The sequence below is a fragment of the Rhipicephalus sanguineus genome, chromosome 9 (assembly GCF_013339695.2).
Source record: "Rhipicephalus sanguineus isolate Rsan-2018 chromosome 9, BIME_Rsan_1.4, whole genome shotgun sequence".
NCBI lineage: Eukaryota > Metazoa > Arthropoda > Arachnida > Ixodida > Ixodidae > Rhipicephalus > Rhipicephalus sanguineus.
The window spans coordinates 58,567,684-58,711,862 of record NC_051184.2 but is presented as its reverse complement, the minus strand read 5'-3'; the positions used below and the strand labels follow the sequence as shown (position 1 = coordinate 58,711,862).

The 144,179-nt window shown below is 46.8% G+C and overlaps 3 protein-coding genes across 3 annotated transcripts; 1 reads left to right on the top strand and 2 right to left on the bottom strand.

The window, feature by feature from the left end:
* The first annotated feature begins 47,045 nt into the window (after positions 1 to 47,045).
* Positions 47,046 to 57,759, top strand: LOC119405213 (uncharacterized). Its single transcript, XM_037672023.2, has 4 exons — positions 47,046 to 47,866; positions 50,379 to 50,598; positions 55,122 to 55,386; positions 57,575 to 57,759. Exons 1-4 carry the CDS (start codon positions 47,759 to 47,761, stop codon positions 57,735 to 57,737), a joined length of 756 nt encoding a protein of 251 aa, XP_037527951.1. The 5' UTR covers positions 47,046 to 47,758; the 3' UTR covers positions 57,738 to 57,759.
* Positions 57,760 to 65,171: 7,412 nt separating this feature from the next.
* LOC119405556 (multidrug resistance-associated protein 1-like) lies at positions 65,172 to 82,900 on the bottom strand. The gene is made up of 11 exons (XM_037672390.2): positions 82,768 to 82,900; positions 81,126 to 81,221; positions 79,711 to 79,831; positions 78,792 to 78,936; positions 77,027 to 77,192; positions 75,679 to 76,005; positions 72,216 to 72,359; positions 71,288 to 71,446; positions 68,577 to 68,743; positions 67,239 to 67,433; positions 65,172 to 65,343 (listed from the first exon to the last, which is right to left on the bottom strand). The coding sequence occupies exons 1-11, from the start codon at positions 82,876 to 82,878 to the stop codon at positions 65,172 to 65,174; spliced, it is 1,803 nt and encodes a 600-aa protein (XP_037528318.2). The 5' UTR covers positions 82,879 to 82,900.
* Positions 82,901 to 84,232: 1,332 nt separating this feature from the next.
* On the bottom strand, positions 84,233 to 112,280 carry LOC119405555 (multidrug resistance-associated protein 1-like). The gene is made up of 17 exons (XM_037672388.2): positions 112,131 to 112,280; positions 109,331 to 109,435; positions 107,561 to 107,692; positions 106,326 to 106,439; positions 105,784 to 105,848; positions 104,541 to 104,654; positions 100,600 to 100,755; positions 97,448 to 97,622; positions 95,273 to 95,527; positions 92,551 to 92,616; positions 90,910 to 91,047; positions 89,452 to 89,595; positions 87,534 to 87,618; positions 87,079 to 87,275; positions 85,791 to 86,014; positions 84,929 to 85,049; positions 84,233 to 84,481 (listed from the first exon to the last, which is right to left on the bottom strand). Exons 1-17 carry the CDS (start codon positions 112,278 to 112,280, stop codon positions 84,233 to 84,235), a joined length of 2,490 nt encoding a protein of 829 aa, XP_037528316.2.
* Between the last annotated feature and the right edge of the window lie 31,899 nt (positions 112,281 to 144,179).

Sequence of the window (144,179 nt, the reverse complement as noted above, 5' to 3'; positions counted from 1 at the left end):
TAGTGTGCCGTCTGGCGCCGGAAACGTGGCTCTTTTTGCGATGACAGCCTGTGGTGCCAGAGCACACCGTGCTACTGTGTCGCCACCTGACTCCGCTCCCTGAAGTAATTTATGGTAAGCTGAGATACAAAGCCCCCGAGATCGGTAGTTGTAGTTGCCGCGCTGGTCGTGCGTGCACGTGGGAAACTTGCTGATCCCTTCTGTTCTCTTCTGTTTCTCATGGCACGTTAGCGAATTTTCTCGTGTGCATGGCAGACTTGAATGCATCAGGAAGCCTGATGCATTCAAGTTTTTGCGGACCGATTAGAATTACGGACTCATTCACATAGGATAAATCTAACCCCGAATACAACGCGGTGCATTTAGCTGCATTCCTGCGTTTTGGCGCCCCTTTGAGGACTAAAATCTATAAATGGAGCCGCATTCGTCATTGAGCGTTGTATGTTTTCCGTCGAAAACCTTGCGATTGCTTTTCTGGCTGATGCAGGTGACGGGTGGCCATACAACTCACCTGATGCTGCTAATGTTAGCCTTCCGGACCTCCTCGTGTGCTTCGATGCATAACTTCAAGTTAGTGTGATAGCTAGAGAGGCGTATGTATGCATGGAATGAACAGCGATTTGCTTTTTATGCATTTTGCAATCAAAACAGTAAGCATGTAGGCGATCCGGGACGCTTCTCAGCGATAGGAATTGTGGAACCTCAGACGACGCAGAAACATCTTTATTTATTGCAATAATGCAACAAAATGTGTTTAAGTGTTTAAATCTTGCAAATATATTTAGTTTCAATCGCGTTACGTGACCATTTGACTCAAGAACGGCGAACATTTTCGCAATTTCGATTTAAAATCGCGCGATCGTGGCGCGAAACCGTTCGATCGTAGCGCCCTACTGGTGGCGTCATCACAAAAGCGACCACTGTTCTCCCATTTGTTTGCTGCGAATACGACACACTACCCCATTCTAGTACACCATAGTGTGGCTCTCGAAAACAGTGCCGAGTCGACACGCATACTTTGATGTCGAACCTTCAAGAGGCCCTGCAACACTTTTCCGAGTAACCATCCATTGGATTTATTAAAGGAAATTCCTCAGGAACTGCCTCACGAATCGACCACCGGAAAAAAATTTTAGAATCCGTCTACTACGAGCGGAGGTACAGATTTTGTCGCACGCTGTAGTTGCTTTCTCGCTTCTCTTGTCCGTTACGTCACGCGCACGTCATGACCTTGAGCGCTTTTTCTTTTTTTTTTCTTTGAACACGCGCCTTACCTTCAGTGTGATCGCGAGCGCGCGCGCAGGCACGTGGCGGCGTCCCGCGGTGGCAGCGGTAACTATTCAGCACACGATGCTCAAATCAGAAGTGGGCGTCCAAAACCACTGCCATGTTTTACGTACACTACGTTAATCACGCAAACACGGTAACGCTAAATCTGAAAAATAGCGTGCGTAAGGTAAACGTTACGGGTCGTTTAGGTTACTGCGCATGCGCATTTCGATTCCGCTATTCCGCTAAGACCGCTAAGCTATAACTGTTTAATAACAAAACACCAGCGCCGGGAGTTACACGCAAATCTACGGAAGACAGAAACTGAGCCGACGCGCTAGTGAATGCGAGTGAACCCTCAGCTTCTCCACTTTTTAACGGTGTGGAACTAACTAGCGCGATTTTTTTTGTTTTCCTTTCTCCTTTCGCGAAGCGTTCTGCTGTGTGCATTTAGTATAACGTTAGCACGTATGCATAATGAAATGTGTAATCGCGTCCACGGATAACTGCGATACGTTGCCAAACGGTAAGCTTATGTCACGATACGCTATTTTAAATCTTACCTGCCTTGGGAGAGGCTGCCAGGTAGGCGATCACACCGATGACGAGGAGCAAGAGTAGCAGAGCGACGACGACGAGGACCGTCTTGCCTGAGCCGCCGCCGCTTTCGGTTCGAAATACGATTTCCTCCCATCAGTTCGTGGAATAACACATTACTAGTAACACTGTACGACTTACAAATAGGTATTCAACGACCAGCGCAGAGCTGACAAAGGACAAGAAAGGGAACGAAGACAAGCTCCTATCCTGTCCTCTGTCTGATCGGCGCTGGCTGTTGGAGATGGATTATCAACATCCCAATCTCAAACATTGCTTCATTATAAATGGGGCAGAAGTTTGGGTGAAGATGAAAGCAGCGAATGCCTTGAAGGAGACCACTTTTCGAAGTTTTGGCTCCAGCAACAACCTCTCTTCGAGGATGAATATTCCTTTCTTTGTTTATGGAGCCCTGCAACATTTTTCCAAGTAATCATCGAATAGCTTCATTAACAAAGCTTATTTTCTCACGAACTGACGACCGAAAGTTTTTTAGAGTCCGTCAAGTAGGAAAGGAGCTACAGAGATTTGTCTCCTTACGTACCGGCGAGCGCGCTGAAAGTCACGCAGGGGGGGGGGGGGATGATAGGGCGCAAGAAGATTAGTCTTTTCGTCAGCGCGCGTCACGAACTTGAGCACTTTTCTTTTTTTTTTTTTGCAGCGAAGCTGTATACCTCTCGTTGGTGGAAAAATTTTCGTGACGTGAGAATAAAACGCCAGAAATATGCAAACAAAATAAATAATAAAATACAATTCGGCAAATCCGACGCGCCTTGGGGATCGGTTTCATGCGAAGCAGTCAGTGAGTACATCTATGCTGTATTTTATGGCTTTGAGCCAAGCATTACGAGGTGGACCGATGTGTTTCTCTAAGTGTAGTAGCTGTGTGCACATCGTGGGCATACCGGGCACATCGACAACACGCGTTTAAAGGATAACATGGCGCGACGTAACGTCAGCCCTGACGTTAGAGTACATACGTCAGTATTATCGAAACTAAGTGCACTTTATGGTGCAATCATGTGAATATCATACGTAACTTTTGTTAATCTATTCCTCCAGGGTCGAGCAATGCTTCAATATAGCTTGCTGAATCATAGTAATGGAAATGTAATGTTCATTAGACTGCTATAAAAGCGGCGCCAACACTGCAACCACAGCCGTTAATCTGATTTGAGTGTACATATGCAGCGTTTATTGCTTTCTTGTAAAATTAGATAGCCAGCACCACAACCACAACTGACGTTGCACCAACATTACGCCTGCATAGGCTGTTTTTCCAAACCAGTTTATAGACGTGGCGTGGCTCTGTGGTAGAATACCTGATTGCCACGCAGAATGCTTGCGTTCGATTCCTGCTGGGATCCTAATATTTATTCGTCGGGTCAACGCTGACGAAGTTTGATTTTCTTAACTCTCTCCCACTTAGATTATCAATGTCTGTTCTCGCCGTTCATGGGTTGATATAATCTGTGAATCACCTGTGGCGCATACCCGTACACCAGGGCCGTGGTAAACGGGTATGTGCCACACGTGTCTGGAGGAAAGGATTTGGCGACGTACACGACAGGATTTTCACGATATTCATGCCATGACTAGACAGTCATATTCACCAAACCCTCTTAGAGTGGGATGGCGGCGAATTTTTTTTTTCAAGGATTTTTCATGTTTTCAAAGGTGCCCTGCAACACTTTTCCACGCAGTCATCGAACAGCTTCATTGGGAGAGCTTATTTCCTGACTAACTGCGCAAAAATCTTTAGAGTCCGTGGAGTACGACCGGATTTACAGGGATTTGTCGCAAGTCTCAAGTGCTTTCTCTCTCCTTACGGACCAGCGAGCGCGCTCAAAGCTACGCAGGGGGGGAGGGGTGACAAGGGGCAAGAAGATGCGTCTGTTCGTCAGCGCGCGTCATAACCTCGAGCACTTTCTTTTCTTTCTTTTTATTTGAGCTCGCGCCTTGCCTTCAGCGTCCTCGCGAGCGCGGACACGGGGCGGCATCCTGCGGCGGGTTCTGGTAACTATGCGGCTCACGAGGCTCATATCAGCCAAAGACCGTGGACTTTGCGTTTATGGCACGGCTTTTTGTCTTGATGACGTCATTTGTCGAGGAAAGAGGGAACGATATCTAGGCGACTTTGATAACTAACTGTAAATCGCAGAAATTAACTGTAATTACATTCGCTAAGATGTTTGGTTTAGAGCACTGCACGGGCACGGGCCGACCCGAAAGCCCGGGCCGGGCCGTCCGAAGCGTTTCCCGGTGGGCCCGGGCCGGGCTCGAGCTTGAGGCTGCGGGCCGGGCCGGACTCGGGCCCGCTCATTAAAAGGCCGACGTCGGGCCTTCGAGCACCCGCGAACGTTATGCATGGCATGGTTTTTCTGTGCCAAGCTAATGTGACCGTGCAAAGAGCTGGCTCTTAGTAAAGCTTAGCAAAGAAAATGGAAAATCAGTTGATGTTCTATTTTTGTTTCACCAGTATAGATATATGCTCATGAATTCACCGGTATATGTATATATCGGTCATTCCATGCCAAATCATCCAGCGTTTTTCCGACCATCACAAATATGACTGAAAAAATTTCCACGTTTTTCTTGAAGTTCGAAACTTAGTTCTGCTCGTTTATTGCTGTTGCCAAAAATTTTCCTGCCTGTTTGTGAGAGTCTGTAGTTTCGCGCCGACTGAGCTAAAGGGCATGAAACAACAATTTTTCTTAAAGGATTTTTATGGGATGCACTCGATAAAATGGTATTTCCGGCAAGGTAATGAAGTGATGTAACTGTAAAAATAATGACCTATTTATGTATAAAGATTCTTCGAGGGCTTTTCGCACGAGCAAATTTGAACAAAGTTGCGAAGTTTGATATCTTTTTACAGGAACAAGGAAACTCAAAGTGTAGAAATTAATTATGTACTGGTGACCTGTTCGACATGCTACAAAACAAAAATAATTTAGTCGGTCAAGGTGTAGCAGATCGTCTGAAAAAAAATTGCGAATTTCACTTTTTTTTTAAAAGAGCTCTGTATTCAGCGTCAAAAAATTTGCCTTGGTGTTCGGACAAAAATATGCACAATACTTCATTTGAAAGCTCTATGTATTAGCTGAACATTGGCAAAGTTACAAAAGGGGATTATTTTTTTAACTTGAGAAATACTTTTTTTTTAAATTTTGTATCTCCACCAGCTTTTCGCCGACGTAACTCAAGCGGCATGATACACTCACAACGGCAATCTTCAGTCCATGCCCACTGACCTGGCATATATATATATATATATATATATATATATATATAAAGATATATTGCGGTCTTTTCTTTGATGTTGACACATACGGTTCCTTGTTATTACGTGCGAAAACCACGATATGATTACGAGGCACGCCGTAGTGGGGACCAGAATTATTTCGACCACCTGGAGCCCTTTAACGTGCACCTAAAGATAATTGCATGGGTGTTCTTGCATTTCGCCCCCATCAAAATGCGGCCGCCGTGGCCGCGGGAATCGCACCCGCGTCGTAGGACTTAACAGCGAAACAGCTTAACCGCTGAGATACCACCGCGGGCAGAGCAACATTTCGATGCATGCACACACCGAATTTTCCGTCCGGTCGCCCGCTACAAAGCGCAAGGCATCGTTAATAACCATCATCAACTTTCTAACATCCTCTAGCGGGCTCGGGCCGGGCCTGGTCATGAACACGCGCGCCCTGGATAAGTTTAGTAATGAACGCCCGGGCCCGGGCCGGGCCCGGGCTTGGAACCACGGGTCCGGGACGGGCTCAGGCTGGGTTCGGTCATGTACGCCCGGGCCCACGCCGGGCCTGGGCTTGGAACCACGGGCCCGGGCTGGGCTCGGGTTTCATAAAGCGGCCCCGGGCCGTAAAATCAGGCCCGTGCAGTGCTCTAGTTTGGCTCGCGTGTTCTCAGGAGCCTCGACTACCGATCGCCAGCGTTTTCTGACCATGCTGAAAAAGTGTTGCAGGGCCACTCTAACTGATGGGTGCGCGAAAGATAATTTCACTCTTTTATCACTTTATTGAAGTTATTGGCCACGGTATCAACTGCTTATCATCTAAACTCGCGTGCCACTGTTCATATCTGTAATAATATGCTTTCGCTGCGACCCTGGAAATTCGCCTTGTCATAGTCGCGTCAGCACGCTGCTACAATAACAATAATAATAATAAAATAATAACACTATCTGGGGTTTAACGTCCCAAAACCACGATATGATTATGAGAGACGCCGTAGTGGAGGGCTTTGGAAATTTAGACCACCTGGGGCCATGCACACCAGAAACGTGCATGGCCGTAAGCCTGCATTTTAAAGAGTCACGGTGAAGACGCGACTCAGCACAGACATAGGGGTAGACTTGGCGCCCCGTTCGGATCATTAGAGGTGGCGTTAAATATGTCTGAGCGCTTTGTAATGGGTGGGCATTTGAAACACACACTGGTTGCGCAATTCGCACGTTTTGATGCCTGGCGCAATTCTACGCCTCTTAGTATAATCGCGCCGAATATTACGCGGGTTAAGGAGACTTCTCCCACTGCATGACTTTCATTTTTTTTTTCCGGAACAGTTTAAAGCAATGGCGTGGCTCTGTGGCAGAACACATGCTCGCCACGTGGAAGGCCTCGGTTCGATTCCCTCTCATAACGGAGTATTTTTATTTTATTTACATCTTTCTCGATTTTTTCGCTCACGGACAGCGCTGATTTTTTGCTCGCAACCAACGACGCCGACACGGGCACCGAAGCCGACACTGGAACTTCTGCGAAACGAGCTGTTTCGAGAAGTTTCGCAGAAACGAGCAGAAACCACACAGCCTCAGTTTTTAAGAAGCGCTCGCGGTCAGTTCGATAATTGACTGAAACTTTTCAAAAAACAAGATAAGGTATAAAAATAATTCTTTATGCCAAACATATCTCAATGCCGGGCTATTCTAAAAGAGGAAAATTTTGTAATTGAAAGTTTGGTTGATTTTTTTCCGAAACAGAGAAAAATTGGTGCCTGCAGATTGCAACTACGGGAAAGTCAATAAATTAACACTAATTGAATGCACCCATGAATTATGTGTCGCGTAAAATGTTTCCATAGAACTTTTAAATGCGATGTTCTACGTGCAGTAAGCGTTTGTCTGATGTCATTCTGATCTACGATTGGACAGAAGTAATTTTCCTGTTCTCCTAGTTAGTTTCACGCTATGAGAAGACAAACACGCATCCGAGCCTCAGTGTTGCTTCTTGCAAACACAACAACCTTGCTGACTGGGCGAGTTAGAACATGTCATTCATAATGGTATTTAGCGCTAACACTAGACAAAAGACGAGCGAGAGGACAAGGACGTAGCGCATTCTTCCAACTGAAATTTAATCGAAAAGCGCACACATATAGGTATATATGCAGAGAAAAAACACCAAGCCAAAAAAGAAAAGAAAGAAACAAAGAAACCCGGGTGTGAACAAAAAAAAAACGCATCGAAAAGTGTCACGCTAGGAACAAAAATTAAAATAATCAAAAAAAATTTCCTGGCGTGACACTTGCTAGAGTTTTTTTTTTCTTTTTGTTTACACCCGGGTTTCTTTTATTTTGTGCTTGGTTCTTTCCCTCTGCATATATATATATATATATATATATATATATATATATATATATATATATATATGCGCGCTTTCCTTTCCGAATAAATTAAAATGCGCTGCGTCCTTGCCTTCTCACTCGTATTTTGTCTAATGTTTGTGCTCAATACCGTTATGAATTCTCGCAAGTTCTTTTTTCTTTGTTTTTTAGGAGAGAACACCGAAAACGTGGAGCAGCGCGCAAATTTTCACACTTACCCGGCATCAGGAGCAGCTGAAAATGTGCAATGCATCCATTAAAAACGAACCAGGATAAGTTCAAATGCCTTTTGGTCAAACTTGGTCGATGGGGTCTTTTTTTTTATATGTAGAGCGGTGTATCATTAAAGGGACACTAAAGGCAAATAGCAATTTATGTCATAGTGAAAGCTCAATGTATGACAACGTCTAAAACGGCAATACTATCAACAGCAGTGCCTTACTTACCGAGAAATTAAGCTAAATGTATCACACGATGAGCGCCACGAGCGGGACATATCGGAAGTGATCCCGATGGCGTGGGAGAGTCCGAATACAATTAATCACTAGTAATCAAACTAGCTGCAATAAAAAAGTACCTTCCGTGCATGAAGACACGTAATAAAATACTGCTTGTTCGTTTCTGTTTGATTCATGGAAAAAAGAACCTCTTTGGCGTTGCCATGGGGAACGGCGCGCGTAATTCGAAGGTTCCGTTTTTGCCAAACTGCGCTTCGCCCGGCGCCCTGCTTCGCTCATGCGGTCGCGTCTCAGTAGTAGTTTCGGTATCGCGTAATGCCGCGTGTGTTTTGCGCGCTCGTGAAAGTCTCTCTGACAGAAAGTTCGACAAAATACCGCAAGCATGAGATGTTGCCGGATGCCCGAATGGTGCACGCCGCCACTGCACGCCGCCGTGCAGTAAAGTCGGGCAACGTTGGGCACGGCAACGGTGACGTGCGAAATACCGCTTTCAGGCGGGTGATTTGAAGTGCGCTAACGCGATGCGGACCACTAAAACGGAATTTTATTTCAAAATAAGCGCTTCCTTGGCATAAAAGTAGCACTACGAGGTTTCTGGACCGATATTTCAACAATCAACGTCGACTTAATATTTGCCTTTAGTGTCCCTTTAAGGTGCAGTACACCCAATACTAAACACCAGAGAACGAAAACAGACAAACACACGACGCCAATGAAGAATAATATGGTTAATCGGTTAAACCCAGCTTGCACAACTATAGCAGCAACTACCGTGGAAAATATTCCACATAGCATCCTTATAATAATCAATCAATCAAACGTTTATTTAATGTGCCCAGGAACAACCGTAAGGTCTTTGTACTGGCGCACGAAAAAAACAACAAGGAAACAAAAAAACAAAGGAAACATTCATAATAAAATATCAGGGATAAAAAAACGTTACAAAATTGCACATATACAACTATGCGCAGGCAGAAAAAAATATATCAACAGTGTACAAGGCTTTGTAAGTACAGTGCAAAGCTCGGAGCAGAACAACGACTGGGAGCTGTGAAAAACATCGAGCTCCAAAAAGTAAGCATTGTAAAGACGTTGTATCCTGCCAATGGTCGAATGTTCACAGAGGCAGGCCGTTACATGAAAAGGTCTATTCTCTCTGGTCAGCTTACGTGGAATTCGGAAATTAAGACAGTTGAGCAGTACAGGGCAGGATATGATACCATGCACAAGCTTGTAAAGAAATAACAGATCAGCGCGATTTCGTCGGCAGCAAAGTGATGGCAATGATAATAATCCAGCAGCGTTAGAACGAGATCCAGAGTCATTTCTAGCGAAACGATGGTTGTAAATGCTTAGGAATTTTTTTCTGGACTCGCTCAATGGCGTTGCTGCTGGAATTAGGAATGCCATTCCAGATCCCAGATGCATACTCAAGTTGAGGAAGACATAGCGCGGTGTACAATTTTCGGAAAGGCATAGGAGAACGAAATTCTCTAGACATTCTGCAAACACAGCCTAGGGTGCGAAGACCCCGCAAAGCAACACGCTTAGCGTGAGCAGAAAAGTGTAAGGTGCTATAAAAAAAAGTCAGTTTCGCCGCAAGGGCGAAGCAATGAATGCGATAGCAAGAAACTAATGCTATACGAAGTGAGGCTCGCCAATGGATGCTCTCAGTTTGAACAGCGCTCCTGTTGCAAAGGCGGCCGAAGCAGCGAAGGAAACTAGAGTGTTTCAAGTGTCGAGCTGTGACACTTGATAGTTCGCGCTGATCTTCTGTTTGTTCGTTTAGCGGCGTCCCTTGAGCTCGAGTGACTTTCGTACGCTCCGTAACATGAGCGCGGACATCACGGTGAAAGCGTGAAACATCCCTCTTCCTCTCAGCACGAGAAAACCGCGCGAGCAGACAGCGGAAGGGCAAGGCTCTCCCTGCGCAAACATAAGAAGAAGCGAGCGAGCGAGCCGACGCGCTCCTCGCGCCATCTCGCTGGTAATGAAGAAACGCTTATAAGCGCCTGCCGTCTCTGAGTCTGTCCAGCGCTAAAGGGTGTGTATATAACACTCGCCGTTAGCTACGCGGAGGATCTGCGTTTCGTTGCGTAGTGGCTAGCGCCACTCGCTGCGGAGCAAGAGGTCCCTGGTTCGATTCCGCCCTTCGAAAGCATTTTTCTGAATTATTTTTTTTGGGGGCTTTTATTTATATATATATATATATATATATATATATATATATATATATATATATATATATATATATATATATATACATACTTATACATATACGGTGCATGGCGGCGGCGACGGCGACGGCAAAATTCAGCCGAGACTGTCCATATAATTGCTATCGCAATAAAAGAACGCCTAGATCATTGATCTCACATACCTTACACAACGACACAGAATTGACAGAATAAAAAAATGGCACACTAGATGTTTTTCGAGTGAAACTCATTACCTTGGTTTTTGCAATATTTAAAGAGAGGTTATTGCTCCTGTACCATTAAGAAAAAGAACACAAATCAGATTGCAGCAAGCGACAATCGATAACTGAATGAATTTCCTTAAATATCTTTGTGTCATCGGCATACAAAAGGAAAGAAGAATTCTGAACGACAGAAGAAGCATCATTAACATAAATTAAAAAGAGGAGTGGGCCCAGTACCGACCCTTCAGGAACCCCACTAGTAGCTGTGTACAAAGAGGACGTTTGGCCATTAACGGCAACATAACATGATCTATCAAGAAGATAGCTATGGAGGAGATTCACAATTGGAGAATCAACATCAAAGTGTGTAAGTTTATCCAAAAGCAGCGAATGGCTGACAACGTCAAAAGCTTTGCTAAGGTCACAGTAAATAGCGTCGACCTGTCCTCTCTGCGAAATAGGCGTGGAGACTTGCATCATGAAACTAGCAAGATTAGTGACAGTTGAGCGGCCAGCGAGAAACCCATGCTGATTCATAATCAGTGATTTTTTTACATCAAAAGTAGGGGTGTGCGAATATTCGAAAGTTTCGAATATTCGTCGAATATTACATTCGAAATATTCGTATTCGATTCGAAAATCGTGTATTCGAAAAGTTACGAATATTCGATAACTTCGAATATTCGAAAATTTCGAATATGCCATTCGATTATCATGCATAAAATAACTCGTCTTCCACATTTCTGCTGCGATCGAATAGCTAAAAACGTTGCCGAGAGGAGCGATAAGCATCGTAAATACACGGAGGCACGATATCTGCCTGCGACGAGCGCCCCAATACGTATGATTTATTGCTGGTGCATCTCCGACGTGCAACGCTGTTGGCGATCATGTAACCATACATTTTCAATATTATGCGGCCGTAACGTGCCGCACTACCACTCGTTCACTATGCGGGACCACTTCTGAAGAAAGACAGTGACCCATGTGACTGGTGGCGGACTGTAGGCACCTTCAGATACCGCAGTCTGGCAAAGCTTTGCCCCATGTACCTCCCTATACCAGCCACTTCTGTTCCAAGCGAGCGTGCCTTTTCAGTGGCAGGGGGGGGGGGGTGTCTCTGTTGGAAGGGAGCGCCTGCTGCCTGATCATGTGGAGCAACTCGTATTTCTTGATGATAACATCTAGTCATTGCTTTCATTGTGCCGTGATATTTGCTTGTGTTGTGATGTGCATTGTGCTAGCCTGGACATTGTGTTCTGGAGATAGCAGTGTATGTTGTGTTGCCAGTCAGGCTGTTAATGCTTTTCTTTTCAAATAGCTACATGTTAAATAAAATATTGTTACTGTGGAGGCATTTTTCCTTTGATATTCGATATTCGATTCGATATTCGAAGGTGGATATTCGTATTCGATTCGTATTCGAAAAATTTGATATTCGCACACCCCTAATCAAAAGACAATATTTTGTGAAGAGCAAGCTCAAAGATTTTGGATCCGGCACAAAGAAGGGAAATAGGGCGGTAGTTCGAGACGTCACTTTTACAGCCAGACTTAAATACTGGGAAAACACGAGCAGTTTTCCACATGCTAGGAAAAGTTGAAGTATGCAGACACTTATTAAATAAGGTAGTCAATACTGGTACAAGTATACTGCCATAGGCTTTTAGTATGGCAGAGGGGATGCCATCTGGGCCAGCTGAAAAGGATGGTTTCAGGCGCTTAATGCATTCTGAAATGGAATCTTCATCTAGCGACACGGCATCAGCTGTGCCAACTGCCTTAACCTGTCGACCGTTACTAGCTACAGAGGCTGGAGACTTATAAACAGATGAGAAATGCATGGCAAAACAGTCAGCAACGGCTCGAACTTCTACTCCATTTGGGTCCAGTATCCTGACGGACTCGCCACGTTTGCTCGACCGTTTGCGCACATACTTCCAAAACTCAGCCGGCCTGTCAGACGCGCTTTTTTCTAAAAATGAAATATATAGACTGTGATCCCGTTTATAAAGGCGTTTACAAAGAGTACGAAAACGGCAGAATTATTCCTTCAAATGAGTTGATGGAGAGTATTTATACATCCTGTGTGCACGATATTTATATTTCAGTGCACCTATAAGTTCTGATGAGAACCAGGAGGGATATTTACAATGGTTAGGTGTATACTGGGGAATGAACTTGCGCATGCTGGTCAAGATAAGTTCCGTAAACTGATCGACTTGATCATCAACATTGGGTTTGTCAGTTACCAGTAAGCGGTGTTGCGTTGGGGGCTGCGCACGATTCCCCGCATAATTACAGTAACAGCCAGTAAACGCTCGCAGCAAACCATTACCCTTCGCCTCGACATTAGAGTGTTTCAGCTAGAAGTGCCGATTCACCGCACGGAAAGTACGGTAATACCGCACCGGCTGAAGAGTGCGCATGCGCGAATTACCGCACGGAAACACTTTCCGTAACGTGTACGCATCGTGCGTAAGGTGGCTCGTACTTGGCTTATTTTAAACTTCATCCATGCTATTGCCGCGATGTCAAACGCCGCTATCCACAAACTTATGCACTTTTCTCCATAGCAGTTTCAAACAGTTTTAGTTTGTCCGCAAACGTCTTAGCATTAGCATTTTACACGTTCGCACGGCAGCCACAAACTTGAGCTTGAGCGGCCCGGACAGGTGGTGGCATTTGACGGTATAGTACGCAACCAGGCAGGCACATCAGTATACAAGTGTGTTCTACGTCATCGAAGAAGAATGGCTATTCTAATTTGTACCGGAATGCATCTGAATCGCAGCTGTCATTGTCCGACAGCTCCGAGGAGCTCGTGCACGGGGCACGGTCAGTCACAGACGTGGTACGCCTGTTGCGGCCATTGGTTGCGGCGTGGTCACCTTTCCGCTGAGCGTATGCTCTTCGCTGCTTTCGCAGCTTTGATACTCCGCGCTGGCGGGACCCGCATGCCTTGCATGATTTCCCGTTTTTTTTTTTTTACCATATTATATGTCACACGAAGACAGCACTGCTCGGTTTGGTTCAGTGTGGAGCTTTCTTACTTATTTAAAAATTATTTTCCTCTTTGCTCAGCATTTCTTCCATCGGGCACGCGACAGGAGTGCTGCGGGAACATCACAAATAGCTCCACCATCACTTCTAGAGAGGCCAGCGCTGTATCGGTCAAAAAGCGACATTACTTTAACATGGCCAAAATATCGCTGGAGTTCACCTCTAAGGCTGTTAATGGTACACGCGACGTCACTGCCCTAAAAACCGCGAGATGGAAGAATTCTGTCACGAGCGCCGTCAACACATGCACGCATTCCGGTCCACACACACATACATTCGTATCGTACGCACATCATCACCACTGTTCAATTATATATACTGCGGCACAATGTGGCTAAAGCAGGCATCAAGGCACCGAGCAATAACGCGTAAACTGACTCAGCAAAGAGCAAATGCGTGCAAACACGATTACGAGAAGGTGCAGAGCCGGGCTCCTCCAGCCAACAGCGCCATCTACGCAATTTCATCGTTACCGCTGCCCCCCTCCGTCTCCATCTAAATGCGGCGCGCACGGCGCACTTTACATTTTAACACACTGTAACAAGGGCTTTGGCCAGCTTTATTTATATGTGTAATTTTGAATTGCGAGAGCCAGCTATAAGCCAAGGACGCCGCAAGGAAAATGCAGAGCACGTACTACAAGGCCGTATTTACAAGGTCATACGCTTATGACCTTCACCTCATTACACAATTCATCTACACAATCCACAACACACCATGCAAGGCCGCCACAAGGCCACTATGACGTCCTTGCGCCACAAGGTCACTGTGGCGTCCTTGCTGGTCATACGGGTACTGCAGGAACGACCTTCACCTCATTACGCAATTCATTCTGTCACACGTACTCACATCATGCCATTCATGAACGTTGCAAGGACGCCGCAAGGTCAATTGCGAGCACGCACACACGCTTGCATACGCATTTCAGAAATGGCCTTCATAGTACACCATGTAGTGCACGCACTTCGATGCACGATTCATTCGCGCGGATGCAACTGACAGCATTAACAAAGTTGAACATGCTGAACACAGTGCGCTCACACACACCCACGCACAAAGCGACGAAGCATATATATTGACCGAATGGCGACCCACCATTGTTCTCCGGTTTTGCGTTACACTTCTTCCACTCTTTTTACATTTCATGATTAAATAGAGGTTGAATAGCCGCAATCATTTCGTATTTATCGCTTGGATACACTTATTCATTAATCTAAGTCCACAATACATTTAACGTTGTAATTACAGAGTTTAAATTGATCTGACCGCCGGCATCTCTCGCAACCACTGCCATCTCTCGACAGCGTGTCAAAGACGAGTCGTACTCTTTCACCGTTTTCGCTGTCTTCACTATTGTTTTATGCTCTGTTTATTTTTCATCGTTGCTGTGGGAGGGCGCAGCTGGCGCATTACAGGCTACGATACAGGCCAGACTGGTCGCCTTCTTCGCGTCGCTTTCCTTGAATAGTTCCGCGTTGATAATGTGTCTAAGCGCTGGTCACAGTTAGGCCAATGAGCCGTGGATTCGTTCAACTGTCCCCACATCAGCGACAATGCTTCTGACGCGGTGGAAACCGTTTCAGTGGTGTACGTTTCTCCGCGGATCGTGAGAAGAAACAACACAAGATGGCCTCACACTGGACGGCATTCTTTTGTGAGCAATCTCTGTAGTTAATGACGTCGCAGCCAGGGCCGTAACCAAAGGGTGGGGGGGGGGGGGGTACGGCCCTGGTCGCAGCATCTCAGTTACATATGAGTGGAGGTTCGTCGTGGTAACCATTGAAATGACCACAACCAGTACAACGTGTCTTAGTGCGCGGTGTCTACTCTGCTACATTTGTGTCACGGTCGTACTGCTGCGTTGGATATACCGTTGCTTTGTATTTGGAATACTGTTTTCACAAAGGTGAGTGAGAGTGCACGTATACCTGCTGTTATGCTAGTGCACAGCAGCTGTTACTTCTAGAAGCGCATGAGTTTCGCACACCAAAGTTTTATCTTAATTGTGAGTGAGCCTGAGTGAGTCGACTCCTGAATCCGTTAGGGTAAAATGTGCTGCTTCGATCACAGTGTCAATGCTTTTTAACGCCAATATCTCGCATAATCGGTGCTCTACGATGCGCCATTTGATCTTGTACCGTCTTATACGAGTTATCAGTGGTTTCAATCCAGTAAGGACATTTTTATGAAATACGCGACTCACACGAGATATTTATATCACGAACTTCCTGTAGAAGCGTTTGCGGGGGAAATCATGGCCCGATCTCAATAACAGCGCTAAAAGCCACAGGACACACAGGTACGCTCGCTTCCTGTGTGTCCTGTGGTTTTTGGCGCTGAAATTCGGATCATGTGCAACCAGCAAGCCCAGCTTTCCGCACTTTTGGAAGTCATGGCACCCCTCACCCCCAACCCATGCCCCTAATCAATAAATATTGAAATGGCGCATGAACGCTAGTGCGTTCAGATATATGTGAATAGACTTCAGTATAAACTTATGTCTATATAAGGCTGGTAGTAGTGCTGAACATGAGTTAATTGGACCGTAGGTCGGCAATAACAGGTGGAGTTCACTCAGACTCACTCAAGAAATATATTTTGCGCTTAGGGTTCACTCGGACTCAGACTCACGAATAATTCCCTCAACTGGACTCACTCGGACTCAGTCTCACTAAAATTTTCCTCAGCCGGACTCACTCGGGCTCAAACTCACGAAAACATTACTCACCCGGATTCACTCAGACTCACGGCCCGATCTCAGTCTGAGTGAATCTGAGTGAGCCGACTCATGAGTGGGTTTGCCGACCTATGCTAGTGACCAATCTGTGGTGGACAAGTCATGGTACAAGCCAACGTAGTCACCTCGCTTGAAGGCATATCTGGGCGTTTTGTCGATTTTTCTGGGAAAGCTTGGTTTTTTCTGGTGAAATACAGAGTGTTAGATTGAGTGGTGGGTGAAATTTGTCAGGACAAACAAGAGAGATGTGAGAGAGTGATACTACGATAGGTTGATTATTAGAAATACACAGATCTAAGACGTTACCACAGGAATTGGCAATACTATTGTGCTGCTGTACGGAATTAAAAGCGAGAAAATCTAACAATACGCTGGATTTGTTCTTTAAGAAATGATGATAATGAGAAAAATTAAGTGTGGTCCAGTCAATTCCAGGTGTGTTAAAATCGCCATGTACAAGAATTTTGTGCTTCTTATGTGAAATTACCACATTTTCAATAGAATAGACGATCTGAATAAAAGCAATTGGTGAAACGCTAGGCGATACATAGAAACATCCAATCAACAATTTTTCACAGTGCTCAAGACTAATTTCGACCCAAATTGATTCAGAAATTGTTTCTATGTCCTTGCGTCTAACAGATCTGAGAGAACTGTCTATAGCCATCAATACACCACCACCTTTTTGTTTAGTTGCACATAAGTCCCGATCACTGCGGAAGGTGGTGTAGTTCGGCGGAAGATAGTCACAGGAAGGAATTTCACTACACAGCCACGTTTCAGAAATCGCAATAAGGTCAAAAGAAGACGAAACAACATTAGCAAAGAATTCGCGCGTCTTAGTGCGAAGACCACGAGCGTTCTGATAAAATATATTCTAATAATAATAATAATAATAATAATAATAATAATAATAATAATAATAATAATTATTATTATTATTATTATTATTATTATTATTATTATTATTATTATTATTATTATTATTATTATTATTATCTGTCGAAACTTTGGCTTCCCGCAATTCGACGCTTCCCGTTCTCCACACAATGTTGACCTATGCGTCTTTGCAGGTGCTCTAAGTTATCTGCTCTCTTGTTTGCTTTATGAAAACGTTCTTGATTAACAAGAAATATGCGCACTGTGACACTTACTGGCTGTGCTGGCTGTGCTGGAGTCGGCGACCGCTGCAAAATAATGCGCATGCAGGTTAGTTTCCACGGTAAAGCTCGCGATAACTTCAATCACATGTTCTTGTCTCTTCCCATCCTATACGTTATCCTAGTGCCTATTTCCCCTCCTTTGCTACTTGCCGCATAGTCGCATGTAATCGAACTTACGCTTATTTGCCCGGCTAAGTTGTGGGGACGCCGCAATACGCAGGCTGTATTATCCGTTCAGCGTACTGGGAGCGCTACACAACACAACAGGAACTACACAAGGACTACACAACACAACACAGCTCGTGTTGTGTAGTTCGTCGTCGTCCTTTGTCTGTTCCCGCGTTCCCAGTTCGATACACGGATAGGTACCAACTAGCCCACTTATCGATCCTTTTGCAATGCTTTACATCAATGCAAACAAAATATACTAGTGTTCCTTCTTACATGAAGATTCCACCGAACCTGAAAGAGTGAAAAAGAAGGCAAAGGTTAGAAAAACCTCACGTCAGAATTCATGTATTAAACGAGGTTCGCATTTATCGTACCTTCCGTTTCAATTTGTTTTCTTTGTAATAACTCATTTATGCTTTGAACTGAGCTAGCTTTTGATGCCGCCCTTGACAACAGACGAGAAACTTCGTGCAACCAGAATAGACGCATAAAAAATGTGAGCTTCGCCGTAAGGCCGCATCAATGACTGCGATAGTAACATCTGGAATGCTGACTCCTATATCAACATATGTGGCGCAACTCTACAAAAACGCTGGTGTAGCGGAACTGTGGGAACAGAAGGCCCAAAACAAACAAACATTTATTAGCCGGGTGACTAAACTGATGTCACGGCCATGATGTCTCAGCTTGTCGATCTCTTCGTCTTTCAGCGCGGCCGCAAAGCACACTGCGCACCACACGCCCCCCCCCCCCTCCCCCCCTGGCGATGAAGGCATGGCCGTCGAGAGGGTTAGGTTGTTGAGACGGCGTTGCCAGCGTCTACATGAGCTGGCTTCAAACGGTCTATAAAAATCATCCCTTCGCATCCAATAACAAGGAGTGTGAGGTACTTAGGATCTCACTTGAAGACCTTGAAAGGAGCGTCGTGAGGCGCTTGTAATGCAGTGGTGCGAGTAGCGCTGTGACGGATGAATACGTGACTGGTATGGAGCAATGACGGGCTCATATAAACGGTCTTGCGATAATTAAGAAGCGGTGATGGTACAACAGTAGCCACAGTAGTTCCCAGGCGGTCGGCGTAAATGTGTACCTCAGAAGATGTAGGTTTCGAGGCAAACAACTCACCGGGTACGCGAAGTGTCGTGACAAAAACTAGCTCTGCTGACGAGCAATGCGTATATTGGTTTCACAGCGGTGCGAAGACCTAGTAGAACTAACGGTAGGTGCTCTATCCGTGGCATTGACTCTTTCAAACGTAGTGTTGCTTTCAGTTGACGATAGAAGCGTTCCACCGTGTGATTCCAACTTAGGTGGCATACTGTGGTCCGTATGTGCGTTACACCTACAAGGCGCGAGAGAGCTCGAAAGAGGGACGATTCAAATCGTCCACCTCGGTCTGTCGTTATGGTGTGCGGCACGCCGTGTTACGGCAATCATATCCGAGCTTGTCGCTGTCTTCGCCTTTCACCGTGGACGCCAACCCCCACTTCTCCCTATAGACAATCAGCTCCAGCGAGCGAAGCGGTTTGTTGCCCGCGAATATGCCCGTTTAATAAAATTTGGCTTGAGGAGCAACGCAACACCTCCCCACCCCCCCTTAGGCACCCCACCACGCGCCTTCGAGCAACGGATATGGCCGACGCGTTTCATCTGAGCCGCGGCCGGCGGCAGCTCTCGCGCGCTTTCAGTCGCACATAGAAAATAGACGCGCAGGTTCATGTTATCGACATTGTCTTTTTACGGTACATGACGGCGACGGCAAACATACGCGAGTGTTTACAGAATTGACATCGCAATAAAAGATAGCCGGCTGCAGACGCGTGGTTGTTCCCGCAAGAATCTCGTACTGACGCGGTAGATTTCGACAACGTCCGCACGGACCGAGTAATATTTCAGTACGAGGGCATCACTTGGGGCGTTGTGCGAAGTCACCTTCATCAGAAAGTTGTGGGAGAAAAATGGTACACGGATAGCGTCATCATGTCCTGTACGACGTGGTTGGCCATTGGTCTGCGGGCGGTTCACCAGATGGCGCTGTAGCTCGGGCGTGCTCGCTCGGCCGCCGCTCTCTTCACCTTCTGCGTTGTCGAGGGCTTTAGTTATCACCAGTGACGATGGAAAGAAACGCGAACTGAACGGCATCTACATTATCTGATGTTTCGCATTTCTTGTCGAACGGTTGTAGTCTGGATGGTAATAAAGAGCTACTAGAGCGATCTGTGATACAATCGAGAACTACTCTAGCATCTTTTTATCGCCAACAATATCAGAGCGTGGTGAAAATATCGCGCCGCGGTGCTCCCGTTTCCTCCCCCCCCCCCCCCCCCCCCCCCCCCCCCCGTTCGTTGCTTTCCTGCAGTTCGCTTCGCAATTTCTCATCTCCTGGCCTTCCAGTGCGCCGGCACTGAGCTCAGCGACATGCAGAACAGCGGCACACTCGGCATCAAGTAATTATCATACTCGCGCCCCATTAGAAGTTATTGGGTGGCCCAATAGTGATATTTGTTTTTTCTTAAGATGGATATAGTATTGCCACGCGCACTTCTTGTCTTGTTTTGATGTATGGGTTGTATAATGGAAACGAGTACTGGTACTGGAGGTTTCCAGTCTGCACAGTAATGGATTATGCGTATTGCATGCGTGTACTTACTCATCTCGGAGTCACCTGCGTGAAGGGAAAGAGGATTGGGCATAAGATTCGGCGGAATACGTTATTAACCAACAGGCCAGAGAAACGAATGGACGCGTAGCGATCGGCACTTACCCATGGTTAGTTGGTTTTATTCACTCGAAGCACTGATGAAGGCCGGGAATACCGACTGTTGGTTGTCGAACAGAGTTTGCCTGCACACATACCCATACAAGTAAAGTAGTCGTTTGGATTTAGATAGATAGATAGATAGATAGATAGATAGATAGATAGATAGATAGATAGATAGATAGATAGATAGATAGATAGATAGATAGATAGATAGATAGATAGATAGATAGATAGATAGATAGATAGATAGATAGATAGATAGATAGATAGATAGATAGATAGATAGATAGATAGATAGATTCAGAGCAAAAATAAAAATATAATTCCTTCATGTAACAAAAGTAGGCTTTTTGCCGCCGACGAGACATGAACTCCTTTCATTTTTACCGCATGAAGAAAAAAAATTTGAGTGGCAGACAGTCCCTTTAACAGATTTTTTTTTCATCTTGAATATATTTTTAATTATGATAAAATGCCACTCTGACAATAATGAAATGGTAAGACGTAACTTTAAAGGGATACTACACAAAAATATTGGTGTGACGGTTTTTTTTTCTGCAATATGTGTCTAAACGCCTGTTTGTCATAACACGGTACATCGCTTGCTGCAGCGCGCGACAGATAATGAATTATCCTCTGTTTATTACAGACCAGTCTCAGTTTCGGTTTAGCTGAAATTCGAGAAGACAATCCGCCGTGTGCAACTAGCACCATCTAGCGTGTGAAATGGCACACAAAAGTGTGACGAAATTCCGCGCTGTCTGCATCGTTTGCTCGCGTTCTTTCGCATGCGGCATGTGCAGCGCGATGTCGTTCCCGTCGTCGTCGTGACCTGGCGGCAAAGGCTTGCTTGAGGCTTCCACACGTTCGCCGCTGGTACGGACTTGCGTGCAGCTTCCGAATAGCACCCTGCTGGTGCAAGTGAGGCAAAAGCGCAATGGCGACTATGACGTCATGTTTGAGCTGGAAATCTCGGAGCTCGGCCGCAGTGGTGAAGTCGCGGAAGTGTCGCGTAACCTCCAGGTCACTTTGTATGATGTCATTGTCGCGATGTACACCGTATAACGCTGGATCAGGCCTGCGAACTTTAAAATTCATACAAGTTACCTTCCAAGCTGTGTTTGCTGCTCAGATTTGGTAGATGGTATACGCATGTTCACGCCAATCAATCGCGCAGGCTACCTCAGCCGCGAAATTTTGTGTCAGTACCACTCTATACTGCATAGTCAAAATACGCGCAACAACGAGGGAACGCACGTATTTGCTTTTTCAGATACAGTTGAAACCATATTTAACGAATTGATGACCACACTCGAAACATTTCGTTTCATCGGACAGTTCGTAACATCAAGAAAGGAAGGTTTCGGCTCTTCGAAATCTAAAATTGTAACGTAGCGACATTCAAAAGCTACCACGACATTGTACCTGTTGCCGTTCCACCCCTGCCCAAGTGAAAAGTCCGCGAGCGTTGCCTGAAGGACCCTCGCATGTTCGGGCGATGCAGGGTAGGTAGACGGCCATGTGGAGCTATAACAGGTTACATATATGAGAAGACGCGCGGAGAACGAATTCAGTGATTGTGCGAGCAGGGCGAGCAACAGAATTACAAGGAGTCGATCAGTGCAATCTGTCACATATACGATGAAGTAACGAAAGCAACCACTGCTGCCCGTAACACCACCCGGTGCTTAACAGCGCTACCGACTGCCGAGTCCGTTGTTCAGGGCGTGAGTGTGGCGTACAGCCTCATCAAACTAAAACTAGGGCAGTGAGTAGGGTGCCTAGGTGTTTCAAAGCGGGGGCGTTAGAGCGCACACTTGAAGGAAGACCCGTCTCCCTCGAAATTAGAAGGAAATCGCCGCTTTTTAATACGAAACTGTTTTATGTCGGGGTTCACCAAGACATTCGTGACGTATTTCCGTCACGGAAATACGTCAGGAAAATGAACGCCATCAGATGGCAAAGGAAAAAATATCTAAGAAAACGTTCCGTTGACAGGAGTCGAGCCCAAGACCTCCTGGTTCGCGACGATAGATGGCGGGCGTTTTACGCACTGAACTACCACCAAACACATTAGGCGGCTACATAAACGCGCCTTTTATCTTTCACACTTTCCTCTCACAGTGCTCTTGGATGTGTGGATGTAGGCTATGAGCGTCCCCTTTACAACTCGGTGGGGACATGTGTGTCACCAGGCTCCAAAAAAACTTCGCTGCCTCCGCAATTAGCTCCAGACACGCGCCGTTGCTACCACCGTTCCATTCGGCGCGTTTCCAATAGGACGAGTACAATTTCGTCAACGCTTTAACACACCGCGAGGTGGCGGCTTTAGCCCAAGCCTCGCTCATAGCATCCATTCATATCGAAAAATAGCTCTCCGACGCTTGCCTGGCTGTCGCACTCAAGGAGGTTTAATGGTCGCACTGCGTTCCCCACTCGCTCTGTGAGAATTAATGGCCGGGCTAGAGGGAAGACACGACGCTCGTCGCGTTTCTCTTCACATTTCACGATGATTTGAAGGAGTGCATTTGAGTATCAATGTTTACTATGTGCTTGTTGATGCCATCTTTGCGCGGTATTCACCATATGCGGTGTCCAGGTATATCTTGGCGACTTCAGCTACTGCAAAGGTTAAATCATATTCATGGCCGTTAGTCGTCTGTACGGAGATGTGCCACATTGCGTCCACGTGGGTGCGTCCACATCAAGCGGTTCTATGTCTGCCAAACAACATTGACATTGTACAAGCTCACGTACACCAGTACACTATAAATAATCAACTACTTCTGTGACGACATGTTTCAATTTCGTGTTATACCGAATCCTATGATGGAGGGATCAGCCATATTTTTATTCAGTTATTTCAGAAAAAACTGGTAAATAGGGAATGGTGGAGAGTTCGGCAATTTGGGTTTATAACAACAATGTGTCCTCTAAATGGCCAACTCCAACAGACATCGACAAACGCGCTATCAGTGAACGTCACCAGATGTAAGCGAACTCTATTTGCAGAGGAAAAAAAACGTGAATAAGCGCATGAAATGTGACAAGCGACTTGAGAATTCTACCAATCACACGGTGAAAAAAAGACCACGAAATCCGCTTATTACAACCTCTTCAAGCGCAAATTATGATCAAATGTCTAGAAGTGTGTCCCATTCGCACAATATAATTCTTAAGGCACTCGATATTCCTTCCAAAAAGCAAACTGTGTAATATGTTGCGTTGTGCAAGTTTTAGTAATTAATCATAACTAGCGTGTTGGTAAATATTTATTTATTTCGCAGCCAGGCAAGCTCCATTTTTACATAGATAGAATAAAATTGTAGACTCAAAATGAGTGCGAAATGTTTTTGGTTGTATTCATTTAGAGCTAAGAAAAATAATACTTGACGTCGGTCTTGCACGCGGCACGTGGACCGAGCAGTCGAACATCGCAGTGCCTTCATCAGAGTGGTCGGCTCCAGTATAGGCAGCACATTGAGGTTGAGGAAAGACAGTGTGCTTATGGCCAATTCCTCCTATGCGGAATGTATCTCGTTCATCCTGCACCCCTAGTCTAAAGAACTGGAAAAAACAGTTGTGGCAGAACAGCGCAGAAAACGGGGCGATGAGCCCTCAGGACACAGCGATGTGTCCTGTGCGCTCATCGTCCCGTATTTTGTGCTTTTCTGCCACAATATTCCTAAAGCAACTAGCCCACATTAGAACACTTGTGCAATATATTTTTTCTCCGCCACGGTGAAACAGTGGTTACGGTGCTCGGCTGCCGAACCGAAGGTCGTGGGTTCGGTCCCGGCCGCGGCGGTCGCATTTCGATGGAGGCGAAATGCTAGAGGCCCGTGTACTGTGCGATGTCAGTGCACGTTAAAGAACACCAATTGGTCAGAATTTCTGGAGCCCTCCACTACGGCGTCCCTCATAATTGAATCGTGGTTCTGGGACGTCAAACCCGAGATATTGTTATTAGTATTATACTTCTTTTAAATCGGGCCATTTTGTACCTTTGATCTCAGCGCTCTGTCCTGTGTGCTGATCATCCGGCTTTCTGCACTGTTCTGCCACATTGTTTATGAACCAACGAGCCTACCTAAGAATCTGCATAAGAATGGAAGCTTGAGCGAGTTGGTATGCGTTAATGGAAGCTTAAGCGAGTTGGTATGGAAGGTGGCATGGAAGTGGCATGGAAGCATGGAGGAGGTGGCATGGAAGCTTGAGCGAGTTGGTATGACTCGCAACTAAAGTTGCGAGTCAGCGCCTGTCCTGTGTTTTCGTTTACTTCGTCGTCGTTTCGTGAGCGCTGTTTCAACCAAGATGTGCCTAAGAATCCTTGGACGTAAAGAAGCTGCGTCCCGGTCATATGTGGAGATTGCGCCTCCAGAGGATAAGAGGAACTAGCAACTCTGTCGAGTACTCACCTTATTAGCTGGGCACACTCGAGAAAGGCTGGGCAACGCAAGTGGGCAGTTGCGGAAGAAGCGCACGAGGAGAGGCGACCGCTATGATGCGAAGTCCAGGAAAGGAACAACCTTCGGCCGGAGCACGGCACGCTTGGCTCGTGCTACGCGTAGCCTCGTGTGGTCGATTTGTTTCAGATGTGGCAGGTACCCACTACGGAGACTGGCCGATGGTGATCACGCTATTCGACTAACCAACCAGTACTCACATCCTCTCTGCGGCAGTCGTCATATGTTGGGTGGTTACGTTTATGAACTAAGCATCGTCATGAAGGCACTGCTCAGACATTTGAAACTTTTAGGCTTGTCTGATGGCTAAGCCTTGCCTTTTTTTATTAGTGGACCCGAACTGGGGTTCGTTTATATTTGATAATATTGTTCTCTCTCTCTCTCGGATATTGATCGATGACTCATTTCTTTTTTAGACTCAACCCAACGAAGCCAATAAATAATGAAGCTAAAGAAAGTATAGGAGACATTATTTGTAGGTTTTTAACTGCAGTACAGTAGTTATGGCACAAGTGGGAAGGAATTAAAGTGGATGAATAATGAAGTTGCCGCAGGTAGGGTGAGCCTACTACCGGTAGAGCATCCGACGCGTTATGTGAAGGTTGTGGGCTCGATACCTACCTGCGGCAAGTTGATTTTCCATGCACTTTAATTCTCTTCCATTTTTGTCATAATTACAATACTACGGTTAAAAACCTACAAACAATTCCCCCTATACCTCCCTTACCTTTATTATCGGTTGGTTTATTTTAAATAGTGGTCACATGAACTGTTATAAAAGCTAAGAAAGAAGGTATGTTACGCAAGTTGTAGAGTAAATTTTGGCATGGGGATTATATATGCTAAATTGAAAAATTTTTTTACACAGTGCTCCTATTTGCAAAAGACGACAATTTATCTCTATACCTTGTGTACACACTAAAATATAAGAGTAACCTGTTTTCCTCGTTAATCGTTTGATTTCATTAAAATCACGCATTGACTAGGCTCTTCCACAATTACGCAACATCGAAGCGTTTTTCTAGCATTCTGCGGGCAACGCCCAACGGGTGGTAGCGCCTATTCGAAGGTGCATCGCCCGCTGCTTGGTTGGGTCGTAGAGCAATGTCTCAAACCACCACGGGGATCGTCAATGAATCGTGCGGCAGTAGAATGGAAAAATTACTTTGGCTTATCTCGTGACTTGAAAAATTCATGCTTGTTATTACTTGTCTCAATTCCTTTTCCCACTGCGGTATGCAGCCGGAAATTAGTATGTTCCAAATGTGGCGCAGTATCCATTTCACTGAGGAAACGCGCAGTATGCGGTCATCTACGTTGCGCTGCACAATGCTAATATAAACAAAGCACAGCCTCTGAGATAATGCAGCACTGTTCTGTTCTGCAGAATTTAGGTAAATTTTGAGATGCTTCACGAAAGTCTTGGGTACCAGCAACAGTACCTGGCAAGGCAAATTTTTTGTTTCAGTATTGGCATAGGTACACGAAAAAATTATGTGAGATCCGACCAATTCTTGTCGATATTTACCTTTTTCGATTTCCTCGGCAACTGACGCTCCCAACCGCGAGTAAGTGGTTGGTAATTCGGGCGGGAAAGTAAAGCGAGGCGGTATTATGCGAACAGGCAAACGTGTAAGCACACAGATGTTGGCAGTCAGATGCACAAAGTGAAATGTTCAGTTATGCCTGAACACAGGAAACAATTGATTAGCTTTATTGTACACACCACGCTAAAAAGACCGCAATAAGGGATATGTTGTTCTTAAACCATGGTATTAATATCGCTCGCCCCTCTGCAGGGTGTGCCATATTTGGCACAAACCTGTATCTTTATTATTACATCACAAGAAATCTGAAAACTTTTGCGTATATTCTTCCTCGTCTAATTTATGACAAAAGTTGCGAGAATAACTTTTCAAATGACTTTCTCATAATTCATTCAATAAAGGGGTAATAATCACTGCTGAAGAAATACATGTTGGGAGTTTGCGCAATGCCAGAATGATTGTCATTAATTTTGCCTGAAATATTGGCGTAAAGTATTACAGTCGAAGTGAAAACGACGAGCTTAATGCTGTTGAATAAATGCCCACTCCTGCTTTCTCACCACTAACAAAACCGTTGGTGTCTATAACTGAATTTATGTGTATACTTCTCGGATGATCTTCCAATTACCGGTTTAATTATCTAATCGGCAATAGTTTAACATTGTTTAGAAATAGAATATGGAATTTCTTTTACTCTTGAATAAAATTAAGGCAGCTTCGCGGTAATGCTGCCATGCCTGAAGGAAGTGCGGAGCAATGCAGCCTACCTTGTTTCTCTTTATTTTTATTTTTCTATCTTATTTTCTTCTTTCAATCTCATTTGTGTCTCTGTTTATTTCTGTTGATGTATTTCCGTCTGTATCTATTTCTTTCTATTTCTTTGATTCTGTCTTTCTCTCTTTTTTTCTATTTCTGTCATGCTCTCTGCTTTTTCTATCTCTTTTTTGTTTCTCTTTCTATATCTTTCTCTCTCCATTTCATTCTTTGTCTTTCTATCTTTTTATGTGTTTCTTCCCGTTTTATTCTCTACTTCTCTTTTTCTTTTTATGTATTTCTGTTTCTGTACTCGCTCTCCCGCACATCAGAGTTATTGCACCCCACGCCGGACCAATCGGCGCTCGTGTTTTGGGAGCGCAGCAGAAGATAAAGAGGAGGACGAAAAGAGCGCGTGCCGGTTCATGATGATGATAGCTTTCTGTTCGTTCTGCACGGACTTACAGTCGGTTTAAACAGATCTTAAAAATAACACAAAAAATTGCAGTGGCTTAGCTCGGCTATGCCAGGATATACATAGCGTGAGCTAAGGTTCAGCTGATTATACTTAGCTCTCCTGGTTGTCTAGGAATAGCATCATTATCATGCTTACTGCTACTTCAATGACACACACATGGTGTACGCATTATGTGACACATGTATATTTATCTTTTGCTCAACGCCATTTCTCTATTGCCACAAAGACGTCTCGGTGGTCAGTGTAGTAACACGCTTCCGTCTCTGTGGCCCCAACGCCCGGCGCGTTGGCAGCGGGCAAAGTTGTCACGGCTATGACGTCACTCCTCTGGAATGCGCAGATTGGCGAGCCGCGCGCGGCGGCGGCTGCTTCGGTGCACCAGCTGTGCGCCGCGTGACGTCACTGTTCCTCAAGCATGCGCAGCACGGCTCTTGTACGTGCACGCGAAACCACTCCGGCTCGGCCAGTGTAGCTAACGCTACAATACCTTACGCATTTCTTGCTCGGCAACCAGATGAATGCTCCTGTACGCCATTCTAACCCGTTTTAAAATGCTGTTTGGTGATGGAAAAGCTGCACGGCTCCAACAACAATAAATTTTGACCTTCTTTTATACAACTAAGATGGAAGACTGCGCACATAGAATAATGGCGTGCTAGGAAGTTAAGCGATGATTGGTGAGAAGAATGAAAGGGTGAAAGTGCACTCGTGTTTCTCCTGGTGAATTCTGACTGCTTTACAGGGCCGTATGACCTGCCGCTCCGGCTCCGCATAGGGTCTGTCGTCCAAAGCAATGATGTTATCTGCATAAACGAGGGCAGTCGTAGATGATGATTGAGATTATTGTTATGAGGCCTCTGACAAATGGGGTGGTATTCGCCGTCTATAGCTTATGAAGAAAGACATAGAGTATATAGAAGGAACCCGATGAAAATAATGCACGCAAAAACAGCGATACCATTGGTCGATGGCAGTTACTAACATACTATAGAAAGTATGCTTTTATTGAGGTTAATAGAATACGCCGAAATCCCCCAATAAAGATGTGCCTGCGGTAAGATGTGCCTGCGACTTGCAAATCACGTGTCGAAATGGAAAAGAAAAAAAAAGCACTGAATCCCTTATGCATTCGCCTTAGATGACTCCAAAGCGAAACGAAAGCCATCTTCTTTTTCGGTTCGGTTAATATGCATTGATCCCCTCGCCTCCTTCCGAAATCTTGCTGCACCTGACGTGGTTTCGCACTGCCTCTGTGATCGGCCCACCTCTTACCAAGCTGCGATATCATGCGATAACGTCATGATGAAGTCATAACGACGTCACAAAGTCGGGAGATCCGTGACGTCATGGTGATATCATATGGTGACGTAAATACATGATAATTTTGTGCATCACTCGTGTTGATGCCGACGCCGCAGACTCTCACACCACCCACGGTCAATTTTCGCGTTTGATGAGGCATCTAAGGCTTTCTAAGGCCTGAAGCTGCTAATCTCAGCCACTTCAATATGTCTTGTATTTGGAGTACGGCTAAAAGGTTCACTGCAGCCACGACGCATACAAGCAAGAAGTCGTCCAAAAGCGCCAAATAAACGGTCGGTATCGCATGGCGTTTATTTAACTACGAATCGGGTTATACATTTCCAAATCCTGGTCCTATGGTGGCGTTGTACGATGCGCTGTCCTCGGCAGATATGTCGCTAGTAGAAGCACTGAGCAGCTCTGGTCGACTCGCGTTTCTTGACGCCTGTGAGCCGTGCAAGATGGAGGACTTCGCAGTGGCTTCTGGCGACCTTTAAACGGAAAGAAACGCGTTGCATTGTATTAGACTCCTGATAAGCGTGTAGATAATTCAGTTGACCGTTTCAACGTTGAAAATGATATGCTCGTTCTGGTGCGGCTTGTAAAGGGGCCCTGCAACACTTTTGTCAAGTAATCATCGAATGTCCTCGCTATCGGAGTTTATCGCATAACGAATTGACTGCCGCAAAAATTTTTAAACTTCGCCACGTAGGAGCGGAGTTGTCGCACGCTTTAAGCGCTTTCTCTCTCATCTCGTCCCAGCGAGCGCGTTGAAAGCTACACAGGGGGGGGGGGGTGGCAAGGGTTCAAGAAGCTTGTTTCTTGTTTTTCTTTCTTAACGCCCTGTCAGTTTCGGTGTTATCACGAGTGCAAACTGTAGAGTGCGATGCGGGCACGTGGCGGCACACCGCGGCGCCCGCAGTAACTATGCCACTCACGATCGCGAAATCAGCCAATGGCCGTCTCCGTGTGCATTTGGGTATTTATGCGACGCTGTTGATCTTGGATACATGACATCATTTGTACTCGATCGCACATAACATAGTCGAGAAAAGAGCGAGCGATTTCAAGCTGCCACTGAAACTTAATTGTGAATTCTGTGCTACTTGCTGCGCTATAATGTTTGGCTCACATCTTTGCAGGAGCCTCACTACAGATCGGCAGCATTTTCTGACCATGTTCTAATAGTGTTGCAGGGCGCCTTTAATGTGGGAGCATTGATAGCCCATTGTGCGACCTAGCCTTTATAAGAAAGCCGTGTCAGAAAGACGGCACGCGGATTACGGCTCGCGATTCGAAACTCTGACCAGCAGAGTTCCGAATCGCGTTCATAGTCATAGTTCGTAGTCTCGAACTACGACTCTGAATCGCGTTCATAGTCATAGTTTCGAACGAAGTTCAATTGGTTGGGAGGGCACCCACCCTATGGGAAATTGGCGCCATGGGACCGCCAGACCTAAAAATAAGGGACAGCCAGACCAAAAAAAGAAAACAGAAAAAGGTCATCCTCTTTTTTTTTATTGCAATAGCAATTATATGGACAGTCTCGGCTGGTTTTTGCCGTCACCGGCGCCATGCACCGTATATGTATAAGTATGCGTATATATATATAAAAGTCCCAAAGAAAAACAAGTCAGAAAAATGCTTCCGAAGCGCGGAATCGAACAAGCGACTTCTCGCTCCGCAGCGCGTGGCGCTAACCACTACGCCACAAAACGCAGGTCCTGCAGGAAGCTAACGGCGAGCGTTATATACACACCCTTTACCGCAGTACTCAGAGACGGCAGGTGCTTATAAGCGTTTCTTCATTAGAGAGTTTTAGTGCCGGGGACGCCAAGCGGCCCACGTACGCACGCTCTTGTGTTCCTTTGTACTCCCAGCCGCATCCACGGAGAATACAAAGGAACGCGAGGGCTAACGTGCGCAAGCCGCTTTGGGGCGCCGGTACTAAAACTCTCTATTACCAGCGAGATGGCGCGAGGAGCGCAACAGCCGCATTACATGTCGTCGGCCAGCTCGCTCGCTTCTAATATTTGCGCTGGGAGAACCTTGCCCTTCCGCTGTCTGCTCGCGCGGTAGTTGCTGCCGGGGGGCAGATGTTTCTGCAGCGTAGCAGCGCGTCCATCACGGGCCGCTTTTCTTGCTATCGCATTCATTGCTTCGCTTTTGCGGCGAAACTGTGACATTCTTGGTGCAGTGGTTAGCGCGCCGACCGCACTAACCAACCGCACCACCATTGCGTAGCGCCTACGTTACGACATGCGACAGTGACGAACGGCGGTGCGAGTGGCTGGACTACTCTCGGTGAGGGATTCAATAGATGGCGCTGCGGCGGTCCCTGCTAGCCATGCTCGCCCGCAGCCGCTGATTCTGCCTTTCGCATTGTCGGGAATGGAACACGCTTCAGGTAACACAGCTCCGCGACCATTAGGGCAGTCGCATACACTTCGTAAGCATTGCTAAAGTGTCCGCATAGCTTGTAGTTTCAATAGATATATTTCACATACCATTGGGATTGGCTCTGTAAAAACGGGATATGACGAATATCACGAGATTTGCGAAATGAGTTACGTGTCTCTTGAAGACGGCAGGGCGCTGTGTTATAACATCTGCTACCTCGTTTGAGTGAAGCGAAAAACGTTGCCATATATAGTAAAGCATCTGTTGCGTTACGACGGTAGTTAACAGCGGCGTAGCCAGAAATTTTTCCCGGGGAAGGGGGGGGGGGTGATGGGTTCAAGAATGCTTTATGCATGTTCATGCATGCGTTTGTGTGTGTACGTGTGTATACACGTGCGACATTGAAATTTTTTGGGAGGACTTGAACCTTCCCCCCCCATCCCCCCAACCTTGCTGGCTACGCCAGTGGTAGTTAATCTTCTTACATCTGAACACAAGCCGCTATAGACGCCTATATACTGCCAGCTTATACTACCATACTGCCATATAGACGGCCATATACTGCCAGAAGCAACGCTTCTAACCGGTCCGACAATCAAGGAAATTGGCGGGATCAACCAATTAAATATACGGTATATTTGGTTATACATAATGAAATTTTGCAACAGTGCAATAGACATAGACGGAGAAAGACTAGGACGGCAGTAGAGAGATGGTATTTTGTCTTTTGTGAAGAATAAAACGACAAAAAGTTGAGTTGGGTGGTACGGATTCATTACAAATGAAGGCAGGCGTGCAGAGAGCGACGCAAGAGAAGATATTAAGATCTCGTGTGCCCGTGTCTGTATGCGTACATTTCTTTATCATGAATTTGTACTGCTGTAGCTTGCTGTTCGGTTAGATAACGTACCTACGCGTTGAAGAAAAAACACGATGTCCGGGCACTTCTTCAATGTTGAGTACGTGGGGCAGTCGGCGGTTCCTGCCGTTCATATCCTTGACATGCGCCCGAGACGCGGAAGTGGCACGGCGGCGAATATCTTTCCGAAGCCTCTTCCTGCGACGCGCGACGCGCTTGTGGATGTGGCTTCCATACTGGCGGCCGTCGTGGGCCGGCTCCGTTACACCGAAGGAAACCACTTCGATATCCCATTCGGAATCCGACTCCGAAGGTTCCGCTCCAGCCGGTGCCTCGGGGGCAGCAAGTATGGGCTGAAAGCAGTTTAGCACGCGAGTTTGAGAGGCGCCTAATAATGTGATTACATAAAACATGCTGCGCATTGGTACAAGATAAACATTATTATTGAAATACCCCTAAAGGCCTTCAGTTCGGGGGTAATAAATACGGGGGCGGGGGGGGGGGGGGGTAGGGCACTACAGCTTTTGTCACTGATTACATATCGTGAGAAACAACAAATGAGGCAGAATAATGCAAAGGTAAACATAGATAGAGTACAAAATAAGTATAGGAATAGAAATTGCAGAAACAAGACAAGACGCAACTATCGGTATATATATATATATATATATATATATATATATATAAATATATATATATATATATATATATATATATATATATATATATATAAGGCAGCTTGTTTAAAGAAGCATATAATGACTTCTTTAGTATGGTGATAATACGGCAGCATTTTAGCGGTATACACATTTAGATGTATGGTACAATTTTCATTTCGGAAATTCTACAAGCTCCCCGGGCTCTTCACGGGAGCTTATTTCTACCACAAGCGAGCATTTTTATAGAGCAGAGAAAGACAAGTCACGAAGGCTGCAGATAAGCACGTTCCCATTCATGGAAAAGCTACAGCTATGGTACACGTCGAATTTTCAAACCGCGATGCTCTCACTGCGGCGACTTCGCGATCTGATATCACGAAAAGGGGGTTTTGCCAGGTGTGATTCTTGCTAGTCTGCATCCCTAGTCCCGCGTTCGCGCAATGGAAGTGAATGCCAATACTTTGCAGCGATGACTGTGGCCTACTGCAATGGTCTTATTGGCAACGGAGAAAACCAAAAGGCTGCCCTACTATACGAGTTGTAAAACATCGATTCAAAATAGAAAATTTCATCAAGCAAGCTACTTACCAACGCAAGACACGTATTTATTTGGTGCTATATGCTACATGCTCCTGCGTGCCGTGCAGCCTGGGCGTTGAGTATGATATACCCGGAGGAGATTTAGTCGGAATGCAAGCAGTACCAGGTAGTGGCAACCGATGACGATATCATGCGAGACTGTGGCATGGTGCTGGCCGATATTATACGTGATTCTTATCTCGAGCACTGAGAGGCCGTGTGGGCCAGTTCAGACCCCCCCAAAAAATATTATCTGGCCTTTTACGTGCCAAAATCGCGATGTTATTATGAGGCACGCCGTAGTGGAGGGCTCTGGAAATTTCGACCCCCTGGTGTTCCTTAACGCGCACTGGCATCGCGCAGCTCATGGGCCTCTAGCATGTCACCTGCATCTAAGGACGACCTCTGTGGCTGGGATCGAACCCGCGACCTTCGGGTCAGCAGTCAAGCAGCGTAACCACTGTACCACCGAGGTGGACCCAGCTCAGACCCAGTCATCCAGGCAAGGGTCGTGGAGTGGGCCTCCCAGGCCGCCGTCAGCCACGGGTTGACAGCCATCTAACACCGCATCGTCAGCACATGCATCTTCTTGACGAAATAAGTTTTTTCCATTCATGTGCAAGCAGCGATGGTTCACCTTGATCTTTATGTAGCCGCTCTCGTAGCCGTGGTCGTCGAAGGGCGAAGCTGGTGCCAAGTGAAGAACGGCTTCTTTGGTGTCCCTGGGAGGGATGATAGCGACCACTTCCTTTGGCAAGAACACCAGCAGCAGCGAGCAGACCACGGACAGACATGCCAGCGCCAGCACCAGCAGGCACATTAGCTCACTCGAGAAGCGTTGCTTTGGAGCCGCTTTCTTTTCGAGCCATAGCAGCTCGTCGTGATGATGTCCGTCTCCCTGAATAGTACAGAAGAACAGAGCTGAGCTAGTCGGTAGGTATTCAAGCTAAAAAGACAGGGCGTGTGAACACGGACACGAGAGAAAAGTCAAGACACCACAAACGCCGACTAACAACTGAAAAGAAATAAGGAGAAAGGTTCATGCTAATGTGTACCTTCATTTCCGCCGCTGTGCGCCTTTTCAGTTGTTAGTTGGCATTTGTGGTGTCTTGACTTCACTCTTGTGTCCATGTTTGCACGCCCCGTCTTTTTAACATGAATCCCCGAAGAGAGCATGCACACTTCAGCATACCTGTAGTCACAAGTCCTTATAACGACGCGCTCGGGGCATTGAACATGTATCATTATTTAGGTCACTTCGTTGTATCGGGGTATCGCGTGTTGTAGAACTCACAATGTAGCCGTGTCGTAAGGAATCGTGTGTTTTAAATGTTATCTTGTTTAGAGGCGCCACATGAAAAGGAGCAAGGGGCCTGGTATGCGTAACGGCTTACAGGATCAAGTATAAGTGGACGTTCGAGGGGATAATATCGAGTGCGATCGTACGCGTCCCTCGAACAAATCTGGAAATCACGCGACGTGCACAGAAGCTATATGTAGTTGTATCTAGTTCTCACCGCATGAATTGCAGACGGAGAAAGATGCATCCTTGAGGCTGTGGCGTTAAAAAGAACACAACTTCACGTCGCGACTACTAATTAAGTGCGGATACACAGACTCGAATGCAGGAGCACAATGCGTGAACTACAACATGCTTGGCCCGCACCGTTCTTGTTCTTGTTCTTGTTCACCTTCAAGTGTGGCTCACACCCACTGTGAGGGATTGGCCAAGAATTGAGTGGTTTTATAAAATGTTATAGTACTTTAGAAGGGAGGTTTTTTTTTTGTTATTTGCGACATAGACTTGCCCTTAAGGTATAATATGTGTTTGTAAATTTGTATTAAATGTGCGCCGTTAGGCCGGTGTTGTGTATGAAGTGAAGGGGGGTTGGTTTGCTTGCTTGCTTGCTTGACCCTTCTTTCTTGGCTCTTACCCAGTACGGGGGATTGGCCATGAAACCGGTGGTTAATATAAGTGGGGAAATTTAGAATTTAGACGATGGAAAAGGAACTAATCGGCCGCGTAGGGTATATAGAAACATTGAAGAATTATTACTTTATGTAAAAAAAATAGGAATTTGCCAATCACATTGAATACCATGAATTAGCGCGAGGAAGTCAGATGTACCAAATCTTGATTAAGAATACTTAACAAAGAATTGTTGTATCCCTAAGAAATTCACATACGGCTAAGCAAACGTTCCTGTTGCTGTGGCCCAGAGAAAATGCCCCAAGGGTAATAATGTTTTGCGAGTTAACAGTAATTATTAATTTTCTGAATAACATTTCGAAATGTTTTTTTCCTGAGGCTGGTGAAATGACGGCAGGTAAGTAAAAAGTGATCGATGTTTCCAGGTTCTTGACAGTAAAAGCATAGAGGAGATGGCACCAGACCAGACCTGTATAAATACAAATTGAGAGGAGGTATGCGGCGGCGAAATGTTGTAAGAGATACTTCAAATTTGCGCGTGGGAGGTTACAGAATAGAAGCATTAAAATTTTGCAGTTCTTGTCTTCTTCTCTTCTCTTGGCAGTGGTCGCATCTGTTATTGGCGTTTGCCAAAATAAAGAAAAAAAGAAATTGGTGGCGACTAAAATTCTTGACTTGGGTGCGTGGTAGTGCCACTTGCGCGTCGGCGTTCGTGTTCCGTTGTGTATTCCTTGGGTTAGCTTTGTCTTTCCTCGCGCTGCCGAGGCGAATCTCGGAGGCCACGTCGAAAGAAGCGCGCAGATGAGATCGGCTCCGCCAAGTGGCGCAACGATCGCAGCTGCTCACAAGAAAACCATGTGCTCCTTCGACGAACTCTGTCAATTAGTTTTCATTATTTATCCCGACAGTTAGTCGACCCTTATCTTCAGTACACTTATGCTCCGGTATCATATGTATCCAATATAACTCTTAGCCTGAACCGGAACCATCCACTTTTTATGTTTTATATGTTTAAAAGACTTTTATTGAATATTCAGAAAACTGAAAGTAAGTGTTCGACCGGAAGCGCTTGGCAGACAAGAGTGTTCCTCGGTGCTGGTGCCACTAAAAAAAAAGCTAGAAAAAAATAGCAGCAGTGCATTCTAGCAATGCCCACGTACCGGCGCGCAGTATTTTTTTTTTTCGAAGCTCAAGGGATATTTTGCAATACCGGAACATTTCACTGAAGCACCTGGAAACGTCACCCAAACTCACGACATAGCGTTTATGAAGTGTTGGGCGGATGTTCCCTTTGTGTATAGCTCAGCTAATCATATTACCTCGACAAGGCATTTATCTTGTAATGCGATGCCGGGGATGAAACGGACATTGAAAAAACGAGAGAAAACACAGGGTGATGCGCCTCACGCTGTGTTGTTTCTCGTTTTTCCTCGGTCCGTGTCATACCTGACAGCGCAATGCAAGATGAAGACGTACCAAGTCGCCCCTGTTGCAGCCTGATCAACAGGGCAGCAGCTATAATCTTGAACAAATAGGTTATGGTATTAAAGTCAATAACATATGTGGGATTGTTTCAAGTGTCAATATGTGGGAAAGCAACTTGTCCAACGTACTCAGAATGAAGCCTTTCGCGTTCGCTATGACCATTCTTAAGTTTCCAACGCCGGTGCACTCCTCCTCAATATTAAAAATTTACCTGTTCACACATCATTGAATCACAGGCTTGCCATATTGGTTCTTTAAGTTAGAATGCGAGGCATATTACGTCATGAGTTTAATCATTTACTTCCTTTTTTTTCTTACAATCTTCATTTTTTCTCCATTTCTTTGCTCCTACCGATTGGGTTGGTGGCTGTTATGCGCCCTTCGGTGGCAGTTCTCGGCCTGCTCCCTCTATGTTTCTTTTGTGTCCTTGGCCCTGAACTAAGGGGTTCTACCCAACGAGGATGATCCTTGAGGCCTGCACAAATAAAAGAATTCTCTCTCTCTCTCTTGTTCGTTGTGTATGCATGTGAAAGAGTAATCATCATCATTCGCAGCCTGTTTTAGTCCACTGCAGGTCGAAGGCCTCTCCCAATATTCTTCAATTTACCCTATTCTGTGCGAGCTGATTGCATTTTATCCCTGCGAACTTCTTAATTTAGTCTCTATACTAATAGCATAACAATCATAACAATAGAATAATAATAATAATAGAGGTATAAATAAAAAATATAATAAAGCGTAATTGCACCATATTTGTGTGTTACGAGAGCTTTCTGTTCCCTAAAGTGAAACGAAAAGTATTGCGAAAAGACATCTGCTTTCTTTAGCCATCTCGTTTCAGAATAATTTGCCAATAACATTGACAATGCAGCCCTAATTTCATGTATTCAGAAATGTGCTTAAACATATCTTCTATACAGATAGTGAAATTTGGTTGTGGCCTTTTAAATTTATATTTGCGATCATTGATATGGCCCTTCGAATTCAGTGGTGTTCTTTTAAAACTAGCCGGTTCTACGCCAATCCTCCAGTGTGGCAGCGTGCCACGGATAGAAAGATCTAACTCTACATCACGAAAGAAGGCAAGGCGTGAGGTCAGACGGTTTCTTCCAATACCCACCGTACACGGGCAAATAGGCATCTAAGCGGACAGCAGCCGTGTTGCGTCCCATTCCAATTCTCACGTAGCCGGAAGAATGAACTGCTTCGAGAAGACGGCATCGGAAACGAAAAACGACGCAGGCAACATAGCTGTCCAAACGAGATGGAGGCTCAGCGAAATGTCCGGATAGCTCGGATCTCGCCCGTCTACGCTCGTCTCCAGACAAGCAGACGCTTTTCCATGCGCTCGGTGTAAGCTACGTTCAAATTTTCGCAGATTTGAACGCGGAAGAAGTTAAAGAAATAACAATCATGCTTGTATTTCTTGGCCCTCTCTTCTCGACGCGAGGTGGCACCATGTCGCGCAGACGTCAGATGTTCCGTTATTTGTGTAGGAAGAGCGTGGACACAGTGGAGAAAAAGAACTAGGAGGTTCACTAGTAAATATACGGCTGGTAGTGTAAGCAAAATGTTAACAAAGAGCGTTAAGCGAAAAGTCAGAGAGGCGGAGAGGATTTACTGGACGGCAGCTATGGAGAAAAAACCGGCTTTAAGTAACTGCCGAAAGGGCAAAAATGAAATAAGGAGGCAGGCATTTTACGATAGTTCAAGGGGAAGCGCTTTACTGTTTGAAGCGATATCTGGTTGCCTTAGAACGCGTAGTTATAAAGCGAGATTCAGTAAAGAAGAAGAACAATGCACGTGCTGTGGGAAGATAAGGAAACGGCGGAGCATGTTCTGATTGAATGTGGAGATATCCACCCAGGTGTACGTTTGGGCACGCACGAGCCCACATGAAGCCATGGGTTTTAGGGACAACAATGGAAAGCTAAATCCGTCCGCGATAGTAAAAGTCGGTTATAATATTGGTGGCAGAAAACTAGAGAGAAAGGACAAAAATAATTAGTAGGGAAAAAAATGAGGTCATTCTGCCATAAGGGGCAGAGACCGAGAGCTGGGCTGTGAACTTGTCTTTTTTTCTATAGTAGGGTCGATTTAATCGAAGTAGACAAGTCACTAGGCCAACTTAAAATAAATGTTTTTTGTGCCCGCCCTGTGTACGTTTCTTCTGTTGTCCGTGTTTTTAGCGCAGCCATGAAACAAGTTACAAGTTTGCTCCAACTGGTCCAACTGAAAGCATTACTGTTCTTTTAGATGCGAAGCATCTTATGGCGGAGTTCAATCCTGTGGTGGTGGTGGTGTGCGGCATGACCTTCCTTAGTGCGCATGCGCAAACCCTCTCCACACATCCTCTCCACTCCCCCTGTCCCCCTTTCCCTCTCCACTTCCCCTCTCCACTTCCCTTCTGAAACGCGGGCTCGACATGCCGAAACGCTGCTTCGCATCGCCTCACGGTCCCCTTTAGCGGGAGATGTTGTGATTTTTTAATTTTTCTCGAGCCTGGTGGTGCACATGTCACCGCCCCGTTATATAGGGTACGCTCATAGCATTTATCCATCAGTCGTCGTCCAGACGCATCCCGTTCCTCGGAGTACTAGGGCTCGATGCTGTCTTCTGGGCTGTCAGCGTAGACTGTCTACGAGGCTGTCCAGAAATGGAACACACCCTCAGACGTAGAAGAAAAGAGCTAGACAGCACAAACGCCGGCGTTTGTTTGTTCTGGCTCTCTTCTCCCATGCCTGAGTCCGCGCCGCCCTGCCTATCTTTCCCGACGAATCGCTTTCGCGAGTTTGATGTATAGTCTTCGTTCACAGAACAGTGGCGTCGTTTCAAAGAACGCGTTCACACGCTCATGCTGTTTAGTTTTTTTTTTTTTTTTACCCTAATTCCATTCGACCCGTAACGTGTAGTTTGTAGAACGGTAATGCTTCGCTTCTCAGTATTTTCTTTTATTGCGATAGCAATTATATGGACAGTCTCGGCTGGATTTTGCCGTCGCCGTCGCCGCCGTCATGCACCGTATATGTATAAGTATGTATATATATATAAAGGCCCCAAAGAAAAATAACTCAGAAAAATGCTTCCGAAGCGCGGAATCGAACCAGGGACTTCTTGCTCCGCAGCGAGCGGCGCTATCCACTACGCCACGAAACGCAGATCCTCCACGTAGCTAACGGCGAGCGTTATATACACACCATTTAGCGCTGGACGGACTCAGAGACAGAAGGCGATAATAAGCGTTTCTTCATTACCAGCGAGGTGGCGCTATGAGCCCGACGGGCGCATTTAAAAGTCGTCGGCGAGCTCGCTCGCTTCTTCTTATATTTGCGCATGGGAGAAGCTTGCCCTTCCGCTGTCTGCTCGCGCGGTTTTCTCGTGGCGCGGGGTAGAGGAATGTTTCACGCTTTCACCGTGATGTCCGCGCTCATGTTACGGCGCGTACGAATGTCACTCGAGCTCAGGGACGCCGCTAAACGAACAAACAGAAGATGAGCGCGAACTATCAAGTGTCACAGCTCGACACTTGAAGCACGCTAGTTTCCTTCGCTGCTTCGGCCGCCTTTGCAACAGAAGCGCTGTTCAAACTGAGAGTATCCATTGGCGAGCCTCACTTCGTATAGCATTAGTTCCTTGCTATCGCATTCATTGCTTCGCCCTTGCGGCGAAACTGTGACTTTTTACGTTTAAACTGGGGCACCTTCACCAGTTTGGAAGTAATAAGCTTCATCCTAAGTTCCTCTTAAACATCACCGTAAGATAAAAAAAAGAGTCACAGGGTTTCTCACGCATTCGCCTAAGACCACTCGAAGGCGTACGCCATCTTCTTTTTTTCTTCTCAGTGAATGCATTGATCCTCCCACGCTACCCAGTGAAAGCAACCTGCATCCAACGTTGTTTTGCACGGCCTCCGGTATCGGAGGCATTGCAAGCTTTCTTCATCTCAGCTGGCTTTTCCTTGCCTCGTGGATTGGCTCACACTTGACCAGGTGACGATGTGATGCGATGAGGTCATCATGTGACGTCATGTTATGTCACAAATATTGGCGATATCTGTCGTCGTCATAATGGCCTCATATGGCGACGTCATATGTTGATTTTTTGCACCACTCATGTGGACGCCGCCGACGCCTTTGATCAATTTTCGCGTTTGATGAGGCTTCTAAGGCTTTCGCCTTGAAATGCAACACACTAGTCATTGGTGCTTTACTCTTTCTTATTTGTAAAATTTAATTTTTAACACGCTTCATGGGAGTGCGCCTACATTTCGCCCATATTTGAATAGTGAGTGCCCAGATTGAAGCCTACACTGTCGCGGATGTTTAAGGTGTTTGATTGCGGATGATAAAAACAAGCGGTACATTTATCTGCCTTCCCTGCGTTGCATAAAATATGCCTATGAATTTTACGGCTCGGTCGCAACACATGGCTTTTTTGTTGTTGTTCTTGTTCTTCTTCTTTTTATTTATTTATTTATTATTCACGAGTTTCTTTAACATGCCCTGAGTGGCCTCTAGGAAGCTGCATTCCATTTTAATCGATTGCTTTTAGCTGTACGTATTGTGTGAGCCTATGAAGTGACAGGGCTGAGCAGTAGCGCGATAATGCCTGAGATATACTTCCGAGTATCTGTATTTCTTTATCTAAATACATTTGGGTGATTCCACGAGAGATGGAACATGCCTGTCCGGTCGATAATATTGTTTTGCCTGGGTTTTTTATATGTTATGTGGGCACATTCAAAGTGCACGGAACCGAGCATTTTATTTCCAAGAAATGCTCCCAGCGCGCCAAAAAATATTTGCAGGTGGCGGCGCGGGCCTCCTGTTTTTGCTCACTGCAACGTTTTCGGATTTCACGGCCGAATTTAACGCGAACTATAAATGATGTGTGGAAAAATTCTTTTGCTTGTTTTAATACGCATTACTGTGAATTACATCCATGCCTTTTTTATGCCGCCCTCAAAAGAAGAAAATATGAAAAAATGGCAAACACGGCCGAAATCAAAAAAGTGTGCTAAGTTTGAGACGCCTTGGCGCCTTTCCGTTTTCAAACAGAAACTTCAAAACATTGTCCAATATAAAAAAGAGCCTTTGCAACATTTATACGGAAGATCATTTTCCTACGGGCAGCGCAAAAAAAAGAAAAAAAGGTTAATTAAGCGAGTTTTCTCAGAAAAGTTCATTTTCAAAAAATAAAATAAAAAAACTCCGCTCTCAATATTGACGTCAATTTTTTATCGAAGAGCGTTTATGTCAGTTAACACACGGCTTTAATATCATATGTCCTCATTTGCTTTGTTCACGAGATATAACGGGCCAAAATGGCCCTTGCTGTGTGTGCTCACTTCAGTGCGACTCATGGTTGTTATCAGCTTTCATTGTACGTAAATCTACAGTTTTATTTTTTCCGTGCAGTAAAACTTTGCTCGCGTTGCTTTTCGTCAAGAAGAATGTATTCTCAAACTTTATTTGTGTCTAGCGTGTGCGGGGGTAGGCTGCTGCCGCTCTCTAAAGGGCTAACGCGTACGCAGTTTGCAGCTTACAACCTCAACTTACCCAGCCAGTATTCGCTAATCAGAAGCACGTGAGACACCACGAGCACATGGTTTAGGTGACTTTGTCAAAACTCTCCTTGCACACCGAACAAACCATCTCTATGCAGCGAAGGCCAGCTTAATCTGGAACTAAATGCCACAATCAGCAGGCGCACTGTTATGCAGTTGCTTTCTCACTGCCTGCTTGCGTGCCTTCCATTACGTGCACTGTAGGCTCTAACCATCTTTCCTATTCGGCGCACACTGTGCCTAAACAACATTTACAAAAAGTTAGCTCAATAATTTCCGAGCTGTTTATTTCACTTCCCGCTATCACATGCTTTCGGGATCGCAGATAACGTCTTCCTGTATCATCTCGACCTTTACCTCAGCGTTTCAGCAGGCAGGAACCGTGCGGTGCGGCTTGATTAAACCATAAGTGGCCGAAGCTGCACAATTGATGATGTTTTGTTGGCACTTTACTAAAGTGCTTTTCCACGTCGAGGACAGCAGAGGTCATTGGTGGCGCCAGACGGACATTACCCTTAGTTTTGAAAACGAGTGTGGCCTACAAATTAATTATCGCAGCCCAAGCGCTTAGCTACCCTTGGTCATAAAATGTGAAACCGTGAGAATTCTGGAAACTCATTCATGACAGCTGCGAAGAAGTGACATAATGTGTGCGGCGCCGTTCAGTATAAACGTTTCGGCTTGCTCTAGGTCTAGCTGTTCACTACACGCCATGCGCGCGGGCCATGGCTACGTCCGATTATTTTGTGCCGATTATTTACGCGTTCAAAAAAAGCAGATTGCAGAGAAAAACATTTTCGTTGCGCAAATTTTTGTGCTTGCTCTTTTTCTTGTTGCCTACCTCCAGAAGCTACTGTCATAGGCTGAGGATCTTCGCGACACCTGCGAGGTCTGCTAGTATTGCTTTATGCGCCTCAAGAAAAACATGTCTACATCTAACCGCGATGAGGTAGACAAGGCTTTTCTTCAGGAAGAAAAAGCGATTGATATCTTGAACAGGCGCGCCCACCTTTCTTCTGATGCTTGCAGGCGAGGTTGTAGGCTGGAAACTGTGTACACGTTAGCCCTTTAGAGGGCGGCAGCAGCCCACTTTCGCACACGCTAGATATAAATAAAATCTGAGAACACATTTTTCTTGACGAAAAGCCACAATAGCAAAGTTTTGCTTCAGCAGAATAATTAAAACTGTAGATTTACGCACAATGCAAGCTGATAACAGCCATCAGGCGTACTGAAGTGAGCACACACAGCAAGGGTCATTTTGGCCCGTTATATCTCGTGAACAAAGCAAATGAGGACATATGATATTGAAACCGTGTGTTAACTGACATAAGCGCCCTTCGATAAAAACTGTCGTCGATATTGAGACCGGAGTTTTTTTTATTTTTTGAATATGAACTTTTTTGAAAAAAACTCGCTTCTTTAACTATTTTTTTCTTGTTTTGCACGGACCGTACGAAAATTATCTTCCGCATAAATGTTGCAAAGGCAATTTTCTATATTTGACACTGTTTTGAAGTTTCTGTTTGAAATAGAAAAGGCGCCATGGCCCCTCAAACTTAGCACACTTTTTTTATTTCGGCCGTGTTTGCCATTTTTTCACAATTTCTTCCTTTTGAGGACGGTATAAAAAAGCATGCATGTAATTCACAGTAATGCGTATAAAAACGAGCAATATAATTTTTCGGCACATCACTTATAGTTCGCGTAAAATTCGGCCGTGAAATCCGAAAACATTGCAGTGAGCAAAAACAGGAGGCCCGCGCCGCCACCTTCAAATATTTTTTTGGCGCGCTGGGAGTGTTTCCTGGAAATAAAATTTTCGGTCCCGTGCACTTTGAATGGGCCCACATAACATATAAAAAACCCAGGCAAAACAAATATGTCGACCGGACATGCATGTTCGATCTCTCGTGGAATCACCCATTTCAAAAATGTATTTTTATCTCAGTAGTGAAATACTTTTATGATGTTTCGATTATATAGCGCTACTGTGAGGGACACGGGTATCTAGTTACTTGTTTTTTTTCTTTTGTCGGAAGTCACTCGAGCGAAGTGGCACGGCCATCAACTTTGAGAGCTTGCTCGTGCGAGCGCTAGAGGTACGTGCGCTACATCAAAATGACTCGCGCGAGGAGTCGTCATCATTGGCGGTGTTCAATAACGGTTTTGATAAGTTTAAAGATGGAGACACTTCGGTTGCTGAACATACAGTGCAAGCATACGTGAGAGCGGTAGGGTTGCGGTACCCAGACGACACCAGAATAGATGTCGGCATGCTGCCGGACTTTGCGGCCTGACGGCGGTATCTATTCGTTTTAACACAAACTTGTGTTCGCGTACAGCTGTAGACAGAATTTTCTAATTCGCGGGTCTCGTGTTGAGGCCAAAACGAAAAAAAAAGAAAAAAAAACTGTTGGAGATTTCAACGACGAAACAGTGCTAGAACAAAACGAAGACGAGAGTACCCAAAAATGGCGCTGTTTGATAAGCTGCTGTTGCTTAAGTACAATTAACGCCCCAACCTTCTCAGCAAAACAGATGTCTGTAAATAAATGTGTACTTCTTCAATGTCACTGTTGATCGTTGGGGATTCGAGCGATATAATTGACATGTAATTTGCAGTGCGCTGCAAATATATTAACAATATTTCGCCGCACCTAATAAATGTCTTTGCACAACATCAGCATCCTGAAAGAAAAAAGTATTCCAGTCACCATGTTCTTGTATCTGGATTCCTGCGTCAGTATTCCTGGATGCTTTATTCTTCTGTTCGCAAAAGTATCTCCGAAATATCAAGTTACGGCAAAGACAAACGTATCTGAGTATCTGTATCTCAGGCTTCCAGCACGTGTATTTCGATACCTGTGTTCCGGAATACTTTTCTGAGTATCGTTGCCCGGCCCTGATTGCAGGAGCACTCCATCCATGCAGGGCTACTCCGGTCTGCACATTAGCTTGACACCCACTCAGTTAGCTGTCAGCGTTATTTGCAGTTCATGCACGTTACTTAACTGCAGGGTGCTATCAATAACTATACTCACAAATCTCACACTAACAACCACACGGAAAAATACCTCAGATTGTTTTGACAAAGCACAAGCTTTCTGTCTTTGTTTTTTCTTTAACGAAAACCTGTTCGGTGACTTCTAAGGAACAGCGTCTCGTCCCATCGTTCTGGCGACGCCAAAGCGCCGGAGTTTGTTTTAAGAGACAAGCAAGCGCTAAATAGCCTCCCAAATACTTTCAACGTCAAAAACCTTCCACCTTGTAGATCTTCCGCAGCTGTCGAGTCGTTCCTTTAATGGGCGTTCTATGGGCGTATATAGAAAAATAAATAGATAGATAGATAGATAGATAGATAGATAGATAGATAGATAGATAGATAGATAGATAGATAGATAGATAGATAGATAGATAGATAGATAGATAGATAGATAGATAGATAGATAGATAGATAGATAGATAGATAGATAGATAGATAGATAGATAGATAGATAGATAGATAGATAGATAGATAGATAGATAGATAGATAGATAGATAGATAGATAGATAGATAGATAGATAGATAGATAGATAGATAGATAGATTTTATTCGGGTCCGGAAGAATCTTCACCCCGTTTCTATAGGGGCAACACTGCGGGCCGCTCCACGTAGAAAAAAGAAGAGTTACCGGGACATTAATAAGAAAACGCGAAAGTTGAGTCCAAGCACACACTTGAAAGGCAGCTGGAAACGATTGAGCACCGCAAGATTGCGGGCTGCACGCGTGAACTAACGAGCTACCAGTCTTTCTCGTGTAAACATCTGTTTGAACAATACCACACGTACAAAAGCAAGCGACCATATGGTAGCCCCGGGCACCATATCCCACGAAGCCCGCGCACACAAACATTCTCGTCCGTCGAAAAAAATAAAAGGCAACGGCGTAGGCACACAAACACTCAGACGGCTGAACCACCACCGTGGCGACCTGCTCCCAGTCTTCAAGCGATCACAAAATGAAAAAGACTCAACCACCTAAAGCGTACCATCAAAACTGTGCAGTGTTCGACAAGCCTTATATAATGACCATATTCGGGTATGGGGTGCAGAAAGAGATGAGATTTGGTTAAGTGGTCGATGTGCACGGCTTGACAATCGTGATCTTTAGAAACAGAACTATATTTGTGTCGTATTACCGTTCATATATATTATTCGTGTTCGGTGGTCCAGTCGTTATGGTGCTCGACTGCTGGCCCGCAGGTCGTGGCATCGAAACCCGGCCGCGGCGGCCGCATTTTCGATGGAGGCGTAAATGCTTGATGTCTGTGTACTTAGATTTGGGCGCACGTTAAAGAACCTCAGGTTGTCGACGGTCCCTGATCCCTCCAATACGGGGTCTCTTATAATCACATCTTAGTTTTGGGACGTTAAACCCCAACAATTGATATTACATTATTCGTGAGGCGAGCTTGGCAAACGCAGTCGCTGAGCCGGTGGAGCATGCTGTAGCTGTAAGCAACGCTGCACGCTATTAGAAGCTGTCTGTAAGGTTCTGCGGGAGCTGAGCGGTGAGCTTCAACCCGGCCACGAGTGACATGAAGAGAAAGAACAAACGGCAGAATGCTCGTACACGCAACCGCCCCCCCCCCCCCCACCTCAGCCCCTTTAAAGCACGCATCGGAACGCGCGCACAAACACACAAAGACTGGCACGCGAACAGCCTCAGTCGGGTCGGCCGGTGGCTGGAGTAGCGGCGTCTTTAAATAGACGCGAGGCCTTGGAGACTCATCCGGAGGGCGGCCAGCGTTGCCGGCGCAGCTCAGCGCTGGCGCTCGGCCACCGGGGTGGCGACTCGGAGAGAAGGGTTTTAGTTCGCGGTGCGCCCCGGGCTCCGATGTGGGCTACGTGCCACGTCCGAAGAACTAGCCCAGGCGTGCTGCCGAACTCGACACCGTTCCCACGTCAACGTGCCCGCGCGGACTGACCGAGCCTCCGCGTCGAAGCAGCGTCGTTATTCTCATAGAGTCCGTGCTCTTGAACTGCTCGTCGTTTCCGGATGGAACGAATTGAAAGAGTCCTTGGACGCGTGTGACCCATTGATCTTCGAGGGAGTGCGCGTCGCCTTTTCACGCGCGTAGCCTTTGACGTTGTCGCCTGTGCCGGAACGAGGGGTGTTGTGCGGCAGTGATTTGTGCGTGCTTTGTTTGTTCCGAAGTGCAGCACCTCAAGCCTGTTTTCAAGAACACTTGTCCTTCGTCGAACCAAGGGTCACTTGTGTGGTGGGCTCTGCAGTGTATGCTTCACAACAACACGTTTCGTGCTCTTGGAGTGACGAAGTCGTTACTTGGCGGCCGTTTTCGTTATACGATGGGCGACGCGTAGAAACCTGTACGTTCAACCTGACATCTCGGGAATAACGAACACCGTGTACGCTCGTTCGAGGTGATCGGTCTCGGGAATACGGTTAGCGTCGAACCCGCAACCATGGCCAGTCCCAGCAAGTCTCTATCTGTGAACTTCTTCGTCTGCTGCGTCCTCGTGCTTTGCGCCCTGATCGTTATTCTCCTTCCGATACTGGGCCAGCTATGGCAGGTAAACGCCTCTGATGCGAAATGTGTTCAGCTCAACGCCATGATCTGAGGCTGAGGCTGAGTGCATGCGCTCAGTTTGTACAACTTCCTTCAGATCAAAATATGGGAAGGAGTGTTCGTTGGCGATGCACTAAAGCTCGTGCTTTCATATTTGGCTTCGCTAGAGAGAATGCACGGGCGAGGAAAAAGTCACTACGCAGTGCCTTTTTGTGCCACCTCCTTAGTATTGTTGTGTTGTTTTGTGATCCAGTTGAACGGTCGTTATAACAAACACTTATATAGTGAACTATCGGTTATGACGAACTCAGAACGAGCTTTGGTGTAGGCAACGCTTCATTTCAATGACATTTATTATTCGTATAACAACACCGAAAACGCGAGCGCCGCCGCGATAACGAACAAATATATGATACGCGCGAGCTCTAGAAAACGTGAAAAGTAGCATAAATAGCAGAATAATTATCGAAAGACCTTGTGAGACTCAAAATTTGGTTAAAACTGCCGTCACAACCTTTTTTCAAATAAATAAGAACGCAGGTATGTTTTGTCAAACTAACTTTGTTCTGAGGTAATTTCACCTTCTCAAGTTTCGGTGCAGTCAAAGCGTAGGTTTTGGAGGCGCTCGATCTTCCCTCTTGCAATTCGACTCGTACTTTCACGTGATATACCATCTATATTCACGCGCGCACTCCAACTTGATGCAGGTGAGGTATTGCGAAAAACAAAATGCTCAAGCATAGAATTGACCTTCTTCATTTGTGTCTTTTTCGGTGTGTCTGCGACAGTTATAGCGACATGTTCAATTCGGTTCCATCCCAATATGTTGGTGCAGAAAGGTCTTAACTGCGGATATTGGGATCAGGTCAAAGTTAAGCTTTAGAGAATTTTTACAACAAAGAACCAAAAAATTGGCCGAGTATCTGCGTGCTTCGCTGCAAATGTCGTCGAAAGACAATAGTCTTCTCCCGGCCGTACTACATGAGCCGTCCTCCTCTATGTTGAATCGCCGCATCTGGCTCATAGCGTCGCATTTGCAGCAGAGCCAAAAAAAAAACACTAGCATTTTCAGTGCAGCCTAAGGTACACTAGGGTCTTTATAATTACGTATCTATGTATTGTCTATTAAAGGAACACACAGCCTAATACTTACGTATTGGTGATGTGCCTCAGATATGCGTAAAATTTGCTTTTTGATCGACAATGTTCACAAGTATGAACGGCGCTAGCAGTTCAAGATGGCTGAGCGTTGAGAAAGTGGTTAAACTTTGGCCGGGTGGCTGAATCGGGTGACAGGCAGACAAACAGACAGACAGACAGACAGACAGACCAAAATTTCTGCGTTTAAGTTCCCCTAGAAAGACTATCGTCTTTAAAAATCAAAGCGCTAATGCCTAAGCGATGACAGCGTTATCCTAATGCCCTTTTTGTGAGGGCACCTCTCTTCACGTGTCCTAAATACAATATTACATTAGGCTACACGCGTACATCGTAATCCAGTAGAGATGAAACCAAATGCGGCTTCACGATAACAAGGGCCACTTCGAAGAGACCCTAAACACAATCTATACCAGTAATTCACACATTGACAATACAAGACAGGGATTTTCAATACCTTTTTAAGCATTTCTTACTGATCTGGCGTTTTTTTTTTAACCGCTGCATTAAGGAGCCCATGGTTTTGGAAGTCATTGCGGTTGAGGAGGCTCAATACTACAGCAGTTTAGTATAACTACAGAAAGTTTAGCTAGTTTTAATAGTAGATTGATCATGAAAGAGGGTAAAGGCCGACAGACAAGGACACAATGATAAGAGAACCGACACAAATGCCAGCGTTCAGGTTTCTCCGTCCTTATGTCCGTGCCCACATGCCTGACCTCGTGTCATGAATAAGCCAGTTTATGAGTGCGCTGCTAAATTATGCGGACACTCTCCGATAGGGCACACCACAATAGCGCGAGAGTTTGAACTGCATCAAACTGTACTTTGGCCCGTTCCGATAAGCTCAGTCCATCGACCATTCGAGGACTTCCTCTGCTATACGTTCTATACACGTCAACTGCCTGGCGCGTGTGCCTGAAGATGGAGCCGGGAATTCGGTGACGCGAGCTTCACGCACATGCTATCTAATGGCTGCTTGGCAACACGTTTGTTGATGAAGTCACGATACTTGCACCTTAAGCTGCTCCGTTTTCTCACAAGAATAACAGTAGAGATAAGCGTATATTACTACTGACTTATGTTGCCAGCAATATAATATATGTTGAGATGCGGTTGAATAAAGACCATTTGTTGCCTTCGGCATAAGAAATCTCTCCATATGCGATTTAATATAAAATTGTGTGTTTCGTCCATGGATTCCGTTTTACGGCTCTTTTAATGTGTTCCTTTTTTAAAGCTGTATCCTCCGATCGTCAGGCAGTGCGTTGTGCTGCGTCCGTTAATCAAACGAAAATTCAACACCGGTTGCCCATCTAACACTGCGTAAAACCAACCGTGTACTATGTCTGCCGCAGGTTGTTCCAGAACTTCGGAGTGTGGAAGTGGCCTGCCGCTTCCAGGGCATCTTCCTGGCAATGGCCGCGGTGTGCGGCCTGGAAGCTTACTGTCACCGCTCGTCCAGGCTTCACGCTCTCGTTGGCGCCTGCGCCGTGCTAGCCGTGGTGGCCGCCTGCCTGACGGCCGTGCTTTTTGCCTACAAGCTCCTCCTCCTCCTTCAACTGATTGAAGCGCCAGGTTCGCTCTTCAATTGTTATTAACATTACTACACAGGGCAAACTGAACGAGGTCAGAAGAGAGGACACAACACAGTCGCTGGCGTCAATCAAGTCCTCTCTTCTATCATCGCTCATTTCGCTCGGTGCAGTCATGTCGATATGAGGTCACCAAGTCGCCCAAGCTATCATTTTTTAGCAAGTTCAATTGTTGTTGTAAAATTAAACTCACCTTTATAGCGTAGGAGGTGTAGGTGTCGCGCTTCTAAGCTCAAAGACGCGGGTTGGATTCCTGGCCACGGCGGCCGCATTTCGATGGGACCGAAATGCGAAAGCATCCGTGTACTTCAATTCATGTGCACGTTGAGAACCCCGGGTGGTCAAAATTAATGCGGATACCTCCACTACGGTGTTCCTCAGACGTTCCGCCACATCGACCCCCCCCCCCCCCCTACGAACCCCGTTTATGCGAGTCCTAAAGGAAATAAGATTCGCAATGGATGCGGAAATGAAAATGAAGCGCCGTGCTTCTCACAACAGCTTGCCTTTAGGCCCCGGCTTTCCAGGGTTAAATCACTTTCGCCCAGAATGTGCGGCCATAACACTGAACATCATAGGCGTGCGCACAGAGGGGGGGGGGGGGGGGCAGGGGGAGGGGCGGCCGGGGCGCGAAATCTGCCCCGTACATTGACCCTTCTAGCCACCAAAGAGGGGAAGGGGCGCAAAATCTGCCCCATGCATTGACTTAGTAGGGTGGGGGGGGGGGGGGTCGCTGCGATGACCCTTCGTCCCCCCACTGATGGGGAACCCTGCGCACGCCTATGCTGAACATTAAACAATGGCGGAACAGGTCGGTCCGACTCCGTACCCTTAGATGACAAGGTGGCGGGGGGGGGGGGTGGCGTCCTCCCCTTACCTCTCCCGCCCCCTCCCCCCATCCGCCTTCGCCCCTGTGCGCACTGCTATGGATACAAATACAACCAACTCCAAAAGGAACCACTGAATCGGTGGTGGCAAGCGCTAAATCCAAACAAGAACATATCGATTCTTCATAATCGGGGACCACGACCGAGGACGAAATTTTTGTCAAATAAGAAGCTTTTTTTTTTCCGAAAAAATTGCATGGGCATCCGTTGTTTCTTTTGGGCGCAAGCGAGTGGACAATAATTTCCTCCTTTCATGAGCCTCCGTAATCGTACGGCCCTTCAATAGTTCAGTTTGCGATAGGCACCGAGACCGCAGCACAATATTCCCGAATGTGACACCATGTTCGATTTCATCATTGCCTGATTCGCCGCTTTTAGCGCTGGCATTTTTTCACAATAATTTTTTTAACAAAGCCCTTGTAGGTAGCTGCTTTAGAAAAATAATCTGCCAAAGAATACCTGAATGGCAGAACAATGTTCACGTTTGATTCTTTGTATATAAAACATTGTTACGAGCCGCTTGCCTTGCGGAGGAAGAGGAGTTGTTCTCCGATTCGCCATTTTAAGGGTTTTCTCGGTACACTAATTCTTCCAGTGTAAATATTGTAAAAAAAACAGTCATTTTTGCATCTCCCTAAGACGACTTGAAAGCGAAAACTATGTTCTTACTTTTCTTCTCACTCGATCCTATTGATAAACTCTTCCCCCCCCCCCCCCCCCCCCCCCCAAACTCCCGGTATCTTTCTGCACCAAACGTGGTTTTACAGTGCCTCCGGGATCGGAGAACATGAAAGCTTCACGCACTTCAGGTTGTTTTGCAGTGCTTCAGAGATCGGCTTACCTTTAACCAAGCGAGTATTTCATGTAATTACGTCATCATGCGACGACGTAGTGATGTCATGCTGACGTCACAAATTCTTGCGACCTCTGACGTCATGATGGCGTCACACGGTGAAGTCATCACAGGGTGATTTTTTGGCATCACTCTTGTTGACACCAATGCCGACGGTCACTTGTCGCGTCTCATGAGGCTTCGAAGGTTTTCGCGTTGAAAACCCATTTTTCCCTACTTCGAAACAATATATGCCGTAAAAAAATTACAGTACAGGAAAGCGAAGGGAGCGCTGACGCCGACATTTAAATACTTCGTAAGATTTCGTGGTTATTTCTGTACAGCATTCCTTCAGGCGTATGTAGGTACAGCCTCAACGGAAAAAGATTGGCACAAGTGATCGGTTGCCGGAGCGGCAAGATTGCTACAAGCGGCGCTGTTTTTCCCGAGCACACCGTTATCGAGAGTGCCAAGCACGTTCCATTTTTCAAAGCAGGGGTGGCCGGCGGAAAGCACTCGAACAAACAACTTTTCGGGGCAACAGCGATAAAGATACGGTTGCTCGCAACTCCAGCGAAAAAAAAAGAAATCATGTGCATAGTCACATCTGCCGATAAGCAGTGAACAAGCGTTTTTTAAGATATGGGTTTTCGGATAAGCCAACAGCAAGATGGGCGGCTTTTCGCCGGTCCGCCGGCCACCCCTGCTTTTGAAAATGGAATGTGCTTGTCAATCTCGCTATCAGCGTGCTCGTGACCAACAGCGCCGCGTGTCGCGTTTTTGCGGCTCCGGCCACGGGTCACTTGTTTGAATCTTTTCCCGTTGAGCCTGTGCATTAACTGTACAGCGCGTAACTCACATATACAAGGGCAGTGACTGGAAACTCAAAGGTTATAAAGAATCCACACGATGCCGAGAGAAAGAAAGCGGCGCCGTCATTTTTGTGGCGAGGTATGGTATATATGTCTTGTAGTTGAGATGGCGTGGGGATAGGGGGGTCGCGGAGGAGGGTGAGCGGCCGAGGGGTGTTGATCGAACAAGAAAATAAACGGCCTGGCCGTTTTCGGAGGGCCACCCGGAGAACATGTTCGCGTTGTAACCCGGAAATGAACGCTGCATTCTCCAGTCAGTTTACTTCTCAGAACACGTGGCCCTGCGGAACGCGGAAAAAATTTCATGCTCTGTTGTTCGGTGGGCAGGAGGATGAGTTCCTGTTCGCCGGCTTCTAGCAAGAAGTTCTGGTTCCGATAAGAAGGAAGAGAAAGAAAGAAAGAAAGAAAGAAAGAAAGAAAGAAAGAAAGAAAGAAAGAAAGAAAGAAAGAAAGAAAGAAAGAAAGAAAGAAAGAAAGAAAGAAAGATTAGAAGTACAGCGTAGCCAGCCATGTTGGTATAGTTGGATACGGATGCGCATATTTGCTGTATGCGTTTGCAAAATACCAAGCAGGATGATCGCACTGTTTTGCTCCGCCCGCAGATACGCATAACGGGAAAGTCGCGCTAATTTGTCTCCCAATCATTTTTTTTTTAATAGCTGTGGTTTTACGTGCCGAAACCCCGATATCTCACTACGATGCACGCCGTGGAGGAATTTCTACCATCTGGTGTTCTTTAACGTGCTCTGACATCGCCCAGTGCACGAGCCCCTTGCATTTCGCCTCCATCGAAGTAGGACCGCCGCGGCCAGCATCGAACTAGCGACTTTCGGGTCAGCAGCCGAGAACGTATGTCCCAGGGTTGGGTAAATAGTAGAAGACCAATTCCCTCTTGGGGGTCTACCGCGCTGTATTCTGGGACTTATAGTTGGTGGGCGCGTACGAGCACATCCATAAAAGATCACTTATGGAGGCCATTAGAAGGACACCAAAAGCAAGAAAGAAAGGATGTGTGTCAGTAAATTACCGTTTCACAATACCAGGAACTCTCATCGCCAGAAGATGCTTTGTAAAACAGAAAAGCTGAAAAAAGAAACAACGGCTGCGATGTTGCCTCGATACTCTCGCACCAGCTAACCATGACGTCACAGATTTTGACGGTATCTGGTGGATCCTCTATAACTTGTCTTTTAAGCAAGTATGCATTGTATTGTGCTTGTAGCACAGTTTACGAGGCAGCAAAATGTTTGTGAAGGCATCCGCTTTCTTGACAAAAACAAGTTTGCTTGTCGACAGGCTTGCTTGAGTGACGTCACCTGTTCAAGAATTTTATCGTCTCTCTCTATATATAAACTCTGGCACACTCGTACATGCGTGCAATGTAGCACAATACATCAATTTGTTTTTTTATTATCAGACGCCTGTCTCAAGCATGTATTTTATAACACCGCCCTTGTTGTCAAAGGAGGCGGTGGCCACCGCCACCAAGTTGTCAATGGAGCAACTATATATATATATATATATATATATATTCTGCTACAGCTCCCTGAAATCGGGAACGTCACACAGCTCCACATGCATTTTCCTAAGACGACTCGAAGGCAAAAGCCTTATTCATCTTCTCCTTTTTTTCTCAGTCAATCGTATTGTTCTTCCCTCTCCTCTAAATGCCTCGGAGCCTTGCGTGTTGCAGCGCTGTGTTCGGGCCGCGTGGTGGCGCCATCTGTGGCGTCATGATGACGTCACAAGCTTTGGCGAACTGTGGTGGAGTCTTGAGGAAGTCACTGGAGGCGTCATCTGTGATCGCGCCAATTTTTCGGACCATTCATTTTTACGCCCACGGTCGCTTAAAATGAGGCCTGAACTTAATTGAATCGACTCAATCTCCTCCCCCCTTATCGTCTCCTCCGTACAGCAACATCCGAGGTCACACTGGAGAACCTCGCCGCCGTGTTGCTCATCGCTCTGCTGTCGGCTGACGTCATCGCGCTGCTCGCCACCCTGGCTGCCACGGTGTGCTGCGTGGTGTTCGTCTCTCGCACTCGGCGCATGCGCTGCCTCACCGAGTACGAGGAGGCTGACGGCCGCAAGGAGTACGCGCCCGGTCTGCCCCCGCGAAGACCACGTGGAGAGCAGGACATGCCAATGCTCACGGCAGCGCGGTACCACACTACGGAACGGTACGCTCTTTCTTTGATAATTGATTTATTTATTCATTATTATTTAGCATGTAATAGTTCCTCTTAGCCTCTATAGCCTATAATTTCACGTCTATATTCTTTATTTAGTCTTTCTTATTAAGCACACCCTTTAGCCAATGCAAGGAATGATCAAAAACAATAATCGCACCACTAACATAAATGCTATTAGGCGGTTCAGTATAAGTTATGCATAGATGTTATGGATGAAGAGTAAAGAAGGAAACATGAGTGGCATTTAAGAGAAGTGTGTGTTCGCGTGCACGCACACATCGCTAATTGAAAGCGGAATAGAACAAATTCCAGCACGAGTATCGAGTTCGTACGTGTTCGCAATAAAGTCGATGGTCTGACGAAATTTCGTCTGATCGGGATGAAACATCGGTTAAACCTCTGGTGGACGTAACCAAGGTGAAAGCGACGTTTCGGCTCCCACAAAGAGCCTGTCTACAATGAAAGTGTCTTAGTCCACGAAGTGCCAACGTCGCGTGGTTGTAGCCGTAGTACCCGCCACGGTGGTCTACCGGTTATCGTGCTCGACTGCTGACCAGCAGGTTGCGGGATCGAATCCCGACTGCAGTGGTCCCCTACTCGATGAAGGTAAAAATGCTTGAGGTCCGTGCGTTTAGGCTTAGGTCCATTATGGCGTCTCTCATAATCATATCCTGGTTTTGGGACTTAAAACTCCAGCAGTTATTAGTAGTCGTAGAAGTAGGCGTCACGCAGATCACGTGACCAGAGGGGCGGAGTGAATAAAGAAATAAATTTCCTTCGGAGGTGGGGTTTGAACCCAGGCCCTGACGGTCCGAATGCAATTTTCATACCCACTGATCTATGCACCTTTTTGTGTTTATTGTCGACTTCGACAAGTAGCGGTTTACGTGGTGTAATACATGCCAGACACGCCTTGGCTGTGTACCCATGCTTGCAGAATCAGGTGTAGGCGCGCGCATTTAAAATCTAGCGACGGGTTTACGACACCACGTGGTCTCGCTAGCCAGTCGCATACACTCGCCCGTTTACAGCTTCGCTCTCCGACCATTTCCAGAGCGTTGAACTGGCTAGAATTTTTCGCCTTGTGCCCTTTCTGGCTGTTCATTACCGTTTAATGACGCGTGCGATACACAGCAGGTGGTTGCTACATTTCGTTTCACTTGTTCGTTCAAGTGTGTCGAAACATCAAACAGAAAAGAGCGGGTGATATAGAAAAAAAAAATGATCCCAGCCGGTTCTGCGCCGCGAGAGCCGTCGAACAGCGAAGGTGTTGCCCTTTTCATCAGGCCCCTTCAAGTATCTTCTTCATGTTTGCCCAGTTAGTTCTAAATCATTTCTTTGCCGATTCTTTATTAATCAAAGTCAGGTCTGTCGTATATGGGGTTTTGGGCGATGACTGGCCCGGAACCCCTTAGAGACGAGACCGAGACGCAAAGGGGTGTCCCTTTGTGGCTCGGTCTCGTCTCTAAGGTGTTCTATGGCAGTCTCCGCGCAAAACCCCACAAATTCCAGTCGACGTCTCTGTCAGTGGGGGTTACCCTAGACTTCTTTCTTTCTTTCTTTCTTTCTTTCTTTCTTTCTTTCTTTCTTTCTTTCTTTCTTTCTTTCTTTCTTTCTTTCTTTCTTTCTTTCTTTCTTTCTTTCTTTCTTTCTTTCTTTCTTTCTTTCTTTCTTTCTTTCGTTCTTTCTTTCAGCTTCGCCCCCAGTGTACCTTATGACATATTGGGGGCAAAGGCTCCCACCTCAATGTACAGTTTGATTCGCCCGCCTTATGTAAGCTCCATCACTTGAACCCCTTTCCCTCTCCTTTCATCGTACCATTTCCTTCCCCCTCCCCCCTGGTCACATGACATGCGCGACGCCTATTAGTACTCTTACTACTGCTGCGAAGACGACGGCGGCACACGGTAGAATAAGTCAGAAAAATCGACATTTGTGCGAGTTGGATTGCGTTAAACATGAGTGGTTTTCAGCGCAAACGACGAATACACAGAGAAGTCACAGAGAATAAGTCACAGAGTCACAGAGTCATAGTCACAAAGTCACGAAGTCACAGAGTCACAAGTCACAGAGAATAAGTCAGCTTCGCTGTAAAATAAAACAGAGCATGTTTGATCGTGATAGCGTGGTTATAATAGGTTGTCAGCAATGGCTACCCTTGAAAATGCTACCGCAGGGAGCCGGTGTACAGCCTGCCGAGCAAAAAGAGCGGCTACCGGGACGAGCCACGTCTGGTGATGGCGCCCGACGATGCACCAGTGCTGCACCTGGGTAGGCAGCCACCGGGCACCGTCTACGTGCTGCCCCCCGGAAGCCTCGTCATGATCGACTCGCGCTGAAGACTGCAGCCATCTCGAAGATATCGACCTGTGTACGCTTCACATTCAGACATAGCACGAGGTTTGCATTTAGGAGCGGCAAACAGCCCGATTTACGAGCCACTAAAGCAGCGAATTGAGGCATTCTGGGGACATCATAGCAAACGATTACGAATACAGGAGAGTGGGAGGGGAAAAAAGCCAAAGTTTGTTGGAACTTCGTACTCTCTCGGTCCTTCTTCCTTCTCGTGCTATTCGTCGTGCTTTACTTCTGGCCACTGTTTTCTTTTTCAAAGCTTTTAATCTTTGCGATGGATTTGTTAATGTTATTTAAGCAGCGCTGCATTTGCCAGGTGCACCAGGTTAGGAAAGACGCACGGAACGAGGACAGAACCACAAGCGCATGGTATCGTTCTCGTTCGGTGCGTCTTTCCTTACCTAGTGTACATTATAACTACAGCGCAACGAACATGCAAACGCAGCTAGCTCAACATGTCATCCTGCTGAGTATTTGTTAATGTTTATTACTTGTTGGGATGGTGCCAAAGCATAAGCTTTGCCGCAGTTCTCCGCAGTATTAGGAGCATGTTGTCCTCCCAGCACTGGATGAAGTTTTCACAAGAAGATAAGTGACTGGTTGCTAGATCAACTTTCTAATATAATAATCATGGTTTTTATGCAACAAGATAAACTTTAGAAGTGAACGAATGGGAGGGAATGGAGGGGGGGGGGGGTACGCACAAAAATGGAACTGCCATGTTTTTGAGGTATTTTCTTGTGACATTCGTCCGCTGTCGCTTCACAAAGCTGGAGTACGCTATGGTTTAAACTTAAGTCACTCATATAAATAGTTTTTGAGGACTTTACAAAAGAGACCAATAAGAAAGAACGCTTTCCTGCAAATGTTATCATCATTTGATAATGCAAAGTCATTGCCTCACCAGTAAATCACGAGGAAGTTATGTTGGCGGCCTTCGGTGGCATTCGAGCCTGCGCCACGCGTATCCATTTTTACTGGGCTCGAGCACCGAGCAAGACTCTTGTTTCTCTTGCAAGGATATCCGATCGAGCAATTATTCCTAGTTATCCTAATTTTTATAAAAAGCCTTGATTTAAAAAAAAAAGAAATCGACGGCTCTGGTTCAGGTTAGGAGTTACATTGCGTACGTATGATAACGAAGCATAACTTTGCTTAATCGTCAATAAGCTGTCGGGATATTTATCTAATATAATTGCATGAGTTAACTGAAGAAGTGGGAGCAGCAGGGACCTCGCGCATCTTTCTGCGTGGCCTCTGAGATCCTCTTCGGCAGCGTGACGAAAAGAGAAGTTAGCTCTGTAGGAATAAACCAGTGCACACGAACGCCGACGTGTGAGTGCCACACGCGCGTCGATATTACCCGAGTGCCACCCCACTCACGGATTGAAGTCTCCTCCAGATTGATTTTATCCAGCATTATATATAAAAAAATAAAACATGTGTGGACGGAATTATTGCTCCAAGGCTCTGTAACAACAAGGAGAAGGCGGACAGGAAATATGCGGGTGTTTGTAGGATTATTTGCTGGGGTGAGTTCCTTCCTCGGGTGTTTTGCTTATCTCTCGTCAAGGGGCAGTAAGAAATTTGTGCCGCTGCCCCTGTCCTCATCAGCCAGTGTTCATCCAGTGTGCATTCCTGAATTATACTGCATCTTCGAGATGATATGCAGAGTGAGTGACGGTATGTGGAAAAGGGACATCAACATTTTGCATATATTTCTTTTTTTACTTTTCACACGTTTGTGTTTGTTCTGATCTCTTCTCTCGTTTCCGTCTCTGCAAACCTACATTTCTTAATCGTGAATCCGCGCTACATATAAGTAGAGGTAGAATTTGAAAATGGCTGTTACCAAGCAATGAAACCTACCGAAAATGCTTGCTTTGGTTTCTCTTTGATGGCTTCCTAATCAAGGTATGACCTAATAACGCTTTTTATTCAAGAAGAAGAATAAGAAGATAATGCCTAATGAAGAGAAAGGAGGTCAGGTCGGCCTGGAAAGCGGGTTTCTAGCCAACGCCTCCTCTAGAAAGATGCCTGCCGCGTGAGCCAAAACCCTCCTGCCCTACCCTTTCCCTCCTTCATCGTTTCTAATGAGGGCAGTAGCTGGCGATCCTCGCGGTGGCCGCTTGCAACACACATTTGCACATGAGCACATTACCCCCCTCGACTTCACATCACACCAGCCCCATTGAAAACAATAGGGGAGAACGTGGCGCCATCTCTCGACAAGCGACCACAGCTCAAGGCACGACGGCTTCAATGGGATAGCCAGCGACGCCGCAGGCATTTTTCTAGAGGCGGCGTTCTTCTAGCCTGCTACTCCTAACGGGCGTAAGGGAGAAAAGGCAGAAAAAGAGTAGATATTATGATAGGTGACTATGGTACAGCAGAATATGTCACTGTACACACATTGTCCTTCGCAGGGACGTGTACTACACGGGAAAGTTTTTATACCGTAGCACATGCTCTAAAGACAAGCATCTAAACTTGTCTCGCTTAGAAACCTTCATAGGCACCTTATACTGCGTTGGGTGTGGTCTACATGTTCCAATCCCAGGGACCCGTAAGCTTCTCCTCTGAAAAAGTTCGGCTGCTCATGTGATCTATGACGCACTTAAGTGACGTCTTCCGGTCGCGTTTTGAGGACACACGCACATGATGTGGTGAAAGCCTATAAATCTTCATCATTATGATGATCCAATGAGAAAATCTCCAAGCTACCGATTCGGCTACCTACAAGTCTCGTTACGGTACACGATCATATACTCTTTTACTTCAGTGTCTCATCAGTGTATTACACGAGGGGTTGGCTATACACAAAATATTAAATCAATACTTCGATGCAAGGCGTATGTAACGTACGTGCTCCCATGAAGGCCGATGAACGAAAGATATAAACAATTTCGTGCTGCACCATTCTTGTGTTTTGCTTTTCGAAAATAAAGAAAAGAAGATGCAGACGTGACAGCAACGTAGCGTCTGCAATCGTGGCACCTGAAGCGTGCCATGTGTACCCGCCATAGCCTTACCAGAGCGAGGGCTATGGAGGCCACCCCCCACTTCACCTGAAGATTGCTAAGTTCTATGTGGATATGTACACACGCACACACATACAAACAAGGCGCGCCCATAATGAGAGCATCCCTCCTGAAATGTTTACCACTTATGTGCACCCGTCCCCCCTTATTTCTTTGTTTAAATTTCAAGACCAGAACACTAAGACCGAAACCACGGACCCGGTAAAAAAGTATCACCTCCCCAACGTTTCTGGCAAATTAAAAATGCCAATGATGCAATTTTGCAGCATGGCCATGACTGTCATTTTGGGATTTTTTTGTGCAATGAAAGTAAAGCCCAGAAAATTGCGAAGATGACAAGGACAATTGTATGCAGCAACTTCCGGCTGCCGTCTCGTGCCTGCGTTTTCTTTGCGTCCCGCACCAACGCTGCCACACTAAGCTTAATACTAAGCTTACACATGCTAAGCTTACCACACTAAGCTTACCAATACTTGTTTAATATATCGCCTACTCATTTTCCATCCCCACGGTGTGGACATGAGCTGTTTATTAGAAAAAAAAAAGCCGACGAATATTACCGAATTTACCAACGAAGTGTGTGCTTTAAGTGGTAATTATTATAGTTAAAATTGACACTACACGTTCATTTCGGACTGATTACAACGTCTATAGAAAAACATATTGCCAGTGTTACACGTGCTAGTCTGGTACAGAAACTTCATACAGTAGCAATCGCTACTATCGGCGCATTTCCGCCCTGCGTTGGCAGGTTGTCTGTGACTTTTTAGAACAGTTACTAAGAGATACAGCCTTAGAAAAAAAAACCAGATTATGTCTATTTTCCGTATGCCATGTTCCGGTGGCAAACGTCTCTCGCAACCGATGGCTAACTCGGCAGACCATGCGTGCTTCTGTAGAGCCTTGGTACCCACCGAAATCCTCCATGTACCAAGGGCTACTCTCTGGTCCTAGTTACTACCTTTATTCGGCAGCGTGCTTCGCGACGGGATAGATACTCGGCTTAAGATAGAGATTACTCAGGCGAAATGCTTAGATACCTCATCAAGCGCGAAAGGTAACCGTCGATGGCGGGGTGTCGGCGTCACCACCAACGATGCAAAAATCACCATCATGTGGTGACGTCACCATGGCGTCACAGACAAAATTACTGCGATGTCATCATGACGTCACTATAACTACACATATTATGACGTCACGGGATGACGTCATGAGACGTCATCGTCACCTGGTGAAACGTGGGCCAGAGGCACTGAAAAACTACGCTGGCTACAGAAAGCATCCGGAGGTAGGAGGGGGGGGAGGGGGAAATCAAACACTGACTGCGAAGAAAAAGAAGATGGTCTTTTCGCGTTAGAGTCGTCGTAGGCAAATGTGTAACTTTGTTTGTCTCGCATGTCGGTGCTTTTGTTTCGTGCACAAGCAGATATCGGACCGAACCTCACACGTGAGCCATTTACACAGAACCTCGCTTTAGCGGCAGCCTTGAGACTCCTCGATTAGATTTAAACACACCAAATGTGCTCTCTTTCAGGGCTTTGTCCATTGGCCACAGTGAATGGAAAGTTGCGGATACCTTGCAGGAGTTACCTAATGGATCAAACAGATTTAGATTGTAGAATCAATTTATACTCCTTTTTTATTTTTTCCTCCAAATTGATTTACTTTTTGGTTCAAATTCTCCGCCTAAACATTTATATCTGCACTTTTGTATTCATTTCTTTTTAACACTTTCAATTTTTGTTTCATTGTCACTTCTTTCATCGTTAAATAGACAAAAACCAACTTAATCCAACTTAAAATGTAAGAATTATCCGTTAGAACTACCCGGGTGTTGGCCAATCCCCCAGCGTGGATGTGCGCCACACTTTAAAGGATCTACTCTACGCTACTTGACGTAACCCTCGTAGACTGACGTTCAATCGAGAGGCTTTTGGGACCACGCCCAGGATCGCATCTTTCACGACGACGGCGGGTACGAGCCCACTCGAAGCGGGTCAAACTATTTTCGGAGCTCCCGACACCAGAAAGCTGGCGGAAGAGAACGAGGCGGCGTCGACAAAACAAGGTCGCCGCGGTGTCGGGCCTAGCGGGCTGTGCTTCGTTGAACGGATCAACAATCCGTAGTGGTTCAGTGATGGTCTGAAGAGAATGACAGCGAGAACGACACGGACAAAGAGAGAACGACAATACGAGCGCTGTCTAACAACGTTTTTTTTTCTTTATTGCACCAAGGAAATATACAGAAACAAAACCAGCCTGCCCCCTCATCCCCTCTGATTCACTTAATGGCCAACTCCGGCGATTTTTTGGCCATGTCAAAGTAATGGTGCTTTTATGTTCCCGAGACGCTCCTGTTACGGGCCCGATAGCAGAAATACTCGGCAAATTGGAGAATAATTTTAAATAAGCAAAAAAGCGCAACACCGAAACCGAAACCCAACCGAGTGTACTGTCTACGTATGACGTAGACGTTGTTACGAATGAACCGGAAGTCGTGCAAGGCATGCCGGTGACGCCGGCGCGGAGTATGAAAACTGTGACAGCCGGGACGACCAGCGAAGCGCCGGCCAAACCAACGCTGTCTGTCGCCTTGTGCACAGCAGACGCTCGCTGTAGCGGCCGAAGCGCCGAAGTTAGCGGTGCCCTCGGCTGCGTCACTTCCGCCGCCTTACCAATAGTGACGTCACAGACGCAATGTTGCCAGTAATTGTGGGAAGCCAAGAGGGCGTTTGCAGACAATCTTTAAAATTCATTTGCAAACAATCTGCGCATGTCTCAAGCCTGTAATTTGGCATAAATGACGGAAACGTGCAAAGGAACGTACCCAGCGAATTGCATTGAGATCCATCGACCTCGAAAAATCGCCGGAGTTGGCCTTAAGACCATGTAACACCTACAAGACCAACGTTGTGCCCCGTTGTAGCGCAATGATTGTCGACGTAGAATTTAATTTAATCGACTTGTAACTTGCATGTGAGAGTTGCGAGTCTGCAGTCGATGGAGCGACGACCACATTAGAGAATCACAAATGCGAAAAAAAAAAAACTGATCAGACATCTTCAATAGCATTGTTAAAGTTTAACTGCATTTGCGTTTCACAAAAACACAAAAAAACTGGACCCATCGACCACCTTGTGCAGGCTGAACGAATACAAACCCCACAGCCTTCCAGGTGGCTCGTGCCTTGCACTGTAAAACATACCCAATGAGCAGGCGATATGTTGAAGAGTATGTGCGTCACTTTCATTTGCAGGGCTGTTATGTGTCATCTAAGAAACAGGAATGACAAGTACGTATGACCAAGGGTCGTGTTATGTGACGATTCGCTTTCCAAAGAGCTGTCCACACGCGATTGGGTGACGCAGTCTCCGGGAGGGCGTGGCGGGAATGTGACGAAAGTGTTACCCAATCGTGTGTTGGCAAAGCGAGCTGTTCGGAAATCGAATCGTTGCGTCACAGTGTTAAAATTGATTCCGTTGGATCTAAGGGTAAAAAAGTGCCTTGAAGGTCACGCACCATATGTGCGATTATGGAGCACACACTTCCAATGCAATTTACGCTTTCAGATGTTTTTTTTTTTTTGCGAGCAAGTAGAATAAGCGTTCTTCACACAGTTTTTACTTAATTTGTATTCCGTGTAGACACTATAATTGAATACCAAATTGACCCAAACTTAGGTGCTTCCAATTTCTCGTCGTCACTAAAATTACGGCACACAATGAATAGTCATCCTCTCATTTCACATGAACAAATATACAGCGATGGTGACCCGCGCACGACTCGGAATGAAGTAAGGATCTTGCATTTCAATATAGATCGGACACATGGCACTACTGTCAACTGCGATTTCATAATGATGCGCACAATGGAGTTTCTGCAAGTTCACCGCTATGGAATAACATATGTCGACAAACTACGCTGCTCTTCTCCGAGATGCAAAATTCTAAAAACTGCAACAGAATATTCTTGCTGTTACAATAACCAAGCGATATGACCTTCACCCTGCCATTCCCTGCAAAACATAGGGAACGATAACCATAATGATAAAAATAACGTTGACTGACGAAGCTTAGGAGAAACAGCGACACCGACATGCACTAACGACCCATACATATTCGACACTCGCATTCGTCACTCCCACTCTTAATATCTTTAGCAAAACTGGCACGATCATCATTCCTACCGTGTATTTAACACATCTTTACGCTGCCTACAGCATCTACTTGAAGTCATACCTCCTCTAAATAGATGCATATCATTCGAAAAACGAAGGTATTGAGTTGTCAAAGTAGTGAGACCACCATAATTCCACAGTAAGCGAAAGCTTCCTTGCGATCAGCTTTTCTTGTTAGCCAGATCGCGCACGTGTTGCTTTTAGTGCCCGGATGAAGAATGCTTGGACGACTTGCGCTCGAAGCCAGAGCTCCTCTCTTCGCTGCCCAAGCCGGCTTCGCGGGCCATGGCGAAGAATGCCGACTTGCGATTCCTCAAGAGGTCACCGGGTGCACCGACCTCTTGGATCTCGCCGGAGCTCATCACGACAATCCTGCGGAAGGCGTGGCCTAGATGGGTTATTCTTGCAATCACCGAGAGTAAATCGTGGGGTCATTGTCAGAAAAGCTTTCTTTGAAGTATTTGTACAGTGATAGCGAGAATGATAAGGGCTCCCACGTGATTCCTATAGAAACCTCTTGAGGATCTCTGAGCAATGTATTAAATAGCGCAAACGGGCAGAACGTTCTACGGGAGGACGCTATGTGGAGGAAGGCTTATTAACGGCAAAAATTAGAATCTCACTTTTGTAGCACAGGGCTACAAGGAAATATATATATTTGTCAGAAAAAGAATCACCTATAGTCTACAAAAAATTCACCATATTCCGACGTTTCGACTGGGGTCGAGAAAAATCTTTCCGTCAAATAAGGTTATTATACAGTGAAACCCGCATGTTTTTCCCATAGTGGGATATAACTTTAGAATCCTGCGGCATTGCCTCCTCAAAGGCGGATGCATACAAGCCTGCAACCAATGGGGGGCGCACTCAAGACGGGCGTCATGAGCCGGAGGGCCCTGCCTTCGTAGAACAAAGCCGAGTGCATGAGCTGCACTATTGCTTGTCACGGAGGCGATCGCCTGCCGACTTCGGTCATCTGGGCGTGGCCTCTCCGGATTTCTTTAAGTTGTATCCTACTGTATTGGCTTTGAGCTAAAATGATTGGACGGACATTCTCTCTTAAAACAACTGAAAATATCCCATACTTATTACGATCCTCTACATATTCACCTTATTTTATATGCAACATGTATTAAGTATATAAGAAAATAATGGATTTTTGCCATTGCACGAATAACTGAGCTACGCAATTGATCGTGCTAGTTGGTAACTCAGTCAGTTTTACAACGGCGGCATCTACGATCGAAACACACACAGACGCGGAGGGCATAAGCGACATTGCGGCGTCGCTCCCGTTGCCCAGTGGAAAGCCCTCATGCCTCACCCGTGTCTTTCGAGCCAGTGAATGTGATTGCATCGTACATTTGGCGAAAAGTCAGTTTTGCCTTAAGGGTGAATCAATGAATACGATAGCAACAAACTGGAATGTAATACTAAGTAACTCTAGCAACTTACTGATTTAGGTAAGAAAGCGCGACCGCTGCAGCGAGCGAAGTGACCTTCATGCTGTCTATGCCTTCAATGCCTACTTTGCGATGAGAACACAACACGCATGGCCCGTCGGCTGATCCTCTTAGTATACCGCGACCGCGGGCGCACACGCTTGGTCGGTCAATGTACGCATTTCCTGCTAGAAGCACGTAGCCCTACGAGTGATCCTAAATGAGTTAGCTGCAGCGTTGAAAAGTAAGGCTAGGAGCCTTACTTCGCTACGCAAACGCTACGCAAAGTAAGCGGTGAAAGCACAACACGTACAGAGGTATGAGTCGTCTACTGATCATCGAGGGAAAACTGAGACACCTAAGCACCACCAGAAGAAAGAAGAGGCACAAGAAAAGAGCGCCACTAGCAACTGGTGCCACTCGCAAGCGTCTAAAGTTTTCCTCAAAGTTATGTACCAATTAGCCCAGCAACAAGTTCCAAGTTACATCTACTGATCTCTCTAGAGATAGCGACCGTGCCCTCTTGATCAAAGTTCGCTTTTGCTGTCCGAGCGACAGAGGCAGCCTCCCCCCCTCCCCCACCGGCACCCCTCCATACTCCTTAACGCATCGTAGCCGACCGGAGTGGTTCATGTCTTGCTTGAGCCGTTCCCGTCTGCCGCTTCGCGAGCGTTCCCACGCATCTAGAACACACGACGCGCGGAGCGATGTGAATAGATTTGGACTTTATACGGAACATGACGGCGACGGCAGAAATGCGGCTGGAGTGTCCATGTAATTGCTACCACAATGCAAGCACCGATGATGAGAGAAATGGTTGCTTGCCTGTCAGCATCTAAGATTGTCTGTAGCCGATGTGCTACTGTGAGGACGGTGCAGTTGGCAAAGTCACGGCGGATGGTCTGTTGGACGAGGACGTCCGTATCCGGGTCCACCGACGCCGTGGCCTCGTCCAGCACCAGCAGCTTGGTGTTACGAAGCAGTGCGCGGGCCAAGCAGATAAGCTGGTGTTGACCGATGCTGTACAAGAAAACACACCAATAACTTAGTCTCAAGGAATAGAGCAAGCTGCGATAAGTGCAGCGTGCCGGAGAAACAAGGAGGACAAAGGTTTTGCAAGAATGCTGAGAGATTCATCCATCTATGCGTAAAGCGCATTGTCGCGCACTACAGAATGCACTAATACAAGAAACACTGCAATGCTAAAGGGACGAGCACTATAGAAGAAAGAAGGCCTCCGGAAACCCTTGAGAAAGCGCGGGCGCTGTCGCAAACGCCGCAGCACCTGGTGACACATCGCATGCGAGAAAACTCCAAGTTATGTTTGTGAATTTCTTAATTACGTCGTTCCGCCTGACTCTATGGTGTCCTCGTCTGCGTTTGCCATCCCGTTGGTATTCATCCCGTTGGATTGCCTGTCACACAGGAATACGAGAGAGTAGTTGAACGATGACACGGGAGAACAGGAAAAGCTAAGTTTGGAAGCACAACATCATGCGTAAAGTGCAGCACGCACGGGGAACGACGGACTAAAGGGAAGCAAAGAAATCACGAGAGAGGTACATGATGAAGACCTAACAGATCGGTCAAGTTTCCATATTATTGGAAGCACGAACACACCGTATTAACATTAAGAAGAACGCACTATAATCAGTATTGAAGGGGTACATGGCGCCGTGTCGTTAAACACTCAATGTCCTAGTTAAAGAGCTGGAGTTCTTGGAAAGTGGCACATGCTGTAGGCGTCACTGATCAACTGTTTTGTGCTAGGAGATGCTGGCTTTGGCATGGCGTGGCGGCGAGTATTTTCTCACCTCGCTGGTTCTTGAAACGCAGTTGGTGGCACGCGCTTGTCCCTGTTTCCATGTGTCTTGTTTAGGTATGCGCTCGTATTCCTATGGAGTCACATGAATCACCAACTCGCCCAATCGGCCACTGTCACTCACCACCGGTTATCTGTCGTGCTTGTCACTTCTGCCTACCTAGAATGTGTACCTCAATATCGACCATATTCTCGTCTACCCACGTCTGTTCCATGATGTTCCATGTTTTCCGTTCTATCGCGCACCGCGTAGTCGTTCACTTTTCCACTTCAGCATTTCCGCTCGTTCTTGTTCTAGTCGCTGCAAAAAGTTTACTAGGGGCAAAGCGTGCCCACTTCACCTGAGGTTCTGGCCGTCCTCTTCGACCAAGAAGTCCAGCTTCTGGGCCTTGCTCTGGAAGAAGCCCTTGAGGTGAGCCTTCTCCAGAGCTGCCCACACCTGCTCGTCCGTGCGCTCGTTCTTTGGGTCCAGGTTAAGGCGAAGCGACCCGCAAAACAAGACCGGCTCCTAAGGGTGCCAGAAAGGCCGTAAATACATTGAATTTCGGAAAGTGAAAGAGATACGGAACGGTTTGACCTTTTCGGAAAGTGGAAAATAAAGTGTTTACGCTCGTTGCAAAATTTGTGGATTCCTTTAGACTGTCTAGCTATTTCACGCAACACAAAGGTACGTCTATTTACTGACAATGAACAACCACGCAGCTCTGTATTATTCCGTAGCAGCTACGAATTTCGTCTAATGGGTAGGCTAATATCATTCGCCCCCTATTGTGTATATGAACAATGTGCGCCTAAATATGGCTGCATGCAATGATATTGATAGCTACGAATGACAAACTAAAAATAACCGCGTAAAGCTAAAGGGGCCCTGCAACTCGTTTCCAAGGAATTATCGAATGCCTTCACTAATGCAGTTTATTGTCTCACGAATCGACTGCTGCCAAAATTTTTAGAATCCGTCAAGCGGGAGTACGGTGTGGTATGGTAAACTTAAATGGGTCCTGCAGGGCGTGTCTCAAGACGTTCCCACGTAGAGACCGGAAGGCCAAGCCTCTCGGCCGCATCGTGGGCCTTATGGACAGCCCAGAGTTGGTGGGCCAGAATGGGGCTACGGAGGGCCGCATCCCACCTGGACGAGTTGTTATCGACTGTAAGAGTGTGACAGGGCGCACCGCCAGAGCATGTGTGCTGACGTGGATATTTCTCCGCACGAGGGACAAGAACTGTCGGTATAAGTATCGGGATAGATCTTGTGTAAAAGACACGGGTTAGAGATTTGTCGCACGCTTGAAGCGCTTTCTCTCTCCTTTCCTACCAGTGAGCGCGCTGAAAGTTACGCAAGCAAATTGGGGAGGGGTATGACAAGTGGGCAAGCAACTACGTCCGTTCCTCAGCACGCCTCATCATCATTGTGCTGTCCACATAAAGTGCCGGGCTCATCGCTTCGGCGTCGCTGGCGCGAGCTAAAGGCCCGACCACACGTAGCCGTAGCAGCGCGTTAGCGCATGGCATTTATGCGCGGTGCCGCGCCGTCTCCCTATGGAGGGAGAGGGCGCGTCAGAGCGTGGCTTTTAGCCTCGGCGCCGCGCCCTCTCTCCATTAGGAGAGCATACGTGTGGTCAGGCCTTAAGGGGGGCGTGTTCGATGTGAATAAAGATTCATTCTTCCTGGCACCTCACTCTTGTCCAGACCCCCCCGTCTCGGACCCCTTCGTCTGGGCGGCGCTCGAACCGTACGCCTGTCTGAATACGTGTACTGTCTGGAAAAAATAACCTTAATCTCTTTCTTTTTATGTTTTTTCTTCGAACGCGTGGCTTACTTTCACTGTGATCGCGCGCAAGCGTGCGGACACGTCGCGGCATCCCGCGGAGGTCGCGGTAACCACCTTAGCCGTGGTAACCATGTACTAGCTCAAGATGCCCAAATCAGCCAATGGCCGCGGCCTTCAGGTTCTATGCTGCGGTCATTTTGGTTTCTAGCTGAATTTGAGAATTATTTGTAAATTGTACGCCGTGTGCTGCACTATAATATTTCGCTAACATGTTTCGCTAACAGACTCGACTGCTGATGGCCGCGTTTTTTGAGAATGCTGAAAAGGTGTTGCAGGGTGAACAATTAAACCGGTCATGCAACTCTTTTTTAGCATGGTCAGAAAACGCCGCCGATCCGTAGTCGTGGCTCCCGAGAACACGCTAGTTACACCTTAAAGCACAGCACGCGGCCTGGGATTTACAATAAATTCTTAAAGTCAGCTAAAAATCGTTTCCTCTTCTCTCGAAAAGCGATGCAATTGGCCGATTTGAACATGGCGCGCTTTGTAGTTACTACGGCCGCCGCGGGAGGCCGCCACTTGCTCGCGCGCGCGCGATCGCACTCAAGTACGCCGCGCATTCTAAGAAAAACAATGTGCTCAAGGACACGAGGTGCGTTTGACGTACCTTCTTCCCCCGTGCCATCCCTCCCTGCTTAGCTTCCAGCGCTTTCGTCGGGCCGAGAAAAGAGAGAAAGCAATTACAGCGTGCGACAAATCTTTGTAACTCCGCTCGTACTGGACAGATTCTGAAAACTTTCTGCGGCGGTTGATTCATGAGGCAACAAGCTGCTTTAGTGAAGCCATTCCATGGCTTCTTGTAAAAGTGTTGCATGCCCGTTTTACGAAGTCAACCAAAGGGCAGTGGAAATTATTTGTAGTGCCTAATTGAAGAATTTGAAGTATGAGATCATGGGGAGTGAGGAGAGGCACTATAGAGTACTTATAAATATGGGAAACAATCAACTTTAATTTTTCAACCACCACTCCATGCGGAAGTTCGTGGTCTCGCTACCGCTGGCGGCAAGCTTTTGGCCTACTTAGCTATTTTTTTCCTTTATATAACCGTTTCTTTCTGAAATAAAGTCCGCAAATTAGTTTTCTGCATGCTTTCCTTGGCTTGAATATCCCTTAGCTTTACATAGTTGTCTGGCAACAACAGGCCGCGTGATCGATTACTCTTGTTCACGTTTACACAGGAATGAAAATACAGCTGCTTCAGTTTTAGAGTACGGTCTGTACCTGTGGGATGATCGTAATCTTCGAACGCAGGTCGTGCAGCCCGATGCGCGATATGGTGACGCCGTCGATGATGATGTCGCCTTCGGCCGGTTCCAGGATGCGGAACATGGACAGCGTCAAGGACGACTTGCCCGAACCCGTACGGCCTACAACGCCAACCTGGTACGGATAATATAATAATAATTGTTGGGTTTTACGCCCTCAAACCACGATATCACTATGAGGGACGCCGTATTGGAGGGCTCCGGAAATTTCGATCAACTGGTGTTCATTACCGTCCACCAAAATCTGAATACACGGGCCTCTAGCATTTGGCCTCTATCGATATGCGGTCGCCATTTGATCCCAAACCCCGATTCGACCGATACTTGGATGGCGTTGTAAAGGAGAAGTCGAAAAGGTGACGAAATTCTACGTTCTACGTTCCGCTGGAACGAGCGAGTCGACGCTAAGCTATTACTCTTCCTTTCGTCTTGTACTCCGCTGCCCTCGCCGCTCGTCCGCTGGGCCCGCTGACCCGCTGAACCGCTCAGCTATTACTCACTAACAGCTTGACATTGTAGCGCTCACACGCAGCGAAGAGCAGTACTTCTTTTTTAAATCCTCCTTTGCTGTATCTCGATTCTGTTTGTGAGACACAAGCACACAAACGAATGAAAGAGCAGTATTAGGCGTGGAGCTTTTGACCGCAAACACACCCGCGTTATCATCGCGAGTGTCCGGTGACGCGCGATTAGCTGCCGTTTTGTATAAGCACTAGCGAGGCGGGAGTGCCAACAATGGGCGGGACCGCGGCGCCCTTTCTACTTTCTTTGCTACAGCGGCCGCCGTGAATCGCCCCGCGTTGTCTTTCACACTGTTTGCCACGCGCTCGCGTGTTCCCTCTCACAGTGCTCACGATAGTTACATCTGTTCCTAGTGCACAAACCTTTTCCGAAGGTCGCAGTTTGAGGTTGATCTTGCGCAGCACAAGATCCAGGTCCGACCGGTAGCGAGTGCTAAAATTCACAAATTGGACGGCACCCTGCTGCGGCCAGTCGGGACTCGGTGGTGGGGTCACACGCCACGGTGCCTGCGCAAGTTCCGCGCCGCAGACCCGGTGACGTCAACGTTCCGGTAAGTGGTTGCCGTTACGTATTTTGGCAAACCCCAGGTTACTTAGAGCGTATCTCGAGCTACGTATAACATTACATCACTTTCTTGGTAGCGAAAGGAACTCGCCGAAAGTGAACCTGTGTATGTTTACCGAAGAAAGAAAATAGAGACGCTTTATTGCTACGCAGAAGATTTAAGTGTAGGACCCTCAAAATACTCTGGTTGAATTCTGTTGTAGTTGCTAGAACAACTATATGGCTATGATGCGCACGCCATCGTGCGATGGCGTGCGCCCGGGGTTCTTCGACGTGACCCTAAATTTAAGTACGCGAGTGTTATCTCACCTTGAATGAAATGTGGCCGCCATGGGCGGGAATCGAACCCGCGACTTCAAGTTTACTTAGAGTGTTCGATTGGGTTTGCTGCTTGCTCACTATCTTAAGTTTCCAGTGCAGACCTTAACAGGAACGATCAAAAGGGCAGAGACAATCGCGCACCATCGTCAAAAGTGTTAAGACCATCAATGGATAAATTTTTCGGCAAAGGCACTATATCTACCTCTAATTGTTGGTGAGTATTCACGTCATCAAGATCCCGCTAGCTGTTGGCTTTTCTTCGCAATATTGTCTTTGCGCGAACGAGCACCGGGCGATCGCTTTTTGTTAGAAAGGGGATGTCATGGCAGTTCTGGTAAATCTAATACCGACACTGATATGACATATGATGTGATACATGATATCGCCACTGGTCACGAGTTGTTACAAGGCCACCTCTGCGTGCATTACACCAACCTCGGTCGGTGTCTTCGTATATTCGTAGAGACGCTCTACGGCGATCAGTGAGTTCTCCAGCTCGGCCGTGAAGCGCACGAGGAAGTTCAGGGCATCGGTAACCTGAGAGTATGCGCAAACAATAAATTAAAAGAACATATTGAAAAGTGAGTTGAGCAGTTACGTCCACGTTTCTAGGCAGTAATGTTTCGCCGCCAGAGAGAGAGAGAGAGAGCAATAACTTTATTTATCCCATCTTAAGGGAAAGGGGCTGCGAGATGAAGGTGAGGGATCCTACTAGGCCTCCTCTACCACCTCAGTTCACCTCAGGATAGCCTCCTGAAGTGCGGGGTTGCAGCTGCGCATGGCAGCCTCCCACAGCTCCTGGCTACTTAATTGTTTACGAAGGCTTTGCGGAGGGAAGTGACTTTTGCATTGCCACATAATGTGGTTAAGGTCCGCTCGCCAAGTTCTGCGATACCAGGGTCCTCCGATAACATTTCTCTTTCTTTCTCACATAGAAGTGGCATACTTAGGTGTGCGCAGAAAGGTGGGAGGGGGGGGGGGGGCGGGCTGTCGCCTATTTAATCATCTTAAAGTGGCGCCATACCTTTAATCAGCTGGACCTGTCCCGTCACTGTTCTAAAAAAGGGCAGGGTTGTGGCCATGCATGTTTATGTCAATAATTGCGGCCGAGGTTCCCCGATGATGGAATCATAGACCTGTTTGCTTCGCACAGTTAACTCCGGAAATCCGGATACTAGGGGCAGGCCGTTGTCAGAAACACGTCATCGCTTCATTCGGTAAAAAAATATGGCCACCTTCAGCCCTCATTGCTCCTCACTGCTCTCCCCTAGTTGAGATCCCTACGATTGCCTATGGTGACATACTACTATGGGCGCCTCAAAGACGTTTACCTGATTTGCCGTTAAGATTGCGCCAGCTGACAGCCGAAAAGGGCTAATATGATGAAAAAAAAAACGACACGCGATATGTAGCCTTGATTCTCTACTCAGCAGCCAATGCACTGGCTGGTTGATTTCGCAGGTTGGCCACGTACCGCGCGATCCTCGTCACAGCCAAAATCAACTCCAGGGAGTGTAAAAGCTATCTCGTAGCTCTTGATGGCGGTGATGTATTTGATTACATTTTTTTTCGAAACTGGACAGATACAAATCGGCATGAGATCATTTTATTTTCAGCTTTTGCGGCATAGCATGCCGGTTACCTACGTTTTTTTTTTCTTTTCAATAAAACGTGTGTGTGCGTTGTACCCCGTGACCACCCTGGTGCTATTGTTCTACGAGAATTCTTCGAGGAATTCGCCTAATTCGACCACTGACGAGTTAATGTTTCCGTTCGCTTTGACCCAGTCGTCCTGGCTTGATGAACGTTCTCTTCGCTTCTTGCTGGGCGGATAACTCGGCATTCCGTTACGATGCGCTTAGTCTACTCCAGAATTTTTTCTCTCTGTGGAAGTAAGGTTATGAAAGGACACGTTGCCGTTTGTAGCTCACGACTTCTCAAATGCGTATAGACTCCCGCGCAGCTTTGTGTCACAAACGAATGGACCGCCATCTTCCCGTTGATGGTCACGAAGCACCTCATCTTCACGTAGCGGACACATTAAAGGGACGCTGAATCTAAACAGTGAATCAGAGTGATAAATTCCAGCCTGAGAACACAAAATGTTGCGTATTTTGCCATCAGAGATTTATTAATAGAAGAGTAGATCATGTGCGAAGAATCATTCTTGAATATCGCGTCGAAATCTCCGTACATGTTTGGCCACATCGACTCAACGAATTCTCCTGAATCTTGGTATGTTAAGTATCTGGCCCCCTCGCAGGACAGTGTACTTCATTTATGCCCATAAAGAACTACGTAGGCCCTAATGATGCCGTCAAAATCTATGCTTGTCACTGAGTGGCGCGGAAAGATCGATGTGGCGTCACCCCCCCCCCCCCCCCGGAATTTTCTTTTTGCGCGTTTTTTCGCCTACAAACGGTTCTTCTAGCGGCAAGCGTGGTGATTTCGTTACTGCGAAAACGAGTAATTCACTAACACGAGCAATATCGTTTGTCCTCTGTACTGCCCTTGCGAATCGAGACGGTTCAATGTTGAAATCAAATCAAGCTATATTTCCTTTTGAGATGAAAGGGGGCTGGACTAAAAGGCGTGAGTACGGCTTGACAGACGTTACTGACATCTTCGTTCTTGGCCCAGTTTTGCAAAATGGTGCACAAATATGACAGTTCAAAGCACACTGACAATAATTGTTGGGGTTTTACGTCCCGAAACCACGATATGATTGTGAGATACGCCAGAGTGGATGGCTCCGGAAATTTTGATCACCTGGAGTTAATTAACGCGCACCTAAATGTAAGCACACGGGCCGTTAGCATTTCGCCTTCATCGAAATGCAGGCGCCGCGGCCGGGATTCGATCCCGCGACCTTCGGGTCAACTGTCGAGCAACATAGTCGCTAGATAACTGTGGCCGGTTAAGTCACCCTGTTGTATTCACCTTGAGCGCGTAGAGAAGGGTTAGCCCGATGGTCGCCGGCCCGAAGGTGTCCCGTCCATGGACCAACAGGCAGGCCGTGACGAGCGACACGGCGGTGCCGAGGAAGTTGAGGCGCACCGTGAGCCACCTCTCGGCGCCCATCAGGTGGAAGGCGCAGGAGATCCAGCGCTCGAGCAAGGAGTCCGACAGCGCCACGAAGCCGCGCTGCACGGCGTACGCCCGGATGGTCTGCACGCCGGGCACCGTCTCGGCGATGCAGTTGAACACCGGCGACCGAGAGACGGACTCGAGCCGCTGCAGCTGCCGGAAGGTGCGCACGAACAGCTTCTGCGCGAGCAGTTTGAAAGGACCATTGTTGCAGTACGGGCTACTTCGTATGACATGTTGGAGCAAGTTCCATCGTTATCATTATCAACATATTTATGTTCATTGCAGAACGAAGCCCTCTCCCGTCGATCTGAAATTTACTCATCTGCGAAACGGCGTCTTCACTTAGAGACGCGACTTAATTTTGCACCGTTGGCAAGAAAGAGACCACGAACAGTGAGCTTATGGTAACAGTGAGCTTATTTAGGTAAGACTAATTAAATATTAGTGTTGCTTAAACTTCAATTTTACCACTTATGGCTGAAACATTTTGCTGTACACGATCGCTTTGGTGAGGGCAGTACCGTGTTTAACGATGCGCTGGACGTGGGGCGTTTCGAGAGGAATTTTGAAATACTGTTTTCCTTCTTTAGGAATGCTAACCACCGTCAGATAACTATCGCTTGTGATTAGTGTGAGAGTTAGCATAACAGAGAGCTGAGCTAGTTGGTACGTATTCATGCTAAATGTCTGGGCGTGCAAACACGGACACAAGAGATAAGTCAAGGCACCACAATAGCCGTGTGGGTCTTTGCACTTGTTTGAGCACACTTACGCACGAAAGTTTCCATGGGGTGATTGATTGCACAATAAATAATTAATTACCTTGTAATTGCAAGTAGTAGTTATAAAATACAAATCATGTAGTCTAACACTTTCACTCGCTTTTATTGAGGTCTTAGAACCTTGACATCAAATTATGTGAATGTCGCGCATTTATAGGCAGTCGATGATAAGGCGTGTCGCAAAAGGTTACTCTGTTCTGGCTCCGGAAATTCTAACCATCTGGGTTCTTCGACGTTCACTAAGCACACGGGCATCTAGCATTTCGCCTTCATCGAAATGCGACCGACGCGGCCGGGCTACGAACGTGCTCTGCTTAAAGTATTTGTAGGTTTGCGGCAGAACTATGCACTGACTTCTGTACCAGATGACCGTCAAATGCTAAATTTCTTTGGTTGAACCACTTGCTGGGCCATACCTGTACAATAAAGTAAACAATCGCACATGGTGCGACGGCTGGCAAGAAGGCCGGAATGTACAACGTGATCAGCAGCAGGATGCCCAGCACGTCGCTCAGTTGTTCCAAGACAGAGTCCAGGACGATGCCTATCTGAATATCGGCTTGGTCCAAATCCTTGCTGAACCTGCGCGGGGCGCGTGACCATATATAGTGACTAAATGCGAAGTGTTTACTTCCCGACATATGTCCAACGATTTTCCCAAGGTGACTAAAATTAGCAAATGCCTAGCTAGTGTCCGAGGTACCGTTGAAAAAAGTGTGCAGTCGCTTATCGCTTGGCACATCCGCTTCCGGCTTTTCGGACAAGCGCATCGGGGTTCTTCCACGACTGCCGACTATTGACGTAATGGGGGTATGCATTCACGTCTGTGCGGACGTCATTTTGTTGTACAACCAACGCAGTGCAAGGCGCGTTTTAACTTGAGCTACTTATCTCCAAAAGCACACTGGAAGCTGCGAGTAGCAAAACGAAATGGCGCTCGTTGACGTCACGGTAATGTTCCCTATACAACAACCCCAGGCGGCTAGGAATAGTGAAGGACACAGTCGACGCTGGACCACTTAGACATACGTAAATCCTGTTAGGAATTTCTTCTTAAATAAGAGGCTCGCTCCGTCCCCCTTAAGGGGTATTAAGACGGGGGACAAATCCTCGGGGGATAAAGGTGGAGCCTAGTCACATCAGCTCGCGAGGAGGATCCCTCACAAATGTCTCCCACTCACACGGACGGGGCAAACAGAGGGGGAGACCAGTGTTACTAGACTACTCTGCTGGCTTCTACCACCCGTTTGACAAGCTGCTGACGACAAGCTGCAGACGACCATGCAGCTGCAGACTGGACACCCTCTGCCGCTCCCTCCAGGATCAAGTGCAACAATGTGGCCAAACAAGAGCCCCACATTCCGCCATATCCCCCACCGCCGGGGAATCGTTTGTCCTGTCGGGGAAAAGGTCCCCGTCTCCTCCGAGGAGTCGCGGGGTGGAGTCGCGAGGAGTCGCGGGCGTCACTAATCCGTGATGACGTGGTCACGTGATCCTCAATCCCCCCCGTCTCCCCCGCCGATTTCTCCCTCGTGTGAATACCCCTTAAAGTGCGCACTGGGAGCTGCGTACTCTATTGGTGCTGCTCCAAGGGGCACAAATCCAGACTGCCTAAAAACAACTGACATTCCCATTGCTCGTACGACTGACATGCCCACTGCTCGTACGACTAGTTTGCCAACCAGTTACAACTTCGGTACTTCCTTTCGCTTCAGAAATGTTAACAAGACTGGCGAGAACATTTCTTTCTCTTTGCTGAACAACAACGCTTCGCGCATAGGATACCATAATTAAATGATTATTGTGTCTGTAGCAATTTTTTAAGTAAGTCTAAGATCTAGGGCCTGTGCCGACCTGGCTGATAGCGCACGTGTCCAGGAAGACATCAGTTGCAAGAAAAGCTTCAGACCCATTCTGCTGTCTTCCGCTCCCTTAATTATACTCCTATCACTTTCTTTCCTTTCCATCGCACGCTGCGTGGACCTTAACATTTTATCGAGTTTATCCGTTATCCTCCATGTTATAACCCCATATGTTTGTACTCGCAGTACGTTGCATATATGTAAAATGTGTATAGCTTTCCTAGCTGACGATGAGGAGAAAAAAGAACAAAATTCAGTAAGCACAGCGATAGCCTAGTTCACGCTTGAAATATTCTCTATAGAGATTTTGCATAGAAACCTGTTCAGCATGCGCCCCAGCGGTGTGGTGTCGAAGAAAGACATGGGCGCTCGGACCAGGCGACTCAGGGCCTCGTCGTGAATGCTGCTCGACGCTATGAGAGCGCACAGGGCCAGGACTAAAGTACCCAGGAGGATGGATAAACCTGCGTATGCGCAATGTACCTGGGATTACTGCGCCTATCGACTTCTCGCTGTCTCTTTGTTGTTCACCACATCGTAAAAGGAGGACGGAAAAGTATTCGCAGGGGCTCTAAGACGATTTCACGGCGAATTTCCATTGCGTCTTTACTACTTTGACGTCATTTTCAATTGCTGTCTATCAGTTTTAGGTTTTCCAAGCAGCGCAAAAACAGGCCACTGAGAATAGACCACACAACTCAGGCGCTCCTACGTAGGGCAAACTGGACGCTGCCTTAATGATTGCCTCAGGGAGCACGCCAACAACGTCAAGCAAAAACGAGGCAGCAAGTTGGCGCTGCACTGCAGGTCATGTAATGATATACCAACTCAGTCGGACCTTTTACTCCGTTACGCCCCCCCCCCCCCCTGTTTATTCATTACGGGGGGCGGCCGCTCCTCCTATTCCCATTTGCCTTACTCGCTCCCCCATCCCCAATGCGAGAATATGGTTTGGAAGGACTTGTTGGGCGGGTTGGCGCATCTTCCAAAAAGGTACCAGAAGTGTGTACCTTTTGTGATCTGAGCTTGTCCTTGTGTCTAGACTATGCGGTCGTTACATCGGGCAGGTTATACCTTTTCTGAATGCAAGAATCCTTCACTGTACTATATTTGTAGGTAGTTACCGTCGAAAGTGGTCAAGCAGCGTTTAACATAATGCATGAAATCAGAAGACGCTACTAATTACTGCAACGTCTCACAATGTCAAACTGACTATTAAAGCCCAGAGGACGACGTACCCTGGCACATTCCCAGCAGTCCGTAAACGGACAACCTCCAACCGCTGTCCGAATGCCACGCGTTTCCACCTGCCTGGAGGACCTCCTCACTCCAGCTGCTGATCCATACCGACGAAAGAACCTGGAAATCAGAGCACGCATGCTACTTGCTGGCGTCATACCGCGATGCAGCAGAGCGTATTGTTTGATCGCATTGGTGGTGCACGCTGAGCTTGGACAGCAAGTTACAATAGCTTTGGTGTCTGAACTGAGCGCGCTCACATGAAAGGCGAAGCCGACGATGACAGTGAACACTCATGGTGAAGATGACAGCGGCTAGCCCGGTCGACATGCTTCGCATTGCAAAATGTGACTTGCAGAGCGGGTTTTCACCGAGCTCCTTTTGAAAACGAAGTCGGTGGCAGACTTGTACACGATTTATAGTTAGGAAAAATTCATTCATGGTTACATCAAGTCCGTAGCCAGGAATTTTTTTTTCGAGGGGGGGGGGTACTTGCTGAAATCCTCGACTATTTGAGAAAAATACCTGTATTCATTATTTATTTTTGGTAAAAACACCTCTTCACCAAAATTTCGGGGGGGCCCGAGCCCCTCGGAACCCCCCGCCCCCCTCCTTGCTACGAGACTGGGTTACACAGACAAATAAACTCACTGGAATATTCGGGTAAATAGTGGTGAAATTCTGGTAGCCTGCCACAGAACATGTGGGCTCCCTGGAAATTTGAATATATAATGCAGCACAAGGGACAGCCGCGGGTAGAGTTAAAATGGCTCAGAAAACTTCGCGGTTTGTGACACAGCGCTTGAAGTTTACTACGTTGTTGCGGTTAGTCTGTAGAACACAGAAGCACGAGTAAATTTTGTCAACTACTTTTGTCGTTCAGATAATCTTTCTCCACTATTTTTCATCCACCTGCGTTGTGTAGTTGATATGGGTGTTAGGCTGCTGACCCCAAAGTCGCGAGTTCGATTCCGGCCGCGCTGGTCCCGTTTTGACGGCGATGAAATGCTAGAGGCCCGTGCACTGCGCGATATCAGCGCGTGCACGTTAAAGAACGGTTAAAGAATGGTAGAAATCTCCGGAATTCTCCACTACGGCGTGCCTCGTTATATCGTGCTTCGGCACGTAAGATCTTGGTATTATTATTATTATTATTATTATTATTATTATTATTATTATTATTATTATTATTATTATTATTATTATTATCCGCCTATTTACTATTCAAATACTGCCAGGCGCACGTCAGACGCGGAGAGACAATGCGATCGCCCCAAAATCCTAGTCATGAGTCCGCGGCTGCCGCCGGACGAACCAGCAGCAATGTCGTGAGTACAAACCAAGGTCACGGCAATATTAACCGAAGTCTCTTCAGAAGAATAGCAAGGTGCTACGGCACCGACATCTCACTCACGTCAAACGCCCGGCAAGCACCGTAGCTCACTAGGACCAGTAGGAACATGACGGGTCCGAAGCGTTTCACGTAGTCGCGGTAAATCTCGTAGTCCACCTGCGAATGTCGTAGGTAGCGTGAAGGCTCGGGCGAGTTAGTACTCCAATGCGCGAGGCTTTAACGGCGCGAAAAAAAAAAATATAGGGACACTGGAGTGAAACAACGAATGGCTTTAGATTTACCAATTGTGCTCTGACACCTCTGATGTCGTTAGTTTCAATCGTCATATATTTATTAATAGAGGAGGAAACCAAGGTCAAATTTTCATTTTTCGATTTCGCTCCAAAGTTTTGAAAGTGCATTTTTCCTGTTGTGGCCACATCAGCTCAATGATATTTGAGTAAGACCGGTTGCTGGGCGAGTTGGTTGAAATCTATGGGGTACATTTTAGCGCAAACTATGAAAGAAAGCACGGGAAAACGAGTAGGAGAAAGCAGAAAGGTAAAAGCTAAACTTCAACTGTTTATTCGAAAGGTGAAGCCAACAACAAATAACCATGTGCGCATGCGTGAATCAGTCAGGGGAAAAAATCACACTTTCATATCAAAGAGTTGCATCTCGTTTTTGAACAGACAGATGTGTCACTGATACAACTCAACGTATCACTGATACAACGATACAACGATATTTTCTGGATCTTGGTGCGTTACGTCGGTGGTTCACTCAGATGACAATGCACATCATTTTTTTCCGACGTGGAACTATCCAAGCCCTAATAGACGCCATCGAAATCTATGACGTCACGACAATTGGTGCGGGAGCTTCAAGGGGGCGTCGCCACCCGCATTTTCTTCTTGCGCGTTTTCTCGGTTACAAAGCGTCTTCTCGCCGCAAGCCTGGTAATTTCGGAATTGTGAAAGAGTAATTCATTAATACGAGAAAAATCGCTTTTCACTTCAGTGTTCCTTTAAACGAAGGAGAAAGCGCAGACACACAGACAGGAGCTGACTTCTAACTAAAATATATTTCGTAAAACACACTTATAAGTAATCCAAATAAGGCGGAAGTTGAAAGCATGATAGAACCTATCAGATGCGGAGAAACTGGACGTCGGCCTATTTTACGGGGCAATGGCGATGCGAATATACGTGAATTGCTTGTGGCGACGGGTATAGGTCGCACGGAGGTGTAAACATCGGTCACCTTGAGTCGCGTTTCGGGTGCCAGTCGCAAATCGTCGCGCGACCGGTGCTCGTCGCAGTTTTTATTGTGCCTATAGCGTGCGCTTTTTTAGAGCGATAGCTCTGCTGCTCCAGGTACCAACGCTGAAAATACCCGGTTCCTCTAATCTGACCTTCAAGTTCAGGCAAGGTCATCCCAGCGTGTCTTGTGCGGCGCGTTCGCGACAAACGACCAGCGCCTAGTCTTTCGTGCCGCCACCGCCGGAGGCGCTGGCTACATCCAAGTTCAGTGCGCGTTCGCGCCGAGAACGCCGACGGTGCCACATGCAGCGCCCGTGCCTCGTGGTGCAATTGTAGGTGTGGTAGTCGCTGCTACAAGAGTGACTCTCCAGCGGCCTAAGCAAACGAAACCGAGCTGTCGCTCGAGAAACTTGATTCAAGCGCGTTAAACCCTCGGAAATGTTTTCATACGACCAACCAACCTTGCCAATGTGGAACGCTTCCTCCTCGATGAGATGACCGGGGCTGACGTAGGCCGAACGGTTCGTTTGAGGGTTCGGCCTCTTGGACATCGTCACAGACAGCGACGACATCTCGCCGGAGGTCACTTCGAACGCCCTGCGCACGTGTACGTTGGGCTATACTCGTTTGCCTCCGGGGCTAAGTTATGCGCTGTTCGTTTTGCGATGCAGGCTGCAATCTCGTTCCTTGCGAATAAGTTCTTGATTACATCCAATCGCTCAAAAGTCATAACCGAGGACCAAGTGACGTAGTTGTAACACTACAAGATGTCGTGTCTAGCTCTACATATTATTATTATGAGTATTATCATTATTAATTTATTTTCACGTGGTTGGCTTATTGTTTATTACCTCCACCTACACGACGCATGCTGCACTTTCATATTTTTTTCATGGGCCCTACAACCTGCTTCAATAAGCCACAGGGGGGTGGGGGGGCATACAAACAAAGAAATAATAAGTAAATAATAGTTTTGCGAATGTGAATAAGAAAGTCGAACGAAGAAATATAGCCTGCTGTCAGGGCAAAACACGACACAATGGTATGTAACACTAAAAGTAGGCGCAACATTCCTTGCAAAAGATGGATGAGAAAAATAAGGAAAAAGATTTTTGCGAGCAGGGTATTAGCTGTAGCTAAATAAATAAAACGTCCAGGATTACGTTTTGTCCACGGCTGAACAGGCCTAACAAACGCGTAGAATGTCGACGCGCCTCCTTGCATCGTAAAAACAAAAACAAATTGCAGAGCGTTGCGTTCCGTAGTAGATCACCATGACGTAATTATTCCACAATTGGAGACCTTTAGGAAGCGCCCCAAATGTTCATTCATACGCGAGAGCTTGCATTTCGCCTACTTCGCATTGCGGTCATCTGCCGTCTGCTGGGATTCGTAATCGGGTCGGTCTAGAATACCCATCTGGGAGGCCATTACTTCCTGCTAGCAGATAGATATCTGGCGTTTCAGTAATATCTGAAGCCATTGCACTTCGCTACGATCTCTTGTACCAATCTTGAAGGACATTTCAGCGCGCTGAGGTGAAGCGTACGAATCTCGGAACCCATTACATCTCACTATGATCTGGCGCACCAATCTTGAAATACATTACACCTCGCCGAGATCAGGCGTACAAATCTTCAAGGACGTTACGCATTGCTCAGATCAGGCGGACCGATCTCGAACGCGCATTACATCCCGCTATGATGTGGCGCATCGATGTTGGAGGACATCACACCTGGCTCAGATCAGGCGTACCAATCTCGCAATCCATTACAATTCACTACGACCCGGCGTACCGATCTTGGGGGATATTACACCTCGCTGATATCTGGCGTTACCAACCTTGGACCTGATTACATCTCACCACGATTTGGCGTTTTAATGTGTAAAATCGGGATACGTGATCGACGATGAGCTGGAGTATACTCACTTTTCGTCGTACACAGCTCTAAGCAGAGCCCTGGGCGCGGCACCGTCGGTGGCGCCTTGCTGTTGATGCGGCTGCTGATGCGCCGCCGGCGGGGACGAAATGAGCACGTTCAGTGCCAGCCCTTTGTCGAACAGCCGCTGGCCATACGGGGCCCGGTAGATCTCCTTGACGCGTCCTTCGTGCAGGACTATCACCATGTCGGTCAGGGGCAACACCGACATGGTGTTCGTTGCCAGCACACGAGTCTGTCCGCGGGAGGTGACGGATAATAGTAATGTGTGGTGGGAACCAAAGCGGTGATGCTTAACAGGCAGACTAAACTTCCGTTTGAAAAGGAAGGTTTCTTGGCAAGGGTACCCTATGTGTTCCATGACGGCGAATCTAAACTGGTTGATGACACGAAGGCTTGAAGGGGTTAGAAATTGCCGAACAGCTGGCGCCGCTGGATCAACGTTTTTATGTATCCCTTGCTCAATGGGAGGTTCAGCAAGGAGTACAGAAAAACAGTGCTTAGGACGTTGCTTAACTGACGAAGACAAGTCCACTTGTCTAAACGTCGGCACCAGCGACACAACCTGTTAAATTCTAAATTGCTTGAAGCCTTGATCTTCCCGCAAAGTCTTGCCTTGTTTGTTTCAACTAATAGGAGTCATTCGTTGCTGAAAATTGTGAAAATATAAGCAAGTAAATACCTTCTTTCTGAGAAGTCCTCGGGGACCGATGACGCCATGGAAAAGCGCCGAGCCGACTTGGGCATCTACGGCACTCAACGGGTCGTCCATAATGTACAAATCGGCGTTCTGGTACACCGCCCTGAGTGCGCAGGATATAGTGAATAAGCGTACAAACCAAAATGATTGAGCAAGATTTCCTTTTCATAGGCGGGTTAATCACTAGGAAGCAGTGGGGTAAGCTGTGAGAGACACACTTTAAAAATTGTTCACATTCGAAATTATTTTGACTACCCGGTATTAACTGTCTTTTCCGAACACTTCCACAGACCTCGGGCGCACAAAAATGATCACGGGACCTCCACTACCCTAGAGCCCATAGTGGCTCTCGCGAGAGGTTGTCGGCCAGAGCAGCCCGCTAAGACTCTTTGGCATTCGCTCCTTGAACATCACGATTACGCGCTGCAAAACACAAAAGCGCGATCCAGGAAGCGTGGTACCATGGGAATTTTAGGACATTTCATTATTAAATAAGATGAGTGAAACTGAAAATGCCGCGTCATAATACCACCCCGAAGGCGAGCTACACTGAAGTTATATACTTTCCTTTCTTCAACTGGATACTTCATGTTTACGTCAGGACCTCTGGCTTTATTTTACTGGTTTTTTGCATTATTTGCGGAGCGTTCCCTTTCTAGTTTTACTCGATCTACCGCCATACTCGGCGACATTGACGAAGTATGCGTTTTCGTCTTTTTTGCCACTGTTTTGTTTTTTCGCAGAGATTGAGGTTCTTTCGGAGCATTGAGACTGAGGTCGGAATCGGTGGTCCGTTGGTACGCATGCGCGCCAACGTTGCCAGCTTCAACTACACTATCGTTACCTGGCGAGGTTGATGCGCTGCTTCTGACCACCGCTCAGGTTGACCCCGCGCATGCCCAGTTCGGTCTGGTCACCGGCGGCCAGCTCGGCGAGGTCGGTCTGCAGCTGGCAGGCCTGGACGACGCGTCCATAGAAGCACGCGTGGTGCTGCCTCTTGAGGAGGATGTTCTGGCGCACCGTGGCGTTCTGGATCCACGCCTGTTGCGCGACGTACGCCACCTTTCCCTGCGCGAAGGTTTGAATAAACGGCGGCACGTTGCTGGAGACGCGCGCGTGGCCTCTTTTATCGCCAACAGTGACATAGGCGCGCGCACAGGGGGGTTACGACAGAATTCAAAAACCGAAATTACTTTAATAAAGGGGACCATAAGGCGATGCGAAGCAGCGTTTCGGCATGTCGAGCCCGCGTTTCAGAGGGGAAGTGGAGAGGGGAAGGGGAAAAGAGAAAGTTAGAGAGGGGGAAAGTGGGAGAGGGGAAGGGGAGAGGGGAGGAGGAATGTGGGAGATGGTGCGTGTGGAGAGGGTTCACGCATGCGCAGTAAGGGTGGTCACGCCGCACGCCACGACCACCACCACCGGTTTGAAATCCGCCACAAGATGCTTCGCATCTAATAGATTGAGCGCAAAAGGAAGGGACACAAGAAGACAAGACGACTTCTTCTTATGTCCCGTCCGCTTTCGCTCAGTCTATTACAGAATTAACCAACGCGCCCAACAAAGCATTTTATTAAGTTACCGAAACTACTTGCGTCGCAGGGATTCCCTTCGCACACTTGGCATTATCATTCAGGTCAACCTCAATGTTAACGTTTAAATCTATCGATGTCTGTCGAAACGCTTTCGGCGTTGTTGCGAAAGTTTATGCCAGCCTGGTGAATAAAGATCGCCGTTAATTATTCGTTTTCAGCCGCGCGGTCCTACAAAAGCGAATAAGAATAAAATAAGTATAACACTACTAGTATTCTTCAGCCAGCTCATAGTGCAATTAGAGCGTATAAATTTGAACTCTGGCATGGCAAGTGATGCAAGAAATTTGCGCCGGGTACGAACATAATGAACTTTCCGTCGCCACGTCAGCCGTGGACCTCATCGTTATCCCGACCGCAGCTTGTTTCTATATGGCTTGTCGGCTGATATGGATGTTCGCTGAGCTTCTAGCGCATCAGGAAATTCCTCTCGCACGGGCACTTCTACAGCTAAAATCTGACAGCCCACCACTTTGAGACAATACATTGGCGTGAAATAGTTAAGGCGAGCGTGCGATCATTGGCACCGTAGATGTCGCGCACCTTTCGGTCGAGAGAGCCCTTGACGCAGCGCAACTCGCCGAGGATGGCAGACAGGAAAGACGTCTTGCCGGAGCCCACCTGACCGACGACGGCCACGAGCTGACCTTGAGCGATGCGGACGTCCACGTCCTGCAGTACCATGCGTCCCTCCTGCCGATGCCAACTGAACGACGCCTGGCGTATGGTCACCGCATCGCCTATGAGTGGGTCATGAAAAGTCACACGGTCCTTCATGCATTCACTTAAGACAACTCGAAGGCGACGTCCATTTTTTTTTTCATTCGCTTTTCTTTGGATTGAAGGGTCGTCACGTAGTGTCTGCTCAATAAAGCGCAAGCTCATTGCCAGCAGTCGAACCCACATCATCGCCCTTAGCGACAGAGCTAAACTTACGCCACCGTGCCCAAGCAAGTCACGAGATGTCTACATCACGAGACATAGCGAACAAGACATACCAGGGTCCGGTTGGCTGCCAACTTGCTTGGGGTCGACGTCCTCACTCAGTAGAAAGTCTTTCATGCGGCCCATGGCGACGTTGCACTGCGTACAGACGCAAAATAAGTGGATGCGGTAGGATGTTTGCATGCTTCGTGTAAAGGGAAAAAAATATGGAATTATTGTTGCTAAATGCTTAAGAAAAAAGGACAGACAAGAACCCTCAATACTAAAATGGGACAATGCTACGCAAGCACTATTTTGAGAGTGAGGTTCACTCGAAAAACTTAAAGGAACTGATACGTCGTGACCCCACATAGCACATATTATAACAAAGGTCAGCTTAAGTGGTAGTTTAGTGCCTGTGACATTGACCTGCTTATTTCGAAATCGCTGACTAGCACATTAGTCGGGAAGTTTGCAGTATGTAGACTACAAATGGAGATGATTGCCTACTTGGTATCGTGCTATTAAATATTAGCATTCTAAAAGCATTGTGCCCGAATATTGTGCCACATTGAAGCCGCTACAGCACGGCTAAGCGCGGTTGCTCGTCAGTCAGTCAGTCAACCAGTCAGTCGGTCGGTCGGTCGGTCGGTCGGGCGGTCGAAGTTTATTTGACGATGATATCTTGATGTGCTTTAGGGCCGAAAGCTTTACTGGATCCAAAGAGAAAATTAGCACACGACGGTCACGGTACAAGTATAAAAATCTGATAGCAGTTGCAGTGCGTGTGGGTAACACTAAAACAGAGACGCAATACGGATCACATCGAATATTTACCGTTGCACACAAAGACTTTAGTGGCCGTGGAAGAAGTTAACGAATCGACAAATTGATGAACCCGAGGCAGTCGCATTCTCCAACGCTTTTCACGACACTTCAAGAAATAAGATTGACTTACGAGTTAAAAACAGCGCTAAAATGACGGGACAAGAAAGGACACGAGACCAAGGCGCTGACCAGTGCCGTGGTCTCGTGTCCTTTCTTCTCCCGTCTTTTTAGCGCTGTTTTCACTCGTGATCATGAACCAACCAGCCCGAATGCGTACCCTACTAAAGCCTGACTTCGTCCGAGGAAGTTTTCAATGTGCCACTAAGATTTGAGTCAACAAAAGTGAAATGTTAGGGACCTCGTCTTAAGTATAACCTTGCGAAGTACTCACAACTCAGCGCACGAACACGCTTGCATCTATCTCGTATGTATTCCTTTGAGTCGCAACGTGTACATATGCGGACGTAACTTGTTTTCGCCAGTTCATTGTACCAGATGCCAAGACAGAGCAAGATATATTGAGCATAGGATTAATTTAACCTTCTTCATAACCAGCGTGTCCTTCGCTCTACCTCCATGTTGACTGCAGCCGACCATTTTGGTGAAGTGACTACCATGTTCGACGGCTCGGTCGACGTGCCGTGTTTAAGACCAACGTCAAGGGTATTTTTCGTTGCTTTAATTGAACACAACCAAAAACAAAGTGCGTGCGCATTTTCAACATGCGATTTGATCCCCTTAGTAAAAATGGAACATCAGTGGCAATTATTTACACGCTAATTACGATTAATTATAGAAGCTGGTCACAGGACATATTGCTTCCTTTTCCTTCGTGGAACGTAATATAGAGGGCCTTTTGACACATTTGCAGACGTCAAAACATAATCCGCCTTTTACATTTTCCTGTGCTGCCGTCTGCCGTATTGGCAGGGTTTTGGTAGGGGCCGGCACAACTGGTAAATCCAGAACGAAAGCCTCCGTGATCAAGAGGTGTTTCGCGACTTTACCGCTAGGGGTAGGGCGCATGCGCCGTGGCGTCGTAAAAAGAATGCGGTTTCGTGCCTGAAGTGCTATTTGCGTAGCGCCATAAGCACGGGAAAGCAGCGGTGCATAAAGTGAGTAACGTTAATAGTGTCTCACATGAGCATGTCCAACACTACTCACGACTACACAGCCGACGATGAGGTCCGGTATGAGGAGAAGCGAGAAGCGAAGCGTGTTGAACAGCGCCAGCGACACAAACGCCGTCACGGGGTCCAGTCCGTGCGAGCCCACCAACAGGAAGGTCATGAAGGTGACCAGGGACACCTGGTGTGTAAATGCGATATAGTTGGTTCAGCCGAGGCAGTTCTTCGAGCGTCGCGCACGACGCGTTTCGTTGAAGGAAGCATTCGGGAACCGGACTACGGCTACTTAATTTAACTTGCAAGAGCATTGCTTTTTTGCCATATCGATTTTAATGGTAAACAAGGCGAACACATGAGAGACCATAGGACAAGCGCTTTCTCTTGTGTGTTCATTTTGAGCGCTAATCAAGACGTCTTTAAGTATTCAACTCGCCCAGTAGCAAGTTCTTAAAAATATTGTCCTTTTTTTATTCGTTTTGTGTACATATGCACCGTCTTTACCGCATATAGTGGCACAAAAGAATGCAGAAATTACAGAGCTAAGGTCGGGGTGTGAGTTTACATGCGACTTTGCGACTTTCAGAGGGCAAGGTCAGTACAGGGTAATTCTTCATGACATTGCATAAAAAGTGGTAGAAAAGGCAGCCCGTAAGGACGGGGTAGTGACAGAGGTGGATGACAACGAGCGAAAAAGCTTTCGCAACCGTCGTTTATAGTGAGTGGAGTCATTCCTGTCAAAATGTAATTTTTTCACTGATGAAATGCGCGGGTAATTCGCTGGGATATATAATCTTTCCACGAGTTGCAGTTAAGACTGTGCGGGTTATAGACGAGAACATTCGGTATTCTTTATAATTACGTCAACCAGTTAGTTCGCGTTTCCCTTGTTGTTGCATTGGTTACTATCACGGTTTTGTTTATTTTTTATATGTTTTATCTCTGGAATGTTCTGCAGTCAGTATATGCGCATCTAAACTATTTTTAGTGACAATTCCGTTTCTCGTCCAATCGAGCACTCACTTTCCGAATAATCAAAATGTCTTATAGAAAGTAAATGTGGTATGTAATTGGTGGTTCCAGTTGAAGTTAAGAGTTACGTTGGCTATAATTACTTTGGAGCATAGGTGTATCTAATGTAAGGGCCCAATAAATGTCAGTGTAGTTAACAAAAATTCAGTGATCATTGAAACAGCAGAGCAGCTGCTATTATTGCGGCCCCTGGCGGAGCTGATCTCAACTAAGCGCTTTTTTCTCACGTGACCTAAGAGATCTGCTTCGGCAGTGCGACAAAACACACTTAACCCAATCAATACATTAGGGCACAAAAACGCCGAGGTGCGAACGCCACTACAAGAGACCTAAATCACGGATTGGGGTCACGTCCAATTTTTCCGTTTCACTAACCTGCTGATCCTTGTCAAAATCACCTCTGTCTTCTTGCAATCTATGTAATGCCTTAATGAGGTCGCGTGTGAGTAAAGGTAAGGATTCTCACCAGGAAGGATATGCAGTTCCAGACGAAGTTCATGAGGCTGAAGTAGAAGGCGATCTTGCGCAGCATTTCCATCTCGCTCTTGCGCACGTCCACCACGCGTTGCTGGAACGGCTCTTCCCACGCGTACAGCTTTAGGATCTTTTCGAGAGAGAAAGAAAAGATGCGACCGTCGTTTACAAACTTGGTCAAGACGCCGCCACCTGAAAGGCGACGAAAGTCAACCGACCCTGTTCGAGTGTGAAACTGAAGGCTCATTCACACCCATAGGCGTGCACACAGGGAAGGCAGGAACGATGGCCACCCCCCTTAGTTATATAAGGCGAACGCCATATGTGCCACATAACTTTGCCCAGTAGCACCTGCTGGGCAAAGGTATGCGGCCGGGGAGCCCTGATGAATAATTTCAAGAACTCATGACTGTCCATCATTAGCCCCGGAATTCCGTGGAAGAAAGGTAGGCCGTCAAGAGGAGCACGTCGCTTCATTTTCGTTTTTGAATTCATTGCTAAGCTTTTTTACTTTCGTACTCAACCAAAGGAAGAAAGGAAGAGGGAGGGGGGAGTATGCTGTTCAACCCTGCGCAAGCTTATGTTCACACCGGTGGCGAGTACCAGTTGCGCGACCAAGTAAATTGGCCACAAAGTGATCGCAAGATTGTCGCAAAATGACCACGCTTTGGTCCAAAAGCGACTACTTTTGCTCAGTCGCTCGATATTCCGCTTTTGCAGTCTCGCGACTGCAGTCGCCAGACACCTCGGCCAATCAGATATGCAGGATCATGACGTCTGCACAGTTTGCGTGGTAACTTCAACGCAAGGTGGCGTGAATTCGGTGTGATGTTGGGTAGCCGCTGTAAACGGCGGTCGCTTTCAGTCGCTTCTTGGTCGCGCGAACGGCGCTTAGTCGCAGGTTAGAATTAGCCTCAATGGTTGCTAAGCTAACAGTTATTTATAGCTACGACGAAGAGCAGGAACACGTGGACAGCATTCGCGCTGTTGAACTGCTGAATAATAATACAGTTAAACCTCAACATAACGAATTTCAGTGCATGGAAATTCGAGATACGATGAAGTATTTCACTTTTCACACCTTCATATCCATAGAACACCATGTATATTGAACCTCAATGTAGCGAAGCGTGTTAACCGGGATTTCAATATTACGAAGTTTTAGTGCTGCCACAGAGGAATACCGAGGTGATAGTTGAAGCTTGTGCTGGGGCCAGTGGTCATATGGTTTAGATGCACTCAGTTTTCGTGAACACTTATCGCATATTATCACAGTGCATTGGCCTGGATCTATTTCGAGTTCGCGCGTGACGTTTGAACGCTGTGAAGAGGACTGCTTTGCCGGCGCAGCATAAAACCGCGGTATCCGGATCTCAGGTTCAAGAAGACCGACTTTTTTTTTTTTGCGTTATTCAAACGAAATTTTCGGTCGTACTGCCGTCTAATTTAACAATCTTCCGGCACGTCCCATGCAAGGAAAAGAAGCCTTTGGCTACTGTGCTTCGCTTAGAACGCGAATTTCAATTTAACGAAGTTCCAATACAACGAGAGAAGCTGCTGATTTTACGGGCTTCGTGGCTTCGTTGTATGGAGTTTTAACTTTAGTATAGTATTTACTAAATATCTTGCTCACCTTGATTCCGCTGAACAGCTCGTGGACGTATTTGACTCGCTTGTCTTTCTTTTCCATTTGAGCCGTCTGCATCAGAAAGTCGGCATGGTCACTGCTGGCTACGCTCATGAGCTGAGTAACGATGGCATTGAAACCAGTTCTTCGAGCCGAATGTTGTGCTTTGTTTGTCAGAGAACAATACATTTGCTTGAAAACACGAAGGTGTGCACGTTAAAGAACCCGGGATGGTCGAGAGTTCCGTAGCCCTGCACTACGGCCTCCCTGATAATCATATCGTGGTTTTGTGACGTTAAACCCTAACAGATATCGAAAACTCGAAGCTGGTTCTGGTGAGATACCGCAGGCATGCAAGGCAGAACTTCAGGAAGAAAACGGAGGCTTGAGGAGATGAATATATCCTTCAACAGGGGCTGTCGCTGAAGCAAACAGTTCGACAAGTGGACTTGTTTCCTTTTGTTGTTGTCTTGAAGAAGAAAAGACCACCTATCTAAGCGTTGGCTCCAGCGACAGCCCCCGTTGAAGGATATTCATCTCTTCATTGGCATAAAAGCTCTATATAGGCGACGTGACGGCAAGGGCACTCATATTCGACTAAACAAAGCAAAAATTAAGAAAAACAACAGTATGCCATCATGCCGATCTTCGCGAGGTTTCCTTCTTCTTCTTTGAAGTATACATAAATAACATTGTGGCCCATACGCTGTGTCGAAAATCGGGCTTTGAAAGTCGGCCGCCAACATTGTTTACTGTATAACGCGAGTTTAGTCAATAGCTGCACGGGTGTTCCCTCAATAAGGCATTTGTCGAAATGCCGTCGCCGCGACCGGCAACGAACCACTGTCTTCTAGCTTAGCAGCGCGACACCTTCCCTGCTAAGCTACCCTGCTAAGCGGCTGGAAGATAGCTAATGGAATGCTATAGGCAACTTTGCTTGAGACATAGGCGCCGCAATGTTGGGCTGCTAAAGCAATGTTTTAAATGCGAATGCATTTCTTAGTCGGGCTATGTCAGGCGTCGGTCGTTGTCAGCGCGCCTCTCCGCTCTCACTACCTCTCCCATAGCAACAGCTGCGGGCGCCCACTCTTATCCTCGCCCCTAGTAACCGGAGCAGGTGGTGCGGGCGGAGTAGCGGAGAGTGAGTGGAGAGGAGGAGCTCTGGCGTGTGAGGGCGCTCGCATCGCGGGAGCTCGGCGGAGCTTCCGCGTGTGTGGAGAGAGTGTAGGAGAGGGTAGGTGCAGTGCTTCGCCGCTCCTTCTCTCGCCGATCGCTCTCTCTCCTCCCTGCGTCACCGCCTCAATGCAGTGCGTTTGAAATGCGTTTGTAGCGTTTGTGCTGCCTTGGCACAGCGTTTGTGCTGCCTTGGCCACCGCCTTCAATGCAGCACAAACGCGTCCTAAACGCGTTTGTGCTGCATTGAAGGCGGTGGCAACATCCCTGAGGTGATTACGAACGCACGTAGGAAGCGTTCGTTGAAAGAGGCGCCCAAAAGGGAGACAATTGAGTGCGTCGATGTGTCCAGCTTTACGCCAGTAAAATTACTACGCCGTGTGCTCTCGGCGCAAGAAATGCATTCGCATTTCTTCACGATTCCCTTCGGGGAGGTGAGGGAATTTTTTTTTCTTTCGCATATCGCGACGTAGAATAATGAGTTCACGAAACGTCGAACGCACCAACCTAACACTTTTAATGCGTATGCTTCTGCCGTAGCACTATTCGTTCGTTCCGTTGTTAATGATGCAACACGGCGAGGCAACGGCCCATTATGGCGATACCGGAACCCGCCCGCAAAACTAGTCTGCAGTGTGAGCGACACTATGCTCTGGAACGCAAAGGCGGGTCGTGCGTAAATAGCGGCTGCTCTCGTCTCGCGATTGTAGGCCACAAAGGAAAGTTTATTGAACCTGTACACGCAAGCGAATGAGACGTTAATAAAATAAATGCTTATAAATTGCGTCAACGTAACTTACACAAGCGCTAGACGCAGTCTTATACGGACTGGGTTAATACACGGTACGGCCGACAGTTCGACTGTTCCGGTTGCTAACGCTCATATTTGAGAATTGGTTGTTTTTCCGTGAACAAGTCCTCCAATAAAGAATTGGTGACAACCCCTTTTCCGAAGTGTTTCGTTCATCGCCCGAGAGTCGCTTCAACGCCACGCCTGCAAGGAGGATGTGCTATTACACCGATGCACTCGTTCTTTATGCTCATGATGCTTGTCTCTGCGATGGATGTTCCCTATCTTTAAAAATGTTGAAAATTGGGCTGCATTTTTTATGTAACAACTGCGCGAAAAACGTAGACAAAGGGAGAAACGGACGACACATGCGCATACTAACAAGTTGTTACTACTAAATAGCTGTTGTTAGTATGCGCTTGTGTCGTCCGTTTCTCCCTTTGGCTACGTTTATCGCGCAGTATGCACATAATGCATTACCAAATCGCCCAACAGTCTGTTATAAATTGGGCTGCTCATGAAGGCCAGCGCAAACAAGACAAACGACATAAGTACACAGCACAGGCGCTGTTTACGCTGGCCGTCATGCGTGTGTGCCAACTAGCCCAATTTGCTGCATTACTACAGTTCATCACTAGTTCAACGGGCTTTTATTTTGCCTGTGTTAACCTGCACCGCCTGTGTCGTGTACTCTATTCTGTATCTTCTCTTGTTTGCACTGGCCGTCATGATTACGTTTAGCCTTTCGGTTTGTTGGGTGCAAACCTGGACCACTTGCACCCTGCGGGCGAAGAAGAACGAGGCGAAGAGCACGACCAGAACGACGGCGACGGCGACCAGGCAGGAGGGACCCAGGTACTGCCACAACATGGCCATTGTGATGAGCAGGCGCAGTGGGGCGCCCCACAGCTCTCCGGCGAACAGCACCGCCTGGTACACCTTGTCCGAATCCAACGTGATGCTGTTGATCACCTCACCGGCCGAGCGCTGCTCGCCACCCGTCGACCACGCCGTGAGCACCTGCGCCGGTGATGCCGGTTACGAAAGAGACGGTAGCGTTTCCGGTACAAGCGCACGGTCTTCCACATCTAAAATGAACACCTCCTTAGTATGCAAGACCTCATAGAAACCGATGGTGGCGGTGGTGGCGGCAAAACTTCATTTCCGAAAAGTGTCCTGAAGGACACCTGACTCTTCGTCAAGTTTTAGAGGGCGCCTCCCACGTCTTGACGGGAGCCCTAGTCTCTCCGCCCCTTCGCGGGCTTTCTGGACAGCCCAGAGTTGGTCTTGTATCTTGCTGCTTCTGAGAGCGGCATCCAACTTGCCTTTGTACTCCAGATAGGAGGCCTGCGTCACGCACCCCAACAACGTGTCCACCACAGTTTGCGCAATTGAATGATCCGTTGTAGTCCGGGTCGATTGAGTTCATACGCCAAGAAGTGGGGCACGAGTTAGTCTATAGCCAGCGGAGAGTGACTGACTGTGCCCTGTTAAGTCTCGTGTTCGGTTCGGAACTAAGTATTCTCTACGTCTTAGATGAAAGTGCTTGGCAAGCTCATTATATATCTGAAGTTGATAATTAAAGGCCTTAGGAGGAGACGTTATGTTTAATGCACAACTTGGGAAATTATTGTGTTTATCAACACCACGATTAGACTTCATATAACGAACATTTATCTCGTGAAGTATAAACCTGCATAATGCACATTCTAGTGTTACCTGCTTGAGTTCTAATGAGGTGGTCCCCATAGATGTAGTCGGCCCTGTAATCGTTCTTCCCGGTACTCCATGTGTTCTTAAATTGCATGCACGGATCCGTTGGACTTCGAGCGCCAGTGCCGGATGTCAGCGAGGGCGCAACTATGATTAATTTTTTGCCGCACGGTTCATGGTTGACCGCGAAAATGAGCACCGACCACGAAGGTGCCGATATGAATATGAAGCGGCGTGTTGGATGCCGGAATTACGAGGAACTCTGTGAATCATTGTGGTGTTTAACAAAGAGTCTACAATGCTGTTGTTGCCGTTTAGGTATAGCTTCTATATATATGCTTAGTTGCTACTACCTCGTACTGTTGTGTAGAGCATAGCAGAGGAACTTGTAGACAACTTTAAAAGCGCTAAGGACCACACACGCAACCAAATCCCCGTGTATGAACAATGTTGAAAGGTGAACTTGTCGGCTAGTTGGTTGACCATATCGTAGGAGAAACAGCGCGAAGATCAGGACAGAAAAGGTACACATACATACAAGGTCGTGGGTTCAATACCCAGCGGAAGATCTCTTTCTTAGTTTTTCTTTCTCACCCGTTGGCGTTCATTTTATCAACTTCATATCCGCAACTATGTACTTGGTGGACCCGGCATAAAACACTTTCGTGTTAAAAGGTGCGAATCGGTTTGGAGTAAGAACAGTTTTTTTTTAAAACCGCGCTACGTGTGGTTGTATGCGTGCCTTTTGTGTCCTGGTCTTTGCGCTGTTTCCCCTAATATATCAACAACGTTGTTTAGCAAAGGGTCCTATAAGAATGCGGTCGCCCGAGCCGGTCTCAACTTCAATGTTCCTCTTTTGAATAGAACCTCATTTCTCTGGTAATCTTACGGGCCTGCAATTACCAGAATTTATGATTGTGTGTCTTGCGTTCCAATAGCGCCATCGCAATGGCCGTTATTTGGCTTTACACAATGTGTAAGACACGGCGTTAGGCGTGCAAATAATAATACAGATGCCTAATACAGCAGCAAACAATACGGATGCCTCCAAATGACCATCTACCACCACTGGCTTAGGAGACAATAATGATGCGTCTGAAGTGCCTTCGCTGTAGCTACAGGTTCAAACGTGAATATTGAAAGCACAGTTGAATAGAAAACTAGTGCTTTCGTGATGTCCGTTGAAGGACACGAGTGTTGCGTGAACTGAGCGCCCTCTTTGCGTACTTTTCGGTACAGGAAGGCTATGAGGGCAGTCTTGACGCGCAGCGCCAGGACACTGCTTAAGTAGTACACTTGCGAGTAGAGCAGGTTGACCAACACGCTGGCCAGCGCCATGAGCACGGCGTACAGGTAGCCCTTCCACGTGGGTTCCCGCGAGCCGCCGAATTGGATGAGAACGCTGCAGAACACAAAATGTACGCATTGCAGATTCGCCTTTGCAAAGTCGATAACCTGATCGAGAACTGGTCGTTATACTTGCGAACGCAGGTTTGTCTTGTCACTGCTACATAATTATGCCCTGCTTACTACACTCGGTTACAACATAAGAAAAAAAGTTGACCGCGTATCTGCGTGCTTCGCTGCAAATGTCGTCCAAAGACGACATTTGCATCTTCTGCCGGTCGTACTACATGAGTTGTGGTCTGATCCGCGGCCACCCCTGATGCTGTTCCCAGGGCCACTGCGAGGTGGTCGCACCATATCGTCGTCAGAGGGCTTTTTCGTGCATAGCGTCGCAATTTCACCTCAGCCTAAGAAATGCTAGGGTCTTAAGAATTACACATATATGTATTTTCTAGTAAAGGAACAGACCACCTAATTTACGTATTGATGTTGCGCTTCAGATATGCGTAATATTTGCTTTTTGATCGACAATGTTCACAAGTATGAACGTAGCTACCAGTTCACGATGGCTGGACGTTCAGCAAATACCTAAACTTTGGCCGGGTGGCTGAATCGTGTGACTGACAGACAGACAGACAGAGAGACAGACCAAAATTTCTGCGTTCAAGTATACCATGAAAGAGTATCGTCTTTAATAACGTAAGCTCCATCCACGGAACCGCGGTGTGCCTGCCCTTCACCTGTGAGCCAATCGCGCTAGCTTGTTTCTGCTTGAACCGTAAGTAGCTTCTCTTGGCTGCGAAAATACTACGCATATCACGAGTTAAGGGTTCGTCGTTCTTAACTGAAACGTTACATTTGGCTGGGCAGCGATGTCACAATCCATGAAGAATTTATCGGGACTTTCAAGTTTCCGACCTAAAACCAGAGACGAACGGGCGTCTCTATGGGAAATTCAACTATCTTAAACAATCCAAAACGCCTGACGTCACGGAAATAATTAAGCGCTATTGGATTGAGCATTTATGCAAATTTTCTGTGGGAGGTACAGCGATGGCTGCGCACGGAGCTGACATTTTTTCTTAGGCCGTAACCGAGTATAACAAGGATCCAACGCTATCACGTTAGAAAGCACCGAGTGAGCGTTTTCGGCTCTCGCAGAATGTCCTTACGCGAAAAATGATTTATTCTGAAAAATTATATCGGATGGTCGCTACAGCGGACATACTGTTGGTCAAACGGTCGACCGACGACAAATGACGGAGAACTTATGAAAGCTGGGTCGAATTCACAAAACTTCCCTTTCGTAAAGTGCGTTTCACCACTGGTCAGCCGGCTTCACTAATATTGTCACCAGGATAACAGACAGATGCTATAGGAGACACAGGAGCGAAGATACAAAACAAAGGCGTTTACTCTGGAAAAGGCCGACATCCAAAAGCGTGCACATCAAATAACTTCTTTTGTTCTCTTTCAAGAGGCTGGCCACTACAGTTGCCACCCTACTTCGCGTAGGCTGGCAAAGCGAGGAAGGCTGGCAACTGTAGTGGCCAGCCTCTTGAAAGAAAGCAAATACGTTATTCGGTGTACGCGCGCTTTTGGGTGCCAGCCTTTTCTGGAGTAAACGCCTTTGTTTGGTATCTTCGCCTCTGTGTCTCCTAGCATATATCTGCTAGCCAGTGACATTTTCTGGTGGAAGTGCACCAGTCATCTCCAGGGCCTGCAGCCTACCTCGCGTCAATATGTCCCGCATCGTGATTGGCTGAAATATTCTCGTGTGAACTTTTTGCGCGTAAGAGTTTTTTTTTCTGAATAAGGCCCGAGAACCTTTGCAAATTTGTCCCCGGGTCGTATATTAGAGTGAATCTGAGAATTCAAGGTGATCCTGACCGAAAGAGCGGGAATAGTCTGTTGCCTTTCGCGTTGCCCGAATATAACATTGTTCCCATAAACTCAGACGAATTCTATCCGCTTTTCCAGTAGTGAAATATTAAGTGGTTTGTAGTTTTTATAGGACAATCTCTACACACACACACAAACACACACAAACACACACATACACACACACGCACGCACACGCACGCACACACACACACACACACACGCGCACGCACGCACAGCTTTTTGTTGCAGCCTAGTTGTTACCACAGGGTATGACAGGGTCGTGCCGCACTGCTAGAGTAATGCCGCTACGCGATAAAACAGAGGCGATACACCATTGAGCTAAGAAACGCTGGGGAATATGCAAAGCTATGGCAGCTGTTACCGCGTTAAGTGTCATGCCTCACTGCAGAAGGAAGATTTACGCGTGTTTTTTAACCGGTTTCCCATTCACTAATGTTGATTCGCCAGAACACATAAGCACGTTCTTGGTATCGCCAGATCGCCGGGCAAGAGTGAGCTTGCGTTATCAAGTCTGATGTATCCTTTCCGATGGTGCTATTTGAATATATAGCAACTTCAGAACGGCATGCTACAGAACATTATGCAATAGCTATTGATATTGCATAATGGTACGTAGCAGGTCGTGATAAAATGCGCAGTGCTCGGCGATTGCAAGGCGATACTCGAAGCGCGTGGCTGCTGGTGGTGAGGGTGGCGGTGAGGGCGAGAGCGTCCGTTACTCATGATGACTGCATCCGGCAAACAGTCGTTCATTGTGTGGTTTTCGCTAGATCTGGCAGAGCGCTGAAATCCTTCGTAACGGACGTCTGCCAGCACCAGCCTCTTCGCGAGGCGCGGTACGTGAGCGCAGTGCTTTGAAGCCAGAGCAAGCATCTGTCCGCCGGCGCCACCGAGAACCACAGACTTAAAGGCTGAGAACAGGAAGCAGTCGCCATGTATCACGAGCGCTCTCACCCTCACCGTCACCTTCACCAAAAGCAGCCACACGCTCTAAGTATCTCGTTTCAATCGGCGAGCACTGTGCGTTGCAAGTTCTACAACTCAGAGCACCGCCGTACGCTCTGCAAATTACGATGTGTGTACTTTGATGCTGTGTAAACTTTTCTCGGTAACAGCGGCAGGCTTACTCCATTAGGTAGATGGGCACGAACATGCCGACGCAAAAGATAGTCTCTAGCGCAGCGATCTGGATGAGGGGACCTGCAAATGCTTTGAGCAGGGAGAACAGCAGCGAGCGCCTGTGCACAAGTTTCTTGCCTCCCCCGGGACCTTCCGTCTTCACCCTGCAAAAAAGAGTTAAGAAGTAAGACATGTTATGGCATTTGCGATAACAGACAGCGACGCTGTACTGAAGCTCCTGAGTGGTTCAATGACTACATTTGTCTGCGCTAGACCGGAACCCCCCCGCAACGAACAGACCCGTATTACAAAGGATGCCTTACGCGTCTGCCATACAGTGACTGTTGCGGAGTGTGGCCTTATAACGAATGTACTTACCCACGTAACGGAAAATTCGAAAAGTGCAACGCAATTTCTTCCAAGGTCGTTGCTCCACCTTCACCTAAGTTGTGCCTAAGTAGGAGCTTCAGTGTGAGAAAGCGAGGTTGAGATCGTGAGTTGGCGCTTGAGTTTGTTTTAATATAATTTCTGGGTTTTTACGCACCAAGACTATGATTTCCTTGTGAGGCACGACGTAGTGAGGGGCTCCGTATTCGTTCTGACCACCCTTGGTTATTTAAGTGCACCCAAATCTAAGCACGCGGGAGTCCTATGCAGTTCGTCCCCATCGATATGCGGCCGCTGTGACCGGAAATTAAGCAAGCGTCTTCGAGTTTAGTAGCTTGACACTTTACGTGCTAAGCTACTACAATAGGTATGTTCGGCATGTTGTGGCTATTTTACTTAAAAATATTTCAGGACTGTTGTTTTCGGTACAAAATATACTAACAGGGAGGTTGCGGTCGCCTACTGCAATGAGATACGTGAAAATCTAATGTATTTGCCAGGGTATTGCGCTGAAACTTGTCTATCATCGGGGAGTAAATTTCCGCGCATCTCGATAAGACATGTCCAGTGTATTTCGCCGCGCACGACACGCCAAGGATAACTCGGCAGCCGGAGAAATAAGCACCCGCCGCGGCGGTCTAGTGCTTGTGGTGCTCGACTGCTGACCCGAAGGTCGCAGGATCGAATTCCTGCCGCGGCGGCCGCATTGTCGATGGATGTGAAAATGATGTACTTAGATTTAGGAACACGTGAAGGGAACCCCACGTAGTCGAAATTTCCAGAGCCCTCCACTACGGCGTCCCTCATAATCATATCGCGGTTTTGGGACGTTAAAACACAATAATTAAAAAAGGAGAAATAAATAACACGTGCCCTTATGCCTTCGCTAAGGACTCGAAGGCGAAAGCCATGATCTTATCGGTGGATTGTATTTATCCCTCCCTCCTCCGTAAAGCTTTCTGCACCTCCCGTAGTGTTGCACTTGCCTCCGGAAACGGCCCATATATGACCAAGTGTCAGTGACGTAAGATGACGTTACAAAATTTGGCCATATGTGACGTCATTGATGGCATCCTCTTACACTGAGGTCATGTGACTTTTGGTGCGCCGACGCACACATGCATTCACTCGAGCATCACGTGACTTGCCTTTCGTGAAGTCTCGCACAAAACATCGTCAGGTCTCGCGAAATCTCTAAAATTACTCTACAAATGAGAAATTTAGAGCTAACACCACAAAACGCGGACGACAGCGTTCGAAGGCCTCGCATGCCCAACACCAAACGCTTGCGGGGCATCACATTGGCCTAAAAGTGCTAGTAGGTACTTGGCAATGAACGCGCCCTGCAAATCGGGGAAGCAAGAATGTGCCGTACTCTGGCTAGCTTCAGAATGTATCTGGTCTATAGAGCCTGAGTGAAGTGTTCCGTTTAAAACGTCAGAATCGGTTCGTTTCTCTTAAAGAAGCGATTCGCTCGAAGAGGTGTAGTACTTGTAGTGATGACGCGCTGGTAGCCTTTGTCTCTTCGTTGCATATTTCCTTATAGAACAGGGCAGGCCACCGGCAAATCTGCAGTGGTAGTAGATAAGGATGCATGTATCTGTAGCTACGCTAACGGTGATTATAACGTAGGCACGTTCACACTCATAGCGTCCAGATGTTTTCAGGGAGTTACTTCAAAGACAGCTTGCCGCTGTCTCATTGCAGAGTTCGCAGTACTCTGAATCATCTACAATTTTTAAGGCGGAAGCTTTAACTGTCTCGATGCGCGGCCCTTTGTGTGAAACGCGGCAGGCGAACGAAGTGGTACAAAAAACCGCGTGACTTGCGTCACTGCTGACATCATCTTGTGACGTCACAAGATGACGTCATCACACGACGTTAGCTGCGGAACGCTTCCGGAGGAAGTAACAATGCAACGGGCTGAGAACTTCAAGGTCATTTAATGTATGTCTGTTACACTGCGGCTTGTTGTGTCTTGAAACGAGTCTTGATACCGATTGCATAACTTTATGCTTTACCAAATGCGCCGCAGGCTTTCGCCTTCAAGTGTTACAGTGTGTAGCTATCGAAATTTTCTACACATACGCAACGAGCGGGAAAATATGAGATTGTGTGTTTAAATAGAAGCCCTCGAACAAAGAGGTACGGGCACCTACGGAAGCCTCTAGATTAGAAGTACTCTGCCCGTAGCATACCTGTGAACTATTCAACCACTTCGTGCGAAATTCCTTGCTCAACAAGCTTTGAATAGCCTGTCCTTCGCAATGCGGTCTGTTGTACGATCTCTGAAAAGTATTCGGTAGGGCAGCATAAGCCCTTTATGCGTTTGCCTGCCCTGTGTTTTTTTTTGTTTTTTGTCGCCTTCCATATGCAGACAAGCGTCTGTAATGGTGAAATGTCACCAACAAACCCATGCCAGTGCCTTGCTGTCTATCAAATGCTCACTTTAGGGGCTCGCCGATTTTGATTCCGAAAAGCATGGAGGACGCTTGAGCTTCGCCTTCAAGACAAGAACGTCATAGCATAATCGGGACCCGTGCGCATCGCCTTCTCAATTGCTAGCCTCGCTTCGGATCTCGGTGCATGCCTCAACCGTGCCGTTAGGAAACGAATGACTGTGCGCGTAACATTGGCCGTTTCAAACTATCCTAGAGTGCCTACTGCAAGTACAGTTGTTGAGTGCCCACTACGCCATAACTCTCTTTTGCGAATCAGCGAAGGACCCACTACGCCTCTCTAAGGCAGCAAAGCTTTTTAACGGGTGGGCCTTTAAAACACCTTCTCCTTGCGCAATTACCAGGTTTTGACGTCTGGCACGATGCTACGCTTCTGCCAAGCAATATTACAGGCGTTAAGGAGACTCATTTCACTAAGTGACATTCATATAGTGTTTTTTTTTTCGAAGCAGTTCCAAGCAACAGCGTGCTCTGTGGTAGGACAACTGCTTGCCACGCAGACGGCCTGGGTTGGATTCTGACTCGAACCGAAGTTTTTTTATTATTTGTTTTATTTGCATCTTTTGGGGGTTTTCGGTCACATCCAAGATGATTTTTCGCTCACAACCAACGACACCGACGCCGGAATTTTCTGCAAAACGAGCTCTTTAGTGCTATATCGTTAATATCAAGGTGTGAACGCAATGCTGTCCGCTGAAAATGGTGTCTGCTGCAATGGTGTCTGCTGAAAATGCGGTAAGCTACGGCTTACCGCATTTTCGAACCGCGTAGGTACCTGACTTCGCTACAGTGTTATACGATGATATTTCGGCAAGAAAAAGGCTTTAGGAGTTGGCAATTTCACTGTGTAAAATTACCCTTTAATAACGAAGAAACGTGTAGCGTGTACATTTTTCACGACTTAAACGTTTTATTCAATCCTCTTCTTGGTATATTTCAGAGACGAGGACGCTAATTTTGGATGGACACTGGGGACCACGCTTATTTTGACAGGCAGAGAATGATTTCAACGCAACGTGGTACTCTCAGCTGTTGAAAAAAAAATGACGCTTGACGAATTATAAAAGAAGATCTTTGTACGTGCTACTTTTCAACTGACTCACTCTGGCCTCCAGTGGCGTAGCAGCATGTCTGAACAAGCCGCGGGATCCATGTCGTCCGCCATGGCAGGGATGTCGTCCTGGGTCAGTGTCGTGCGGAAGCCTTTCACGATCAGGCTGCGCACGGGAAAGCGTGCACTCACATTATCCCCTCTTTCTATAGACAGCGTACGTGTTAATGGTATAATATTATCTGGGGTATTACGTCCCAAGACCACAATATGATTATGAGAGATGCCGTAGTGGAGGGCTCCGGCAATTTTGCCATCTGGTGTTCTTTAAGTGCACTGACATCACACAGTACACGGATCTCTGGCCTTTCGCCTCCATCGAAATGTGACCGCCGCGGCCGCGATCGAACCCGCGACCTTCGGGTCAGCAGACGAGTATTAACGGTGTAAGAGGTCATTCACCTGCCTTGAACGCTCGCGACGTACTGGAGCATCTGTGAACGCCTATCCCAACAGACTTAATTGGTATCTAGATAACAACGATATAATAATGTTTCTGAAAATGTCTTGTATTTAAGTTTTCTGTTACAGAGATTGTAATGATTGCTTTGAATCTTGTGTAACTAAGTATCACGTTTTAAACTCCGTACTTTACTGATGATGCCCTATTCGAGTACGCTACCTGTGAGTCAAGCGGTTCTAAAGACAGCTATTTCTCACAGCGTTCTTTCTGTGTGACAGAATGAAAGTAATCATTCGATTGGGTTTCATTAATCTATACCGCCCACAACAACTCGTTTTGCGTGCACGCTTGTTTCGTTGGCGCTGCATTCTGTATATATGACAAGTATTGCACAAAATCTTCGAAGAGGAGACGCCATCGAACTGCAGCGTTGTGGCAGTACGCACCAGCTCGGTATCGGCCAGAAAACGGCTAGTGGTGAACACTGCATAGACACAACACCCGCCACCGAGTCCAGCTGCCATGTCTGTACCGTTCTTACGGCATTAGATATGATACAACACATGACGCAGTAGTGCTAAATTTAACTATACCTTTTCATTCGCGCATACCGAAGCCGGCGTCTTTCGATGAACGCACTTGCGCTGGATATCTCCCTAACATTCGATATCATCTCCTCATATTTAGCTGCTCTGGAACGCTACCAGACGGGTATGCTTCCAGAATTTATGAACTGAGCTCGAAACATTCTGCGACTCGAAGGCGAACTTGCTCATTGACACAGCGTGTACGTGGACAGAAGCTTGTTATTATGAGACAAAAATGGACTCACGGGTTCATCCACTGGAACGTCATCCTCGATGGAAATGAACTCTCAGTCACTGGTGCTCTCACCCTCTGAGAAGTAAATGTAAGAGGATAGGTTTGAATTAAATAAAATGCACAAGCGCGTAGAATCTTTCGGAAGCAAAAAGAAAAAAAATAGGGCGAAAATATCGGTGCCTTTTGAGCAGATATAGTGTGAGCGTCATATAGATTTATATAGATATTTATATACTGTGTATGCGCGTATTGGCTATAGGCAGTTTGAAGGAGTGTTTATATGGCCTTGATTAAACTACTGATGCGTATAAGAGCATTATATTGTGAGCTGTGCTGTGGCTTGCTACTGACTTAGTGTTGTAATTTAGTGTAGTGACTTAGTGTTCTTTAAAGAAGAATGTTCATTGTTGACTGAAGTGTATGTGGGGAACGGGACATCTGCCCGGCACTTAAACCTTTAGTATTCGCCTCCCTCTTGAATTGTCAAGGAGATAAAAACATTGAATTCAATTGAATCGAAATAGGAGCTGCGTATCGATGGCGACAGCTCACCTGCTTTTCGCGGCGGCTCAGGTCCGTGAACGAGTTCATCACGAGGACGACGAGGGACATGATCACGACGACGCAGTGCATGTGAGCGCCACTGTTTGACCACGACCGGTATTCCTACGCCACGAAGAAGTGACTCTAAATTTATATTACGGTACTGAAGAGGCCGGTCTCACGTTTGGTTACTTCCGCCGCAATTAGACCTTTGCAACAATACGAATAAAATGATTAAGTAAGCCTAAGACGGAATGCGGATGCTATGTCCAGGACAGGCACGAAGACTGCCCTCTCCAACAAACCAGAAAGAGTTCGAAATGGCATAGATAATTTTTTTATGGCGATTGTTGATATCACACTATTACTTCTCGGCTAAAATTAAGAGCTGGTATTTCTAATCTAGATAAAAATGCCTCAGGGTTTTAGACTGCGCCTTTACCAAACATTGTCGGTTTTCTCCGAGCAGTTCAGCCATTCCAGCATACCGAATACGCAGCCGTATAAAAGACAGGAAAAATCTGTATACGCAACGCCTGCTAAAACTGCCCCGCACATTCATCTCTCTCTCTCTCTCTCTCTTTCTTTTTTCTTTTGGGAAGAGAGCTGAAACTAGGGAGCACCTTCCGGGTGGTGCCGGGCACCACTCCGACCCACACAATTTCAAGACTGTCATTTAGTGCACACTTTGGTGATGTAATTACCCATCCTTCGCGTAATAGCCTATACAGCAGACGTTTCAGTACCAATAGTGCATGAATATATTACCCTTTCATCCTGAAAAGACAGGGTGTGCAAACACGGACTCAAAAAAGAAGTCAGGACACCGGTTCTTTCTTGTGTCCGTGTTTGCACGCCCTGTCATTTTAGAATGAATACTAACCAACTAGCTCAGTTCTCTGTTATTCTAAAATGAATTACCACGTTCATTTTTCTTTTTAGATAAAATCATTGCTTGTCAGTGACGATATGGATGGAATTGGCAGACTTTATTACTGGTAGATGATAGCGTAGGCGTGCGCAGGGTTCCCCATCAGGGGGGACAAGGTTCGTCGCGGTGCCCCCCCTCCTATTAACTCAATGTATGAGGCAGAGATTGCCCCCCCCCCCCGTTCTCTCATGTGTGATAGTACTGTAGTCCACTTTGGTAGACAGTACTACGTTTCATTAATGGAGTGCGTACAGTCTTAGATTTAGTTTATTGCCAACGTGAGGCAATATCGGTAAACGTAAAGTGCGCTCACCAAAGTGTCCGTGTAGATGCTGATACACGTTATCGCGGACGTTGTGGAGAACAGCAGCCAGAACCCGAACTGTACTGCCGACGAACTCAGGCCACCCATCCTCATCATTGACTGCAGCACACAGGCGAGCACCTGTTCACAAAACAGAAAAGAAGAGAGTAGTAAAAAATACATTTCTGTATCCGCGACTCATAATTATGACTCTGTAAAATATTATTTAGCAGACTCTCACAAACTAATGCATCTACAGCGTGGACATGCCAACGGGCGATAAAAGCAAGAATTCTGCATCTATTGTAGTTTTGCCGGCCGTTGAGCTGATGCAATATGCTAAAGAGGGGCTCTTTATGAGGACTTCTGAGACTAGGACGCTACCACGTTTGGTATGGACAACATTTGAAGAATAGAGCGAACCGGAATAGATTGGCGGTACACGAAACCCGTAGCCTTTTGCCGTTCGAGAACACTTGGCGGATAATTTTATGGCATAATTTATAGAACGTAGTCCCAAAGCGAAGGCATATACCTGCTAACCGCAAACCTGAGTTTATTGACTTTCTGATTTATCCGATTCATTTTGTATTCTGATTTATTTTATCGGCTTGCACTTACCCCCGTTAGAAAATTAGATTTGGAGGAGTACGATCTTTATCAAATTTCGACATGGTCATGAATTTGAGATACTCTATTTTCTAGGCCCGATAGGACGTAGACTGCTTCCTTGGAGGCTGAATTTTTCTTTTAAGTGCGGAGCACTATAGAGTCCCGGGCTGTGGTATGGTGTCATATGCTATCATCGGCTCATGTAGCGTGGCGTAACGCTGGTAAAACCACATATAGCATAGCCATCTGTAGCATATCGAGCGCGCGCTCGCGCGAAGGAGAAGTCTTCATCCTCTTGTCCTTCGAGAGCCTATTTGATGATATGAAGTGCCGAGCATTTCAGGGGTTCGGGCTGTCGTATGCTATCGTCGCTTGGCGTAACGCAGGCAAAACCACGTATAAGAATAGAAAAAAAAAGATGAAGCAAGCGAGAAATAGAAAGAGAGCGAAAGAAATAGGAAAATTAGGAAGAAAAATAGACATTAAGACACACACACAAAAAAACAGAACAAACAGGCAAAAACAGGAACAGGAGGAGAGGAGGAAAGAAAGAGAAAAGCAAACAGAATCAAAGAAGGCTGCCCAGCTCGGCACTTCCTTCAGGCTTGACACCACTAGTACAAAGCTGCCTTCATTTTTTTTTTAATGTTGTAACAGAAATTGTGTCTGGCGCAGCAAACTTATGTTCTGCTCAGGCTGTATAATCTCCTTGTTTGACATCGGCACGCCCTGCGAGCATTAATAAACATTTTTTTTTAACGCTGACCCCATGATTGACACACTTTCCTACTCTTCTAGAAGCTCGTAATGATAGCAAGGCTGAAACTTGGGCTAGTTTGTCGTACTTCATACAGGAACGGAAGGGCAACCACACACGGAAAAAAGAAGGAGGGTACACGTAACAAAGCGCCGACTCACAACTGAATCTTTTATTTCCCAAACGACACTTAAAGGAACAACGACCGTAAGCTTCCTGCAGCGCTGTGTTAGGTGTACCTCCTTTCTTCTGCCCGTGTGTGGTTGCGCTGCCGTTCCGGTATGAAGCTCCTGATGACAATAGGAGAGCGTACACGACGAACGTGAAGGGCACGAATTATGTTTAGAACACCGGAGTGGACGTATGCGCCTAGAATGTGTTCCGTAGCATGCTGTTCAACGTATGCCCACCAGTGTAAAGAGCTTGAACGTGGTGCCGGTGAATTCCTCCATTAGCAGGCCATCCTCGGACAGCAGCATGGACAGGTGCGCGCTCGCAGTGGCCGCGGACAGAATCTGAAACACAAAGAGCGGTTAACGTCCCTGAACCAGTGGCGTAGCCAGTGGGGGGGAGGGGGCACATTAGGCCCATGACCCCTCCCCCTCCCCCGATTTTTTTTTGCCATGGCATACACGCTCAAATTGACATTCGATCACACTTGCCTGCCCGACCCCCACTTCGGAACCAGGAACTGTCCCCCCCCCCCCCCTCGAAAAACGTTTCTGGCTACGCCCCTGCCCTGAACGCGTGTGGCTGCTATTGGACAGGTCCGGCACGACCAGTTAATGTAGGTGAAGAGAAAAAAAAAGGTAAATTTGGTATACAGCTAAACCTCGGCATAACGAAGTTGGTAAAACCGGCATCGTCCTTCGTTCTACCGAAGTTTCGTTAAATTGAAATTCCACCTTTTATGTAAACTGTAGTCGCTAGAGGCGTAGGTTTTTTTCTTTTGTTTTTGTTTTTGCACGGGTTGTGCCGGAAGAATGTTTGAACAACACGGCTGTACAAAAAAGCTAAATTCAATAGTGCGAAAAAGAGATCGATTTTCGTGAACCTGAGATCCGGCGACTGCGGCTTGATGATGCGCCGACGAATAAGTTATCTTCACAGCAGCTGACGTCGCGCGTGAACCCGGCAAAAAATGCAACTCCAACGCACTGTGGCAATATAGCATAAGCGTTCTCAAAAATCGCGTGCTACTGAATCCCATGACCGCTAGCACCAGCATAAGTCTCGGTTCATCGCGTAGGTCTTCTTCTGAGGCAGAAGTGAAACTTCTATACTGAATTCACGGATAAGACGATTCACTATGTCGAGGTTCAGAATGCATGGTGTTCGATGAAAATTAGGTTGTGAAAAATGAAGTAACTCGTTATATCGAGAATTTCTTTATATTGGAGTTCATTGTATTAAGGTTTAACTGTACTAGGAAGGGCGTGAAGTGGCAGTCACATTTCAGACACAAACGAGGGCAAGGTCAACTACAACACGTGCATATATTCCAAACCGACTATTACCAATAGTACAGCAATAAGAAACAAAGGGCGCGAAAATCTAAACCAGCGCCTCGGCCTCGTTTCAGTAAGCTCAAGAATCTGTGACGTCAGAGCGAGTTGGTGCAGGAACCTCGAGGCGGCGTCGCCACGTGTGTGTTTCTTTTTAGTGCCGTTTATCTCGCTTACTAAGCGCATTCTTGCGGCAGAATTGGTGCTTTCGGCGTTCAGAAAAGAAGATTTACTAATACGAAAAAAACAACGCTTCAACAGCGAGGCTGTCTTAGCTTACACTTAGCTGTAGTAGTCTAAGTAGAAGAAATAGTAGTAGTAATAGCAGTAGTAGTAGTAGTAGTTAGTAGCAGTAGTAGTAGTAGTAAGCGTCGCGCAGGTCGCATGACCAGTCATGGGAGGGAATAAATAAATAAATAAAAAAAAGTAATGTTCATCGAAGTGATGATGATGATAATGCTTGCTTATAATTATGCTAAATTATGACGATAATTATGCACACGATCTCGCTAGCCAATCACACACACTAGCACGCCCACAGTTTCGATTTCTGACAGATTTCCCAGCTTGTAGTGTGCTCCTTAAAGGGGCGCTGCAGCACTTTTCTAAATAATCACTGAATTGCATCATTGAATAAGTTTAGTGCCTCTCGAATCGACTGCCGCAAAAATTTTTAGAATCCGTCCCGTGCGAGTGGAGTTACAGGGATTTGTCGCGCTCTTCAAGCACTTTCTCTCTCCTCTCGTGCCAGCGAGCGCGCTGACAGCTACGCAAGGGCGGATGACAAGGGAGCGAGAAGCTACGCGCGTTTGTGAGGATGCGTCATGACCTTGTGCGTTTTTTTTTTTTTTTGTAACGCTCGGCTTATTTTCAGTGCGATCGCGAGCGAGTGCGCGGGCACGTCGCGGCATCTCGCGGCGGCGGCAATAATACAGCTCACGATGCTCATATCAGCCAATGGCCGTGGACTTTGGGTTTATGGCGTGGTCATTTGGGTTTATGGAATCATTTGTCGAGAGAAGAGGGAGCGAGTTGTAGCTGTCTTTGAGAAATAATTGTTAATTGCAGGCCGCGTGCTGCGATATAATATTTGGATCACATGTTCGCAAGGGCCTCGACTACCGATCGGCACCGTTTTCTGTACATGCGGCAAAAAGTGCTGCAGGACCTCTTTAAAGGGACACTTAAGAGCAAAGCGATTTTTCTCGCATTAGTAAAGTAGTCTTCCACGATACCAAAAACACCACGCTTGCTGCGAGAAGACGCTTAATAAGCGAGAAAACGCGCAAAAAGAAAATACAGGTGGCGACGCCACCTTGGAATTCCCGCACCATTTGCCGTGACGCCACATATTCTTGACGGCGCCTGCTTGGGCCTACGTAGTTCCTAATTGGTTTAATCGAAGTACATTGTCCTCTGAGAGGGCCAGAGACTTGACATAACGAGTTTGTGGAAATTTCGTCGAGGCAATGTCGCCAAAATACGTTAAATGCTCTTTGAAACGTTTTACGTCACGAATTACAAAGTTCGGCGCGAAATTTAAAAATGAAACTTTGAACTCGGTTTTCTCCTCTAATAAATAAACCTATGGTGGTGAAATAAACTTCACAAGAGTTCTCCGAGCACACTTTATCAATCTAAACCAACTCACTGTTTCTCTTTAGTGTCCCTTTAAAGCCATTAGACGCAGAACATATATGCTTACCATTTTGATGGAGCTGAGTACCGACCATCGCAGGGGCGTGTCTTCGCTGCAGGCGATACGGTAGAACTCGAAGGGTGCCGCCACCCACAGGAACACGCAGGGTACCCAGGCGAGCAGGGTGCCGCGCAGACACGGAGAAAGCGGGGGCATCGCGTTCGTGGAGGTGCCGTTGGCGCCGCCATCTCCTTGAAGGCTCAGGAAACTCTCGCCAAGCTGCACTCGTAGAGAAGATAGGCGTGACTTCGCAGTTGATGACGAAGTCTACTGCGAAACAATGCGAACGATGGGGCAGCAAGAGGTGGGAACAAAAAGGACAAAGCGCTGATTATCACATCGCTTTGTGTCATGGTCGTTCTTAGAACCACTATATATGTTACCTTTGGGTGGCAGAGTTGCGCAAGGGTCAGGATAGCAACTGCACTTGCGGGGCGAAGCCGCACTCCAGTTTTTTGCAGGTGACATGTGTAACGTTTCGCCAGTCGATATGCGTGGCGTGTCACCCACCGTCGATGAACACTACTGGCTATATATACTGTTAATCCAGTTCGCAGGAGCGGCGCCGTCGGGAAATAAAAAAAAAACTTGGACTGAGCATCAGCTTCTCCGCAATGCACGGTTGCTGGCGTCGTTTCAAAAACAGACGCGCAACTCTGCTACCTATATACAGTAGCTCTAGTCGTCCTTTCAGCTGTCCCGTGGTTCGCACTCTGCCGCCAAAATGTACCTCAAATAACTATTCCAGCTGAAAACCCTCGTGACATGGCCTGCGAGATAGCGCGCCGGTAAACCCGCCGACGCGCATTCTCGGAGGCCATGCTTGTGATAAGATAGTATAACGCTAGTGGCGCTATCATTTGCATTACGCTCGCCATCACAAGCGTTTAAAGGCGTCGCAAGTTCGCCAGAAGCATGCGTTAGGGGGAGGGGGTGCAGCTGTGTGCTTCCCCTCAATTTTAGGACTGCATACCTTAGCGAAATTGCCGGCTGCGTTTTTTCTGCATATGTGGCATACTGTTGGAATAAAATCTTGCGTACTTAAAATTCTGAATTTCGATCATAAGAACTGCAATATTTAGTTGAGCCACGAATGCACAGACAGTACAACGTCCACACTCGTCCCCCCACCCCGTCACCTTCTCTGCCTACCTGGAATATGGGAGGCCTACGCCTATGGGTAGGGCAGCAGAGAAATGAAGCGGTACGCACCCACAAGGGAGTCTCACACAGTCGTTGGTTTGGAGCAAGCCGTGGACCGTAGCTGGCCATCTGATCGGGCTGGTGTCGCGGTTTGATCCTCGCTCGCCTATCGATGATTTCGAACGAGCTAGCGTGCGCACGAGGTGATGAAGAAGACGACGATAATCCTCTGCTTGATGAGCATGGCAGAAATATGGCACCCCCTACAAATCTCTTAAAGGGGAAGACGCCATAGACCTCCTTAGAATTCAAACGGCGCTCTATTCAAATTGTTTGCGATTACCCAAGATTTTCCCTACTTTGGCTAGACGCGATTGTGCGTGGTGTCGCAACTCGCCACCGACCCTCTACCGCATCTTATGGGGGTGCAGTAAAAGGCCAAATAACCTCAATTGCTTATAGGATCAGTATAAAACAGAAAACTATTTGGAGCAATGGGAGGCACTCCTGTCCAGCTCGGACCCGGATGTGCAACTGGCGCTTTTGGACCACGTCCATCTGGCGCACAAGCCAGTGGAGCCTGGAGATGGCGCCCCACTCACCTAGCACCTAAACCCTTTCCCTTTCCCTCAATAAAAATTGTTCTTCTTCTTCTTGATGGCGATCACCCACTCAGGGAGGGATGGGGCAGGAACCAGGCGACATGATGTTTGGGACAAGGACCCATAGAAGCTAAGGAAAACAGGAAGTCAAGATTAGCGATAAAGCATCGAGTAAATGAAAATAATAAACGACTAAGCGGTCATACTATCAGGTGGATTTTATGAAAGAAATGGCCGCACGAGGCTGTCTTCCTTGGGTCTTCGTTTTCTTTTTCTTCTTCTTGGTAAGTGTGGTTCTCTGGGTCAAAAAGCGGCAGCCATTTTTGCGGGTGATGCCGATGGTGACGATTCCTTGTTGTTGTTGAAAATCGCAAAATACAGGGGGGGGGGGGGCAGAAGCATTGTTGTATTTTAGAGCGAAGCTGTGTATCCCTAAGTGGACCGAGGCAATTGCGCCCTCAGTGGGTGTATCTAAGAGCTGGTGCATGACACGCGACGCGGATTCTCATCTGTCCGCCCGACTCTTGGCCGATCCCCCTGAGTGGGTAGGTGCCATCATCCCAGGAGCATCATCATCATCATCATCATCATCATCATCATCATCATCATCATTCTCATCTCTTGTCAGGCTGAGCTCTAGAAAAGCTCCGCTGTTGAGTGAAGCTTAAATTAGATTACCTTAACATTCAGTTCTTGTATCGCGTAGGAAATCACATACGGCGTCCCAAACGCTCCTGTGGCGGAAACCCAGTACGGTAGCACCAAAGAAGGACGGCACGCGAGTTGCGGAGAAGAAGCAGAGGAGATTCAAAGGTACGCAAGACTGCTTGGCCCGTATACGTGCGCTAGTTTTCATCAATTATAGTACGCTTTCTGAGTACTAATGTTTATGTGATGGGCTTCTTACTACCTCGTGATTCTCTGCTTACCCGCTAGCGTGCAAACATCGGCGTAGCAACTTGCTACTACTTACGCTTGAGAACAGCGATAGCCTTGCTTTGACTTCGGCTATCTGGTATTGGGATTTGCGGCTGTACAATAAGGTCAAAGCTTTCAGCAGTTCCTTGTTGATCGCACATGACCAGTTCGTAATTTTTGTTTACTTCTCCGTCAACATGTACTCAATATAGAATACACAAGCCGCAAGTTCACATGACAGAGTGATGTGCCATATGACAATAGAGCGTGACACGGTCGTTGAATTAGTGTGGACGTCGATATAACCTGCATGCCAAGATATGCGATGACGAAAAAATTTCTATATTCATCATATCTCATCAATCTACACACAAAGCAGGAAAGTTGCAGATGCATTTAAGCCTGCTTACGTGAACTGAAAGTGAAAGAATGTCATTTCACGGCGTGTACGTTACATATACGGCTCCACTATTTAAGCCACGTCACGCGACATTGTCGATTGACGCCTTTACTTTGTCTCCGGACATTGCATATTAAGCTTCTCACGTGATCACGTGTCTGTCTCATGGCGCGATCACTTTGCAAAGTTCTCAAGTTGCGTGAACACGATTTTCTAATTGCGACCCCCATGTGACATCATCACTTGACCACGTGACATACTCTTCCCTCACCGGAATTCTCGCTTTATGGGACACACAACGCTTAATAAAGGGCCCCTGATTAAAGAGCTCCTAAACCCCTCCGAGTTGAAAGGCGAGATAGTTGCCACTCTCCCTGCAGGCGTAATCTCCTCCTCGGCACCTATTTCTTGATAAAACACGTGAACAATAACAGCAGTATACGATTACCACATCCACATTTGGCGCTTTTCGGCTACATGCTCCGCTTGTGCAGTCGAAGTAAATGCACAAAAAAGTGAAATTAGTTGATCGCGCACGATAACCATGCGAGACTAGGGAGAATGGGCATGCAACTGCATGGCAAAGCAGCGTAGGAGGCAAATCACGACAGATATTCCTCGTATATGAACCAATCGGGAGCTTACTTCCTCGTGACGTCACGTGCACAGACGGCTGGAGTCACGAAATTGCGCGGAAAAAACGGGAAACCCCGACAAAATAACGCGACCGTTCTTTGTACTTTCAGAGGTTGTGTAGGGGCCCTTTAATGTTCCCACCCGGTTACGTGTTTGTCTTATGGCGGGATCACTTCGTAATACTCTAGAATTTGGTGAACTCACTGTTCGAATCACGGCGCGGAAAGCCACGTGATGTACTCTTGCTTCGGCAAAACTGACGCTTCGTGGTGCATGTAACGCTTTCATATTATCGATGGTGCGCACAACTGCAGTTGGCGATTGTAGTTATTTTTCGCAGATGGCGTTAAACGAGAAACCTGGTACGCGCGTTGAATCACCGGAGGCATCTGTCGCTGAAACTCGTGCAGCCAGTCGTTGCGCGGCCTCTAGTGATCAGCTCGACGGTGAACACGGTGCCGAAGAAGCCTCACGTGACAGCAAGAACAAACCGACGTCAACAGACAAGGTCTCATTGCAAGATACCGGGGCAACAGTGTCCGATGAACGCAATTCTGAAGTAAGCCAAGGCGATGAAGATGCTACGACGTCGAATGGCATTGGAAGCGAAGACAGCCAGCGACAGGAGTCACTACAAGGGAGAAAAGGCAACGAAATTACTCATGCCGTACTCTCAGTAAAGATTAGCGCGCCGTGTATCGTATCCATTACGGAAGCATTGAACTCCCGCTACGCAGGTGGCGGCGCTGAGAATTTTGTTCCGGTGATGTCACCAGGAAGCTGTGCCTTTTGTCCCCAAATGCTAGAGACCCGCGCGCTTAGACATAGGTGCACATTAAAGGACCGCAGGTGGTCAGAATTTCCGGAGCCCTCCACTATAATGTCCTTAATGCTCATATCGTGCTTTTGACTCGTAAAACCCAGATATTATAATTATGACTTTTGCCCTCTGCTAGTCTCCGAATTGACTTCGATGCACATCACTAGTATTGCACGTGCTCCGTCTGTGTGCTCGCGTGACACTGTGCTCTTTATTAGCTCCTGTACGTACGTGGTACGAGCCAAATTCACAGTCCTGTTTCTTTTTCAAGCACTTCCGGTCGAGCACTTACTGCTTTCCCGCTATTGAGTAAGAGTCTTAGCAAAAATAAAACTGGTACGAAGTCGGTGGCTCTCGTTGAAGTTATACCGCTCGCGGAAGTTGTGGGACTGTCTTACAGCCGACTTTTAATCTTAAAACCCAGATTCGCTGGACAAGGAACCACTTCAACGAAGCGATGACGCGGACGTCTCGGACGTTCCTGGAAATCCTCCCTCGAATTCGAGCGATCTACGGCGTGACCTTGCAGAGCGAGACATCGCGCGCTTGTCTTCAGCGTTGACGACGGAGCAGAACTCTGGTGTTGCTGTTCGGCAGATTTCCGACCAGTCCTCGAAATCAGCGGATCGGCGACCGTCGCCTGTGGTCGAGAGTCGTGCATCTAGGGCCGAAGAAGGAAGCGACCGGCGGACATTGCACTCTAGTGGCAGACACGATCCCAGCTCAAAGGGTTTTCAGAGGCCACCGCAAAGGGTAATGCACTTTAAGCGACACGGATGATCCTGCCGAGAGAGAGAGAGAGAGAGAAAGAGAGATAAGGTGTATAGAAAAGGCAGGGAGGTTTTGCCGAAGCTTTTACCGAGTAAGGGACAAACCTACGGACAATTTCTTCTGGCTCTTCATTTGAAGGAAAAATATAATAGGTGTAGGCTTCGGCAAGCTTGGAATAGATGTGAGCTGCTGTAACGTTTTCAGGTATACGCAGGCGAATCATTGTCTTGGGAGATCTCAGATACAGGGTCTCCATGAGATGGGGTTTCAGTGGCAGTGGCATGGCTCAGGAAAGTAAGTCCCGGGGTCGTTCTGTATTACACCCATCCAGCGGAAGGATCAAACACATGAAACGAGATTTTTTTCATCAATTACGTTTTAGGCACTGCTCGAAGCGTGTATGTCATTCGGGAGGCACGGCGCATCACTAATGCCATGAGCTCAAACGCTTATATTCGATATAACCTTAATATTCACGTCTTCCTGCGGCACGAAGATATTGACAAGTTAGCGTATACGAATGATTGAAATCAACGAAAGAAAAGCAGTTAAAGAAAAAATAAATGGACGTGGCGACGGTCAGAAATGCTACTTGTTTCCCCAGGAAATAGCGCTTCATATTCCGATGCTATCATCGGTACACAAACAAAAGGGGGAAGCAAACATCGCGCATCTGAAGGAAAACAATGAAGGTTCATTTCGAATTCAAGCAGAACCTGAAGTGCAGTAAGAAGATTGAAGAACAAGGTGCAGCGCGAAAGTTGCCACAATTAATCATTCTAATTACGTGTATCGCTCAGCAGGCGTGCAGAACTTTCTGTGACATTCGTCAGGCGTATAAAAGATGTGAAACCGCTTATTATTAAATGTTACAATGATTTGCACCTGGGCTAGTTGGTGATCTTGCATGTTGAGTGCTTGCAGCGAAAAATTAGACGCACGGACGCAGGAAAGAAACACGAAGACACTGCTGAGAAAGAAACTCTTAACGAACTGTGAGTCAGCACTGCCTTCGTGTGCGTTTGCTTCCTCCATGCGTCTAATTTTTTGCTGGAACCACTCAAGCTATTAATAAACCTTCGCTCTACACCATGCTGATTACACGAAATTTGCCCCTTCTGCAACATGCATACAAAGTTATGCAATAGAATATTATAATGAGCGCATGTGTGAAATTGAATGTTACATGTAAAATGTGCTTCGAGAAGACTTTATTTATCCTCCAAGCACTAAAAATTACAAATTATGCAGTGTTATATTTGTGTTAGTGTACTTCTTGAAACCCAAAACGATGAAATAGAACCTTTTGTTGTTGTTTTTTTTTTTCGCTTTTCGGTATAGGTTTGCAAGACACCGTTGCAAGGACCTCCCGAGACAAGCGGGCGTCTCGAACTAACGGGATCTCTGCAGAACAGACCCGCAACGAATTGGCGACACCCAACGTCGAAGAGGCCAGCCACGTCGACATCGTCGAGCGAGTCGCCTAACGGGGACAGCGTACGGGAGCAAATATCTCCAGTCCAGGACCAAAGCGTCGCCGCGCAAAGCCCCGCAAAGGAAGTTAGAGTCAATGGCCCAAAGACTGGTTCCACGGGATTCCCATCACCGCGCGGCAGCAGCAGTCCGCGAGGTTCTGACAAAGGCATGCCTGGGGTTGGGGACGAAGGGTCTTCCAGAGCATCCGTTGCTTCGTCTTCTTCGTCAAAACGGAGGTCGTCTCCAGTGCCACCGCGTCACAACCTGTCCCCTGAGCGAAGCAGCCTCTCTGAGAACGGTTCGGAAGGCTCCCGTATGTCCACAGCTGGTTCCACATCTCCGAATCGCTTAGTGACACCACAGCTGAAGCAGCAGCACGTGTTCGATCCTCCGTGGATGAAGAAACGGCAGCGCAGTGATACCAGGTTGCTACCATTCTTCTTCAGGTCATCGCCCGAGACTTCAGCGCTCTTGGCGACCTCGACGTGGTCGCGCAAGTCGCCGTTCCACGCCGGGGAACTGCGCAACGGCGGCGCCCAACGTGGGGAGCCGTTCGGGAGCCTGCGGAGCACGTCGAACCTCGCGTCGAGTTCGACGCAGGGATTCCTCACTGAAAAGGAAGTGGGCGTCAAGGTGTGTCAGGTTTTGTTTGTTTATTAGTGCCGAAGGACGTGTTCAGCTGAGTACTTTAAGTGGCGCACCTCTCGTATGAAATAACAAGCAACCTTCTTCCTAAGTGGAAGTGCAGTATCAATGTGAATGGATTGTATCTAAGTCGTAGGTGAACGGAATGTCGAAATTTCAATACACTAGGTTACAGGTTGCCCCGCCACGGTGGTCCAGTGGTTATGGTGCTCGACTGCTGAACCGAAGGTTGCGGCATCGAATCGCTGCCGCGGCGGCTGTATTTTCGATGGAGGCGAGCATGTTTGAGGCCCGTGTACTTAGATTGAGGTGCATGTTAAAGAACCCCGGGTGGTCGAAATTTCCGGAGCCCTCTAATGCGGCGTCTCTCATAATCATATCGTGGTTTTGGGACGTTAAACCCCAGATATTATTATATTATAGGTTACAGGTTGCAAGGTTACGGTAATATATTGTAACCAGACGTCCCGATTTAGCCAGGACATGTCCAAGTTTAGCGGCTGGGATCCGGCTGATCCGCCAACCTGCTTGCGGCATGGTGTTTTGTCCCACTTTTGACCGAAGGTCGGCTCGCAGTTGTTGCCTGATAGCCCGGCACCATAACCCGCTGCTATACTATACTAGGCATGGCTATGATCGGCTTTCTATCTCTTTCTTACTCTCTCTATCTCTATTTCTTTCTCACTTTCTTTGGGTTTCTCTTTCGTTCTGTATTTCATTACTTCTATACTTCTATCTTTCTTTTGTCCTACTCCCCATCTCTCTCTCGTTATCTCGCCCACAGCAATGCAATCATATGGTTCCCATAAATGCTTGTTCAGCTACCGCGCTAGGATAGCCGAGTGGTTACGACGTTTGCCTTCGAACCGTACGTGGGTATCCGTTTTCGAATCCCGCCTCCAAATTTTGTTGCGTTTTAATATTTATTACCTTCCTTCCTCTCCACTTCCCGTCTCCTCTTTGCCACCTTTCCTTCCTCCTTTTCACTTTGCCGAGCAGAGTTACCGCTTAACGCTCGCATTCCTCCTCATTCCCGAGTCCTTGCCTCAGCACTCCTCGTTTTGTCAGGCTCCCACCCAAGGCTCGAAACTCCTTCCCCGACTCTCTACATTCAACGTCTGTCAGATGTTGAATAAAATTGAATTAAATTGAATTGAATCACTCTTCTTCGCTCCACCCTCTCCCTCTGATGTCTTCACTTTCCCTCTCATCTGCTGTACTCGGTAGTGGGACTTGCGCAATTTCTTTGGGGCATACACGCCCGAGTTTTAGATGCGAAGCATCTTATGGCGAAGTTCAATCCGGTGGTAGTGGTGTGCGGCGTGACCACCCTTACTGCGCATGCGCAAACCCTCTCACCACACCTCCCCTTTCCCCTCTCCACTTCCCATTTCCACTCCCGCTTTCTCCTTTCGCCATCTCCACTCCTCTGCCTTTCCCCTCTCCACTCCCCTTTCCTCTTTTGCCCTCTACATTTCCCCTCTCCTCTCCACTACACCTTTCCCCTCGCCACTTTCCCTCTCCACTTTCCCTCTCTCTCCTACCCCTTCTGAAACGCGGGCTCGACATGCCTAAACGCTGCTTCGCATCGCCTCATGGTACCCTTTAGCGGGAAATGGTGTGATTTTTTGCTTACACTACGCGGACTTATCAAAGCCTAAAGGAGCTCCGCCGTTAAAAGTGGAATTTTCTGTTTGAACATCATGACATGTTCTTCCTTCCATCATTCAGCAACCCCCTGCTCCCCGTCCCGCTTTGGAGTCCGCGGAATATGGTCACTTCACGGTGACATGACCGCGTCATTGTCACTTCTTCTACAGCGTCTGAGGGCTGGCGAGCGGATCAACCGAAGCATGAATATTGTGATATAAACTTACGTATGCTAAACCGCTGTTATGCGCAAGTGAAGACATCCGCGCTTTAAGCATTCGAAGTACGGGATAGCCAAGCTTACTATCTGTATTTTTTCTGCGCCTAGTGTCAAAATATCGCCTCCCAAGTCGCCGTTCACTCGTGCCGGGCTTTTCTAGTAGCGAATGTTACCCTTGCTTAGAGAAGGTTATGAGATCGGCTATTCTAAACATGCAACGTGACAATTGTCGGCGTAACGCATGATCGTTGTATGTGAAAGAGAATCCTATTGTAGCTTAAAAGGGTCCTGCAACAATTCTTGAGCACGCTCAGGGAATGTTTGCGATCGTTAGTGGAGACTCCTACGAAAATGCTGGCCAACCTTATAGCGCGGCACGCAGAGGGAAATTTATATTTAAATTTCAGAGTAATCTGTATGCAGCTCGTTCATCTCTCGATCAAATAACAAATGTGTCACAAGCGCATGAACCCGGCCATTGGCTGATTGCATCGTGATCTGCATAGTGATTGCATCGTGATCTGCATCGTGGATGCATCGTGATCTGCATCGTGGATGCATCGTGAGCTGTATAGTTACCGCCGCCGCCGCAGGGTGCCGCGAGGTTCCAGCACCACGCTGTATGGTCTATAGAATTGCAACAGCGTGCTCGTGATCCCCCTGAAAGTTAGCTGAGCGTTCCAAGAAAACAAGAAAAGAAAATGATCAAGCTCATGACGCGCGCTGACGTACGGACGCACCATCTGGACCCCTTGTCATCCTCTCCTGTGTAACTTTCAGGGCGTGCGCTGAGACGAAAGGAGAGAGAAAGTGCACAAAGCGTGCGAGAATTCGATGTGCTTCCTGCGTGCTTGGCGGATTCTAAAAATTTTTCGCCGCAGTCGATTCGTGAAGCCATAAACTCCGATAGCGAGGTCATTTGATGATTACTTGGAAAAGTATTGCAGGGCTATTTTAATGAAGAAATGCTTAGTACAGTTAATCCCAATTACCTGCGCACAAGCAAGACCCCGCTATACTTACTCAAAGCGTCGTCTAAATTTATGCCGTACTCTTTTGGTTCCTTCTTCGTGATTTCACACTTCATATAGACCTAACCGTGATCCCTCGAATTTTCTCACTTGCCTGCTGTGCACGACGCTTCAGTTGCCTGCAATACCTTATGTTAGATGTGTTAGAAATTGATTACTCAATCGATTGCTCCTAAGGTACAGCACTATTATGACTTCGTTAAAGAAAACCCTGGACTGTGATGTATTTACAACAGTCGATATGTACAAGGCGTGCCTCTGTCACTCGCTCGTCTCGGCATACGATGTAGTCCACATGTGCTAGGTCCACAGTGTCTGTGACAGGCTGCGAGCTTTAGAGAGCTCGCGGCCTGTCAGGGACGCTGTCGACGCAGTATGTCAAGCAAACGTGTACCCGGACCTAAAACGGCACTCGACTCAACACTTGCGCAGGCTTTCGTCAGGAACCAACCAACGGCTGTCATACTGCTCGCTCTGCTCACCCTAGTCGTGGCAGGCGTCGTGCTTCTGTTGCTTGGCGTCTTCGGAGGTGGCCCCGACAACAGGCGGAGAGGCTCGGCCGCCGTGTGTCGCACGGAGCCGTGCCGCCAATACGCGCGACGTCTGGTGGCCTCCATGAACCCTTCGCTGAATCCATGCGAGGGCTTCACGCGCTTCGTTTGCGACGGTTGGCGGCGCCGCAACCGGCTGTCCGTGCGCGAGGAGGCCTTCCTCTCCGAGCTGCGCCGCATGTCCTACCTACTGCGTTCCGTGCCCGTGCCGCACAAGGCCCAGAAACCAATCCAGAGGGCGGCCGCTTTCTACCGTAGCTGCGACGCCGTGCGCCATGGAGATGCGGACGAGCTACCCAAGGTAGCAATCGCAGCATTCCTTAGCGGAATAGTTACGCGACTACTTGTTATTGCAATTAGAAGCAGTAGTGCCTGTGCTTGTTACAGGCGCCGAGGTGCTCTGTTAGATCTGGAAATCGCTCTCGTGTACGAAGAAAAAGTCGTGTGGTCCATTGTACGTTTTGCTTAAGATGACTCGAAGGCGAAAACCATCTTCTTCTCGGTCGACTGTAATGATCCCCCACCCGCACCCCCTTACCTCCCTTACTGTCACAAATTGAGCTTGGTGAGGCATGAACAGCTTTCGCTTTATTATGATAAACAGCAAGGCTGTAAGCTCAGCACACTGCAATGATAATGCTACAGAAAAAAACATAAATGGTATAGAACGCATAAGGCAAACTAATACCAATACTACTACTACTACTACTACTACAACTACTTCTGCTACTTCTACTACTACTACTAGCACTGCTGCTACTAGTAATACTACTACGACGACAACGAAGACGACGAGGGCACAGGATAGACTATGCCAGCCTGGCTGTAAAAAGTGAACTTAGAGAAGCCGCTGTCATTGCAGATGCGTAGCAAAACTTGCAGCGCACTACCAAGGACGCGCACGAAGAAAGTGACGACGGGACCATGCTCTTCTTCCTGGCTTCACTTTCTTCGTCCGTGTCCTTCATAGTGCGCTACAAATTTTGCTACGTATCACCACCAACTAGCCCATTCATACATCCTTTCATGACAGATACCTTGTTCACCATGATACTCTTAATCAGCTCATGCGTTAAGCGCTACATATCGCAAGGAAGCTAGACCGAACATGGCTACAACCTAAATATAAATGCAATCTCCGCCCGCGAAACCGCCGCGCGCTTGTCAATACCCTATGCAGGAGAGTCGTGCGACCTGGTTTCCTTTCAAACCGTAAGTACTTTCTTTGTGCTAATGAAGGTTCGTCATTCGTACCTAAAATATCACCTTTGGATAAGCCATGATGTCAGGATCGCTGACAAAATTTGCCAGGGCGTTTACGTTTTCGACGTAAAACCAGTGGCACAAACATGCGTCCTTATGGGAACACCAACTGTCTGAAACACGCGGAAAGGGCTTGCCGTCACCGGAATGAGCAAATATGTTTGGATGGAACGTCAACGCAAATTATCTCTGGGTAGGACAGTGATCACTGTGGGTGGAGCCTTGTATCGTTAGGCTGTAAACGACTGTAGATTCCTGACACTTGATGCAGGGCTTGATTAAGTGTGCAGACTTGCAGACTCCGTCGCCTAAACGGTTGCTTCGTGAAGGCTCATTCATTCCTATCATTAGCACCGTTCGCGCGACCATTTGCGAATGGTGATCATAAAGCGACTCTACGCAGCCGATCCCACATGAGGGCATCATATGCCCGTCGCCACACAAAATTCTCGTCTGGTCGCATTGCCATTGCCCCGTAAAATACGCTAACTTCCTGTTTCTGCACATCCGTTTGGTTTAAAGGTTAGCGACTGTAGTCCCGCAACTGAAAAGCTGAGCAGCGAGAGGTCTACTTTGCGACCAAAGCGGCCGCTTGCGACTAACTTGGTCGCGCGACCGGTGCTAGTCGCCGGTGCGAACGAGCGTTAACGGCCGCGAAGAAAGCTAGTGCGTTCGCGCATTGTCGCCTCACACGGGAAAGCTTGGTCACGTGTTCTTTCCTGCCGGCGCTTTGTCTTATCCAAGGTGAAGTCCGCTCTGCTCCAGGCGGGTATTGTGTGGCCGCGTCTTCCCAAAGACGGGGATTCAATCGACCTGCTTCGTACCTTGCTACGCGCGTCGCTGAAGCTGCGGTGGAGTGCCGCGCTACACGCATCCATTGAGCACAGCCCAAATGCCACGATTGTCTCACTGAATCCGCTACGAGAATTTCAACGCATCGTGGAGAAGCACCGGAGGATGGCCAACAGTGTTCGAGCTGCCGAGTTGTACTTCGAGACACTCAGGCAAGCAATATGCACTCGGAGAACTCGCTTTGGACAAATGCTTGATTGTGGCTTAAAATCGGTTTCGTGAAAGGGGGGGATTAAAAAATCCGATAGATTCAACAAATTGGGGGAATCCAGTGCTGGGCAGTATCGAAGATACAAGTATCTTACATACTATCTTAGATACTCTATGAGTATCTTGTATCTGTATCGCGATACGTCTCGAAAGATGAGTATCTGTATCTGTATTTCCGATACATTCGATAATGTATCGCGTATCTTAAGATACAAGATACTTCTATCGCAACACAACCGTGCGAAACAATAATCACTGGCCACGTTCCGCTTCTCAAGCTGGTACTGCTGCCACTAAGCCATCTGAACAAGTCTAAGGGCTGTGACGCAGTTTTATTTTTCCGCCAGAGTCCTCCAGTGAGAACACAAGATGAGGAAGACAAGCACGCGGACGTCTACGCCCGGCCCACGTACCTTTTCTTTTCTCGATTTTTTTTGCTTTTTAGTTGCGCCAGTGCCGCAGCACTTGCTCTTAGCCACTGCCTGCGCCGCGTACTCCAATGCGCGCAGCGTCTATCGCGCAAATTCTGATGTTGCTACAGTGTCGTTATTGAAGATTCTCTTGCGTCTTGCTCCGTAACGAAATGTGATGCGTGCAAGAATGGGGTTGCTTTCTGTCTCGTGGATTTTACGTATCAACGATTTGAAATATCTCGTGGATGTAAAGCTTGACTTGCATGCAATGAATTAACTTATATGCAAATAACATACGCAAACAACTATAGCACCAGTGGTACTTATGCTATATCTAATAGAGCAAGCTTTTACCTAACAGAAAATATCTTGGCGTACCGTATTTTTCACTTCCTGCTACATTTATTCAAAGAATTAATGAAATCATAACTTGATTATTAGCACAAATGCTTTTTTGCTGTCATTTTGCATCCCATACATTACCTAGGTCTCTGTACTGTTTTTCTGGTCTGGTCACTGCAGTATGTCTTTTGTAACGCATTCCCAGAATAAGATCTATGCTTTATACTTCTAACTGTCTGCTTTATATTTCTACTACTGTTTACCCATTCACACGTTGCCAAGGCGGTTTTGAAAACAAATATATAATTATGTAGGTGTCCCTTGAGTTACAGTACAAAGCATTCTGCTTATCCCTTAGGAAAACAGCGAAACTGAGTTTGCACTATAATAATGGAAATCATTCGGAGCCATCGTAAAGATGTTAGGAAGGGGATTCGAGAAACGTTGTTTTACTGAATGCTCCGTTTTACTCATGAGCGTCCCAACGAGCCGTTTCAGGCAATTTCCCATAGGCACTGAATTTTCTATTGTCTTAATAGGTAAGCTGACGATACTTCATGCTCATAGCTATTAAGGGCGCCGTCTGTGTTGTGTTTCTGTACTCATTCAATGGGAATGTTTGATACAGAACCACCTCTCTATTTTACTTATATTAGTTTTCCTGTTTTAGGCCTTCTTATATAGTTTCGTATTACTAATCGCCACCCAATGGGAACTATAAGCGGCGATAGCGCGAATAACGGCGGTGTCCTCCGACGCTTTGTGCAACTATACAATACGTCTGAGACGTCTCTGTGTTGCACATGTTTTCTCGTTGAAGAAAAATTGCTAAAAGATTGCACGTTAGTGAGTATATCAACAAAGAATGCTTTACGCCAGCAGATATAAGTAGAATATGAAACTTCATTGCTGTTTTACGTCATCTACATATACACCAGGGGTCTCAAACTCAGCTTATAGCCAGCGGGCCACAGTCACGAAATTTAATTCGAAGTGCCGGGACAGTGAAGATGGTGGGAGAGAGTTTGAACAAAATGGTGTTGCCATTCGAAAGGAATCCTTTCCCATGTCTCATATATAGGTCATTTCTGAAGGGTATTTGGAGTCGGGATTCGAGAAACATCGATACCGATGCGCACAACGAGTGAATTCTGGATGCGGATTCTGAAATATAGAGTTTTTGTTCCACGGTTATGTTTCAGCACATCGTGACCACATGTTCCTCGCGAAAGGAAAGCTTGAGACCTGTCTTGTCTGTGTAGCTCACGAACATACTTATCTAGAAAATAAAAACAAATGGGACGAAGATGGTCATGTGTGCGGGCGGGGCCGCTAGCGAAAGGTCTCAAACCCCTAGTATGCACTATCCCCCCCCCTCCCCCCCCAAAAAAGTCGCTACCAGCGTTGTTGCTGCTGTACACCTGTCCGGGTATACGGCATTGTGCACACTGTCTTTTACTGACAAAGTAAAAGTCCGCACCGGCATTTGCGCCGTCGTGCGAAGGCTTCTTATTGACGTCATTGTGATTATATGGCAACCCGCTAGCTGGTCGGCAAGCGGAGCAGCGACTCACAATTCCAAAAATGACACGGAAGAACCACTGTCAGCGAAGTGTATAAAGAGTTGTCCTGTGAAGAAGCTAAAACAAACCGCAATAAGTTGTTTTGGAGAAGGAAACTAATGTACTTTGAGCAAGAAGGGCAAAACTTTTGCGATACTAACAGACATTTCATTCAAATGAAACAAAATAGGTCACATTTAGGAAATTTTCAAGCAGACATTTTCGTGCATAGGCGTTTGCTGCCACATTATATGGATCTATAATAACAAATTTGAGAATGCATCGAAGTATCTTAAGATACAATTCCCGAGTATCGTATCGGATACAATTATTGCGGCAGTATCTTGTATCTGTATCTCCAATACTTCTTGCCTGAGTATCTTGTATCGTATCGCGATACAATTTCAAAGTATCTTTGCCCAGCCCTGGGGGAATCGATTTAATACGAAGCAGTCAGCGAGTAGCATCCTATGCAGGATTTTTTGCTTTCAACCAAGGGTTACGAGGTGGGTCGACGTCTTTGCGTATGTTGAGCAGTTGGAAGCACATCGTGGGTTTAGCAGGCACGCCAAAAACAATGGTGTATACAGGCTTGCTCGTGGTCCGGCGTAACGTCCGGGTTCACTTTGGAGCAGAGCCGTCAGTTTAATCGTCAAGCGCACGCTACGTCGCGTTGACGTCCATAACCAACTTGCCCAGAAAGAAATTATTCTGGACAAACGCAGCTATTTAATTTTAAAGCGATACACAACAGAGGGAGGGATAGCCGATGAAGAGATGTCGTGTTAAAGTGTTAAATGCTGCGAGGCGAATGAGAGGTTTAAAAAAATATACATGCGCTAAGCGCTCGTGTGTTCCGCGTCGGTTAGCCTTCTCGTATGTCCCGCGATGTTTTATCGTTGTATTATGTGCGAACTAGCACCATTAGAGGATTTAGGGGAAGATGTCCGGATGTCGTGATAAGCGGATATTTGTTATGTTGACATGTCACGTTTTATTTATTTATTTATTTATTTATTTATTTATTTATTTATTTATTTATTTATTTATTTATTTACACATACTGCAGCGCTAAGTGCGGTATGGCAGGAGTGGGTATACAAAGATACGCGGAATTTTAACAAACATCAATGAAAATTATGTAAACAGGCAAACTAATACAGATGTGTGAATATACAAGGTCAAAAGTGCACAAACATGTGATGGACATGATTGAAAATAGATTAAAGAAACAATGCTACTCAAGAGATCACACCAACAGCAAATAGAGGAGGGTATATTACAGACGCATGTCATGGATGTCGGCTACAAAATTGGGCGATGGGCGTGAACGAATACAACCAGGTAATGAATTCCAGTCTTCAATAGAACGGGTAAAAAAACTGAACTTGAACATGTTAGTTCGAGCAAAGTAAGGCGTTAAGTTTAAGCTGTGATAGCTTCTTGTCGTTGACTGAGGTGCAAAGTTTATGTAGTCCTTTTCATTTGATAGTTTAACTGAAGACGTCACGATGCTATGCAAGAAGTTTAATGACTCTATACGGCGACGCGAAGAGAGCGAAGTTAAGTTCAGTGAAGAAAGAGTAGAAGAGGGTGAAAAGTCACGGTCATAGCGATGACATATGAATCTTACCGCTTTTTTCTGAATTGCTTCTATCCTATTAATGTCGCACTGCTTGTACGGGTTCCAAACGACAGATGCATAGTCTACTATTGGACGAATGAGTGATTTAAATAAGAGAAGCTTAGTTTCCTTCGGGGATTTAGGTAGAGTGCGACGTAGATAGCCTAGTTTTTTTAATGCTTTGTTACATACATAGTCAATGTGCTTGGACCATGTCATATTATGAGTAAAAATGACCCCTGGATACTTATACTCGAAAACCCTATTTACTGCATAGTTATCGAAAGAGTAATCAAAAGCAGACGGAGATTTATTGCAAAAGGACATAAATACGGTTTTTTTAAAGTTAATGTTCATTTGCCAGGTCCTGCACCAATTGCAAAAACCAGCAAAAGACTCCTGCAAGCGGCAATGGTCAGCGTGTGTTTTAATGACCTCGTATAAGACGCAATCATCGGCATAAAAACGAATGGAAGAGGAGGTGCAAACAGGCAAATAATTTAAGTAAATTAAGAAAAGCAGAGGCCCAAGAACAGACCCTTGGGGCACTCCAGACGTTACATCAATGGCAGTAGAGTTGGATGACCTGTAAGAAACGAACTGAGAGCGGAATGACAAAAAGCTAGATATCCAGCTAACCAAATGAGGATTGTTTAGTATGACATCGAGTTTAGCAAGGAGTTTAGAATGCAGTACTGTATCGAAAGCCTTTGAGAAGTCAATAAATATAGCGTCAACCTGGTTGCCAAGATCAAGGTTCAGAAAAATATCGTGCGTGAATTCGACTAATTGTGTTGTGGTACTGAAACCACGCCTAAACCCATGCTGCCTGTTAGATAGTAGTTGGTGCGATTCCAAGAAGAGCATAATATGTTTATGAATGATATGTTCTAACATCTTGCATGATTGAGAAGTCAATGATATCGGTCTATAATTCAATAGGGACTGCTTATCGCCAGTACCTTTGCTATCTTCCATGAGGATGGAACAGTGCCCGAAGATAAAGACTTATTGAATATGACCGTCAGATATCTGGATGACCATAGGGAGTAGCGAACTAAGAATGCATTGTGTTTCCCGTCAGGGCCAGTGCATTTTTTTACATCTAATTTTAAGATAAGGTTCAGAATGCCCTCACTCGTTGTCTCAATATCACTGATTGGTTCAGAACGAGCTATGCCTGTCAGAGAAGGAATGGAGTTGTTGTCAGAAACGAACACAGACTGGAAATAGTTATTAAAAGCATTCGATATTGCTTGCGGGTCACTAATAACGTCATTATCAATTCTGAAAGAAGAAGGTGAGGCATCATGAGGCAAAATCGAATACCAAAATTTGCGTGGGTTCGTGCTTAACATGCCCGGCAACTGAACGCGAAAAAAGAAATCTTTCGCCGTTTTTATCTTGGAGTTAAGTTCAGTTTTCGCCCTCTGAAATCTGTCTAGGTTAACGGGATCGTTAGTTCTTCTGGACCGCCTAAGTCGACGGACACGGCGAGATAAATGCAAAATGTCACGATTGATCCAAGGAAGATTAATATTGCTTTTCTTTGTCTTAAGTGGCACAAATCTTCGGACACATGACTTAACAAGATCCTCAAAGTAATTAACGAGGTAATTTATATCCTGCTTGTCAGAAAGTGCACAAAACGTATCAAAATGATCAGCTAGAATATCAGTAATGGAATTGTCATCCGCACGAGTGAAATCAGGGAAACTAGTAAATCTATAGGGTGATTTGGATGTGGCACAACAAAGTGATAACAAGACACCTTTATGGTCTGATAATCCGTCAATTACCTCGCAAGAAAAGTTATCAGCTAAATCTGTACTTAGAAAAACTAAGTCTAGAATAGCATTTAACCTAGTCGCACATGAAACAACTTGAGTAAGCCCGAAAGACAAAGAAATATTTATTAATTCTTGACCAATAGCAGCATCGCGACCCGTTACAGTCTGGGAAGGCCAATCGATGTCAGGAGCATTAAAATCACCCATACAGATCAATTTTGATGAAGCTATATTTACATCGCACATAAAATTGGAAAGAGCATGAAGAACATCAAGGGAGGATCCAGGTGGGCGATATATAACACTAACTACAATACATTGCTTATTTAGATAAATCTTACACCACAGGGATTCAGTCTCCGGAGGTGATGGCAACACCGAGAAGCGGATATCTGAGCGGATAAGCAGAGCGACGCCACCGCCAATGCCATGTGCCCTGTCATTACGTATGGCAATAAAACCGGGCGGAGTAAACTCAGAATCGTAAACGTTGCTATGCAGCCAAGACTCAGTGATGCCAACAACATGAGGGGAATAAGTTGCAACAAGGGACAGTAGGTCTGGAAGTTTCTTAACTATGCTACGAGCATGAACGTTTAGAACTACAAGGTGTTCCTGACGGTGATAATGAGGTCAGAGAGCGCATGAAGAGGGATTTGAGGATGTGGGGACAGAAGAACGAGGGCCACGGGGTTGATCTGAGACTTTCACTAGTGTGTTTGAGGCGTCGTCCCAGTTGTAACGAACCTTGTCAATGAACGCGTGATCGTATTTTAACTTCACCACAGAGCCATCGTTGCGAAAAGGAAGTGACGCCTCCCAAATTCTTTTCCGAATATGTCTAATCCGTGAAGAAAAATCTTCTGTAATAAACACGTTTGAGCCTTTGAGTTTAGATGCATTTTTTAGAACAACGGATTTTTCCCCGAAGTTTGAAAGCTTCAGAATAATGGGTCGTGTGCAGCCAGTACGTGATTTACCAAGCCTGTGCACGCGCTCGATTTGAGGGCAGGTAATTTTCAGGCTGTTTGTGAACACAGAAGTAACGCTGCACAACAGCGTGCTAGCGTTTTCATTCGGATCTTCTGAAATACCGTGTATTATCAGGTTATTTCGCCTTGAACGATTTTCTAAGTCATCGTTCTTTAAGACCAATTCGTTAATCTTACAGGTTAAGCAATTGATTTCAGCACGTAAGTCACTCACAGAATTACGCTCATTAGATTTCGGAGCCTGTTCTAATGCATTAACACGTGATTCTAAATCATCAAAACGGCAGGCAATCGTCTGTTGAAATAACTTGATATCGGCAATATCACGAGCTAGCTTAGTTTGCCCCTCCAAAAGTTTAGAAAACATTTCAGAGATAGATGGAGAGCCAGTGTCAATAGGAACGGAAGTAGACGGTGCATGAGTAACCTCGTCGAGAGCATTGGAACCAGCTGCATTTCGGGTTACAGGTCTATTACAGGTCTTGCTTTGGGGTTGAAAAGGGGGGCTAGTGAAGCTTGGCGTGTGCGTACCTGACAAACTACTTTTATTTATTTATTTGTTAATTATTAATAATTGATTGACTAATTTATTTATTTATTTATTTATTTATTTATTTATTTATTTATTTATATACCATAGTGCTATGATCCGTCCAAACATTTTTTTTCACCATGCCGGAAATTGCAATAGAATACTTCCCTTTCTATAGGCAGCAACGACGTTCATGCGTGAAACAATGAAATTCAGCAATGAAAGGCAAGAATGGATTGTGGCAACGTGAAATGGCAAGTGACCTCGATAAAAGATCAGATTGCCATGTCAGAAACGGCCAATCATCGACAAGCCCGCGAGTGAGAGCATCATTTATTGGAAAATGACGCATACATATACGCATATGACTGGCGCATCTTCGAGGTCCGCATTGCTTCGCGCTCGCGGGCACCGAGATTTTTCTCGCGGTCACACGTAGGACGCCAACAACATTTGTGAGGCAATACAAGCTTCTCTTGAAGATAATTGCCTGTCATGTACGTTTTTATCATACGCTCAAAATGATACGCACTTGAGTGGTTGTTCAAACCCCGTAGTGGTCTACGCAGGCGAGACATCGGCGGTGCCACGGTGCAATCAACAGGAGACACCGTCAAGTTCGCCGACCACGTCAAACTGGAAAGCACGTACATGGTGCCACTATCGGGGGCGGTCTATTTTCCCACACGCTCTGATGAACCCGAATCGATCGACTTGTTCGCCTTAATGCCGGAACTTAGCGAAGAACGCTGGATTACCGAGCTGGATCATTACGGCGGCGTCTCGAAACCCTTGGTTTTCCGTACAAGGAAGCCAGGCTATGTGACGGCCTTCCTCGATCTTTGGAGAGAGAGAGGCGAACGTGACATGCATCTGTTCTACTCCTGGTGCGTAGTCCAGATTGCTGCGCGGTACGCCAACCGAAGGCTCCTGATCAACTTCTACGGATGGTGAGTACCCGAAACACTTAAAAAAAAATTAGAAGTCCTCAATGTTCAATTTGTGTCTTTAATTGCGATAGGACCTAGCGTTTGGTGAACTTTTGGTTCACTTGGGTAGTCTTTAGAATGAAAGAAGACTGTTCTGTATTGCGTATGCGCCATCATGATGCCACATACGTACTAGTAAAGAGTCTTCTCTTGCAATGAACTCAACGCTATGGCAGCTCACCGTCGCGCTTCCGAAGCTGATCTAAGAGGCCACGTAGGGAGAAGCGCGTGGTTGAGATCTGATCCGCCAGGTGTCGCAACGATCCGAGCTGTTCACAAGAAAACAGCCCGCTCTTTCAGTGAACTCATTCGTTTAATTTTCCTTAACTATGAAGACAAGGAATTGACCCTCATCTTAACTAAACTTATTCTTTCCTATCGCATGTATCCAATACAACGCTTAACTTCAACCGTTACCTCTTTTCATATAGTTTTTATTTTTTTTATTGGGGCTTCTCAACATTAGAGCCAATGCTCAATTTCTGGTTCGCTGGAGGCGAATTTCGGCGTGGTCCTTGACAAACATGATGTCACTAGGGGGTAGGTCCATAAAACGCGAATGTTGTGTCACGACTCATGAATACCCTTTGACCTACCTGTCATGTGCTAGCAAGGATGACACTTATGCAGGCTGCTTTGATTCCATGATATAATGTAGACTGTGAAAAATAAAAGACGAAGAAGGACCACCACCACTGCTTGGGATGTCTTTTCTTCATTATGTTCTTAATTGTTTTATCGTCATCCTCACAAGTCTGACTGGGCCCGCTGTACGGCAAAGGCCTTCCCCATATTTCTACAACCCTGTTAGCTCTGTCTAAGTTATCCCAGCAAACTTCGTAATGCTGATGTGCCCGCCTAACTTTCTACCATCTCGTGACACGCGTGTCTTCTCTTGGAATGCAATCAGTTACACTTAGCGGTCATGCCCTACCCATGCCGATTTCCCCTATAATTCTTTAGCGCTACTCAGGGGTGACCCCAGGGTTCTTTAGTGGGGGGGGGGGGGGCACTAACGACCAGGGTGGCGTTGTTTTTTTTTTCAAAAGCAGCCGAGTGCAGAAACCGCGACTGGTGAATTCCACGAGAGCGTAAAGCGTGCCTAGGTATCTTTAACTTCTAAAACGCCGTAATCAAAATGGGGCAATTCCTGATTGTAACGTGAACTCAAAAAAATTACAGCATATCCACGGGTGAATGATGAAGAGCTTGGGCGAAGCTCCTGAAGAAATCACGTGTACACCGGGAAATGTTCAGTGGTTTCGCCCAGCAGTAATCAAAGCGATACGCCGCTTTGATTATTTTTCCTTTTTTCCGTGTTTCCTTAGTTTTTTATTTGTCTATTTTTTAAATTTATGTATATATTGTAAGGAAGATAGCGCCGCTGTTGCAAGGGCGCGCGCTAGGCAAGCGGAAAGACGAGAAAGACGAGGCAGTATAGAACAGCCCGCCTAGCGTACGGGCGTTGTCTCTGTTCTCTTCCTTTACAATGGCGCTATATATATATATATATATATATATATATATATATATATATATATATATATATATATATATATAGTATTATTTTATTTTATTTATTTTTTGTCTTTTATATGGGACAGCGCCATCTATTACACTGTTCGGGAGATACTGCCGCCGCGGTTACGCCTGACATGGGACAAGGTTAGACCAAAGAGGTTAAACAAATTGCCTCCTTGGGTTAGACTAAGAGGAGCTACGCCCCTAAAAGGCAGTTTCTAATACAAAATGAGCCAAATGCTGCATCTGTTTCAATCAAACTGGGTCACGCTCAATATACAAGCGCTGCGTCAACAATCGTGACCAAAACAGCCAACGTGGTCACATCCAATCTGTTTCATTTGTGTCCTCGTTGCTTTGCTATCGCGCTTACGTTCTACAACTACTCTTTATGGAGACTTGTGACTTACTGAAGAACTATAATTAAGAAGCAACGCTAGTATATACTACCTCGAAGAGTCTCCGTGCTTGCACTGGTTTCTCTTCAGGTTTTGTCAGCATATATGACTAGGGACTACACGCGCCGCACCATGAATCGCTGTCCATGAAAGTCTTTAGGTGTTCTTGATATCCTTTTATGTAACGTCCCCACACGCTAAGATTCAAGCACGCATCTCCTAAATGGGGTGGTAGAGATAATAAAAGCTATAGCAGTAGCACACTGCGACAGATCCCAGCTCGGTATAAATACCGGGGCCGCACGTTTCAGCTTCGCTGGTTAACGAAGTGTACGGAGTGCTAGTGGTGGTGATTTTTAAGAGCGGAGTTGTTTAAGCTAGAGGTTATGCCGTGCAGAGTCAAAAAGAAACTATCATCGTGTTGATCGACGTCTACCTTCTAGCGCCTTGCTCGGCGGGCGCGTGCTCTAATCGTCCATTTATTCATCTTCTTAAGACATTGTTAGTTAAGGTTAAAAAGGGTAATTGTTAATTATAATCTTGCCCATTAAAGGGACACTAAAGAGAAACAATGAATCGGTTTACATCGATAAATCGTGCTCTGAGGACTCTAGTGTTAATTTCGCCATCATATGTTTATTCATACAGAAGAAAAATCAAGTTCATAGTTTTTATTTTTAAAATTTGCGCCGAAATCTCCCCGCTTGACGTCACGGCTTTCAAAGTCTATTTGTCGTATTTTCGCGCCATTGGCTCAACAAAATTCCCCCGAACTTGGTATGTTAAGTCTATGGCCCCCCTCAAAGGACAATGTGCATCATTTTTACCGATTAGGAACTACGTAGTCCCTAGTAGGCGCCGTCAAAACATGTCACGTCACGGCCAATGGTGAGGAAAGTTCAAGGTCGCGTCGCCACCCACATTTTGTTTTTGCGGGTTTTCTCGCTTGCTAAGCGTCTTCTCACAGCAAGCGTGGGGTTTTTGGTTTCGTGAAAGAGCACTTTACTAATATGAGAAAAATCGTTGTGCTCTTTACTGTCCCTTTAAGGCCATTCTAATAAGACCATGCTACAGTAGGTTCTTGCTCATTAAGAATGAGCTAGCTAAAGTCATGCGAATTAACATCTTGCACCACTAGCGCAAGCTGCCGACATTTTATGGCCTATGGGCTTCTCTACGCAGCGAGGACTGCGCCGACCTCTATCACGGCGCCTTCTGCTTAAGCAAGGCGTATCTGCTCGCTGGCAACCAAATGTTCCAGGAATACTTCGAGGGACTTTTCACTGAGCGAACCGTGAAGTCGGCGCGGCGTGTGGTGTCCGACACACTCGAGGCGTTCGCGCGGCAAATTGACGCCGGGCCTTACCGGGACGTAAATCACACCGCGGTGCACGGGTCCTCGGCCAACGCTACCAACGTGACCCTCCGATACTTTGACCCACATTTTGGGTCGGGCAAAGAGAAGGTCAGCCAAGGCTCAACATGTTCCGTCGTGTTCGTCTACGAGATCCTCTTTAGATGCACCATACATTACATAAACGACAACCCCAAAGTGCTATCCAATTCGCGACTTTTCATGGGGAAAGCATGCGCTGTCGATTAAAGGGGCCATGACAACCAATTTTCGATCATAACCTGTGTTATGTGGTTTAGTCCTTGTCATTCGCGAAAAAGCCGGCGATATCTTAACGCATTTAGTCGAGCACTTAATTTATAACCGAATATTTTTATATAGACTCGAGCGGCCCGAGAGTCCAACAATATTGGCGGACTCGCGGGTCGCGACGTAACAAGCCGCTTGCTGCACGAACGTCTGTATTCCTGCGAACTATTTTGTTTCGTGCTCAGCTGCGCGTGCAATCGAGCTATTTCAGATTATTTGAGCTTAGCATTGAAATTGAACGATTAAAAACGAGTGAAACATCGATGGAAGACCACGGCTACGTTCTATCCAGCACATAACGTCACGCACGCCATGGCAAAATGGCGGTCGCCAGCCGTGGGCGGGACTCAGAGCCGGCGACTTCTAGTGCTAAATTTGCACTTAAATATTCGTTTACGGTCTATTTTTCGTGTATCAGCAACAATACACCTTCCACTTCTGATTTTCGTTGAAAACCGCAAATTGTTTTGCAACGCATATTTTGCACACTTAACTTCCTGTCGAAGAGAAAGAACCCTTACGTATGCCTAAAATTGTCAGGCTCTGTGGTCACTACTAAGTATATATTCTACGCCTATGCTTGAATACTTGTCGACAGCTGTACTTGTGACGCAGCATGCTGCCGTTTTCAATCCTGGAGACATGGACAATTCCTTGGTCGAGAACTGGCAGTCGATCGTTCTGCATCTCGCGGACGTGCGCCGCCGCTGGACCGCTTCCGAGCAGATCGAGTTCGTCGAGTCGACTGTGCTGCTTCCCGGCCACGTGCTGGCTGTTCTCCCGCACGCGCTGTCCTTCCCTTCGTTCGACGAGAGCGCCACTCGGTTCATGAATCAAGCAGGCCTCGGACACCACATAGCTTCGGCTCTGAGCGAGCACTTCTTGCAGAGGTGTCGTAGCACAGTCTTTAATTAACAGAACTTTGACTAATGGGTCCGACAACCAATTTTTATCGTACCTAATTTCTTTACTGCAACTGAAAGCTTACCGGTCAGTGTGTAATCACGGAATGGTTACAGGGAAAACGCCGTGAAACGCCGTGTTCGTGCACTGCGGTTTGCTGGGCATGCATGCACTCCACGCGCATGCGCCGCGGCTCGACACGTTTCACTAGTTGCTGCGAATGCAGCGTCGACTCTCTCTCAAGTTCTGATCGTCAAGTTGTTTTATGTCGTGAGGAGTGCAGAATAGAGCGGGGGTATATAATAATATTCTGAGCCCTCTGGTGCGTATGAAAGCACCAGACTACGTACATCGAAGTGAAAGACTCCATAATCCAGCTTCAAGCCTCTTCCGCTAGGCTGCGCCACATAACGTCTTGTGTGACTGTTAAAGCGATTTAAAAAGATACATCCTAATAATATCGCGAAACCCATGCTTGAATATGTCACTATAATTAACGGTATTTTCGTTTACACCAGTTCCACATGTTCCGACCAGTCGTCGGTCCCTTTAACAGCTGGTTTTGTTAACGAATGATCTGCGCTGCGTAGGTTTAGTCGCCATTGCGCCACAAAACCAGACTTAACAAAGGGCATGGGATTGTGCAAAATGTATGGCTTGTGTACACCCATGTCTTTGCAAACATTCATTGGATACTACGCTGGAGGAAGCGGGTTCGATTCCCGGAAACGGCTGCCACATGTCCATGGCGACACTGTGCAACACCACCCGTGTCCTTAGGCTTATATTTATTTATTTATTTTATTTTCAAAAACTGCAGCCCAATGCAGGGCTATTGCAGGAGTGGGGTACATACAATAGGAAAGAATAACAGTAACATCACAACAAGTTCTTCTTCAGAACAAATATCGCCACCTCTTGAGCACAACCGGGTACATAAATGAAAAGAAGAAAAAAAAAGAAAAAAAAATAGGACAACAATGTTATTCAAGTACCTCCAAAAAATCTGACATATTCATTTTACGAATAGAACCGGGTAGATCGTTCCAGTAGACAATAATTTTCGGAAAAAAACTGTATTTGAACATATTAGTACGTGCGAAGAATGGCCTTATGTTAAGATTGTGACCACGTCTAGTTGCAAGAGCATTAGCATACACGATGTAATTATCATTAGATAGCTGGCATGATGAATGAACATGAGAGTGCAAAAGTTTCAAAGAGTCAATATCACGCCTAGCGCACAATGGAGATAACTTCAAATATTTCATTGCAGGTGAGGGCGAAAAATCATGGTCATAGCGATGAAAAATAAAGCGAACAGATTTCCTTTGAACAGATTCAATTTTATTCACGTCACACACTTTGTATGGATTCCACACACACGAAGCGTACTCTAATATAAGGCGGATCAGTGTTTTGTACATTAGTAATTTGGTGGATTTTGGCGATGCAGATGATGTACGTCTTAAGTAACCTAATTTTTTTTAATGCTTTAGGTGTAATGTAATCTATGTGATGCGACCATTGCATGTTATATGTGAACATAACGCCAAGGTATTTGTATGTCTGTGCTCGGGGAACTGCGATGTTGTTGAAGGAGTATGCACATTGTGATGGACAATGGCTGTTCGTGAAAGACAAAACTACTGTTTATTGGAAGTTTATCTGCATCTGCCAATCCGAGCACGAAGAACAAAACTACGAGAAAGAATCTTGAAGTATGGCATGATCATTAGGAGAAGTAATTACCTGGTAAAGTACACAGTCGTCGGCGTACAGGTGAACTTGGGACCTAATATTGCTGGGAAGGTCATTTATAAAAATCAGAAATAATAGGGGACCGAGAACGGAGCCCTGTGGGACACCAGATGTAACTTCTACTGCTGACGAGGACTTGGAGTTGAATGAGACGAATTGAGTGCGCGAGTTTAGAAAGCTTGCTAACCAGTCAATTAATTGCGGATTATTTAAAAGTACCTCTAGTTTACCTATAAGCTTGCTGTGTATAACGGTGTCGAAGGCCTTCGAGAAATCTATAAATAATGCATCAATTTGACTACCAATATCTAAATTACTAATAATATCATGTGAAAATTCCTCCAGTTGCGTTATTGTGCTGAAGCCGCGACGAAATCCATGTTGTGTGCAGGACAGAAGATTATTCGATTCAAGAAACTCAGTTATGTGTTTATGAATGATGTGTTCCAGCAGCTTTCCAGAATTGGAAGTAAGTGATATGGGTCTATAGTTGGAGAGGAGTTGTCTGTTTCCTGATTTATGCAGAGGCAGGACCTTGGCTAACTTCCATGTGCACGTTAAAGAACCCCAGGTGGCCAAACATTAACCCGGAGTCCCCAACTATGGCATCCCTGATAATAATGTCGTGGCTTTGGCACGTAAACCCCGAAAATTTTTCTTATCATTAACGATGGCACTTGTGCCGCCTTTCATGTCCATTCACCTCCTGACGTATCATTCTGAAGTCTGAACTACGTAACAAGAAAAGCCCAGAGTGCGTTTCAGTGCTGCAAGCAATTGCGGTTCACACGTTACTAAACTGCTGCACCCCATCAGGACCTTACCTAGCGGCTATTGCATGACATGCACGGCACACAGTGTACGGGAAACGTACCAATTCTGAACGTCCAGAATCCTTCCTCTATGGGTATTTGAATCTGTTTGCATAGCGACGCTCTATACAGCCAGCGCAGTCGTAAGTCCGCGAACACTAACACCGCGAACAGGAAACACCTAGCGCAGGTATCTGCCACAGAAATTGTACGAGCCCCAATGGCCACCAACAGGTCCGCTAAACTGTCGCGAAACGGAGAATGCGGCAAAAAAAAAAAAAAACACCATCTCCCGCTATAGGGGACCATGAGGCGATGCGAAGCAGCGTTTCGGCATGTCGAGCCCGCGTTTCAGAGGGGGAGGGGAAAGGAATAGTGGAGAGGGGTAATGGGAGAGGAGAAAGGGGGCAATGGGAGAGGGAAGTGGAGAGGGGTGGAAATGGGAGAGTGAAGAGGAAAGAGAGCGGAGAGGGGGAGGCGAGAGGGAAGAGGAGAGGGAAGACGGAGAGGGGTAGGGGAGGTTGAGAGGGGAACTGGAGAGGGGGCAGGAGAGGTTGAGAGAGGAAGGGGAGAGGGGTACGGGGGAGAGGAGGTGTGTGCAGAGGTCTTGCGCATGCGCAGTAAGGGTGGTCACGCCGCACACCAACAACACCACCACCGGTTTGAACTTCGCAATGAGATGCTTGGCATCTAAAGAGTTAAAGGAGCATAGGCTACGTTCAAAAAGAACATTCCGTACCTTTCATGAAAATTCTTTGCCGTGTGCTATACGCAAGCTTCACTGATCATCCACCTTCGCAGAGTGGAACGGTTTATGAATTATTATTATGTTTTCACCTGCGCAGGTTCGCAGATTCTTCCGATACCTCCGACCCCGTCCTACACTCCCCGGAGTGCGCTAACAACGTCAGCCGTTTCGGCGACAGTACCTCCGCGTCGAGGCTCCTCGGCGTTCTCACGAGCACGCTGGCGCTCGAGGTGTCGCTCGGAGCTTACCGCGCCGGTGGAGCGATGAACAGTGACGAGATCCTCGAAGGATTCGAAGGTTACAGCACCACCACGATGTTCTTCCTTGCCTCGTGCTACGCCCTCTGCGGTGGCCACGACGGCGTCCACCACTTCACCGGCGAAGAATGCGACGAGCCATTTCGTAACGCCAGCGGCTTCGCGGACGCGTTCGCCTGCGAGCCTGGCAGCCGGATGAACCCGCTCTATAAGTGCCCCGGTTAATGTGAGACTCTTTACTGCGGTTTGTGTTTCGTTATTGATGTGAACACTGCTCTTGAGTTTTGCTAGGGATCATGTTATAATGTATACATGAATAATACCTGTGACTATGCAACGGCTTAGTATATGTTGCCCGTAACCGTTCAGTCGCATGGTCGTGCCGACCAAACAGAGGACCCGTGGTGAAATCATGCATGTTTTTATTTGAGTATTTTGCCAATACATCGGTATACGCGCATAGCGTCTCTCATTTGCAGTGCTCCTTTCGTTTTTTTTTATTGGTAATCTGCGCTCAAAATGAACTGATGGACTGGAAGAGCGATGAGATTTGCAACACATGATTTCCTTCGAGTGTAATTTACATGTTGAATAATTCGGATGAAGTTACTGTAATTATTTATCGTCAAGCTTTCGAGATGAGCTATTCATCTTCCACATTGAGTCTGAATGTAGCTGAAAATAAATGAGGCAGTGGTTCTGACTGTTGGCGTGCGAGCAATCACAAACTTGGGGAGTGGGCAAACAAAGCTTCGATATGTCACTAATGTCAATGGTTCATGTGTGCCTGTGCGTACGTGTGCTTCTAAAATGTGTTAAGCAGCCCGTGCACTAGCCTGTCTGCGTGCTTTCTTTTGTTGTTTCAGTGTGTTATAAAGGAGATAACGGGGCCGACCGCGATTTCCTCGCATAATTTACCGCATTTTCTCTCACTGTGTGCTCGCTGCGCACTGCGTGCTGCAGCCATTCGGTAAGGCAGCAGAACCGCTGCAGAGCAATCATGGCCAGCAAGACCCGAAAAGTGCGCTAAAGCAATTATTTTTTTTTTTACATCTGGGGTTCCGCATGCCAAAGTTCCGATAGATTTGAGGCACGCCGTAGTGGAGTTCTCCGGAAATTTCGACCTGCTGCTGTTTTTGAACGTGCACTGACATCGCACAGTACACGGGCATCTGGTATTTCGCCTCCGTCGAAAATATGACCGCCGCGGCCGGTATCGATACCGCCGCTACCTTTTGTTCAGGAGTCGAGCACCGTAACCACTGTACCACCAATGTGGACAATGTGTTTACATGCAGGCATGCATTTAATGAATCCGGTACGTGAAGCTACTCTTTGCACCGATTTTTTTTTTTGCGCGTACGACACGCGTATAGCGCTTAACAAATAGAAAACTCCGCGCAGCACTGTTCCGACTTTTTTGTCCTTTGCGAACACCCCGAAGGAAAGGAGGGAACGTCCCCTTCTCCCTCTTGATATCTGTCAGATCAGTGCTGATAGGACTGCGTCGCATGCTGTCGTATTTTGAGGCCACCGATTCCGTGCCTTTATACGGGCACTTCCCTCCGCTCACTTCATAACCTAGGCAACGCTCTCCCCCGTTTCCTTCATGCCAATGGCGAACCTCCTCTCCCGCGAGACAGACGCAGTGTGCATAGGGTAACGTACGCAGAGTGCGCGTCAGCATGTGTGGAATGCGACGGTTTGCCCATAACGCGCTTGTGCGAAATTTGGCTTTCCGTGAACCACGCCGCCGCCTACGGACTGTGTGTGAACCATGATCCGGAGGGTCCCTGAGACGTGGGGTACGACGTGGACGTGACTTCCAGGGCGCCGTGGAGGGCCGATGTGCAGTGCCTTTGAGGACCATCAGCGAACGTGCAAGACCATGTGGTACGCTGACTGTGCGCTCCGTTATTGCGTGATTAGGTGTTAATAGTTATGCTGCATTTTGGTAATTAAGGACTGAATTTGAGCGTAATTCTTGTCTTTATCATCACTGTACCTTTTCCGAGGAATATCAGCTGCGTGAAGGTGACCGCGCTCACACTGCCGATCGCTTTCTGCTGTAGGATCATGATCTTCGTTTTCATCGCTGATATTTGATCGATTACCCTTTTAGTTCGCATCATAATACTAATTCACGTGGCTCTGCAGCAATCATTGTTAAGTGTAAGGTCAACACTAAATTTTGGAGCATAGGCTGACGGTTGCTATTTGCCGATTTTTTTTAGGTGATTGTTGCGATTCTAGTCATTGACCCTTCGCCGAATGGTTGGAAAGTGAGCGGAATTCGAAGGGTTTGAATTACCGTCCATCTTTTTAGTAGTCGAAGATCGCAAATGTGGTTTTCTTTCCGCACGAGAAACCAGTGGTTCTAGCCACCGTAGCAGCTTAACGACAGAGCCGTTGCGTTGCTAAACTTTAGGTCATGAGTTCGATTCCCTGACACGGCGGCCGCATTCCGACGGGGTCGAAATGCAATAGGACCCGTGTACTGAGACGTAGTGTAATGGCCTGATGGTCAAAAGTCAATCCGCAGACTTCGGCTATGGTGTGC

Excerpts from the sequence above, each read along its gene's own strand:
- LOC119405213 (XM_037672023.2), top strand. The coding sequence starts at position 47,759 with ATGGCCAGTCCCAGCAAGTCTCTATCTGTGAACTTCTTCGTCTGCTGC. Across the intron at positions 50,599-55,121 it reads TCAACTGATTGAAGCGCCAG|CAACATCCGAGGTCACACTG; the intron begins GTTCGCTCTTCA and ends TCCTCCGTACAG. Across the intron at positions 55,387-57,574 it reads CGGTACCACACTACGGAACG|GGAGCCGGTGTACAGCCTGC; the intron begins GTACGCTCTTTC and ends ATGCTACCGCAG.
- LOC119405556 (XM_037672390.2), bottom strand. The coding sequence starts at position 82,878 with ATGTCGTCGCTGTCTGTGACGATGTCCAAGAGGCCGAACCCTCAAACG. Across the intron at positions 81,222-82,767 it reads AAGCGTTCCACATTGGCAAG|GTGGACTACGAGATTTACCG; the intron begins GTTGGTTGGTCG and ends CGACATTCGCAG. Across the intron at positions 77,193-78,791 it reads CTGGGGCGCATGCTGAACAG|GTTCAGCAAGGATTTGGACC; the intron begins GTTTCTATGCAA and ends CGCCCCGCGCAG.
- LOC119405555 (XM_037672388.2), bottom strand. The coding sequence starts at position 112,280 with ATGCCCCCGCTTTCTCCGTGTCTGCGCGGCACCCTGCTCGCCTGGGTA. Across the intron at positions 97,623-100,599 it reads GTGCCCATCTACCTAATGGA|CGTTCTCATCCAATTCGGCG; the intron begins GTAAGCCTGCCG and ends TGTGTTCTGCAG. Across the intron at positions 86,015-87,078 it reads AGGGCTCTCTCGACCGAAAG|GGAAAGGTGGCGTACGTCGC; the intron begins GTGCGCGACATC and ends ACCTTCGCGCAG.